The sequence below is a fragment of the Diospyros lotus genome, chromosome 1 (genome assembly GCF_014633365.1).
Source record: "Diospyros lotus cultivar Yz01 chromosome 1, ASM1463336v1, whole genome shotgun sequence".
Taxonomy (NCBI): domain Eukaryota; kingdom Viridiplantae; phylum Streptophyta; class Magnoliopsida; order Ericales; family Ebenaceae; genus Diospyros; species Diospyros lotus.
This window is the reverse complement of record NC_068338.1, coordinates 38,148,907-38,293,085: the sequence shown is the minus strand read 5'-3', so window position 1 is coordinate 38,293,085 and position 144,179 is coordinate 38,148,907. Positions and strand designations below refer to the sequence as shown.

At 35.8% G+C, this 144,179-nt stretch overlaps 10 protein-coding genes across 25 annotated transcripts; 6 read left to right on the top strand and 4 right to left on the bottom strand.

The window, feature by feature from the left end:
• Nucleotides 1-12,177: 12,177 nt before the first annotated feature.
• LOC127811121 (flowering-promoting factor 1-like) lies at nucleotides 12,178-12,885 on the bottom strand. The gene has a single exon (XM_052350834.1). It carries the CDS (start codon nucleotides 12,794-12,796, stop codon nucleotides 12,476-12,478), a length of 321 nt encoding a protein of 106 aa, XP_052206794.1. The 5' UTR covers nucleotides 12,797-12,885; the 3' UTR covers nucleotides 12,178-12,475.
• Nucleotides 12,886-24,772: 11,887 nt separating this feature from the next.
• Nucleotides 24,773-36,135, top strand: LOC127790559 (protein ACTIVITY OF BC1 COMPLEX KINASE 1, chloroplastic). Of its 2 annotated transcripts, XM_052320134.1 has the most exons (15): nucleotides 24,773-24,927; nucleotides 25,085-25,380; nucleotides 25,474-25,680; nucleotides 26,221-26,310; nucleotides 26,417-26,563; nucleotides 28,368-28,532; nucleotides 28,789-28,929; nucleotides 29,011-29,190; nucleotides 30,855-31,050; nucleotides 32,248-32,375; nucleotides 33,928-33,999; nucleotides 35,213-35,325; nucleotides 35,440-35,587; nucleotides 35,683-35,752; nucleotides 35,871-36,135. In XM_052320134.1, exons 2-15 carry the CDS (start codon nucleotides 25,087-25,089, stop codon nucleotides 35,933-35,935), a joined length of 2,016 nt encoding a protein of 671 aa, XP_052176094.1. In that variant the 5' UTR covers nucleotides 24,773-24,927; nucleotides 25,085-25,086; the 3' UTR covers nucleotides 35,936-36,135. The 2 variants fall into 2 exon arrangements, with proteins under 2 accessions (XP_052176094.1, XP_052176084.1); XM_052320124.1 differs by lacking the exon at nucleotides 24,773-24,927 and having other exon boundaries at nucleotides 24,934-25,380.
• Nucleotides 36,136-37,179: 1,044 nt separating this feature from the next.
• Nucleotides 37,180-46,139, bottom strand: LOC127811490 (exocyst complex component EXO70A1). Its single transcript, XM_052351405.1, has 2 exons — nucleotides 43,341-46,139; nucleotides 37,180-38,024 (listed from the first exon to the last, which is right to left on the bottom strand). The coding sequence occupies exon 1, from the start codon at nucleotides 45,672-45,674 to the stop codon at nucleotides 43,644-43,646; it is 2,031 nt and encodes a 676-aa protein (XP_052207365.1). The 5' UTR covers nucleotides 45,675-46,139; the 3' UTR covers nucleotides 37,180-38,024; nucleotides 43,341-43,643.
• Nucleotides 46,140-46,354: 215 nt separating this feature from the next.
• LOC127811495 (trifunctional UDP-glucose 4,6-dehydratase/UDP-4-keto-6-deoxy-D-glucose 3,5-epimerase/UDP-4-keto-L-rhamnose-reductase RHM2-like) lies at nucleotides 46,355-49,598 on the bottom strand. The gene is made up of 2 exons (XM_052351417.1): nucleotides 48,087-49,598; nucleotides 46,355-47,072 (listed from the first exon to the last, which is right to left on the bottom strand). The coding sequence occupies exons 1-2, from the start codon at nucleotides 49,596-49,598 to the stop codon at nucleotides 46,629-46,631; spliced, it is 1,956 nt and encodes a 651-aa protein (XP_052207377.1). The 3' UTR covers nucleotides 46,355-46,628.
• A 5,053-nt stretch (nucleotides 49,599-54,651) lies between these two features.
• Nucleotides 54,652-60,625, top strand: LOC127787775 (serine/arginine-rich splicing factor RSZ22A-like). Of its 5 annotated transcripts, none has more exons than XR_008020252.1 (7): nucleotides 54,652-54,813; nucleotides 55,400-55,500; nucleotides 56,554-56,642; nucleotides 57,947-58,163; nucleotides 58,431-58,544; nucleotides 59,245-59,773; nucleotides 60,300-60,625. XR_008020252.1 is itself a non-coding variant. In XM_052315810.1 (7 exons), exons 2-6 carry the CDS (start codon nucleotides 55,412-55,414, stop codon nucleotides 59,279-59,281), a joined length of 546 nt encoding a protein of 181 aa, XP_052171770.1. In that variant the 5' UTR covers nucleotides 54,652-54,813; nucleotides 55,400-55,411; the 3' UTR covers nucleotides 59,282-59,293; nucleotides 59,537-60,625. The 5 variants fall into 5 exon arrangements, 3 of the variants coding, with proteins under 3 accessions (XP_052171770.1, XP_052171774.1, XP_052171769.1); XR_008020249.1 differs by having other exon boundaries at nucleotides 60,275-60,625; XM_052315810.1 differs by having other exon boundaries at nucleotides 59,245-59,293; nucleotides 59,537-60,625.
• Nucleotides 60,626-64,155: 3,530 nt separating this feature from the next.
• LOC127787064 (histidine kinase 5-like) lies at nucleotides 64,156-76,745 on the top strand. 5 transcript variants are annotated; one of them, XM_052314939.1, is made up of 13 exons: nucleotides 64,156-64,400; nucleotides 66,136-66,864; nucleotides 68,126-68,182; nucleotides 68,428-68,655; nucleotides 69,377-69,470; nucleotides 69,558-69,764; nucleotides 70,626-70,756; nucleotides 71,349-71,398; nucleotides 72,324-72,688; nucleotides 72,846-72,949; nucleotides 73,679-74,497; nucleotides 75,489-75,662; nucleotides 76,555-76,745. In XM_052314939.1, exons 2-13 carry the CDS (start codon nucleotides 66,145-66,147, stop codon nucleotides 76,675-76,677), a joined length of 3,072 nt encoding a protein of 1,023 aa, XP_052170899.1. In that variant the 5' UTR covers nucleotides 64,156-64,400; nucleotides 66,136-66,144; the 3' UTR covers nucleotides 76,678-76,745. The 5 variants fall into 5 exon arrangements, with proteins under 5 accessions (XP_052170899.1, XP_052170878.1, XP_052170891.1 ...); XM_052314918.1 differs by having other exon boundaries at nucleotides 66,110-66,864; XM_052314931.1 differs by having other exon boundaries at nucleotides 66,041-66,864.
• A 4,884-nt stretch (nucleotides 76,746-81,629) lies between these two features.
• Nucleotides 81,630-82,494, top strand: LOC127798383 (protein GLUTAMINE DUMPER 5-like). Its single transcript, XM_052331919.1, has one exon. It carries the CDS (start codon nucleotides 81,745-81,747, stop codon nucleotides 82,225-82,227), a length of 483 nt encoding a protein of 160 aa, XP_052187879.1. The 5' UTR covers nucleotides 81,630-81,744; the 3' UTR covers nucleotides 82,228-82,494.
• A 1,385-nt stretch (nucleotides 82,495-83,879) lies between these two features.
• LOC127800235 (pentatricopeptide repeat-containing protein At5g24830) lies at nucleotides 83,880-91,792 on the top strand. Of its 2 annotated transcripts, XM_052334739.1 has the most exons (6): nucleotides 83,880-84,042; nucleotides 84,215-84,366; nucleotides 84,444-84,665; nucleotides 85,372-87,162; nucleotides 90,793-91,131; nucleotides 91,223-91,792. In XM_052334739.1, exons 1-4 carry the CDS (start codon nucleotides 84,034-84,036, stop codon nucleotides 86,801-86,803), a joined length of 1,815 nt encoding a protein of 604 aa, XP_052190699.1. In that variant the 5' UTR covers nucleotides 83,880-84,033; the 3' UTR covers nucleotides 86,804-87,162; nucleotides 90,793-91,131; nucleotides 91,223-91,792. The 2 variants fall into 2 exon arrangements, with proteins under 2 accessions (XP_052190699.1, XP_052190708.1); XM_052334748.1 differs by lacking the exon at nucleotides 84,215-84,366.
• A 139-nt stretch (nucleotides 91,793-91,931) lies between these two features.
• LOC127800247 (probable protein phosphatase 2C 59) lies at nucleotides 91,932-116,678 on the bottom strand. 2 transcript variants are annotated; one of them, XM_052334767.1, is made up of 9 exons: nucleotides 116,418-116,676; nucleotides 115,882-116,108; nucleotides 94,907-95,034; nucleotides 94,391-94,489; nucleotides 94,154-94,312; nucleotides 93,655-93,741; nucleotides 93,476-93,567; nucleotides 92,571-92,645; nucleotides 91,932-92,371 (listed from the first exon to the last, which is right to left on the bottom strand). In XM_052334767.1, the coding sequence occupies exons 2-9, from the start codon at nucleotides 115,959-115,961 to the stop codon at nucleotides 92,213-92,215; spliced, it is 879 nt and encodes a 292-aa protein (XP_052190727.1). In that variant the 5' UTR covers nucleotides 115,962-116,108; nucleotides 116,418-116,676; the 3' UTR covers nucleotides 91,932-92,212. The 2 variants fall into 2 exon arrangements, with proteins under 2 accessions (XP_052190727.1, XP_052190719.1); XM_052334759.1 differs by having other exon boundaries at nucleotides 94,154-94,489; nucleotides 116,418-116,678.
• Nucleotides 116,679-127,211: 10,533 nt separating this feature from the next.
• LOC127808723 (uncharacterized) lies at nucleotides 127,212-142,440 on the top strand. Of its 5 annotated transcripts, none has more exons than XR_008024965.1 (4): nucleotides 127,212-127,412; nucleotides 127,502-127,597; nucleotides 139,266-139,336; nucleotides 141,994-142,440. XR_008024965.1 is itself a non-coding variant. In XM_052347315.1 (3 exons), exons 1-2 carry the CDS (start codon nucleotides 127,305-127,307, stop codon nucleotides 127,559-127,561), a joined length of 168 nt encoding a protein of 55 aa, XP_052203275.1. In that variant the 5' UTR covers nucleotides 127,212-127,304; the 3' UTR covers nucleotides 127,562-127,597; nucleotides 139,266-139,558. The 5 variants fall into 5 exon arrangements, 2 of the variants coding, with proteins under 2 accessions (XP_052203275.1, XP_052203268.1); XR_008024966.1 differs by lacking the exons at nucleotides 139,266-139,336; nucleotides 141,994-142,440 and adding exons at nucleotides 127,793-127,838; nucleotides 138,911-139,149; XR_008024967.1 differs by lacking the exons at nucleotides 139,266-139,336; nucleotides 141,994-142,440 and adding exons at nucleotides 127,786-127,838; nucleotides 138,911-139,149.
• The last annotated feature ends 1,739 nt before the right edge of the window (nucleotides 142,441-144,179 follow it).

The following is a 144,179-nucleotide window of genomic DNA, read 5'->3' as shown; positions in this document are numbered from 1 at the left end:
GCTGAGAAGCTTGGGAGGGCTGATGAAGAGAAGGGGAAGAGAGGGAAGGGGTATATATATGGGGGAGGGATGGGGCCGGGACAAGTAAAAACAAGGGAGAAATACTCTTTGTTCGTTGATGAAGAGAGAAGGAAGTTGGTAGCTAGCTTAGGCAGGAAGTGGATGTTTGGCTTTTGGGATGGAATCTAGATATTGTGGGTCCCCTTTGGTTAAAATATGAGGGCGCATGGATGCTCATGGGGCCTCATTTAGGGCACACCTGCTCGTGCCCCCCCACCCCCCTTTGCCCCTCCATCCATCCATCCATCCATCCCCTTACATATACATGTATATATACCATACATACATACATACATACATCATTTAACTAGTTAATTCGTAAATTATAACTATATATATGCCATATATCGACGCATTATTTTCATGGTTTCCGTTTCTATTTTTCAGGTTAAAAATTCTGTAACATTTTTAATATTTGAATTAATTCTCTTTTTAAGTTATTAATAATTTTATTTGAATTAATGCAATTACCTCTCCGGTTGAATAGACAAGTAGTACATATAGTGTACAGAGAGGGACGTACTCTCTTCTTCAGTCGAGACTTTTAAAAGTCAAAACACTCAAATCGTGTCCTCACTCATCCCCTGCTGTCCTCACGTGCTGTCCACGTGAATGCATCCCGCAGCCATTTCATACTTCTTTACTTCCAAATTTCCAATCTTGACCACATGTATCAAAGGCAAGTCCATATTCCGTTGATTTGCTTTGCAGACGCCCCCAACTCCATACATTTATTTTTCTCAACCTTAATTAAATGAAAAATATATTTTTTATTTGATTTCCATTCGAATTAACAATATATTGATATGCATTTATCGATCTAATCCCATATTTTAGTTTGAGTAATGCTATTTGTTTAGATTGAAAATGAATCTCTTATCTAATTAATATTTTTTTATTAAAAAATAAAAATATAGATATGTCTATATTTACCTTACACCTTTTTATTTTTTAATAAAAATATGTCAATTAAATTGAAGATTCATCTCTGATTTAAATAAATAGAGCTTTACTCTTTTAATTTACATATATAATTATTATATTCTACTAGCATTATTGTTCTATAGCTTCTATATATATTACTCATATTAACTTAATTAATATATATCATTAAAAAAAATATATTTTTTCCTTCCCTTCTTATTCTCTACTTATTATGTCATTGATGGCTTCATTTAATGGGGGTCGAAACAATAATAATGTTGGGACCCAAAAATGATTTATTTGGGTGGGTTGGGTGTATATTAGGGTCCTTCAATGTGCATCATTCATTCTACTTAGATATTTAGCTGCCATTTTGATTTAACAACACTTTTTTATTAAAGCTTCTTTAATTCTTTTCTTGTTCTTTGTTATTATTAGCTTATTAATTTTATTTTTCACTCCATAATTATTATTAATTCCTCCTTTTGTTTTACAATATATATATATATATAGTGTTACAGTTTAAATTAATTTTTAGTAATTATATAAAATCATTATTGCAGAATTGTGGTAAAGGTCCAATTTCAGGAACACCCCATCATTTGGTTTTAACTTTGACTATCCTAAACTGCTTTGTTTCAGATTGAAAAGAAAAATGAATTATAAATGCTTACAAGTTATCGTATCATATCTTTGAAACAATCAAATTATAAAAGGGTTAATTTTAAGTTGCGTTTGGATAAAGTCATTTTATCATATTATTTGTTATTTGTAATTCGTTGATTCTATTGTTTGGTCACATAAAAAGTAAATTATAATAACCACCGATTAAATTTGTCTTAATTGCAACGACACATTCGACATATTCAAAATCTCAATGGCTTTATCATTAAAAAGAGACTAAAATGACTATTTTATTCTTTTTTTTCCCTCTATCTTCTCTTTCTCTCAGCTATAATATTTGAAAAAATGAAAAGAAAAAAAAAATACAAACATTAACTAGTTATTGGTAATTTGTCACCAGTACTAATATCATCGAGTGTTGGGGTTTGACCACTAAACCTAAGCAATCCTTGGGTTCAAAAATTAAACCTTAGTTGTTGTTAGGGTTTCATAATCGTAAATAGAATGGGATAGAATTTGAGGGAAAGAGGATAGAATAAGTAGAATGAGAACAACACCATCACCATAACTTACCTTTAAACACGATTGACAATGGCAAACAATCGGTAATGGCCTTCTTGCCTGTCAAAGAAGAAGCTATTAGTCTTATACATTATAAGGAATCCCAACGATATCAAGCTAGGGATGTAAATAAAGGCGAACCAAGCCAAGATGCACTTTGTTCAACCTTACCTCGTTTATTTAAAAATGAGGTTCAACCTTGGCCGATTTATGAGTTAGGTTTTGTTAAGAATGTTTGATCTCAATTTATTTATGTGCTTTTATATTTTGTTTGTTTAACTTAGATGAGTCTTATTTTGAGTTTGTTCAAGAATTAAATCAATGCATTTAAACGATAAATATTTTTATTGGCCATTAAAAAAAAGAAATTGTTCATAAAGAGTAGAGACATAATTACTTTTATATAATATTTATATGTACTATAAAATATAACTATAATATTTTAAATGAATAATAAAAGACTTTTATAAATTATAAACGAACACAAAAGGAGAGGGTGAATTATATTTAAAAATATTATTTAAATATTTAAGGCTAAGGGAGAAGATGTGTAGGATTAGTCAAATGTAAAGAATTAATATTATATTAATAGATACATAATTATTAAACATAATAATTGTTCGACAAAATAGTTTAAAACAAGGGGCGTGAGTTTACGGGGGCGGTGGGTTTATCACCTTTCTTGTTAGTTTGAGTCAAATAATATAAATATGATAATATATTTTTTTAATAAATATTAATAAAATACCAAATTTAGTATCAAAATGGTGTTTCCAAATTATATATATTGCTTGGAGCTAAGAATTCTTGATTTTTGATATTATTATTTTTGTGTGATCCTTTATTATTCGTGTTCTTAAATTTAGTAAAGAAGATAAATCATAGATAGAAACTTTATCTTATTACGCAAGATAAAAAATCAAACATACGATCTACTAATATAAATTTCAACAACTTTGAAAGCAAGAATTCTTGACTCTCTCGAGAGGCTGAAACATGATTAATGAGAGGAAAACTAGTGTGCGGTGCACTCAATTTTAGAGACACGTGGATAGAAGTCAGTAGGAGATATATCATGTGTAATTAAAAAATAATTGTGTCCGTAATGATAAGTAAGTAAAAAGGTCTAGACCCACCCAATACAAAAGGAGTAATGTCCCTAGGGCACATCTTTCACTGGCAAAGACTGTTTCGTCTGGGTGCTTCATGCCCCTGCTCATGTGTTTGAATCTCGTTAGTGGTGCCAAATTTTCAATTTATCTCTTAGTGTAATTTTAGAGATAAGGTGGCTGATAACATCAATAACGAAGCGTAATTTAAAAAAAATAGAGAAAGAGTGTTTTTCATTTATTCTCCATTTTTTTAAAGTATATTTTGATTAATTTTTGATTTGATGACCAATTTCTTTTCTTTTTTTAACTTATAAAATTAAGAATATGCCCACGTGTCATCACATGGGCGGGTGTGCGGTCCTCCACTGGGCCCCCACTCTGGTCGCCGGGGGTGCGCGGGAGGGGAGCAGCTGTCTCGTCCAATCAATCATTACCACAGCAGAGTTACACTTCATTTGGATATTTCCAGCACCAGCACACGTACTCCTTATCACCCTACATCACTTCCCCCAAATTATTTGAAGAAATGCTTTCCAAAGAATATTTTGCATAATAATAATAATAATAATAATAATAATATTACGTTATTCTATTGTTATATATTTTTTTTATTATTGTATCTCACTTTTTATCACTGTAAAACATATTTTTTATCGATACTTTTAGGTACTATATATATAATGCCTTTTCAATTATTTGTCAATATATAGCAATGATTATTGATTGATGAGTTATAATTTATTATATATATATAAATTTTAATATTTTATTATGTCATTATTATTTTTATATATTTAAGAAAACCATTACTAATTAATATGAGTACTGTTGAAAGTCATGATCTATTTGTACAAATCTTAGGATATTTAAAAAAATAAAAATACTATATGATTTATCTTATAAAAATTGAATTGAATGGAGTTAATGAAGAATTCAGATCTTTACATAAATTTTAGAATTGTTAAACTTACTTATATTGGTAAAGAGTCTATTATCTTTTTAACTTGTAGAAATTGAAATCTAAATGATCATCTCAACATATATATAATTACCACAATATTCTCATAGTCCTTGAGAGGTTGATTCAGACCATGAATTGAAGCTTTAATATGGGTTGGGTTGATGCATTAATTTGATTGATTTTGACCCCCTTTTTTTTTTTTTTGGTGGCCTAAGATTATATGTTCCACTTATACATGCATGTGGTCTATGTACAAGTGATTTAAAAATATACATTAATTGGCATGTAATTGATCTATACGTGTCATTCTTTTATTAGCATGCCAACTGTATCCACATCAAGAGGGCAAGTCAAGCACCATTGCCATTCACCTCGAGGCTTCACGCGGGGGAGTCGGCAAGTACTAGAAATCAAAGGGATTCATGATCATGTGGGAAGTTAGAGAAGTGTATGTGTGTCTGTATGCATATATGAAAACGAATATTGCAATTGAGAGTATAGTAGCAGCTATATATAGGGTGGTCCTAGCTAGCTCGTCTTCATTTTCGTCGTCGTCCTCCTCGTCCTCGTTGCCGGCTCCTCCGGCCCATTGGACAGCCTGAGCATTGCGCGCGCAGTGATCCAATTGTCACGCAAAAGCAGTACAAGTATGAGTCTGCGCAGGCGCTTGGTCATCCACGCCTCACGTGGAAGGGTCGGCCTTTTCTTTATCCATTCCACATCGATGCCACCTCTCTATCTCTCTCTCTCTCTTAGAAAGAGGTCCAGACTCCAGTTCCTACTGACCATGACTTGTCCTGGATCTGCATTTCGTTTCATTTCCCCCACTCCCCTTATATGCATGCCAGCTGCCTCTTTTCCAGCTTTATGCATGCACCTAAAGTTTCATGAAAAATTAAAAAAAAAAAAAAAAAAAGTACTAACTGGTGGTGATCATTATTTAAGAATTGATTTAATTGAAATTAACCGAAATTAATTATAATGAGCAAAACCATTCATCCGCAACCAAAGTTTGGTAGAAATTTAAGACAATATTTCCTAAGACTATGCTTAATTAGAGAGTTTTGGAAAAGCAAGGAGAGGAAATAAGGTTGAGCTTCGTATATTTCTTTTGTTTATACATATATATGTGTGTGTGTGTGTGTTTAATAAGAAAAAGAAAAGACATCCCATTCCTTTCGTGTGAAGAAATGAAGGGGATAAGTCCTCTCCTATGTCGACATGCCTTACTCCTCTTTTTAAATATCTTTTAAATAAAGGAATTTTTTTTTGTGGCTCATCTCCTTTTCTTTTCTTTCCCTTGCATCTATTATTTGTTAAAATTAATAAAATAAAATTATATCAAGATTAAAATATTTTTTAAATCAAGATATAAAATAATAAAAATAAAAGTGAAAAATATTCTAACATTTTTATCAAATTATTTGTTAAATTTTTTAAAATACATTAGAGGACATATGCATTTTTTTTTTATCTATAAGGACAAACATAAATTTATTTGAAGAGGAAGAGATAAATTTATTTAAAAAAACTCAAATAAAAAGTTACGTGACTTCTTTTTTAAGGGGTTGCCAGATAAATTTAACAAATATAATAAAAAACACTTTTGTTTGAAATATTTTTCATATTTCACTTTTTTTGATCTATATATCTTAATTAATAAACACCACATAAGTATATAGTTATTGTCATGAACATCAATCTATATATGTTCATTTTAATGATAATGTCATAAATCATGAAAAATGTAGAGATGTTTGTTAACAATATATAATCATAAATTTAGGTCCAATATGTTAAAAACAAAATTATAATCTTTAAAATGAATAGAAAATCAAATTTTTAAAATTTAAAAATGGAACCCAAACAGTACTTTAACAAAATAACTAATGCAAATTAATCCAAATTTTATCAATCAAACTCAAATTTTTAATTTTAATTTAAAATTTTACCCAATATATATATAGTGCTCACTTCCTAATGCCAACTCAACTCACATGCAATTCCTTCACCCACACCACATGCATGTCTATATCATGAATTATACATGGAGCTAGAGATGTCCAAACACAAAAATTAAGAAAACAAGATGGTTTAACATGACATCAGTGACAATGGTTTAATTGTGTCTGGAATTTGGAGGACAAAAGCTAGCTAGATTTTAATGAATTAGTAGCATCATTTTTTATTATCATTATCTTTCATTCCTTTAATTTATGTTCACATATATAAATATATATTTAATTATGTCAACTTTGCATCATGCATTGAGGTCAATTATTAACTAAACATAAAGGCGTTGGGTGGGGGCAATTCCATCCCACATTCCATCCAATTCTAATTTCTAAACTTTATATATATGCTTAGCTTTTTGTCACATTCTATAAGGAATCTCAAATTACAAAAAGTTAGCCTCCACTAGCCGTAACCCACCAACTATATACATACACATGCATTGCATTTAATTTGTACAAACTTTTAATCAAGTAAGTGGGCAATTAACCTTACCAAATTTATGTATCGTACCCCAATTAATTACAAAATTAGGCGAATATATATATTCCCAGCCAACTATGCTATCTTAATCTACCTCTAGCTCTAATTATAGTAATTAGATAGCACTATATGGAATGTTACGATTGCATTACAAGTATAATTAATACTGGGCTCAGGCGGGTTTAATTTTGATTGGAATAGCTAGCTCTATGCATATATATATATATATATATATATGGCTAGCTAGGCTTTTAACTTATTTAATTGATTAGAATAAATTCGAAGAAGGGAAATGCTCCAATTGCTTGTCCTTTCTCTGGTTTTTTGGGTTTAATTGGTTGATTATTAATTAAGTTTGGTAATGGAAGAACAAGTTCCAAGAATAGTGGATGGCATGCCTCAGTTTGGTTCGCCCTACAAAATTATTCATGCATGCATATGACATCAGTACTACAAAGATATGATGTTTTTGTTATTGTTGTTTTCAAATAATATAAATTATAAAGATATTATTGGGTGATATTTATTTTAATTTTTAATAAATTATATCGCGATAAACTCTCGTCTTACTTATTTCCTTTCGACCCCATAAATTAATATCTCAATTAGACCACCTAACCTCAAAACCATGAAGAAAAACAAATATTCGTGGACTTCTATTTATAACACTAGAAATGTTTATTATGGTGGCTTGTTAGTTTATAGGATTAATGAGTATACCCAAAATATTTTTAATAAAATACTGATATGAGGATGGATTCTGACGTGAAACAAAGTGAGTGAATAAAAAAATAGACTATTATTTGGTATGAATCTATATATAAGCATTATATTTGACAAGCATATGCCATTTATGAATTATATATTCACACTTAATAAATTTATTTAATACATGCAAAAAGAGCTCGAAATAGATAGACATGAAGAGGTTGACAAATCACATTTTGTTTGAGAGGATGTCGTGGCATGTTTTCCAACACTACCACACCACAAGCTCTTTCTCCACAAGGTTTTGGCGAAGGTATTGATTTCGCCACTAGGTTTCGCCACAAAGTCTTGGTTTCTCCGCTAGATCTCGCCACAAGGTCTTGACTTCGTCGCTAAATCTCGCCACAAGATCTTGGCTTTGCTGCTAGGTCTTGCCACAAGGTCTTGGCTTCGCCGCTAGATCTTGCCACAAGGTCTTGGCTTTGCTGCTAGGTCTTGCCACAAGATTTTGGCTTCGCAGCTAGATCTTGCCAGAAGGTTTTGGCTTCACCATTAGGTCTTGCTACAAGGTTTTGGCCCTGTAGATACTCAGAAATGGGTTAGAAAGATCGCGGGAATCCTCGCCCACGACGACTCTCTGATGCTTAAGTTAGTACCAAATCCAAATAACTATTCATGAAAATAGTGAAAAATGCAGTCGAAGTGTCAAAGATTTTATCAAAATCGAAAGTCCTATTCATTGTCTTGTAGCTGGTATTTATAGGGTGCGATTTTCAAGGGTGCTCGATGTTGACACGTGACATTTGTTGAATGGAATTTTGGCCTCGCTCGGAAGACGCTCTTTGCCGCAAAGCTTACGGCACTGCAAGGGCAGCCATGCGTAAGGTGTTACGAGGCCTTTGGGCTTGCCGCGAGCCCCTGTCGCGAGGGCTTTGCGGCCAGCCTGGCTTTGTGGCAAGCCCAAAGGCCTCGCGGCACCTTGCGCATGATTGCCCTTGCGGTGCTGTAAGCTTTGCGGTAGAGAGCATTTTTCGGGCGAGGCCAAAACTCCATTCAGCAGATGCCATGTGTCAGTACCGGGCACCCTTAAAAATTGCACCCTATAAATACCCAGCTACAAGACAATGAACATGACTTTCGATTTTGGTAAAATCTTTGACACTTCGATTGCGTTTTTGTGAATATTTATCTGAATTTGGTATTGACTTAGGCATCCGAGAGTCGTCGCTGGTGAGGATTCCCGCGAGACTTCTAACCCATTTCTTAGTATCAACAGGGGTAAAACCTTGTGGCAAAACTTAGTAACGAAGCTAAGACCTTATGGTGAAATATAGCGGCGAAGTCAAGACCTTGTGGAAAGACCTAGCGGCGAAGCCAAGACCTTGTGACAAGACCTAATGGCGAAGCCAAGATCTTGTGGCAAGATCTAGCGGCGAAACCAAGATTTTATGGCAAGACCAAGACCTTGTGGCGAGACCTAATGGCGAAGCCAAAACTTTGCAGCAAAGCCTTGTGGTGGGCATCTTTGCAGTGAACTCTCTTGTGGCAACTTCTCTTATGGCAACCTAATTTCACTCGACGCCAAACTCGAGTGAACCCCACATTATAAATTTTAATTGTTGTATTTTTAACAACAACAATTTGACACTGTCTTGGGAAACGAGACCAAAAGCTAATCTTAACACAAGTTACTGAGAGGGACGAAATCAATCGGTTTGGCAAACCAGCCTAACCCTACTTGAATGAGCACTCGCACCATGACAGGAGACCTCAGCCAAGTACACTCTACGGTATCTGAACTTTTGGAAGATTATCTAGATAATGAAGTGCGCTCAGAAAACATTCCAATGCTCGAGGACAATCAGGCTATCGGACTAGGGGGTATGGAGCACTCAGAACATGGGGAGATACACGCCATCGGATGGGGGAGATAGGCGGTAAGACAAAGGAGGCAAGCTCCGCCCCCAATACCAACAAATTAGGAATAACAGTAATGATGAGAAGATGGATGGTTGCTGGGACAAGAAACGCATTTTTATATTTTTTTAATATTATGAAATGGTTTTAAAATATTTTAAAATTATAAAAATTATTTAAAAATATTTTTTTAATTTTTCTTAACATTTCAAGATAAAAAAATATTGTAAAAACATGAAAATAACACCATTTCCATGTTTCTGTTAAGAGATTGTGACGTGGCGCATTTTGAAAATTTCCTTTGATTTACTATTTTAGATATGTATTTAGTATGATAATAAATTCTTTTATACAAAATGACAGAACCCTATAAATGGCCTGTATTGCCAGCAACATGTTCTTGAGAATCAGTGGCTGATTGTTGGACTGGTTTGGGTGGCTGAAGAAATATTAGTCTAACAATAAACTGACTAATTCAGCTAATTAAGGTTTTTATTAGAATAATAATTTTAATTAATTTTAGTTTTTTTTTTCAGGCTAATAAGATTTCACTCAATCTTTATTAATTTGCATTATACCCATGTGTTGGGCTACATCTCAAAACTATTATTATTCAAAGAATGTCTATGGCATCATTAAAATCCTTAGTTGGGTTTCAGTAATTATTATTATTAAACTTTTAATTAATGATCAGAATGCCTGAGATTTAATGATAAAGAGTCAATTGTTTGTTGGTGATTTTTAGAACCAATAATTGACAATTTTGAGTGGAAAAGGAAGGGGAAGAGATGGGATGGAAGAATAGATACTAAGGTAACCCCATGCAGTCTATTCACACCTTAACCTTAGGGCCATCAAATGTTGCCACTTGTAAGGATAATAGCCCTTCTAAATTGGGGCAAACCCCGTTGCCCATCAATCTTGAATTTATTACATTACAATCTCAAAATTTATTGTAATTCCGATAAAAGAGTCCCCAACCATGGTCATAGATATTCTCTCTCATCTCTTTCTCTCCACCCTGTGTTGTTAGCAATCTTTCTTTGACTTCGACAGTAAAACCAAATGTGAGATTCTCTTTCTCTCTGTGCCAACGCTAACCATATTCTGTTTTTGGTAGCCAAAAGGCACTAGGCCTCTCTTTCCTCTCCTCTCCTCTCCTCTTCTCTTCTCTTCTTTTTCATATATTTTCTTTATTACTTAAAAGTAAATTCTGTGTGAGTTAGAAGATTGGCGAAACCGTGCATGTGGATAGAAATTGTAATTATTTAAATTTTGTAGACTGAAATGTAACAAATGTTTTAAAATTAATGAGAATTAAAAGTTTAAATTAATTATATCTGATTCAGGAGTTGATAAAACGCAAGATATTAGTATAGGCTTGGAGGCAGCATATATATATATATATATATATATAGGATGGGATGGGATGGGATGGGAATCATGGGATGGATGGGGGGGTGTTTGTTCAGCGAAGGGAAGATGATATGAGATTCAAAAGGCAGCTGTAGGGTGAAGGAGAAAATGAATGAAGAATCATGATAAGGCAGAGAGCCCCAAGTGACACGTGGAGCTTGGCCGTAGCGATACATCGCGATCCACTTCACGTGAGTACGCCCCTCAACCCACACGCCCGCCCGCCTGCCCGCCCGCCACCGGGACCACTCCCCCTCCTCCTCCTCCTCCTCCTCAACTACTAGCCTAGCCTCCTTACTCCCTTCGCCATTGCCACTCTCTCTTCATCATTGCCTTATGATTCTCATTTCACTTCACTTTTTATTTTTTATCTCTCACTTTCACATCATTTGACATTTATCACATTGCTCCGCCGCCGGCCGGACGATCACCGATTCCTGCAGGGTTAGCTGGCTGGGGTGGGGATTCCGACGCACAACGACACTTGGCCTCCTCCACCTACACCCATCTTCTAATTAAAGATACTGTAACTTGAGCACTGTATATACATATATAATTAATTAATACAACAGAGACGTACGTCTATATTATCTTTGCTAATTAAATTGGTTGTCGTGGCGATTAATACATGACCGACCAAAAGTGGCCACCAATCATTTTACCTTGACATTAATTCGATCCATGTTCACTCCCTCTGCTTCTCCATATTATCCTATTTTATTGGGACAACGATCAATAGTGAGCAAAATCTCACTCCTCTCTGTATTATAGAGATTAAAGGGTGAATTAAAGCTCGTAATTAATTACCGGATCGTTATCAGAAGTACTACTGGCAAGATCGCCCTTGGCAAATGGCAATGGCGCTCGCCCATCCCCTTTCAATCAGTAACTTCAGGATATATGAAAAACAAGGAACCATCTTGCTGCTATATATAATTATATGGTTTTATGTAATCTTGTGTATCTTTTAAATGCATAAGACCATGAATTTTTCTTCTTTTTTTTTTTTATTGGATGATAATAAGAATCGTTTGATACACCTCAATTTATAAATTATATATAAAGGACCAATCAATCAACTGGGAAAAAGACAGCATATATATAGTTGAAGTCTATCTGTTACACTTCAATTGTGTATTCCTATTTAAGTGATTATTATAGCGTATTAATTAAGATATATCAAATGTTATATAAGAACCTTATTAATAAGTAGCATCTCGCTAGCTAGCTAGCTAGCCAGCCAGTACTACTAGCTAGGTAGATATCCACTACCAATAAGTTGTTTCTCGATCTCCCTTTTGGCATTAATTAACATCAACCATATGTAACAAACAAGGCTTTAGAAAAGCATGCATTACCCACGTAGACATATTTCAATTTACAAAAGATAGATAGAGATTTGACACATACACGTGATCATTAACACTCTACTAATTCAATACCATCCATTTCTTGCATAGTACGTACGTATATAGTAGTACTATCCAAGAAAAATTTTACATTGATAGACAACAAGAAATTAAAAACAACTAATTACCACATGCATTAAACGTAATACATATATAGAAAAGAACACAGACGCCGACAATTAAACATATATATAGGATGGATATGCATGCAACTAACTGCACAAGACAGAAACCAAGTAGATGATTGATGCATGGATATGATGGATGTAGTCAGTTAGTGTTAATGATCACATGTCTTGGACGTGGAAGACATTAGGGTTCTTGAGGACGATGTCGTACATGTAAATGGAGCTGAAGTCGGAGAAATTTTTAGGCAGAGAGATGAGATCAATGGAAGAGTGCTTGTGGAACTGGAACAGGTTAGGGTGCCCCCCATAATATCTTTCCCAGCCGAGGTCCCTCAATATCTGCTCCAGCAAGCTGTACGACGACACCACCTGTCCACTTGGTAGGTGCACCAGTGCCATCTTCCTCCCCGACGACCCGCTCTGTTCCTGGTTTTCTACCAAGTGCATCACCCCGTTCCTGAACTCCCACACTCCTGACATAATTAAATTCGATCTCCTTAAATATTATACACAATTTAATTTGGTAATAATTTGGGAATTGTTGAGTAGTAGCTAGCTAGCTGAGAAGCTTGGGAGGGCTGATGAAGAGAAGGGGAAGAGAGGGAAGGGGTATATATATGGGGGAGGGATGGGGCCGGGACAAGTAAAAACAAGGGAGAAATACTCTTTGTTCGTTGATGAAGAGAGAAGGAAGTTGGTAGCTAGCTTAGGCAGGAAGTGGATGTTTGGCTTTTGGGATGGAATCTAGATATTGTGGGTCCCCTTTGGTTAAAATATGAGGGCGCATGGATGCTCATGGGGCCTCATTTAGGGCACACCTGCTCGTGCCCCCCCACCCCCCTTTGCCCCTCCATCCATCCATCCATCCATCCCCTTACATATACATGTATATATACCATACATACATACATACATACATCATTTAACTAGTTAATTCGTAAATTATAACTATATATATGCCATATATCGACGCATTATTTTCATGGTTTCCGTTTTTATTTTTCAGGTTAAAAATTCTGTAACAGTTTTAATATTTGAATTAATACTCTTTTTAAGTTATTAATAATTTTATTTGAATTAATGCAATTACCTCTCCCGTTGAATAGACAAGTAGTACATATAGTGTACAGAGAGGGACGTACTCTCTTCTTCAGTCGAGACTTTTAAAAGTCAAAACACTCAAATCGTGTCCTCACTCCTCCCCTACTGTCCTCACGTGCTGTCCACGTGAATGCATCCCGCAGCCATTTCATACTTCTTTACTTCCAAATTTCCAATCTTGACCACATGTATCAAAGGCAAGTCCATATTCCGTTGATTTGCTTTGCAGACACCCCCAACTCCATACATTTCTTTTTCTCAACTTTAATTAAATGAAAAATATATTTTTTATTTGATTTCCTTTCGAATTAACAATATATTGATATGCATTTATCGATCTAATCCCATATTTTAGTTTGAGTAATGCTATTTGTTTAGACTGAAAATGAATCTCTTATCTAATTAATATTTTTTTATTAAAAAATAAAAATATAGATGTGTTTATATTTACCTTACACCTTTTTATTTTTTTAATAAAAATATGTCAATTAAACTGAAGATTCATCTGCAATTTAAATAAATAGAGCTTTACTCTTTTAATTTACATACATAATTATTATATTCTACTAGCATTATTGTTCTATAGCTTCTATGTATATTAATCATATTAACTTAATTAATATATATCATTAAAGAAAAGATATTTTTTCCTTTCCTTCTTATTCTCTACTTATTATGTCATTGATGGCTTCATTTAATGGGGGTCGAAACAATAATAATGTTGGGACCCAAAAAGGATTTATTTGGGTGGTTTGGGTGTATATTAGGGTCCTTCAATGTGCATCATTCATTCTACTTAGATATTTAGCTGCCATTTTGATTTAACAACACTTTTTTATTAATGCTTCTTTAATTCTTTTCTTGTTCTTTGTTATTATTAGCTTATTAATTTTATTTTTCACTCCATAATTAATTATTAATTCCTCCTTTTGTTTTACAATATATATATATATATAGTGTTACAGTTTAAATTAATTTTTAGTAATTATATAAAATCATTATTGCAGAATTGTGGTAAAGGTCCAATTTCAGGAACAACCCATCATTTGGTTTTAACTTTGACTATCCTAAACTGCTTTGTTTCAGATTGAAAAGAAAAACGAATTATAAATGCTTACAAGTTATCGTATCATATCTTTGAAACAATTCAAATTATAAAAGGGTCAATTTTAAGTTGGGTTTGGATAAAGTCATTTTATCATATTATTTGTTATTTTAATTCATTGATTCTATTGTTTGGTTACATGAAAAATAAATTATAATAACCACCGATTAAATTTGTCTTAATTGCGACGACACATTCGACATTTTCAAAATATCAATGGCTTTATCATTAAAAAGAGATTAAAATGACTATTTTTCTCTTTTTTTTCCCTCTATATTCTCTTTCCCTCTCTTAGTTATTATATTTGAAAAAATGAAAAGAAAAAAAAAAATACAAACATTAACTAGTTATTGGTAATCTGTCACCACTAGTGTCATCGAGTGTTGGGGTTTGACCACTTAACCTAAGCAATTATTGGGTTCAAAGATTAAACCTTAGTTGTTATTAGGGTTTCATGGCCAAAAATAGAATGGGATATAATTTGAGGGAAAGAGGATAGAATAAGTAGAATGAGAACACCACCACCACCACCATAACTTACATTTAAACACGATTGACAATGGCAAATGATCGACAATGGCCTTTTTGCCTGTCGAAAAAGAAGCTATCAGCCTTGCACATTGTAAGGAATCCCAACAATCATGCTAGGGATGTAAATAAGGCGAACCAAGCCAAGATGCACTTTGTTCAATCTTACCTTGTTCATTTATGAATGTGTTCAATCTTGGCCGATTTATGAGTTAGGTTTTGTTAAGAATGTTTGACCTTAATTTATTTATGTGCTTTTATATTTTGTTTGTTTAATTTAGATGAGTCTTATTTTGATTTTGTTCAAGAATTAAATCAATGTATTTAAATGATAAATATTTTTATTGGCTCAAAAAAAAAATTATTCATGAAAAGTAGAGATATAATTACTTTTATATAATATTTATGTGTACTATAAAATATAACTATAATATTTTAAATGAATAATAAAGGACCTTTAAATAAATTATAAACAAACACAAAAGGAGAGGGTGAATTATATCTAAAAATATTATTTAAATATTTAAATGTAATATTTATAATAGTACTTTATATTTTGAATATTTTATATTGTCAGGGTCAAGGAAACAGGCTAAGGGAGAAGATGACAGATGGGCAGGATTAGTCAAATGCAACGAATTAATATACAGAATTATTATGTTGTACCGTAATAAATAATTATTCAACAAAGATAATTTAAAACAAGGGGCGTGAGTTTATGGGGGTGGTGGGTTTATCACCTTTCTTGTTAGTTTGAGTCAGACAATATAAATATGATAATTTTTTTTAATAAATATTAATAAAATACTAAATCTAGTATCAAAATGGTGTTTCCAAATTATATATATCGCATGGAGATGAGAATTCTTGATTTTTGACATTATTATCTTTGTGTGGTTCTTTATTATTTGTGCCTTTAATTTTAGTAAATAAGATAAATTACAGGTAGAGACTTTATCTCGTTATGCAAAATAAGAAATCGAACTCACAATCTATTAATACAAATTTTAATAATTTGAAAGCAAGAATTCTTGTCTCTTGAGAAATGATAACTTAATGAAACATGATTAATGAGACAAGAGCTAGTGTGCGGTGCACAGTTTTAGAGACATGTGGATAGAAATCATTAAGATATCATGTGTAATTAAAAAATAATTGTGTTCGTAATGATAAGTAAAAAGGTCTGGACTCACTCAATACAGAAAGAGTGATGCCCCCAAGACACATCTCTATTGGCAAAGATCGTTTTGTCTGAGCGTTTCATGGCCCGTGTTCAAATCTTGTTAGTGAAGATATATTCTTGATTTATTTCTTTAGTATAATTTTAGAGGTGAAGTGGCTCAAAACGTCAGTAATAGAAGGTAATATGAAGAAAATACAGAATGAGTGTTTTTCGTTTCTTCTCTATTTTTTTTAAAGTAGATTTTGATTAATTTTTGATTTGATGATCAATTTCTTTTTTTTTCTTATAAAATTAAGAAATGCCCACGTGTCATCACATGGGCGGGTGTGCGGTCCTCCACTGGGCCCCCACTCTGGTCGCCGGGGGTGCGCGGGAGGGGAGCGGCTGTCTCGTCCAATCAATCATTACCACAGCAGAGTTACACTTCATTTGGATATTTCAAGCACCACCACACGGTACTCCTTATCACCCTACATCACTTCCCCCCAATTATTTGAAGAAATGCTTTCCAAAGAATATTTTGCATAATAATAATAATAATAATAATAGTATTACGTTATTCTATTGTTATATATTCTTTTTTATTATTGTATCTCACTTTTTATCACTGTAAGGCATATTTTTTATACTCTTACGAAACTAATGCCTTTTCAATTATTTGTCAATATATAGCAATGATTATTGATTGATGAGTTATAATTTATTATATATATAAATTTTAATATTTTATTATGTCATTATTATTTCTATATATTTAAGAAAAACCATTACTAATTAATATGAATACTGTTGAAAATCATGGTCCATTTGTACAAATCTTAGGATATTTAAAAAAATAAAAATACTATATGATTTATCTTATAAAAATTGAATTGAATGGAACGAAAAATTCAGATCTTTACATAAATTTTAGAATTGTTAAACTTACTTATATTGGTAAAGAGTCTATTATCTTTTACCTTGTCGTAATTGAAATCTAAATGATCATCTCAACATATATATAATTACCACAATATTCTCATAGTCCTTGAGAGGTTGATTCAGACCATGAATTGAAGCTTTAATATGGGTTGGGTTGATGCATTAATTTGATTGATTTTGACCCCCTTTTTTTTTTGGTGGCCTAAGATTATATATGTTCCACTTATACATGCATGTGGTCTATGTACAAGTGATTTAAAAATATACATTAATTGGCATGTAATTGATCTATACGTGTCATTCTTTTATTAGCATGCCAACTGTATCCACATCAAGAGGGCAAGTCAAGCACCATTGCTATTCACCTCGAAGCTTCACGCGGGGGAGTCGGCAAGTACTAGAAATCAAAGGGATTCATGGTCATGTGGAAAGTTAGAGAAGTGTATGTGTGTCTGTATGCATATATGAAAACGAATATTGCAACTGAGAGTATAGTAGCAGCTATATATAGGGTGGTCCTAGCTAGCTCGTCTCCATTTTCGTCGTCGCCCTCCTCGTCCTCGTTGCCGGCTCCTCCGGCCCATTGGACAGCCTGAGCATTGCGCGCGCAGTGATCCAATTGTCACGCAAAAGCAGTACAAGTATGAGTCTGCGCAGGCACTTGGTCATCCACGCCTCACGTGGAAGGGTCGGCCTTTTCTTTATCCATTCCACATCGATGCCACCTCTCTCTCTCTTAGATAGAGGTCCAGACTCCAGTTCCTACTGACCATGACTTGTCCTGCATCTGCATTTCGTTTCATTTCCCCCACTCCCCTTATATGCATGCCAGCTGCCTCTTTTCCAGCTTTATGCATGCACCTAAAGTTTCATGAAAAATTAAAAAAAAAAAAAAAAAAGGAAGTACTAACTGGTTGTGATCATTATTTAATAATTGATTTAATTGAAATTAACCAAAATTAATTATAATGAGCAAACTCATTCATCCATAACCAAAGTTTGGTAGAAATTTAAGACAATATTTCCTAAGACTATGCTTAATTAGAGAGTTTTGGAAAAACAAGGAGAGGAAATAAGGTTGAGCTTCGTATATTTCTTTTGTTTTTATATATATATATATATGTGTGTGTGTTTAATGAGAAAAAGAAAAGACATCCCATTCCTTTCGTGTGAAGAAATGAAGGGGATAAGTCATCTCCTATACCGACATGCCTTACTCCTCTTTTTAAATATCTTTTAAATAAAAGATTTTTTTGTGGCTCATCTGCTTTTCTTTTCTTTCCCTTGCATCCTCATCTAAGATATTGTTTATTAAGATTAATAAAATAAAACTATATCAAAATTAAAATATTTTTTAGATCAAGATATAAAATAATAAAAATAAAAGTGAAAAATATTCTAACATTTTTATCAAATTATTTATTAAATTTTTTAAAATATATGCATTTTTTTTTTATCTATAAGGACTAACATAAAATTATTTGAAGGGGAAGAGATAAATTTATTTAAAAAAACTTAAATAAAAAGTTACTTGACTTCTTTTTTAAGGGTTGTTAGATAAATTTAACAAATATAATAAAAAACACTTTTGTTTGAAATATTTTTCATATTTCACCTTTTTTTTTTTGTGTGTATATATTTTAGTTAATAAACACTACATAAGTATATAGTTAATTATTGTCATGAACATCAATCTATGTTCATTTTAATGATAATGTCATAAATCATGAAAAATCTAGAGATGTTTGTTAACAATATATAATCATAAATTTAGGTCCAATATGTTAAAAACGAAATTATAATCTTCAAAATGAATAGAAAATCAAATTTTTAAAATTTAAAAATGGAACCCAAACAGTACTTTAACAAAATAACAAATGCAAATTAATCAAAATTTTATCAATCAAACTCAAAATTTTAATTTTAATTTAAAATTTTACCCAATATATATATAGTGCTCACTTCCTAATGCCAACTCAACTCACATGCAAGCAATTCCTTCCCCCACACCACATGCATGTCTATATCATGAATTATACATGGAGCTAGAGATGTCCAAACACAAAAATTAAGAACACAAGATGGTTTAATATGACATCAGTGACAATGGTTTAATTGTGTCTGGAATTTGGAGGACAAAGCTAGCTAGAGTTTAATGAATTAATTAGTAGCATCATTTTTTATTATCATTATCTTTCATTCCTTTAATTTATGTTCACATATATAAATATATATTTAATTATGTCAACTTTGCATCAGGGCATTGAGGTCAATTATTAACTAAACATAAAGGCGTTGGGTGGGGGCAATTCCATCCCACATTCCATCCAATTCTAATTTCTAAACTTTATATATATGCTTAGCTTTTTGTCACATTCTATAAGGAATCTCAAATTACAAAAAGTTAGCCTCCACTAGCCGTAACCCACCAACTATATACATACACATGCATTGCATTTAATTTGTGCAAACTTTTAATCAAGTAAGTGGGCAATTAACCTTACCAAATTTATATATCGTACCCCAATTAATTACAAAATTAGGCGAATATATATATTCCCAGCCAACTATGCTATCTTAATCTAGCTCTAGCTCTAATTATAGTAATTAGATATATAGCACTATATGGAATGTTACGATTGCATTACAAGTATAATTAATACTGGGCTCCGGCGGGTTTAATTTTGATTGGAATAGCTAGCTCTATATATGCATATATATATATATGGCTAGCTAGGCTTTTAACTTATTTAATTGATTAGAATAAATTCGAAGAAGGGAAATGCTCCAATTGCTTGTCCTTTCTCTGGTTTTTTGGGTTTAATTGGTTGATTATTAATTAAGTTTGGTAATGGAAGAACAAGTTCCAAGAATAGTGGATGGCATGCCTCAGTTTGGTTCGCCCTACAAAATTATTCATGCATGCATATGACATCAGTACTACAAAGATATGATGTTTTTGTTATTGTTGTTTCCAACTAATAATAATATAAATTATAAGGATATTGTTGGGTGATATTTATTTTAATTTTTAATAAATTATGTCACGATAAACTCTCATCTTACTCATTTCCTTCCGACCCCATAAATTAATATCTCAATTAGACTACCTAACCAAAAAACCATGAAGAAAAACAAATATTCGGACTTCATATTTGGACTTCTATTTATAACACTATAAATGTTTATTATGGTGACTTGTTAGTTTATAGGATTAATGAGTATACCCAAAATATTTTTAATAAAATATTGATATGATGAGAATGGATTCTGATGTGAAACAAAGTGAGTGAAATAAAAAATAGAATATTATTTGGTATGAATCTATAAGCATTATATTTGAAAAGCATATAATATGCCATTTATGAATTATATATTCACACTTAATAAATTTATTTAATACATGCAAAAAGAGCTCGAAATAGATAGACATGAAGAGGTTGACAAATCACATTTTGTTTGAGATGATGTCGTGGCATGTTTTCCAACACACTACCACACCACAAGTTCGATTTTTTTTTTTTTTTTAATAAAAAAGTAAAGGGAAAGTTGGAAAAGCTAGCTATCAGATGTGAGGAATCTAAACTCAATCCTCAACTTTTGAGGGAAAAATTGACAATCTCACCGTGACCAACTGTCATTGAAGATGAGAAACAACGAAACGTAAAAAAGACCTTTTGGGAATTGTCGGGAAGGTCCAAAATTGCCCTTAAGACAAGGCCCAACTCATACTTAGCCTTTCCCGACAATTAGTATTTCACCTGTTCCCATTGAAAACAAACACCCCCCACTGATTTGGCTAGAAAGGTCTTTTGCAGATTTGTCGTCTGATGTAACATTTTTTGTGGGTTGGTTTGATATTCACATCAAATAATGAATGATGAAATAAAGTTAATAACAATCGAATAATGGAAAATGGAAAACAAATTAAATAATAATAATAATATTTCATGTTTAGTGTTATAATTTTGCTACGTTTGGTGCTTAAAATTGCGAAGGAGATATTTGAGTGACAAATTACCAAATTGCCCATTATCTTATAATTACACAAATATGTTGTTAGAGGTTACAAGTCAAATGGGCTCCCAGTTCTCAATCTGATGCCGTTCTTTCATAATACTCGGACCTGACTGTCATAGGGTAATAATGGGCCAAGCGTCCATCATTCTGGCCCAAGTGAGTGCAGGGCCTAACCCATCATCCTTTGGGCCATGATTCCTGCTCACGTGTTTTTCAGACGGCCCAGCAGTCGGTGGGCCTTTCTTCCTCCCTTCCTTTGTAGAGCCACTCAGGCCCCACTCCGCTTCGTGACATTTAGAAAAATAAAGTGTATCTAATAAAAACGTTTTGACAAAATACGTTTTATTATTTAAATATTTATTTTTTATGTCAATTATATTATTAAATTATGTAATGTTGAGATAATTGCACCCTTAAAATTTTTATTATTTTAATTATATCCTTAAATTATATAATTTTGAATTAATTACATAACTCGATAATTCTGTTAAGAATAATGAGTTAAGTATAATTTAGGTGTATTATAGAAATAATAAAAAAATCATAAGTGTAACTAACTCGAAATTATATAATTTAAGGGATATAATTAAAATAATTAAAAAAAATTGAGTGTTTAAATTAGAGATGGCAAACGGGCCGGGCTGGGCCGGGCCAAATCGGCCCCCTTAAAAACAGGCCAGCAGATTGTTGGCCCTAATCCGGCCCTACACGGGCCCGCGGGCCAAACGGGCAGCAAGCAGTGAGCAAGAGAGGGAGAGGGGCGAGGGCGAGCGAGGGCGACTGAGGGGCGAGGGTGGCGAGCGAGGGCGAGATTAGCGGGCCGGGCCAAATCAGCCCGACCTTAAATGGGCCAACAAAATGTTGGCCCTAGCCCGGTGCCGGACCGGGCCCCAACGGGCCAGCCCCTCGGGCCAAACCTATTTTGCCATCTCTAATTTAAATAAAAAAAACTAACAAATACAGTAACTAAAATATATATTTAGCCAAAACATTTCCATTAAATTTTTACAGTATTGGTGTGGGGTTTAGATGAAATGGTAATATATATATATATATATATATATACACACACATAGTAACTGACCACCCCACCCAGCCTTCTACCCATCCCACTTAGCTTAGTGTTCACTTACTTTCCTGATTTGCACCTACGTATATTTTTATTAAAATTAATTTTTTATTTCATTTGTGAAATTAGAGTGGACATTTGAAGCAAGAAAGAACATAACACATGCAAGAATAAGAAGAATATTTTTTAAATGATATGATCAAATGCTAAATTAGTTTTATTTAGAGGTAATTATTCTAAATTAATTACTTATATAGGACAATACTATAGGGAGGGGGATTAGTATTAGGGAAATTCTATTAGCACCGAGCTTTTTACTCTTCAGAATCATAATTAAAATAAAATTAATAATTACTTTTCACACCCATAATTATTATTTGTTGCAGCCACCTATATTCCAAAATTACCCTCATATATCCATACATTACGCCGTCCCCTTCTCTATCGCAACTTAGCCCCGTCGCCTTTTCTACAGCTGCGTCTCTCTGTTGTGTGCTTGGTGAGGTAATTTTTACTTACATTTTTGGGTTAGAAGATTTTAACTTGGGAGATGTTGGATGGGCGAAGGTGATGGCCGCCTGAGGTCGAATGTGGTGGCGGCGGCCTTCGAACCCTGGGTTCGGATCGGTCACCACCATCGAAGGGAGGCAATGGGAGGTAGCCTGCGTCTCCGAACTGGGTTCAGAAGCGCCCAACGCCTCCGAAACCTAGGTTTCGGAGGCTTGGGCTACTTCCGAAACCTGGGTTTCGGAGGCGCCCAGCACTTTCGAACTCTAGGTTTCGGAAGCGGCCCGTGCCTCCGAAACTTGGGTTCCGGAAGCGCCCAACACCTCCGAACTCTAGGTTTTGGAAACGGCCCGTGCCTCCGAAACCTGGGTTTCGGAGGCACCCAGCAATTCCGAACGCTAGAGTTCGGAGGGTTGGGTCACTGAATTATATAAATCCATCCAAACACAATATTAAAATAATTCAACCAGCAACTTTAACCTCAACTTCAAAACTTCAAGCGGCAACAACCAATACACAAGTCCAGTTTCCGTCACTCTCATGGCTACCACCACATTCATTAATTTTAGTTTCACTGCATACAATCAATTACATATAAATTTTAGATTTTTAATTATTTTTATTTATAATTTTGTTTTCTTTCGAAGATAATCATATCTCATGTTAAGTTTTCTGTGGTCTTTTTATTTTTAGTTTTTATAAATTTTATTCATTTCATCCATTTGTTTAGTAAGTATATTAGTTTTTTTTTTATACCTCACTCTCTTAAGTAATGAAAGAAAATTAATATATTTACAAAAAGCTTATTCATAAAAATGATGATTGAGTGATGTCACAGGCATGAACTTAAATAGCAAGAGACATTAATCAGATAAAAACTATATATAAAGTTTTAAATTTATATGATTTTTTATCATACTTAAATTATAATAAATAAATGCTATCAAAAGAGTCTTTACTTAAAAGAGATCTCGATCAATATTAATATATATGTAAATATATAAATATGTAGTTGAACTAATAAGATGGGTACACAAGATCAACTGCTTAATTGGGCTTACAATGTCCATACATTATTTGAATATTTGAGTATAAGGTCAAGGAGTTTAGATTCATTCTTGACTAAGTAATTACTTGTGAAAGATTGTCAAGAATGGCATCACATAAGATAATGGTGGAAAAGTATTTCTTTTCCTTGAAGGATATCAAGAATTCTAGTGGGAGAGTGCAATAGAAGTGATGTGGCAGTAGGAATGGTGTGTAGGAGAACCACTTGTGGAAGTTGTAAGTGATGATGCCTGTGTGTATTTGTATAATACATAAAATTAAAAAAAAAAGAAAGAAAAAAAAATAAACCCTCCGAATTCTAGGATTCGGAGGCGACCAGTGCCTTCGAAACCTAGAGTTCGGAGGCATGCGCTGCCTCCGAACTCCAAGGTTCGGAGGCATTGGTTGCCTCCGAACTCTAGAGTTTGGAGGCGCGATGGTTCGATAGTTTTTTCATAATTTTTGTTTAATAATTTTTTTTATTGTAATGTTAATAATTTTTTTTATTGTAATGTTCATAATTTTTGTTAATATTTTTGTGTTATTTTATAGGTATGGTACGTGGTAGAAGAAGTTAAGCTTCTCCATCTTGCTAGCTTTCTTCGTCTCAAGAGCGTCTTGCTGCGTCGACGATAAAGATTTGAGAGAAAATGGATTAATATGGGTGTGAGTCTGAAATAAAAGGGATGAGAGATTTGAGGAGAAAATATGTTTACTTGAGATATGAGCTACTGTATCAAGAAGAAATTATCGTCTTTCACCGACGAAAGATGACATGTCAGGTGGTGGTTGAGTATTGAAGATAAGAGTAAAATTAAATTTTTGTTTAAAGATATTTTAGATATATTAAAAAATAATTATGAAGAGTAAAAAGCTTGGTATGAATAGAATTTCCCGTAAGTATTATTGACCTCGCGAGTGCCAGCTGCTATTTAGCAGTTATTATTATTATTACATCTAACCGAAAAGATTTGTTCCAAGCCAAACAAACCGAACCGTTACACTTGCGGTGGGGTTTGTTCGTCGAATCCCAGCCAGTCAGTCAGTCGAATGCCGGCTGGCTCATCGTGGATGCTAGGAGAAAGAAAGAGAGAGACTCACAGAGAGCCAGTCCAACTTTCAAACGAAAGGTTACCTCCACGCTTCTCTCTTCTCGTGTATTTATTTTAGTGACCGCCAGCCTGAGCCTATCCGCCCATTCCTTGCCCTGCTTCTTCTACTTGCTCTCTCTCTCTCTCTCTGATCGTCTCCCCAAATTGGCTAGGGTTTCATTTTCTCATTTTGCAGCTATGGAATTGATTGTGTGCACGGCGCGTACATGCTCGTCTCCACCGCTATCGTCATCCAATTTCGATCCCTTCAATACACGCACTGCCGGTGGCCGCGCCGTGCCACTGATTACAACCAAGAAGAAGCTGCGAGTTGTTGCCAAGGCAACTACCGACAGCCGGACATTAGTACCACTACCGCGGCCGTCTTCTACTGCTGCCTCCACTGCCAGTACTCCGTCTAATAGTGCTCTAGAGCAGCTCGATATTGAGCGCGGTGTTTGTGTTCCATTCCGCAAGTACACCCCGGACCTGGTAGTATTCACGTGATCGTCTTTCTCTGAATAATTGTAATGAAGTTTCGATTGTTTCTCTGCCATGTTTGATTTCTTTTTGCGTATTTATTAGGTGAGGAATAAGGTTTTGGAATCTAGAGGGGCTATTCTGTCCCTTATCGGCCGTGGAGTTGAGATTGTTTGGAATTTGGGATTCTATTGGTCTTCCTTAATGTACGATTGTTTGGTGGGTCGTGATAAAGAGGTTGTTCCTTATCGTGCTCGCCAGCTCAGAAATCTCCTCTGCGATTTAGGCCCTTCCTTCATCAAAGCTGGCCAGGTTCTTCTTCGTTACCTGCCTTCGCATTTTTTTTCTTCAAAGTTTTTAATGGCCATCACATTCTTTATTTCTTTCTTATTTATTTTTTTCCCTACTTACTAAGCACAGCCCCTTGGTGTTTCAATGTCTAAACCAGACTAGAAAGTGTTATTGTAACAGCCATCAATTTGTCTCGCTTCATTTTGTTGCCCTAAATTCTAGAAGATGTTTTGGCAGGAAGGTTGTAGGTCCAAACTTAAGAACTTTAAACCCATTTTTCCCATATAAAAATAAATAGAAAAAACCTAAAATTGGCACCGTGCTTTTTTTTCCTTTCTGATATATTTGCATATGTATTCAATCTTATTAACTTAATATGTACATATTTCATCTCATTGCTAATGCAGACAACTTGGCGGCTTAAAATTTTTAACATCTGATTTTCAGATTTCTTGTTCATGCTTATGTATTCCTTAAAAACAAGTTGCAAAATTATGTCTTTTAAATGCTTGACTCGATCTTGATTGAACTTTCTACCTTTTTGTTTTTTATACTAAACAGGTTCTTGCAAACAGACCGGATATTATTAGAGAAGATTATATGAATGAACTCTGCATTCTTCAAGATGATGTTCCTTCTTTCCCCAATCAGGTGCCTAGCAAATATGTCTCACACCTATGATTAATGACCTGTTTTGCATACTATACTGGAGTAGGACTCCTTCTATTTAAGCAGTGAGTGATTTACATTGATTTAGGTTGCCTTCAACATTATGGAAGAGGAACTGGGCCAACCCCTTGAAGCTTTGTTTAGCAAAATTTCCTCAGAAACTATAGCAGCTGCAAGTCTGGGTCAAGTTTACCGAGCTACTCTTCGGGCCTCAGGGGAGGACGTTGCTATTAAGGTTGTAAAAGGTTCATCTGGTAAAGTTCTTTTTATTTTATGATTTAATATGGTAGTTTTCACATCTTACAAAGTTCACCCTTGTTCAATCTGTTGGATGACGGTTTAACATGTCAGTAATGACTAGACTAGTTAATCTCCCTCAAGGACTTTCAGAATAAGTTTTGACATTGGCAAATACATGTCAAAAGATAATGATCATGAACATGTTATTGTGGAGCAGTTTCTAAAAATTTCTCATAAATTCTTCTAAAAAAAGACACTGTTATGGGAGGAAGACCTCAAAGTTCTCTTCTGTTTTATATTTTAAGAATTTGAATACACAAGAAGCTGAAAAGAACACTAAAAGTAATTTATTTTTGAAGCGTTCATGGTTGACTTTGTATACCATTAAAAGATAAAGAAAACCAAATGGGAATGAGTTTATGGAGATGTATTTAGTACATAGTGGATAAATGGAGATCTGGCAATACTTGATGGACATCAGATGTTGATTTTCTCTAATGCTTTACACTGCATTTCCAATAATGTCATTGTGGATTCTCAATTTAAAATAAAAACTTGTCTAAACCATTGGTACTTTTTGGATACTCTTGGACATGTGTCAAAACACTTTTAGTATTTGATATGCTTCTGAAATTGTACTAGAATATTCTTTAAATTGATATATTAGCAAGGTAGCTTGTGCATTCTTCATTGTGCTGTCTGGTTTATCCAACAAAAATTTCCTCCTGTGGATTTAATAGTATAAAACTCAAGAAAATGTTGATAAATTCATCAAATTAATTTATTACTAAACATTCTTTAGCTATTTTGGAACATTTTTAGTATGTAAATGTTCAAATTTTTAGATGCTGATATTTGTCCAGGCGGAGTCATTTGATTCCAACGCTCAAGAACATGAAAACATGACTAAATTTTATATTTCTTAACCACAACTTATCTAAGATTAAATATAATTTGCAGACTAGTGATCAGCTTTTTATGCATAGAATGCAAGTTTAAAATATTTTTCATGTAAGGGTATAGATCCTTATCACTGAACAGATTTGAGTGGGATGTTGCATGGGTCTTGTTTTTTTAACATTTATGACGTCTATTAAATGTTAAGTTGCACGGATCTAATATTTGGAAACATTTTTCAATGATAATAATATCACCCTTTAATATCATGTCTGTCCTTTTAATTCCTGTCACAGATTCACACTTGAAATCAGTGACATATATGCCCTTCACTTTCCTGTGCCATCTATCTTACTTGAAGTAATATGCAATGGATGTCAATAGTTTAATATTTTAGGATTTTAATTATTTATGAAGTTATAACTTTAGGAGTTGTCTTATATTCTTGGTTTGTTTTTATTCTAAAGAACTTCAAATCCCTAATTATTTCTTACTTTATGTACATAGGCCTAATCAGATAGGGCATTTAGCTTGCCATTTATCTAGCGAAAAAAAAAAAAAAGAGCTTGCCAATTGACTCACTTAAACACGGTTTAGTTTACTCATTTAATTATTTTCTGTACACTTCCTGCCACTATTTTCAGAGGATCTAATTATTTTCTGTAAACTTACTGCCTCTGTTTGCTGTAAATAATCTAATTAATTTTTCTTCACTGTTTTTTTTTTCCTTCAAGTGTGTGTGCATGAACATGATACGTGGTGTTTATGTTCTTTATTAAAATATATTATTATCATTTTTGCTTCTGCATGTTGGCTCTTGTTAAAAAATAAAAAAATGAAGAATCTAAAAAGAAAAATGATTGAACATATGTTAATTGGAGATTCAACTTATACTGTTACAGGTTCAAAGGCCTCAGATTGAGCCTATTATTTATCGGGATCTTTTTCTCTTCCGCAATCTCGCTTCATTCTTGAATGGCATCAGTCTACAGAAACTGGGCTGTAATGCAGAGCTTATAGTTGATGAATTTGGGGAGAAACTCTTGGAGGAGCTAGACTATACCTTGGTATATCCTGATCTCGCTTTTGTTTGTCAGAATACACACACAAACACACACACACACACACATCTGTATATACATGCCTATGCATTTAAGTTACACCCAAACCTGAAATTTGGATCACAAATGCTTACCTTCTTTCAGATTTATGGTTTTCAGTAGATTTGTATTATTAAGTATTTTTGTCATTAGGATTTTACAATTATTAACTTCTCACTTCTGGTTAATTTCATTTCTCTCCTTCTCTTTTTTTTTTTAATAGGAAGCTCGTAATATTGAAGATTTTCTTGAGAACTTCAAAGATGATCCTACAGTTAAAATTCCTAGGGTTTACAAGCAGCTTTCTGGTTCACGTGTGTTGGTAATGGAATGGATTGATGGCATACGGTGTACTAACCCACAGGTTGGCTTATTAGAGTGCACATGCAATATTCTATGAAGTTTTGCCTTAATATATTAATTTAAGTGCCTCTATCTTACTCAGGCTGTTAAAGAGGCAGGCATTGATGTCAATGGATTTTTGACTGTTGGTGTGAGTGCTGCGCTGCGGCAGTTGCTGGAATTTGGATTATTTCACGGAGATCCGCACCCTGGAAATATATTTGCTCTGCGTGATGGTCGCATTGCTTATGTAGACTTCGGGAATGTTGCTGTACTAAGTCAGGTAATGTAAGTACTATGAAGATATTAATAACAATATTATTCCTACTTTACCTTTCCATAAAAAAAGAAAAAGAAAAAAGTTTATTGCCATGTAGTCATATGACTTGGTTTTTTTAATGTAAGATATCATTTTCACAGAGTTTTGACATGCTAGATCATACCCTTCTTTTGTGATTGTTCTATTTTTCTTATTGTCTGTTTTGCTCTAGTTCACACAGGATAAACAATTTATGCCTAGTAAAAGAGCATTCTTAGTGTACGAGGCTCCTGGCTTTGCAAGGGTTGAGGGAAGGTCACTTTTGTACACAGCCTTGCCCTTGCTTTGCAAAGAGGTTGTTTTCACAACTCAAACATGTGACCTTCTAGTCACAAAGAAACAACCTGTTGCTTAACATCATCTCAACCAGCTATATCAATATGTTGACCCTCCTGTCACTTCATCTTTAATTGGGATCAGTTTAATGCAGTGGAAAATAGCATGTGAATGATATGTGTATATGGTCTTGTTGGCTTGTTAGAGGAGCACATGTATTGGCCACACAATGTGATTACATGGAACCACCATGCCAGAGAGACTTGTGATGTTATCTCCATATCACTATTAGGTCCATTTGAGTTAGTTTGTTAAGGTAACATAAGGACAACTTAGATACTCAATACTCACATATTTATGTCTAGGTCTACATGACTAAGCCTAACTGTAACATCCCGCATCGATCGATAGGAAGGATCGGATCAACTTATCTTGATGGGCCTACGTGAACTTCCTAGGAGTCACCCATCCTTGAGCTACCCTAACTCAAGCACGCTTAAACCGGGAGTTCTTTATCCACATTCAACCCAAAAGATATCTAATTGGTGTTGTTTCCTTCCTTACTATCCTCGATATATATATTAGCTTCTCTAGAGTCCCTTCTTGGACCTGACATTGGGCTCTCGGGGTATTACATTCTCCCCCCCTTGAGCATATGACGTTCTCTTCATGTGACCTTACAACTAGTTTTATATCTTCTCCCATTTGGGAGCTGCTCCTTGTTTAGGCCCTCGCGCCCCGGCGTCACTCTCCGCTTTCATTAGACTGCCTAGTTCAAGGGTTGGCTCTGATACCACCTGTAACATTCCACATTGAGCAGTGGGAAAGATCAGATTAACTTACCCTGATGGGCCTACGCGAAGTTCCCAAGAGTCACCCATCATTGAGTTACCCTAGTTTAAGCGCGCTTAACTTGGAAGTTTTTTATCCATATTCAGCCCAAAAGGTATCCAACTGATATTGTTTCCTTTCTTACTATTCTCGATATATATACTACCTTCTCTAGAATCCTTTCTTGGACCTGACTCTCGGGGGTATTACACTAACAATTAATTTAATTTGTCCTTCTGAATTTGTTACATCTATATATTATGAAGTTGGAATTAATTTGTTGACCAATGCCCATATCTCTTTTTATTGGTGTAGTATGTGGTAACTATATTTTTCCCAGTGAAGCCACCATAATGCTTATCCTTATGGATATGTCTTAGCTGATCTTGCCTTCTGGGAAATGCATAATTTTCCTGTCATATGTAATATTACTCTGTGGTTTGAGGCTTCTGCCTTCATTTCCAGCGTCTGAGACATGTCTAAGGGAAATATTTGCATTGGATATTTCTTACTATGTGCAGCAAAACAAGCAGATTTTGATTGATGCTGTTGTTCATGCTGTAAATGAGGACTATGTAGAGATGGCAAATGATTTCACCAGGCTTGGCTTCCTGGCTAGTGGCACTGATGTCTCGCCCATTATACCTGCTTTGGAAGCGATCTGGCAGAACTCTGCTGGTAAAGGACTCTCAGATTTTAATTTCAGAAGTGTTACAGGTAAACTTATGTCCTTATTTTTTGCCACTAGAAGTTCAAGTTTCTATTCTCGCTCATTGAAACTATTTGTATGCACTTATCTTTGCTCCTAGATGTTCTCTAGCTTGCATGATGAAAGAAATTGGTGTCTATTGTCAGTCATCACGTTGGTTTGTGGCTTCCTGTCCACGTGTTAATTTTACTTGCATATATGCTACCTGTGTGCTTGCATTATAAACAAACATATACAGCCTTTATCCCACTATGTGGGGTCTACTACATGAATTCTAGACTTCCATGTATTTCTATCTTTTGTCATATCTTCATTTAGGCTCATACACTTGATATCAAACTTTAATGTCTCTCTCAAAGTCTTTCGCGTGCTTGCATTATGCTTCATAAAAATAATTTTCAGTGGAATTCAATGGGCACCTTCTACTTTTTCTCTCCACTTTATTCTTCCTCGCATTTCAGTACAACCCTATACCTATAGTTATTCCTTAAATCATTTTTCTTAAATTTCTTTGTTATTCTAAAGTGTGTCCAATGACATCTACATTTTTGTCTTATTTCTTTAGCTTTTTTCATAGGATTCTTCCTTTACCATCTATTTTGTCCTTTGAATTCCTTGTGTACCTTTCCTTCTCAGGTTGTGTTGTTGCTTCCCTGCTCTTCTTCCTTCAGCCTAGCCCATAATTCTGCTGAATGGGGGTTTTGCATTTGAGTTTCTGTTTTCTTGTTTTAGGGTTTGATATAGGGCATAGCAGTCATGTGCCTTGCACCTTCCCATGTGATTGGGCAAGTGTGGCATCTCGTCTCAGTGCTGAAGAGGCACACAGAGCTGCCCCTCACCCCTAGGTGTGCATGTGACAACTGGTTGCCCTAACTGATAGCAAAGTTATGAAAACATACATCAAAGAGAATGTTCTCTACCATTTGTGTTGTATGGGATATAGACTCCAGATAAATGTCTTCCCTGGAGGTTCCACATGAGGTGAGAAACAATCCTTAGGGGTCAATATTCCAGTTTTTATTATTATTGTTATTTTTTTTCACTAGCTTTATTCATGTATTGTAGGACCATGTAATGAATCGTGATGAACTTTATTTGTGCACTCCTTGATATTAGAATTCCCTATTTTTTGTCCCCGAAACCCCCTCTTTGTGTGTATCCTTTGCTGGTCTCTGTTTAAAGAGTACTCAATATGTCTGCTGCAGGGAAATTTAATCAACTTGTTTACCAGTATCCCATTCGAATCCCAGAGAGATTTTCTCTTGTTATACGTTCTTTGTTGACCCAAGAGGGCATCTGTTTTACGCTGCAGCCAGATTTCAAATTTCTTGAGGTGAAGACCATTTCTTTATCTTAAATTTCTCCTGTTAAGTTTCTTTGATTCTGTTAAGAGGTATAAAAATTAAGCTATCCATTTTAATTTTCTTTTGAGGGCCATAGAATGAAATTAGAATTCATCTAACTGATATCACCTGGTGGGATTATGACTTGTGATTGATGTTCTTGCTGGCCATATAATGAAATTACACATCATGTAGTTTGGAGAGGGATTTCTCTGGTGTGCGCTCCATTGGATTTGAAGGGGGAATTGAATCCTCTCTTTCTGATATTACAAATAGAATGGGGGAGTTCATATAATTATGCTGGAATTAATCTCTCTCTCTCTCTCTCTCTCCAACCTTTTTTAACGCTTGTTTGGTAGGAGTTCTAAAACATGGTATTACCTTCTAACTTGTAATACCATGTTGATATCTCATTCAATATGGGATAAAGCAAACCAAGTTTTTAAAATAATCCCACCGAAATGGGATTATATAAAACTTGGGTTTTGTTTTTTTTTTTTTTGTTTTTTTTTGGGGGGGGTGGGGGGTGGGGGAGGGATTAAACAGTTGGATTGTATGGACATTCTTGTCCCTGACTATATAAACAAATCTAACCATTCTCTCTTCTCAAATTTATTATTTTATTTTTAAAATTTTGATATATTGTTTAGATTTATATTTGTAATTAAAATATATTTTATGTTATCTAAAAATATTTTTATTCACAGAAAAAAATATATTTTTTATAATTATAATTTATTTGGATCAAGGGGCAAATTAGTCTTTTGACTATTAATTTACAGTAATGCCGCCTTCTCAATTTGACATATGATATGGGATTGGTATAATTCTAGGTTATACCTTTTTTACCAAATGTGGGACAACATTATTTAATTGCATCGCTATTTTAACCTATCATTAATTTCATCCCATCACTATTTAATTCGATACCAAACAGGCCTTTAGTTAAATAAATTAAACAGGGTCTGTTTATGGAATCAATGTTTCCAATTGTATGTACAAATTACAAAACAATGTGCGAGCCATAATACTGTTTGGTTTGAAAATTCTAGTTGCTTGATAAACTGTTAAGTCCAAAAACATACGAGTTCTAAACCCTCGAGAATATTATATGTAGACAATATAGGAGCCTTTTTTGCTTTGGCTTGCCTGGGGAAGATTTTCAGCAACTCAAATTTTCTATTTAGTCCATCCTGGTTGCCAGACACCTGATTCTGTTCATCTCATAAGGGCTGAATTTTCTATTGAAATGTATTATATAATGCTTGTGCTCTCTATTTATTTGCATAATAGTATTAGAGAACAAAAATAACATAGTTCAAGATCATCTTAGCTCAGGCTTATAATATGTTTGTACTGACATTCTTAGACTGACATTTAAGCTGGAAAACATGCACTAGACCTGCTAAATTAATGTATCAAGCCAAAGAACCCTTCTCTTTGAAAGCAGTGTTTGTTAATCTGGCATTGTGCACTTTTTCCTAATATCTAGTTGTAAACAAAATACCCTTTCTTTTTTACTGAAAACTAGCATTGTACTAGGTTGCCTATCCATATGTGGCAAAGCGGCTTCTGACAGATCCTAACCCGGCTCTACGTGAACGGCTCATACAGGTCAGTCTGGAGACAATCTCAGAGATGTCTCGATCTACTTGTGGCCCAGAACATATATTTTCTATTTTTGACAGGGTCATGGCACCTCTATTCTATATTGCCAGAATTATGTATCAAGTTATTGCCATTCTTTTCAGTTCTTTGTTAATCTAATATTGTTCTTAATCGATTGATTGTATTCTACCATATTGAACTGATAGAGAAGTAAATATTTTCAGAGATGTTATTTCTTTCCTAGTTAATCATTGATTATATTTCCATTATTGGGCAGGATTGTGATTTTGATAATTGATTTGAGTTCTTTGTTCTTGTTCTTCATGGGTTCTGCATCATGGAACCTGTGGGGCAGTTGTATTTTTGACTTCTTGATGCAGAACTACACAAAAGAATACCAAAAACTCAATCAATAAACTCAAAATAAATCCTCAAGATCATCAATATTAATAATCAAAAAATACCTTCAATTACAACCTAAACACCATATATAGGCAAAATTAAGATTCCAATAAGCATCATCCCTAACTAGGACTGTAATGGAACCTAATGACTAAAGGCTAAACAAGAGAAAATAGAAAACAAAGAAAAGAGGAAATAAACAAAAGAATAATAATAATTTCTATTTTTACTTTTTTGTCCTACATCAGTCAGTCTCCCACAGAAAAATTCAGTATCCTAACCACCATGTCCACTAATACCATGATACATTGTTCTAACCTCTATTTATTTGTACCCATCACATTCGTGGCTACTAATGCTATATATATATGTAGGGCAATGGTTAAGCCTTGATAAATGTTCCTTGTTTTTAGACAATGTGCATTATTTTCAATTGCAGAACAATTTTGTTTGTTTATGATAAATGCATCATGCTTTGCAACATTTTATCAACCAATAAAATTGTTTTATGACTGAAAATAATACACCTTATCTAAAAATAAGGTGTACTTATCAAAACTTAGCCATTACCAATGTATGTATGGTAAGATTGGTTCCTTTGCTACATGAGGAATAGATTGGTAACTTTGTTGCACGAGGCCTTTTAGAAGTGGGCAGATGTCATATGTTGATACTTCACTTTCTTCAACTCATCTCTAGACAAGGATTGGAATTTACATCTTCAGTCTCATCTATGGATATTCTTTGCTATAAAACCTTTTTGCTGGGATAGATGTTTTCGACTTACAATGCTGTAATGATCTGGTTCATGGATTAGGTGTTGTTTAAAGATGGTGTTTTCCAGTGGAAACGGCTTGAGAATCTCATTGTTCTCGCAAAGGAAAACGTGGCCAAGATGAGCAGCAACCCTGCATTGCAAGTGAACAACACGTCTGTATCCCAATGAAATTATTGCTATTTTAGTCCTTTTCTGCTTGAGAATCTACGAGTCTATGTTTTGTCAACTTTGTTAATGAGCAATTACATCTGCTTCTGTTTTACCAGGCGCAGGTCAAGTGACTTGCAGGTTGATAGGAAATTGGACTTGACGGACACCATCAAGGATGGAGCTCGTATGTTCCTTCTTGATGAAGGAATTAGAAGGCAGCTTCTTCTTGCGTTGACAGAAGACTCCAAGCTTCACATTCAAGAGGTAAACTAATATGTTTGATCACTTTTGGTTGTTTTCAGTTACATTCCGTCATTATTTGATTACTCACATGTGATGAAACAATGTGTTGTACATAGCTTGTTGATGTATATAGACTGGTAGAAGATCAAATAGATATCCCCTTGGTGGCTATGGAGGTAGCACGAGGTAAAATTTCATTAGATATACATATGAACACAGTCACTTAATTACTTGAGATAATGTCGTCTTTGATGGCTCTGCATGCTTTCTGATTTTTATGGGGAACTTATATATGTTCTTGCAGACTTGCCATCTGTTGCGCGGGACGTCATGCTTTCATGGAGTAACTCCATTTTATCCGATAGATAGTGTAAGTTCATGGGGTATGCGCGCGAATAGCACTTCTCTAGCATTTTTGGATGTACTAAAGCTCCATCGTTGTTGAGGCTGCCAACTTTTCTTCCAATTGGTACAGAGCTTTGCTATATACTGTAAATATAGTGGTGTAATCCCAGGCATATAGTGACATTATATAAAAATGAAAGAAAAAGATCAGTTCTTTCCCTGTACTCGAAAAGCTCTTTTCTTTTTGGGTTCCAAAAAAAATCAGATAAAATTGAAAATGAAGTTAAAAGGCCATTCATCATCTTCATGAGAATATTTGTGCCAGTAACCCTCTACAAACGAAACAGGTATTTATCTATGATCGTATTTTTATAATAATTATATCTTTATGTCATGTCTATGAAAATTTTCAAGTTCTCTCTCCAAATAATATTTTTTGTCATACCAGCATCTTTAATAAGTCGGGTATTTTATTAAAAAAAAAATTGAAATTTGTTTTAATAAACTAAAAGTTCAATATTTTTGAATAATTTACTCATTTTATTCTATCTTGCCATTCATGTTTTTTTTTTTTTTAATTTTTTTGGGATAGCTTGCGTTTCATGCCTTACAAAAACATTAATCTATCAATTTTTCCTGCCCAATAAGTACTTGATAAATTTTTCTATAGGAGTGTACGTAAGTTGGGAACAAAATCCAAGGTGACAGGAATAGTAGAGGCTAGTTAAGAAAATTGCATAAAACAGATAGCTAGGCCCACCTGTTTATTTTGATAATTTTTGAATGTTTCTTCAAATAAATAAATTTATAACCTCTCGAATTACTTTATTAGAGTTTGAGAATGCTTATTCAATTTGTTTTAAAAATACGTTGCCTGCTACCGACTCAAATCACACTCCTCTTTTGCTGTTAACAATTACCATTTTCTGAGGCATGCGGGCTACATTACATATAGAAAACGAACAAACTATTGGGAGATTGTATGTAGGGACAGCTTGCATCTCATTGACTTAAAAAGGTTTTTATAGCAAAGAATCAAAACTTAAAAGTGCAAGCAAATGAATTTGGGCTATTGTGACACAAAAAAGGAGCTTTGCGTTCACGTTGAAGAGATTAAAAGATGGAACGAACCAACCACCCACCCACCCACCCGATCATAACAAGCAGACAGAATGATTTGCCAAAATAACCCCCCCAAAGAAAAGGAAAAGGCAAATGTCCAAAACTAAAAATCAACGTTTTCTATTCTCACAAATTCACGATTACATGCTGAAGATGTTCCAGGAACTGATGGTCGTATTGATGCATAAAATTTGAAACCAGACGGGGTCATTGCTTATGTAATTTATGAAGCCCTACTAGTTCTCTGCGGTTCCAGACTATGCCTACTTACACTTCAAGCGGAAACATTATGACCCTTGTTTCAAGCAGTAACTTTTTTCACCGGTTCACGAGAAAGGTAATGACTCTGTTCAGTTGTTTTCAGTTCTGGCACACCAGCTAACACTTACCAAGCAAGAAGTGGGAGGCCAAAGCCCTCTGCAGAGAAGCTTTTTGCTTGTTCCTCTAGCAGCAAGTGCTTCATTATGAACTGGCTAACAAACTAGTTTCTATCCGCTCTAAATTGGTTCTTCACCAAAATATGACCATATATAACAGATCCCTTAAACCAACCTAGCCAACCCTGATCATAAGGGTCAAGCCTATGACTTTCTGCTTACAAACAGATGATCCATCGAACAAGCTACTCGACAGCCATGCTTTTGAAAACACACCAGCATAATAAGGTCTTGGAAAACACACCAGGCAAACACACAAGGCAGTTCTCATTGCGGTTCCTAGGGAGCTTGCAACTGAAAGGCACGCACTTCTCCACAGAAATCACACACACATTAAAAGATCCTACCACAGTTAATGGGCGCTTATAGTTCATTCAGCATTGCCATTGTTATCAACATTACAGAAATATGCTTTGAATTATAAAACAAAGAAATCCATTCTTGCTCCAAGAACATGCAAGAGAAAGCACCAGCATTCTGTTTAAGATAAGCAAAGTTAACCTAAGGACAAAAACAGCATAATAGTTCCAGGATTGAGCAGTATTGATTGAAACCTGCAAATAGTAAAGAAGGAATTGAGAGCTGAACAGACAGCTTCAAACTTGTTATTGTCATTGAATAACAAATATAATCTTGTTTATATTTCAATTCATTGCCAACCTTGTGAAAGTTTGTGGATTTTGAATGTCCAGCTCCCTGACCTCATTGATGGATTGGCTTACAGTCATCATCATTACACTTCTATTTTCATTGAACTTACATTTCATATACTTGGTTTTCAATCTATTTAACTTGAAGAGCCTTTAAATTTTAAGGTTTCCTTCCTATCCACATTTCAAGCCTACCATTCACTCATTCTTTTGATTAATTTACCAGGACAGTGTCATCTACAAATAACACACCAGGAGGCCTATGCTTGAATGTGTTTAGTGAGCTCATTCTTCAATAGAATAAAAGGAGATATGGACCCAACGCAAAAATTTAACACAATCTAATTGTAGAAGGAGGGTTGTGTTAGGTAGCCAATAGCCAACGTAAAACCTAATCGGATCCAAAACATGAACTTTAGACAAACTATGAAAAACCGTTAAGGCATGACCCTTCATAGCGACGCGCTACACTGCTTGCGTATAGTGTCAAGTGAGCTAGGGTTGCTGCATCGGCGCTCGGATATAGTGACAAATGAGCAAGGGTTCCCTTATTTGCTTGAACGGATGTGGGTAAAGAAGCTAGTACAAAATTAAAATCAAATTCAAAGTCAAAACCAAAATCAAAATCATAAATTAAGGATTGAGTCATGGAACATAAGAACATTAACAGACAAAGTTATGGAAGTGGTAGATGTGATAATTAGGAGAAAGATTAATGTTATGTGTCTTCAAGAGACGAGATGGGTAAAGAAAAAAATAAAAACTTTATTAGAAACTGAATATAAAATATGGTACACAGGAAATGATCGAACAAAAAATGGAATGAGAATTATTATGGATAAAAACTTTTATTATGGATAAAAGCTTAATAGATGAGATGGTGGATGTAAAGAGAATAGGAAATAGGATTATTATGGTGAAGGTTGGTCTATGAAGAATGACTATGAATATATTTAGTACATATGCACCACAAGCGGGGTTAGGTGAAAAGATAAAAGCAAAATTCTGGGAGAACCTAGAAGAACTCATACAAATGATACCAAAATAAGAGAAAGTGATTATAGAAGGTGACTTAAATGGTCACGTGGGTAGAGATGGAAACGGCTATAGAGAGGTACATGGAGGGTATGGATTTGGGAAAATTAATAATGAAGGTAAATCTATTCTAGATTTTGCTATGACACGTGGGCTCATCATAACCAATACTAAGTTCAAAAAACGAGAAGAACATTTAATCACATATAAAAATGTCGCATCAAGCACCCAAATAGATTACTTCCTCGTGAGACAAGAGGATCGGTTATGTTGTAAGGATTATAAGGTGATACCGAGGGAGTGTTTGACTGCTCAACATAGACTTTTGATACTTGACGTCCAAGTAAGAAATTAGAAAAGAAAAAATCACATAAAACAAAATCCAAAAATTAGGTGGTGGGATTTAAAAGAAGAGAAACAACTAATCTTCAAAGAAAAATTAAGAAGTAGAAAGGGAATGGAGAAGAATAGGCAAACCAAATGTGGAGGAAAATGACTATTGCCTTGAGAAGCATGGCAATGGTAGTCCTTAGAGAGACAAATAATAGAATCCCAAACCTTAAGGAGTTTTGGTGGTATAATGAAGAGATACAATTGAAAATTAAGAATAAAAAAACTTGCTATATGGCTTTATATCAGTGCAACAATGAAAAAAATCTAAAAAACTATAAAGAAGCGAAAAAGACAGCAAAAAGAGCTGTTAGTGAAGCAAGGTCAAAAGCATATGAGAATCTATATAAACGACTTGATACAAAAGATAGAGAAAGGGATATATATAAATTAGCTAAAGCAAGAGAAAGAAAAACAAGGGATCTAAACCAAATGAAATACATAAAAGATGAAAACCAAAATGTGTTTAGTGAATGAGGGAGCGATTAAGGAGAGATGGAAGGAGTATTTTACAAAATTATTCAATGATGGTGGGGACATAAGAGTTAGGTTGGGACATCTTAGTAACTCCAAAGCGAACGTGAGTTATACATTTTATCAATGCATAAGTTCAAATGAAATAAGACAAGAATTAAAAAAGATAAAAAATCATAAGGCGGTGGGACCGGATAATATACCAATAAAAACATGGAAATGCATGAGAGAAGAGGGCATCTCCTGGCTAACGAAATTATTTAACGCGATCCTTAAATCAAAAAAGATACTAGATGAGTAAAGGAAGAGTACTTTGGTTCCTATATACAAGAACAAAAAATATATTCAAAACTATGAAAATTACAGAGAAATTAAATTAATGAGCCATACCATGAAACTTTAGGAGAGAGTAATAGAATAGAGGCTTAGAAAAGAAACAAATGTCGCAGAAAATTAGTTTGGTTTCATGCCTGATAGGTCAATAATGAAAGCTATATACCTACTGAGGCACCTAATGGAAAGGTATCGAGATCATCAAAAGGACCTGCATATGGTGTTTATAGATCTATAAAAGGCCTATGATAGAGTCCCTAGAGAAGTATTATGGAGGGTTTTAGAGAATAAAGGAGTCCGAATAGCCTATATACAAGCTCTTAAGGACATGTATCACAGTGCAAAAACAAGGGTCAGAACATGCGGAGGGGATACTAAACCGTTTAAAATTACAATGGGATTGTATCAAGGTTCTACACTAAGTCCATATTTATTTGCTTTAGTAATGGATGAACTCACTAAACACATTCAGACAGAGGTGCCATGGTGTATGCTATTTGCAGATGATATAGTGTTGGTGGATAAAACAAAAGAGGGAGTGAACATTAAGCTTGAGTTGTGGAGAAATAATTTGGAATCTAAGGCATTTAAATTAAGTAGAAGGAAAACAGAATATATGGAGTGTAAATTTAGTAAGAATGCAAGAGTGGAGGATGTTATAATAAAATTGGAAGACCAAATCTTACAAAGAAAATACCATTTTCGATATTTGGGATCAGTGATTCAAAAATATGAAGAAATTCACGAGGATGTCACGCATAGAATTAAGGCAGGTTGGCTAAAATAAAGAAATGCATCGGGGGTGTTATGTGATGGTAAAATCCCATTAAAGCTAAAAGAAAAATTCTATAAGATAGCTATAAGACCAGTCTTATTGTATGGCTCAAAATATTGGGCAGTCAAATACCAGCATGAGCAAAAGATGAGCGTAGCGGAAATGAGGATGTTAAGATGGATGTGCGGCCATACAAGAAAAGATAAAATTAGAAATGAGGTTATTCGTAATAAGATAGGAATAGTGCCAATCGATAACAATATGAGAGAAACTAGACTAAGATGGTTTGGTTATGTGAGAAGGAGACCAAGAGACGCCCCTGTGGGGAAAGTTGATGAAATGGAATAATTAATTAAAAAAAGAGGTAAAGGCACACACAAGAAGACTTTGAAAGAGACATTAAAGTTTGATATGAAGTATATGGGCCTAAATGAAGATATGACAAAAGATAGAAATATATGGAAGTCTAGAATTCGTGTAGCCGACCCCACATAGTAGGATAAAGGCTAGATATGTTGTTATTGTTGTTGTATACATGACTTTATTAATATGTATATAAGCAACTTAATTTTGTTTTTTTCTGACACTCTCTATAAGACTTTTTTGATGACTATGTCATAATTTTTTTAAAATCTATAGCCACTATATCCAATTTTTTTTTTTTATCTTTAGACCTTTCTATCAAGCGCCCGAACAAGTACATAATTTCCATTGTTAAAATACCAAATATGAAACTAAATTAATTTTCAAACACCTTGATTTTATTTTTTTGCTGAGAACAAACACCATGACTTTTGTTCTTAACCTATGTTTAATCACCCTCTCCGAAAAAATTGTAGTGTGGTTCATTAGCTTGTTCTCTCTATAATTTCCACAACGTTAAACATCTCCTTTGTTCTTGTAATAGTTCTCTAGAGTACTCTTTCTCGATTTGACGAATATCCTCTTCAATTTAAATATCACATTGAATAGTTTCATTAATCATTAAATGTCGTCACTCCCAAGGAATTTCCATGCTTATCTCGCAATATTATCTAATCCAACCAATTTACTATCCTTCATCTTTTTTATGACTTGCTTTATTTCTTCCTGACAAATATATCCATAAAACATATAATTCTATTTTTTTCAAAATCATTAAGAAGTCCTAGTGTAATATTCGTTTTTCCACTTTCATTGGATAGTTCCAAGAAATACTCCTATCTCTCTTTGATCACTCATCATTTACCAATACCTTTTGGTCTTCATCTTTAATGCACATCACTTGTTTCATATCCCCTATTCTTCTCACTCTAGCTTTAGCCAATTTAGATATATCAATTTCTCCATTTTTATTTTTTTTTTGTTAATTCAGTTATACAAAATTTCATAAGGTTTTGACCTTACTTCACAGACAACCTTCTTTGATACCTTCCCAAAATATACATCTTCAAAATTTTCTTATTAGGACACATATTCTCTTAATTTTTTTTCTTGAATCTCCTTACTCCGCCAATGTATCTCCTTTCAGATTGGAGCTTTTCCTTTCAACTCTAGAACAGTTTTTCCCCCTTTTTTATGTTTGTTTGTAACTCTGTTTGTAACTCCACCTATGAAATAAGTAAAAGTCCTTAACATTTTTAATGTTATAGGAATTACTCTTTATCACAGTCCATCTCAAGCCCAAATGAACAAGGAGGTTTGCATAAAGTAAAAAAAAAAAAAAAAAAACAACATATCAAGCCTGAATCCAAGTGGGTCAAATACATTGTCGCATTAAAGTAAAAACAACAAAAAATAAATCTAGCACATTGGTGTAAACTATATGTAAGGAAACATTTTCTGCAACAAAAATAAATGTGGTGTCAATAGCTAAATCCCCAACAGAGAAATCCAAACCTAAAAGCGGATTCAACCGTCGAAGAAATTAATGATATCAAACAGGATGTCCCAACAAAAAAGGAATGAACTTTATTTCGTTATTGTTCCAGTAATATAAAATGGCTCTCATATATCTCAAATTTTTCAAAAGTTGTACCCACCTGATAGGAAAATAACATGCACCATTTATACTGCTTTCTAAGTTACAGAGCTCTAGATGCAATTCTACGGCAAAAAAAAAAATTTACACAATAGCTAGCACATTGCAGAGAATTTCTACTGCCACCTAAATAGCAACTGAAACAATAGTGAAAATTAACTAAGATGACTGGCTACAAGTTTCCTCTACGAACCTGAAACAGCGGTACTACAGATTCTCCTCATTGTACCTGATGTTTATGGGAAAACCAAGCTCTAACAAAATGTAGAGATGGTTTTCTTTCTCTCTCAAGGCAACCAACAGAATTCCATTTCATAGAGAAGCCTCAAGGAAATTTCCTGAATCCAATGGCTACAAAGTGACTGGTGGCCTGGTTTTTCCATATTTTGTTATGTACAAGACAACTGCCCAAATATCTAAAGAATGGGGGGAAGGACATTGATGCATGGATTATTTGAGGTTAACCATGACTAAATAATAATGAATGGTCAGTCAGTCATGTAACAGTTGAAGGAGAACCACCCTCATCTGTAATTCCATTGGTGAATTTTCCACTTGACTGTCTGATCCTGAAACTACCATGTTTTACCGGCTTCGGCTGAAAAAGAGAGCTGAGCATTTTTTCCAAAGACTGTGCCGTATACTTTGCATACTTACTGGAACTAGCATCTTGTTCAACCAGTGGTCCGTAGTTCTGCATGTAGCTCCGGTAGACAGGCACAATAGCCTGCACTATAAGCTGGCATGTCCTCTCCCTCATATCTTTTTCAACCACAACCCAACTGGATTGCTTCTGATACATGTTATCAAAAGCTTCATTGAAACCTTTCAGCCTTTTCTTAACCAGATCACGAGCAGTAGCACGCCCACCAGAGAACAAAATCAAGCCTTCCCTGCTTAAAAGAGCAGGAAGCTTCCCCCAGCTCTCTCTCACATAGATGGTAGAATAGTATTCCTTGTACTGTTCATGTTCTCTTAACCAAGAATCTCCCAACAGGGCACCAAGCTTGGTGCCTTTCAAATGCTTGTACAGATGCCAATGATTGTTCATCATGAAAAAATGCGACAACACACTGTCATCATAAGCCTTTGACCAAGTGTCTAGGTTTATCTCAATGGCTCTAATTATATTCAACACTTCATCAATAAGAAGTCTCTCTTGGAAAATTTCCTGCTTCCAACTCCGCTGAATGACCAGTGCTTGGGTCAACATTGGCTTGTAATCTTCACTGAGTAACCTATTACAGTAATCAGTAATAAAGCTCACCAGCCTTGGAACGCTGCCATCTGAAGGAGGCGGCACTTGTCTCTGCAATTCCACTTGGACTAAAAGTTCCCCGAAGATTTCACAAGCCCCTTCTATCACTCTCTTAATGAGATCCCTTGTCAGATTCTGAATTTCAGCACAGGGAGACCCCCCAAAAAGCCGGTTAAAATCCAACCTCAGTTTGTTCAAAGAAGCAAATATATCCAACAGTTTCAATAGCTTGATGGGATCCTTCTTACTCTCCGTAACAGTTTTCCCAAACTGAAGGAAAGCAAGAATACCTGCCTGGGCAGCAATTCTAGAAAAGCAACCCATTGACACTTCCAATCCCATCCTCTCGAAAACATCATTACAAAGTTTATACTCAGCTTCAAAAAGGTGCTTCACGGCGAACTCCAAATGCTTACCCCACTGAGCAATATAACCCTCTATGCTCTGCACATCATTGAATTCAGACACTGAGATCTCAAGGTAATCCAAATTGAGTGCCTGCAAGCTCGCCCTGACATTCGAACTGCGAACTTCAACATAAATAGATATGCACTTCTCAAGCCTATCATTAGCGCTTAATCTCCCAAGAATAGCCTGCAGCTTCTGGATAACAGGCACTGGCAAGGGAGATGGAGCAATACAGGCTTGCTCCCCAACTGTCGGCGATGAAGAAGGCATCGGCAAGGGAACACTGTTCTCCATCAACAGCCGCCTGAACTCATTCTCTAGCCTCTCCAAGGCAGCCCCAAGAAGGCCTCCATCCAGGTGACCCCTTTCCTCATTCTGCCATTCCCGAAGCACCTCGAGAGCCTTCTTCAAGTACACAATATACCGATCATCAGCAACCTTATTGTCCTCCAAATACTCCACTATGTCGTCTAACCACTGTATTGCCATCCCACAATTATCACCTAAAAACCTCAAGGCCTCTTGAAGGCGTTTAAGCACGGAGAGGTAACCGGGGAGATCCGACTGGGGATCCGACAGAGACTTCTCAAGTCCATGAATAGCGTCGAAAACCTTAAGAACGGCGGCTGCAGGGACCACGGCTCGATTGATATGGCCTCCGACAGCGACGAGTGCTTCCTTTTGGGCGCGGATTGGTCGAACTGCAGCTTCTAGAGAAGGTAATCTGCGGTTAATCTCCTCGAACATAGGCCCGGGTTGCTCAAGAGTCGCTACTAGGGTTTTGGATTTCTCTAGACTGGCGAGTAGTAACTTCCTCGCAGATTTCAAATTTTCTACGCCACCGTCAGTCATCGATCCCATTTGATCAACAAAACCCTAACAGCGGATCTTAAATTCTAAAGAAATTGACAATCGAGGCTGGAGATTAACGTCGGAAAAGCACGCGAGATAGCATATAGGAAGCGAAGTCCCTATTCATTCTTGGACATATCGAAGAAGCTCCATTCTTCGTCTCCAACAAACTCTCACCAAATTAAACCCACACACCGGATTCAAACCAAATCCAACCCAACTCCACTAGCAACAACCAAACAGCGAAGACCAATTTTGAAAAGCGAAAGGAGAGAGAGAGAGAGATCGAATCGAACTCGGGCGATTAGAAAGAGGGGGGCTTTGCATATACACTGAAAGAAAGAAGATCCAGAGGAAGACCCTAATGAATCTAAAACTGGACAGATATTAAAACAAAAATACAAATCACAACTGTGTATGTTTTCCTTTCCTTTGGCTTTCGCTGCCCAAAATAATGAGTGGTGCCAAAGTGCATGACACGACCTATATTATTGTTTAATCTCCATATATACTTTTTTTTTCCTTTTCTTTCTTTTCAGTGTCTGTCCCGATTCTCACTTTCTTACTACTAGAAAAGAAAAAACAAATAAAAAGAAGAATAGAAAAGAGAATTTCCCAACCCAAGAAATGGTAATCTTAATTACTTACCCTACCCATGTTTCCAGCTATGGGAATGGGAGGAGGGAGAATATCATCAACTTTCCAATGCTCTCTCTATAAGCTGAATGATTCCATAAAATAAAACACAAACAAAACTTACACAAAAAGTAAAACAGAATATCATCAACCTTTGTTACAAAAACAGTGTCACTGTAATAAGAAGCAAGAGTGCTAAATTTTAATTGTGGGGACTAATGCTTAAATCTCACTAGAATAATAATTGTATTGTCTACTTCAAATAATTGGAGCCCTTCAACTTCAATCACCACCTCTGTAATTGGAGCAATCGCACCGATCGAGGATTCAAGTTTTCTTGTTTGGTTCAAAGACGAACTTTTTGATTGAATCTTTAATTGACAACAAGCTGGGGAACTCCTCCTCTAGCTTTGAGGCGTCCATGCCACTGTTGCTCCTTTGTCCTGCTATTAGCTTTGATTGTTCTTCCAAATCAAAGTTGGCCCATTTGAACTCCGGGTCTATGTAATCCCTGTACATCTCCAGGATCTCGTTGTGGCTAATGACTCCAGGGTTGGTGAAGTTCCATATTCCTCTACAATTTCGCTTCGCCATTTCGATTGAGATTGGTAGGAGCTCATCCAGTACCGTCATGCTACTTGCTATGTTCACAGCTTTGCCATTACGAGTGATCTTCGCGATAAAATTTCTCAGGTTGTCAAGGTTTGATGATATCGGCATTCTGACTCTTAGATTACATACATTGTCGTATTCTTTTAACAACTCCTCCACCTGCAAGTTCAATCATTGTAACATCATCTCACAATGACCAGTGTTGATTATGAACGTAATAATTTAACCCACTCAATAATTACAAGTTCAAAACCTCAAAATTCTAAAGTAAGAGTTTGTTGACCAATGGAATGAAAAAGTAAAATATAAAAAATATTTTAAATAAAAATAATTTTTGTTATATTTATTAAATTTATTTAATCACTCGCTAAAAAGAAGTGATTTCTTATTTCAGATTTTGTTCAGATAAATCTATTTCTTCTTTAAATAAATTTATCTTGTACCTTACACATAAAAAAAAATGACTCATAGACTTTTCAATGTATTACAAAAAATTAACAAACAATCTAATAAAAAATTTAAAATATTTTTTTACCTTATCTTGGTCATTTCATATTTTGGCTCGAAAAGTATTCAAATATTATCTTAATACAATCTTATCTTACTCATTTTAAACGCTACCTAAATAAAAATTATCATATCAAATCTTTATTCTATTATATTGATATGAGCATATTCTTATTTTTTTTTAAAACATTTATAACTTATATAATAACTAAAAGAATATGCTTAGATTGACAAGAAGGAAGTGAAATGGAACAATCCCATTGTTTGAAAGAAATTTGAGGAGAACAGAAAAGCATATAAAAGAGAAAGCAATTCTCTTATGCTTTTAAATATTTGTCAACCCCCCCAAATCAGGGGTATCAGAGGGGAAAGAAATCTATTTCAATAATTTTTTATTTAATTTATTTTGCTCTTGTACTCTCTATTCATTAAAAACATAAGAATCATATTAAAAATTTAATATTATAACCCTTTCTTTCATTTTTATTTTCTCGGACTCTCAAACAAAGGGAAGGGGATTGGATTCGCTTCCCTTTATTTTCTTTTAAAAACCCTTCATTTCCCTCCCTCCAAAACTTCCAACCATGGTCTAAGTGTGGCATACCTGATCTTTTTTCTTTAACTAATTCTAAATGAAGAAAAGGAAATATAAGTAAAAATTGTTACCATGGCTTTGGTCTTGGAGTAGAAGGAGCCTGCAAAATTTGGTTTGTAGTCTACCTTGAAACCAGTGCCCAAGCCTTGTGGATGCTCTGCATCATGCTCAAATATGCACCCAGTTGCAAAATTTATCATTAGCATACCTCTATTTTTGCAAACATCAGCCAAGGTTAAAGCCCCCACCACATTAGCTCTAATGGTTTCCACCCTGTGTGTTCCACACCAGTCACCATTAGGCCTTCCTATAACCCCAGCCGCATTAAAAACATGGGTAGGTTTCACTCTTCTTATATCCTCAATCAGTGAACTCCTATCTTCTAATCTTCCCCTCCCATAGTCAAATGGTATGCCATCATCCTTGCACAGTTTTCCCAACAAGCCGCCTATCCAACCAGTTCTTCCATATATCAAAATTTTCATACCATTGCTTTCACCTCGCTTGGTGTACTGTAGGAAGTAGCCGTCATCGTTGGAAGGACCAATCATTGAAACTCGTGGATGTGGGTGAAGAGCAGCACTCACATCGCCCCACCAATCCGAGTTCTTAGTATACCATTCCATTGTCATCTTCAGTCCAGCCTCCCATGGAGTCCTTTCCTCCCACCCCAGCCTTTTGAGCTTTTGATCATCCAAGAAGTAGCGCTTGTCATTAAAGGGCCTGTCCTGCACAAACTCAATATACTCTTCAGAATTCAGCCCGAAAAGCCCGCATACGTCCTTGGCTACATCCAACACTCGCTTCTCCTTCTTGGTGCCAACATTGTACACATGCCCAATCACTCCTTTGTGGAGCACCACATCAAATGCCTCGGCAACATCCTCTGAATACAGATAGCTCCTCACATTCGAACCATCACCGTGAATCGGCAAACGCTCTCCCTTCATGGCCAGGAGAATGAACTTTGGAATAAGCTTTTCGGGAAACTGATTCGGGCCGTACACGTTATTACCCCGGGTGGTGATCGTGGGAAGGCCGTAAGACCGGCGGTAAGCCATGACCAGCATCTCAGCTCCAGCCTTGGTGGCAGAATAAGGATTGGTGGGAAGAAGCTGAGAAGCCTCAGGATTGCCGATGTCAGTCTCCAAATCAGTCTCCCCGTAAACTTCGTCTGTACTAACATGAATGAACCTCCGGATTTGTTTAGTTACTTTACAAGCTTCCAACAGAACGTGAGTGCCGTATATATTGTTATTGGTGAATTCAAATGAATTGCCAAAGGAATTATCTACATGAGTTTGGGCGGCGAAATGCATGATGGTGTCAATGTCCTCTGCAACCACTATGTAATTGACAAGATCATAGCTGCAGACATCGCCCTTAACAAATTTGAAGTTTGAGAATTGGTAAGAAGGGCTTAGATTCTTGAGGCTGGAGCAGTAATCTATCTTGTCGAGCGCCACAATCTTGTAATTGGGATAGTTCTTGATCAGCCGGTTGGTTACGTGGGACGCAATGAAGCCGGCAGCACCGGTTATGAGGATGTTCTTCGGTTCATACAGATCCCGTTGAGAAGACATCTTCCCCGTTCACGCGTTGATTTTTTGCTGCCACCAATATCAACGGAAGATCGGAATTAGTATCACAACAAAGGACCCAATGCTGGTCCGAGCTCTTGATTCCTATCAATTGTTCAACATGAGTTCTATTTTCCGCAGAAAAAAAAAATTAATCAAAACAAATGAATCATGACACGGAACAACGGTGACATCGACGCCATTCCGATCAACGACGATGATACGCTGTAAACCAAACAAAATAGATTTGCTTTTGCTTTTGCTTTTGCTATAGGAATTACAAACATGTGGCCGTGGATCTGAAAAATCTTACCTGAGAATTGCTCAAATCAGTTTCGCGCGCTAGAAAAAATTAAACTAAACAGCAAAACTGCCGATGCTCTCTGCCTTCGCAATCAATCAACGAAACGCATGAATGCAATCAATTGGTGTGTGTATACGATAGAGAAAAGGAGACAGAGAAAGGAGTTGCGGATTGTGGCAATTGATTGATAAGAGAAGAACAAGTTGAGATTGAAGGTACGAAAGAAAGACGAGAGGATCGTAGTCGGTTGGAGATTAAGCGGGGCTCTGACTCTGTTTCGGTTACTTGTTCTGTAACTATAACCCGATATATATGTAGTGCGAAGGAGCACTATATATATATTTGTGTGTGATTGGCGAACTGAGGGTCTTCTTCAGTTATCTCCAGCGTCATAAATTCATTAAACACGGGGTTACGGTGGGTGGGGCGCATCAATTTCCTTGTTTTTATCTAAATTAATTAACTAATTCTTATTATAACAAATAATATTAATATTGATAATAATCACAGTTTGGTCCATCATTTTAATTTATTTAACTGGAGGTTGGTCTTTTTTTCTTTTTTAAATCAAACTTCAAACATGAAGTTTAATAAATTAACTTTTATTATCCTTAATGGACTTTTGAATTTTAATTCTGTTTGGTGGGCAAGATGACAATTCTAAATTATCTCTACAATAGTAGAGACTAGACTATATTTTAATTTGAATATTAAATCACATGTAAAATATTGGCCAATGCCAATGCATGTGCTAGTTTGGTATATTTCGACAACCCTTCTTTGAAATTGCAATTTATAGTTGGTTATTGTATTAATATTATGAAAAATATTACTTTTTTATATATATATATTCTAAGTAAGTCTTTTGAAAATGAACACGATCACTATTTAGAACATAAAATGTCACCATATGTTTAAGTATAACAATAGAGTTAAAAATTAAAAAATATCTTTTAATCTTTGTTGAAATCTTATTCAATATATATTTAAACGTGGGGTATGAATAAATTGTCTTTTTTTATATGAATAATAAATTGCGGGATACTTTTGGTTGACACACTATCATGAGTGCTTCTGTTGTTCAGCTCCACGATATCAGTAGAAGATGTAAATCAGAGAATTTAGCAGTTAATTTAATATAACATATTTTATATAAAAAAACTAAGTCTACCCAATAATTCCTCCAAATTCAAAGCCTTGTTTCTCAAAACACTTTCCGTGGCCCACTGGCTGCTTCGGATCTTTTGCCTTGTTACGGACCCAATGTAGTTTATATTAAGTTTTTTAGATCCCTCCCTTGTATATAAGGTGAAAATGTGTTATAATCTAAATTATAGAGAGCTAAGATATTAAAATCAATTTGGATAGAATATAATAAACTATGGCTTAAAGATATCAAATGGGTCAAACTCCTGGCCTTCCACTGTTCACAGAGACAGGGTTGGGCTGAAAGGTTTTGGGCCCTTCAATCCACCCGCCTAAGGGCTGACCCATTAAGCCCACGGGTCTTAAAATTCAATATTAGTTCTTTAACAAAAATACTAGTATATAGAAAGCAATTATATATCACTTATAACTACAACATTTTACTTTTGGAGCTTGAATATTAAATTTACACGCTTCAGAGTATATATAAAAATTACCAATATATTTAAGTTCTTCAAGCTAGAAGTTTTATATGCTTAAGTTATAAATAAAAATTCCTTTTAATATTATTTTTTTCCCTACCAAGTTTCACAATCAAATTTACAAGGCATTTTAAATTTCGAAATACACAAAATTGAAATAATTAAAAGTTGAAAATAATTTTTAAAAATTACAAAATTATAGTTTTTAGCAAATAAAAGGATTGGCCTGCTGAGCCTGGCCCATCAAGGCTTGAGGCCCAACCTCTCTTATACGGGCCCAGGGCTCAACTTGATTCATTTATTAAATGGGTTGGGTTTGCCTGTCCATTTTTACAAATATCATATATAAAATTAAATAAAAATATGCTTATAATTTACAAGTTTGGTCTAAATACAAGCAATACTCTTAAAATATTAAAAATAACAATGATCTTATTTGACTTAATCTGATATCAATCCCCCCTGTCATGGCATAATAATTGCTAAAAGTTTTTAAATGCCTAAATTTCTCATATACTTCAATTTATTTTGTCTTTTGTTATTTTTTTTATTTTTCATGTTATTATTGATTAAGACTCTTTTTTAGAATGATCGTTTTTGCGCAACCCCCACCGTTTATGCCCTCAATTTAGGCAAAAAAGATAAATTATTGGTGTAAAACTTTATCTTACAATACGGGACGATGATTGAACTCACGACTCACTGGCGCGAACTCGGCATATCGTTTGCTCGATAATTCGATCTATGCCTTGAAAGCCAAAACTCTCTTCTTTATTTCTTAATAAAGGTGATAATGATGATAGTAAAGATCAAACATTTTCTTTCACTTTTTATTATTTTTTATTATATTTGATGAGATTGAATAAATTAGCTTTAATTATGAATTGGACTGCGGTTCAATTTTGGTGATCTAGTGCAGTTTTTTTTTAGTTTGATATAAATTTAAATATGTAAGTATTGTCTGAAACATTTTTATATAGTGATATTTTTTAAATATATTTTGATAAAAAATATTTATATGTATTATGTTAAAGATTAAAATATATACTTTCTACAATTATATCATATTTTAATATATTATTAAAATTATATTTTCACTTTAGAATTTGATTTTTAATATAATTTTGTCAAATATAAAAAAAATATAATTTAGAGAAAGATAAAATAGTCATTTTATACTGATTTTTAATGATAGGGTAGCTTCTGTCATTTCTAAAATATAAAAGATATTTGGGAAATTCTATTTGCAACAATAAATTTTGCTTTTCGTAACCATTACACGTAAAATATTAAATTTTACTATTCGCAGCCACATTTATTACTTTGTTCAACCATTTATATACCAAATATACCCTCTAAATACTCATCCCTCAAAAAACACACCCCACACGCATCCAAATTGTTCTTCTTCGCATCAAACCCTGGTCTTCTACCTGTTCTCCTTCTTTGCGTATCAAACCCTGTTCTTCTTCTTCTTTTTCTTTAGACCACTCTCACAAACCACCGCCCTCTCGTCGTCGCCCACTTCGCTTGTCTCGCCCACCTTTTTCATTGGTGTTTCCCGAAATCTCAGAAATAGGTAATGCCCTTCCTTGGGGGAGGGGTTCCCCGAACCATAAGATTCGGGGAACCCCTCACCCCCCGAATCTCGCTGTTCGGGGGGTGAGGGCTTCCCGAAAGGCGAGATTCGGGGAACCCCATACCCCCCAAATCTCGTTGTTCGGGGGCTTAGGGGTTCCCTGAACAACGATATTCAGGGAACCCCTAAGCCCCCGAACAACGAAATTCGGGGGGTATGGGGTTCCCTGAATCTCGCCCTTCGGGAGTAAGGGATTTCTTGAAAAATATGAAAGCAATGATACCAATTATATAAAATATGAAAGTAAATGATGTATAAAATTGAAACCGAACTTACCTAATTTCGCACAGTGAAATTTAGATCAGATTAGATTGATTTATTGATATCAAAAATTAAAATTAACTCAAAAGAAAAATTAAGATTAAAGCAACATTAATTCAAGAAAAAATAAATATAATATTAATCCAATGATCCGAGAAACAATAATTCGAAATAATTTATATACAAAATCATTATATATATGTATATAGTTATAATATACATATAATATATATACTATATAATAATATAATATGTAATAATAGTATCCATTCTCCCGAACTTATAAGTTCGGGAGAATGGATACCATTGCATTATATGCATAATATTATAGCATTCTATATACATATTATATAGTATAATATTATATAATTGAATTAGGAGAATTGCATTCTCCCGAATCCATAGGTTCGGGAGAATGCAATTCTCCCGAATCCATAATTTCGGGAAAAATAATTTTTCCCGAACTTACAGGTTCGGGAGAATTGATTTTTCCCGAATCTATGGATTCGGGGTGTTTATCGAAACATGAAGTTCGGGGTTCCCCAAACACCCAGAACGCTAGGGTTCGGGCGGTTAGGGGTTCCCCGAACCTCAAGGTTAGGGGTTCCCCGATCCTCAAGGTTCGGGGAATCCCAAATCGCCCGAATCTCGGGGTTCGGGGCATCCCCTACCCTCAAAGGCAGTGTATTTTTTATTTTTTAATTAATCTTATTTTTTAATTCATTCGTCGTATATGTATATATAAATTATGTGATTGAACTAGTGATAAATGTTATAAATTGTGTTTTTCCTCGCCGAAACATGAATTCTCGTTATCTTCTTTGTCAAACTCTGCTAAACACTTGCAGATAATAATCATCCATCACTGATAGTAATGGCTATGGCGATGAGAACTCGACTGAGCAATGTTTTGTGTTCAATAATAGTGGCTGCTGCTCGGTGTTAAATAATAATGGTTACGCGATGTTTAGTTGTGTGTGAGAAAGTGGTTGTAACAATAATGGTCGAGAAAGTGAGTGCACGCGCTTGAAGAGTACTGATGGGTGGTTGAGCGTCAAATATTTAAATGAAGGGCAAATATGAGTTTTCATCTCAGGGTATTTTAGGAATATTAAAAATGGGTTACAGAGAGTAAAACGTATGGTTGCAAATAGAATTTCTCAAGATATTTTTCACAATAATGAGGGTAATTATTGTAATTTACCAAAAGTCAGTTTGGAATTTTGCAGCCGGCTACGAACAACATGGCACTCAAAGCCCTAATGTACGATCGCGGATTACATATTCCGGGTTAAAGTTGTTTCCCCGAAAGGCAGAGGTCGGCGAGAAGAACAAGAATTAGGGTTTCTTCGATATCTCTCTCCCTCTCTCCAGGTCGTGTTTCAGGTTCCTCTCTCTCTCCCTCTCTCTCCGTCGTTGTCTTTCATCTCCCTTATGCTATTCATGGTGTGAATTTTCTGTATCATGTCTCTCAACTTCCCAAGCTTTTCCATTGTTGTTCTAATTCAGATTTCCTGCGAAGAACCTAGAACCCTTTTGACGGAATCGCATAATCATGCCTATTCTCTTGGCGACTGATTAGAGCTTGAGGGACTCGCCTTTTTTGTTGTTTTTTTTTTTTTTTTCTATTTGTTATCCTCTCATATTCTTATTACTTATATGTTAATATCCATGATTGAAACTTATTCAGTGCAGTGTTATTAGCACATAGAAGGTCGATTTTCTTGATTTTGCTCTCTTTCGTGTCGCATTACTGGCCTTTAATACTGTACATTCTTAGACATCTTAACCGGCTTGCATTGTTAGCCAAATTAAGGCAAACTGTATTTTTCTTGCATAGCATATTATTTGTGTAACACCAAGTACGTGTAATTGTTTTTGTATTCTGAAAATCTTCTGTGGTCTTTGGGTCTTCTTTTTTCCCATTTCTGTTTTTTTCTTGTTCTTGAACTTGTATTGTGTATACTGACAGGAACACTATAAGATGTCCCGTGTCTATGTTGGAAATTTGGACCCACGAGTCAATGAGCGAGAGCTTGAAGATGAATTTCGTGTCTTCGGAGTTATACGCAGGTAAAACTAATTCAGAGTTTTTGTATTCCTTCTAGAGTATCACTTTGTTTCAGGTCATAGTCAACATACTTTGGTGATTGCTCAAAATAAATGTTTGTTCCTTTGTTTGTAATTTTTGGCTTCTTGTTACTAAGATTTTCTGCATTTCTCGAATCCATTTACCCTTTTTGCTTTGCCACCTGTTGAGTAGATTCAGCTGCTTTGTAAGCTAAATAGAACATCTATGAGATACCATCTTATTGATATCCCTTAATTTTCAATGTTATCTCATTGCATTTTAATTTTCAATCCAACCGCCCCCCCCCCCCCCCCCCAAAAAAAAAAAAAAAAAAAAATTCATTTCTTGTGTTCTTATTTTGCCAAATATTATCCCTTAATTTTCAATGTTATCTCCTTTTATTTTATTTGTTGATTCTGGTATGATCTATGAACTGTACCGACCTACACTGATCTTTGCTGATAGCTTTTTTCTTTTTGTCTTTTATCAGTTTTAATATCATATGAATTGTAGAAGAATAATATTGAACAATAATAGGAATAATTTTGAAATCTGATTCTGGACATGAAAAATTGGGAATGGATAGGTCATTTTTATCTTTATTGAATTTATCCTAGTTTCATGACTTGATAACCACTGACTATAGAAATGCATGATCCCTTTTTTTGAGGAAGCGTGGTAGACTTTTTTGGAAAATAGCCTCTGCCAATTGTTTAAAAGATGTGATTTGTATTGTGTGTTCACTATGTGGTTAGCTGGATTTATTAGCTGTGTGCACTTGTTATGGTTCAAATTCCTTTTGCAAATGTTTTCCTGTGATGTCATGTCAAGCTCAAAGATTGCAAGATAGCTGATTTGAAACAAACACAATCTACCTTCTAAGAAAATGAATTGACATGTTTACTTGTGGAACAAATTTGCTATGTATGACCTGGTATTAGTCCTTGTTCTAGGCAACTAGGGTTATTATCCCCGCAATGGCTTCTTACCAACAGTACTGAGGACAAATTATAATAATTTGGTGTGTAACTTTGTCTTGAATATTCTACATGCAGTGTTTGGGTTGCAAGAAGGCCGCCAGGCTATGCTTTTGTGGACTTTGATGATGCCAGGGATGCACTAGATGCAATTCGTGAACTGGATGGTATGTACAGAAGGTGTTTTTTTCACTTGTTGAAATGGTATGGTCTGACAAGTTTCAATTTTTGTGAACATATTGTTATTTATTACAGCTTTCCTTCCTGTCAACATTTGACTCATGTCTTCACATCTTCCTTTGTAAAAAAAAATAAAAAAATCTTCAGATGGTTTGCCTATTCTTCTAGTCTTTAATTCCTAAGTTCTCTTTTCTGGGCATAAATTTCCTTTTTTAATGACCAGATGTAATTGAATCTTCTGTTAGGCTTAACTTGCCAAGCATTTTTCTTCAGTTTCTTCAATTGCTTGAAGAAGAGGACGTTACATTTTAATGGTAGAGCTACTAAGACGGTATTGGCAATGATGCTCATAGGTTGGCTTTTACCTGCAATTAGCTAAAGATGTCCATGAGTGTATGATTTGAAGGTCTCTGCAACATAACCTCAAGACTTAGCTGCTCCTCTCTTTGGGTCTTCATTATTGGTCATAAATGATGATTTTTGAAATCACCTCAGGAATGTGCACTTGGAGGTAGGTGACCATTGAAGTCTATGCATGCATGTTCTCATGGTAGCAATGGTGGGCTTGTGAAACAAATGCATGCCATTGTTTTGCAGTGATGGTGAATCATCACATCAGTATGCTGCTTTAAACCTTGATGTAAAAATTTATAAATAGAGCATCACACATTGATGTATGCAGATCTCATTGTTCTTGATTTTCTTGATGTATACCCTTTTTTCTTTGTTTAGGCTGAATTCTCATTTGTTAATTTTTCAACCTAGTGCCTTCCAGTGCTTATATCTTAGTTCATTTTGTTCCTTAATTGCTGTCATCTGATCATACAATGGATATATATGAATCTTGCTCCCTCTTTGTAATCATGCTTTGAGAGTCTGAAGGAAGCAAAGGAAACTGTAATGTGTGCCCTTTTTGAATGGTTTTGCTTCTTTATCTTGAACCTTACTTAGAGGTTTGGGTGTGAAAGGACCAAAGCTTAATCCAGATGATCTATGCTTTTGTTAAGTAGAAAAAGATCAGTGCTTTCCCAAAACGGTAAGTGATGATCCCTAGGTCAGTAATATTTATTTACCAGTTATGGAACTATTCTTATGTAAAATTCTTTTGTTGTTTAAGAAACCTATTCTATATTGGGAGTGAACATGTAAATCTGTCTTCTAGCTTCGTATAGCTTTTCAAATTAAAATAATCTGTTTCTATATGTCTCCTCTTCAAAATCTTGTTATGTTTAGATTATTAATGCATGTCACAAACTTTTTCCAACTAGTTACCTTAATAATTTTGGAACAGGTAAGAATGGCTGGAGAGTTGAGATGTCTCACAACTCTAGAGGTGGTGGCGGTGGCCGTGGAGGGGGGCGGGGCCGGTCTGGTGGTTCAGACTTGAAATGTTATGAGTGTGGTGAGCCTGGTCATTTTGCTCGTGAATGCCGCCTGCGTGGGCCAGGTGGAAGAAGACGTAGTCGCAGCCCCCCAAGATATCGCAGGAGTCCAAGTTATGGTCGAAGGTGAGATCATTAAACTTCATTTTTTCAATTTTACTAATTCCCCCCTCCTCTCTCTCTCTCTCTCTCTCTCTCTTCCCCATCACATGCACACACTGCTGTGGTTGGGTAATGGACTATTGTAATTGATTTTTTACTGGCTATTGTTTAATGCCAACAAGAGTGTTACATCTGTGCCGATGTGACATATGAGGGATTTGGTTTTCAAAGTTGATTGAAACTGATTACATTATGCTTATAGGCTTGGTTTATTGTGATTTATTGAATCAGGAGTTACAGTCCTCGTGGTCGATCTCCCAGACGTCGCAGTGTGTCACCACGTGGTCGCAGCTATAGCAGGTCACCACCGTATCGTGCACGTGATGAGTTGCCATATGCCAACGGGTGAGGTTCCTTTACTTGATGTTTTCCTTAATATGTAGGTGGAAAATATTTTTGCGGTGGAGTTTGTTTGGCTTTCTGTAACAGGCTTTCAGGATGAAACTGTATTAACATGAACCAGTTGATCTCCTTTTTCCCCAGTGAGAGGGTAAGTTATTTTCTGGAGCAAGCTCATTTGGTGCACGGCAGGTGAGAGTGACCCCAGTGTTTGGGTGCTGGATGGATGGTTGACTCCAGATTTTCCAATACTACTGTGCTTGCACCATAATCGTTTGCACATTTGCTGTTTTTGGCAAAAGCTAACTTCCCCCACCACTGGAAAAAGCACCTCCTTCGACAAACATAAACATTAAACAATAAACAGAGAAGTTATTCTTATCCCACACACAAACACGCTAATTTGGCATGACAGCAGGCAATTTTGCACTCTGTTGGGGTGCTTGATGTGGTAGAATAAAAACAAGGGTAGGATACAATTAACATATACCATACAAAGTGTCTATCTAAGAGCAAATGATTGTTTGACATTTTTGTCTATTTATGGGCTGCTTTTTTATTTTTTTTCTCAAAGAAAAAGAGAAAGAAACTGCAATCTAGCTGAGTGTCTTTAATTAACCTTAAGTGGGTTGCTGAACTTCTTGCAGAAATGTTCTCAGTTAAGTGTGTTTAATTAAACTTAAGTGGGTTGCTGAACTTTTTGCAGAAATGGTGTCAAGGATCGGCGCCGAAGCAGGAGCTAAGTTACAGACTTGGTAAATTTCAATTTGTTGAGGGTTTCAGATGGTTGTTTGAGTGGGATAATGTCCTCAGCTTTGACTCTTAGATTTGGTTAAATTTATTCCTATTTCGTTATTAAGTTTGTGATTTTTTTCCTTCTACCTTGCACTACATAGTTGTTTGTTGCAATGGATCTTAGGTATTCATATTAAATTTAGTAAGATTGAAAACTTAAAATAGCGCTGCTAAAAGGTTTATGCTTTTGTTTTTATGTCGAGGTGTCTTCGTGGTTCTGCTTCATTGGTTTTCTACACCCACACCCTTGTGGTTTCTTCCTTGCCCCCCTGTTCTGGGATCTTCAATTTTGAATGATTGTGACCCCCAGCTGGCTACATGATTAGAATGCTTCTGTGTGATTGAATCTCGGGCAGTGACGCGCCTCCCTCGACCTGTATTGGGATTTCTTCTAGATACTTAATATGGATCGGAGAGCTGCTTCAAAACACTTCTGGCAGGTATATAATCTGTTTACAGAAGTTGGGAATCAGACATTCTCGAAGTAAAGAAATTTGAGTTTATTATAACTGGCCCTTTCAAAAAGTTTTATAAAACAATCTAAGTTTGAACCAGTGAAGTGAAGGGTGCTAGCAACCCATATATCCTGTTTTACTCTTTAATTGACTTTCTGGCCTTCTCAAAACAAATATCTTTTTTTGGCTATTCTCTGTTATTAGTTTGTGCTTGCCAAGGACAGAGAAATGAAGGATTCATTGTGAAAATTTATTGGACAGGAAAAGTGATTTCATATAAATAAAAATGTCTCCCCTAATATTGCCAATTCTTGAAAATGTTTTGAAATTGGGAGTTTGGAAATAAAAATAAACTTTAGGGACTTATTTATCCCTTGTTATGGGAACTCTTCTTTTGTGTATATGCACTTTGGTCTTTTTCTACTAAAATTACTTCATTTTGGGCTGTGATTATGTTTCTGGTTGGATGGCCTTCTCTTCTCTAAGTGGTGTTTCTCCCTCTTGCAACAAGGGCTCTGCAAAAGGGATCAGTGCCCTTTGCCTTTTACCTGAAGACCTTCGTCCAATCTACAAAGCGATTGGTGCTTCCTTCAACCCCCCCTCTCCTCTCCCCTTTCTCTCTTCCCCCTCTTTCCCCCAGTTAATTTTTATATTAACAAAGGTATGACTGCTTGGTGTAGATAGTCTGACGTTGTTATGTGCTTGGTTTGAGCCAGGGTTTTGAGTTTTATCTAGTGTTTAAATTAGACAAGATGATGTATAGCAGCTGAGTTTGATGCTGGTTTGTCCTTTTGATGCTGTTAAAAGGGTTTGAGCGACAAAAGTTTTTTGAGTTGCTTTTCTGGTGGTTTAATTTGACAAGCTGGTGGTTATAGTATCATTGACAAGCGTTTCTCCTTTTAAAGTTCCAAGTTTAATTTGAAGGGGCTGGCTTTGATACCTGAGTTGGTGTACTAAGCCCTTTCTGCAATTACATAGTATTGTTTGAGGGCATGGTTAATGTTCGCATCAATAATTAACACCAGCTTAACCCGCGTTTTCGTTTGAACAATTTTGGGTCTATTAAATTGCCTACAAATCTGTAGTCTGTTGCATATGTTTCCAAGAATAATACAACAATCCGAAGCGCCTTAATTTGTTAGGGTAGGGTTGGTACGTTTTCTTATTGATTAAATTGGATAAAGAAAATATTAAAACGCAAAATGCATAAAATTACGTTCCATCAAAATGTACAACACCACGAGCGATGGTGCTGATGATTGAATGTCGAATGACGACAAGGCGTACGGAGGCCATGAGGGGGGCGTATCTCTTTACTGGCGGGAATTGAATCCTGCTATTTGAATGGTGTTAGAAAAAGTTTTCATGTTTGTTTCGAGTTGCGATTGCATGACATGTTTAAGCAGTTAGCCCGGGGGGGGCATTGGATCGTAGTGTTTTTTAAATTATAACCTAATAATAAAGCCTAATTTCGCGGGTAGAGAGAGGCTCATTCAACAATGGGCTCGGGTCGGATACAAAGCTGGTGGACGGCCTCATATCCGAGGTGAAGGCGGGTCGGACTCGCGTGACTTTTCGTTCTTCGTCCACCTCCGTTGGAAGCGCGTACGTAAGATGTCATCTTCCCTTTTTCTCTCTCTCCTTTTATTCCCGAATATTTTCAGCGACATGCTCCGCATTCCTATCTTTTATGCTATTTCTTCCCGCTAGCTAGTTATGAGAATCACATATATAATGAGACAAAAAGCTCTTTCTTTGCGATGCTGCAGGGTCCCTTTTTCTTTTCTGTTTTTTGGGGGGCTAAATAATGCAGGGTGTATTGCATCCAAAATTTCAACTGTTACTTTTCCATCTTCCACAACAACAGTTAGAGCGCTTGATGCATAGTGGGAAAACCAGGTTGTGCAGAAGTTGGCAGCCAGCCATGAATATGAACCAACCAACCAGGCAAATCTGGTCAATGCTCAATTTACATGTATTTTTTGTGCTTGTAATGTTGCATTGGGTAATTAAGAGTTAAAATGTGTAAAATATGAATGTAATTAATATATATATATATATAAAGGTGCATGGCGGGTATACAAAATTAAAAAAAATATAAACGAGATTTTCTGTAATAAAATTGAAATGGCATCTATTAAAAATAAGATGAAAGAACACTATTATTAAGATGGATTAGAGTGTGGGGACATATGAAATGAAGGCCAATAACAGTACTTGTGAGGCAATATCTTGAACAGTTTATGCATAATAGATTTGAGTGGTGTTGTGCGTTCCAAAATCAACTTGGGAAACTGAAACGAAGAGGACAATAAAAACACAAATCTTTCAGAGCAGAAACTCCGGAATGGTGTTTTGGTTTCCGGAGCATGTGGGGATTTGCTATGTCTTTTGGGGGCTGAAATCCTCCATCTCCTTCGCCAGTATTGATCGTATTATCAGGAACAATGGATTCTGTGCTTGTACGGCCCTTACACGGAATCCATTACCTAAATTTAATGGCTTGGGCACTGTTACAGTACTCTTTTTAAGTGTTAGTATTTAAGAGGGGGAGAAGGAGAAACATAATAATAGGAGATACAATACATAGTAAAAGAAACATAATATAATACAGTTTGGAGGTAAAAGACACTGAATTTCCCTTTTTATTATGTGGACGAATCCCAAGTGGCAGACATGAAGGAGGAGAACATGACTTAGATCAGATTATTAATGATATATTACCCTGTTTGCATCCAATCTAATCACGCACAAATGTTGAAATTTATTCAATTTTGGAATGGTGGTAGTGGCGGCGGCGGCCATGATCAATTTAAATGTTCAAGTTCCTTTATTTTGTTCCTCGTTTTTTTTAAATTACTAAAATAGGTATTGAGTTAGTTATATAAATTTTAAGTCTCCAATCATATGTTCATGATTTGTATTTTGTATTATCATTATGTCTTATATCATGTTTATAAATTTCTCTCTATTTCCTCAGCTTGATGTATAGAGATTTCTATCGGTCTTTTTTTTTTTTTTTTTTTACATCTAAACTAGTTTAATTGTTAGATTACGCGCTATCACTCGCACCCTCGTTATTCGGCCCCACGATTCCATCAGGAGAGGTAAATCAGGGAATCTAGCAAACAGGTTTTCATCTCTAACATAACCGCAAATATGAGGGCAATAAGCATTTTTTATTTTTATGGTCGCTCCTTACCTACTAAATTATTTCTTGTCAAGGGGTCGAACATCGAATCTAAGGACCCAAAGAACAACACCTCGCTAGTTCTTCCTTTACCAGTTGATCTACGCTCTGAGGGTTAAACTAGTTTAATTGTTACTCCCTACCTTATCTACAATGAACATCACTTAAGTTTTTAATTATTATTTTGTAAAAAAAAAAAAAAAAACAATTGGAGGAGCAAAATGGAACACCTTTGATCTTCGTGTTTATGTGAGTATTTTAGGATAATAACTAACTTTTGAGGAAAATGGGGCCTACGGCGTGGGCTTTAAATGGTTTTAACCATGTGAGGGGTAATGGGCCCACACAAAGGAGGCATGAGGCATGCCACCCTGTAACAGTCCCAAGGCCCAATCATGGCTTGCTCAACCCACCCTAGTTTAAAAACAAATTGAACCCATTATTATTATTATCATCTTTTGATTGGTTGGTTGCCACCTATCTACGTTAAGTTTGTGAATTAGACTAATCCATCATTAAAGCTGAGTTAATCAATTAATAATAATAATAATAATAATAATAATGCGTTCTAAATGTGAAGATTCTTTGGCCGACATCTTTTTCTCCCAGCTTTCTTTTTCTGTTAACTGTATTCGTGGGATGATTGGAAGAAATTATCACTAATAGTCTCACGTGGGCCATCACTGGCTGCTGAGCTCACAGCAGCCGGCCTATCGCTTCGCACTGGCACAGGTGGGACCCATCTTATATTAGAAAAAGAATGATAAATTCCCACATTTAAATGGGTGTGTTTGTTAGTCACGAACTAAATGTAAGAAAATCAATACAAATATTCTTATAACAGATTATATTATGAATAGTATTTAAAAAAAAATAATAATATGAATATTTAAAATCATCATCGATTGAAAGCAAGGGTTGATTCATTGGTAAGCATGCGTGACCGGTCTGCCCTTGCATTTTAATACTACTATTATATCATCTACGTTTTAAAAATAATTTATAATAACAAATATCCGAACCCGAACCCTATTTTACAAAAACCCATGACCAGTTATTATGAGACACTTGTCATATGCGGAACGTAGGCCCGATCGGTGTAGGAGATTCCGAGGTTGACGTTCATATATATACACATAGAAAGAGAGAGAGAGACAGAGAGAACACAGTAAGCAGCCTTACAGTACTACTATATTTTTGACCTCCAACCCACATGGGTCCACGGCATCTCTCTCTCTCTCTCTCTCTCTCTAAATATAACATGTGTATATGTTGTGTGCATATATACATATATATATATTTGTGCGTGTGTGTATGTGATCCAGTTGCTCCACAGATTCTTTCAGATCTACAGTCAGTCAATAGTCCGAGGCTGAAGCAAACCACCATTTCTTGTGGCTTCAGACATTTGGAATCACCAAGGTTAGTTCAATGTGGCTTTGCAAATTGCAAACTTGTTCGTGCCGATTTCTATTGAATTCTCTTCGGCAATGGACCAGAAATTGATGAATCTGAGTTCGTGTTTGTCCTTTTTATTTACTTTTTCCCGTTTCTGAACCTCCAATTCGAGTTCAGCTTTTCATAATTTGTTCTTTCAGAGAGAAGTTTTGAGGCTCTGAAAGTTACGCTGAAAAGCAAAATTTATGTCGTCTTCTTTTCTTTGCCTTTGATGTGCGGTAACGTTTCCCCCACTTTTTATTTTATTTTGTTTGCTAGGTAACTGTTTCCCCTATTTCCATCGACAAAGTTTGAAGTTTTCCACTTATGAAAATGTTTGTGTCCAAGTAAACTAGATATGAGATCATATGTTCTTCAACGTCCCCTCAAGACTTCAGGATCAAAAATGTTTTATAAAACTAAACAATTTTTTGACCAAGTAGGGGAGGTCAGTAAAATTTTCAAAATGTGAGGGTTATCCACTGTAATTCAGTGAAAATTTAGGTGTGCTGAGTGTAATTTACCCTTTTATTCATGCCACTTTCACCAAGTTGTTCTAGACGAGCATCTACCCAAAGTTTTTGTCTTCTTTGTCACAATTGCAACTCTCTGTTTCATTTTAGTTTTGGTAGCTCTGCTCCGACATCTTGTTTCTATTTTTCACTTTCGTTTTTTTGGTCTAAGTTAGAAATCAGGAGGGGATATACTGATTACTCAGATGAACAAAAGGAAAAATTATTAACTGGCTATATATTAAAGAACAAGAAGAAGGCTGCATACAAATACTTCTCTCCCCCAACACCGCAAAGTGGGGGAGCCCTGTGCATTTTGGAGACCTTTTGGCCTATTGTGGCCATGTAGCTCAATAAATGAGCAAATGTGCTGCTAGAAGACTGGCTTTTGTGGCATCTACCTGCTTTTGGTATGCTGATTCATGTTGTCTGACTGGTCACCAGTATTTTTGATACACGTCTCACAAGCTATAATGTTTCTTTAATGCTACTGCTGGTTTGATTTTTCTTTCTTTCTTTTTCCTTTTTTTTTTCGAATGCATACTTGGTTGACGTCAGGATGGTGTTAGCAATTAAGCTAATTCCCTCTTCTCCTTCAATTAATAATTTCACTCTTTCTTGATATTTTTTTTTCCTGAAAAAAGAAAAAAAAAAACTTTTATTGGATGTCAATGCTGGGATTGATCTTCTCATTTGAAGTTATTGCCTTATTTTTAAGAAGTAACTTTTTCATTACAATGCTTGTATTAATGTGTGAAGCAAATTTATGTCAATAATACCTTTAAGGGATTTTTGGAGTAAAAAGGACAAGCTTTTTGCTAATGTGAATAATTTGAAATCAAGAATCTTTTTAAGAAGGAAACTTATTAAGGTCAATTTGGAATCTTTTTAAGAATCTTTGAATAATTTTACCATATTTTCCATAGGCTACTGATCAATGTTTGACAACATTTATTACCTAAATATGCTACACTACACTTTTAGTATATCATTTTTTGCCTGAGGGTAAGCCAGTAAAAGGTACAATGAATCATTCATGCTTTTGAATATATCCCTAGTTTTCTAGTTAACTCTGTTTTGTGGAACTAAATTGTCCGATTGTAATAACCACAGTTTAGCTGAGATGCACAATCAGGCAAGGGAATATGCGTATTCGCACTTTTATAATTATCCATATTGCAGGCACCTGAATTGGATGTGACAATCAGGTTGCTTCAATGGTTTGTGAAATGGAAAGTGACAGCTTAGAAGATATGGACATTGATGTCCTCTCGTCAATGTGGCCTGAAGATATAAATGAAGCTGGAAAACAATTCAATATAGAAAGGCCAGGAGCAGAACAAGATATGTTGAAGGAGGTCACAATCAGTGAGGAACCTATTATAGTTGATTTCAAACGTCTTTTAGAGTTAACCAACTACAGTGAGAAGGGCTCTGCACAGTTGGCATACCTTGTAAAGAACTGGGAATATAAGCATGCTAATGCTGTGCGACTTCTCAGAGAAGAGCTAGACAATCTGACGAAGCAACAACAGGAAGTTGAGCTAAAACAATTGGAGATTTTAGAGGAACATCGTTTTGAGGAAGAAAGTTATTGCGGTGATAAGCGTCAAGTTTCTATATTGGATGAAATGATATATGATATATGGCCAGATGTTCCTCGGAGGAGAAATGATGTGGTTGTTCAAAATAGAGGACTAGAAATAGATGCCGAGTGTGACACCATGATGTACTGGAAACAGCAAGCTGCCCATTTAGAGAAATTGTTGGAGGCTAGCATCCAGCGGGAGCAGATACTCATGGAGAAGTTGCAGGAAAGCATAAAAAATTTGGAAAGACAGTCATCACCGGTGGAGGAATTGTCCCAGATTCTAAAGAGAGCAGATAATTTCTTGCATTTTATTCTCCAGACTGCACCAATTGTGATTGGCCATCAGGTAATCTAGAATTTTCAGTATGTCACTTTGCCGTAATGCTATTTTCTTAGGTTCTTGATGTAAAAAATTGAGCAATAATTTACGGCATCCTTGATTTGATTCTAAATAGGCTTGATGCTGCATCTAGGTAGAAAAAGAGCTTGCCTTCAATAATTTCAGTTATCACGGCTTGCAAATTTACCAGTCATAGCGCTGGCCTTTTCCTTATAAAGTTTCCTAGGTCCTTATCAAACTTGAGATATCCTACCTAAAACCATGGCAGCTTTTGTTTTTGAATGGCATTTTTGTTCCTGGACACTTTTGTTGAGTTTAACTAAACGCCCATTTGTCCTCCCAAAATCCTCAGCGATCTTGGGTGATGAATGCCGGTGACTAAATTTCTACTACAAATTAACATTTTCTAGAGTCCCATGTGATTCCAGGACTGACTTTGTTATGTCAACTTGATTTTCTATAAAATATGCATCATGCAAGTTTAGAACATTTTTTAATTTTGGACAAGTTTAAATGCACAATATCATTCAGAGTAATTAGTTAATTTAGTTTTAGCCATAAAGAAACTAGTTTTAAGCTTTGTTTTTTTGCTAGGTAAACTTAGTTTTAAGTTTTAAGCTATTAAATACCAGTTAGTTGATACAATAAGATACTCTCTCTATATAGGATTTTACTCCTGTATAAACTGTCACAGCCCCAAAGGGAAATGTGACTGGTGCAGACCCCTAAGACGGCAGTGGGGCCCACTAGGGGAAGAAGAAACTTCTAAATCATGCGTATATTTACCCACGGTTACTGGGAAGTTGAGCTTCTAGTAATTGAGAAAACACGTAGTGGCACAAAAGATTTAGAGTTATGAGCATGTGAGAGCAACGGCAGTTTCGATTGAAAAATAGTAAAAAATGAGTGAGAGAGAGGACAATTGGATTTGGACTGCATAATTCCCAAGGATTTCCCTAAGACTAATGATGGAACTTGCACGTACTTCTTGATGAGCAAATATTAATTAAGTTTTCTGATATCAATGCATCAGTGCATATAGATGCAACTCACCGTGTAAAAATACTTGGAAGGCAGTTATTCAGGGGTGGGCTCTAATATTATGTTCTATGTAATCTACACTTTTTGGTAAATTTATTGAACAACATTATTTGTCTCCATTTCCTCTGCTTTGTTACTGTCATTTTTAATGTTCTTTTATTGTGTATAATAGTTTTCTTAGTAACTTCATCATTCATATCTAGTCTTCTATTTTGTTTTCTTTCAGGATAAAGAGTTGCGTTATCGTTTCATCTACAATCATTTTCCAAGTTTGAATGAGGAGGTAATTGACTGCCAATGACATTTTGTTCCAGGTTTCGGGATTTTTTGTTGTAAAGTTGCATCTTTTTTTTCCACAAGTTGGATTTTTATGTTGATGCTGGTGGAAATCTGAAGACATGTTTACTATTTGAAGCAGTGTTTTTCTTTTCTCTATCATTTTATTTATATTAGTAATTCATTTTGCTTCTCCAAAGCACTGTTTGCAGAATCTGGGCCAGGCAATCCTCAAGTTCACTGATTTTTCAGGACATCATAGGAAAAACGGATGTCGAGATTTTCACGGGCTCTGGTGTTAAGGAATCTCAAGACTTCAAAAAAGAAGTTTTGGAACGAGGACTACCGGCAAAAAGGGAAATTACTTTTGAGACAGAACTCTTTGGGTCAAAGACATTTCTAATCTATGTGGAACCTGTCTTCAGCAAAGCAGGAGAAACTATTGGCGTAAATTATGTGGGGATGGATGTAACCGATCAGGTTGGCTCCTTACAATACTTAGCTACCTGTCCACTTCATGGTGCTGTTCTTTTCTATATGACATTTAGTGCTTGTTTTGCTTTTACTTATTTTTTCATTACAGTTTTGAAAACAAATCTTGTTACTATCGTTTTCATTGATATTAATCAGCAACAACAGCTACTGCAGAGCAGGGAAGAAGCATGAGTAGTCACATTTTTTATGGAATGCAAGCCAGAGAAATAGTCAATTTCAGTTTACACACCTTCAAATGGTGTGGTATCTTATAACAAATCATCTTATTAGTATATTTTAAGATGATTCATTGTTAATAATAATTTCTACATCACATTCCTTTTCCTACTTTTTGTAATTATCTTATATTTTAAATTTTATTATGATACCAGCTATAGGAGTTTAGGAATATTTATGATCCAGGAAGATGGTTTCTCCCCAATCTGTTAAAGATTTAGGGTGATGGTTAAATATATCATGGTGTAGGGTGAAAAAGTTTGTAGTAGATCAATTAAGTTTCACAGTGTTTCAAGGGAATTTTTATATCTTTGGGTTGCATCTATTTTGAATTATAGCAGTCTTCTTATGTTTCTCTCTGTGTATCTATTCTCTTTTTCATTGTCTCATTCTAATAGTCCAATTTTCTTACTTCAGTTTCTGTTTTGAGTAATCATATTTATATTCAATACAGAATAAGGTATATAATATCTTTCTGGTTGCACTATAGGTGAGAAAAAGGGAAAAGATGGCAAAACTACGGGAGGAAATAGCAGTACAAAAGGCAAAAGAGACAGAACTTAACAAAACAATCCATATTACAGGTTATCTCTTTGATTAAGTCCCAGTGGGTTGAATTAGCTTTGAAAGACAGAGGGGTATTAAGTCTTGCCTACTTGATCTTTGTATAGAGGAAACAATGCGAGCAAAGCAGATGCTAGCAACCATGTCTCATGAGATAAGATCTCCACTATCAGGAGTTGTGAGCATGTCTGAGATCCTCGCCACCACAAATCTTGACAAAGAGCAAAGAAAACTGTTGAATGTCATGTTATCTTCAGGAGATTTAGTGCTTCAACTTATAAATGACATCCTGGACCTTTCCAAAGTTGAGTCAGGTTGGAAATCCGATCCTTAATGTTTACATGTTCTAGTCTTTGTTTTACACTGCCTGTTCAAGAGGTGGATTTACATATCCTGCTAGTTATCTAATGCTTAAGTTTTATATGCTGTGTGATTTCATGCTATAAATGGTCAGGTTTGAGGAGGTCCTAAGTTCACACTGATTGTGCGTAATTTTTTGGTCAGTATGTATTCCACTGGTCTTTGTTCCATAACTGTTTTAAGTACTCTATTTCGTTTAGTTTAGCTTGTGCTATCACTTCTCTTTAAATGCAATAAGGGGGAAGCAGGTGAGTGAAAGAGTAGAAGCTTTATGATAACTTGTAATAGTTGCTTTAGTTTATGTGATAGTTGCATCTTGGTAATTTTTATTTTCTTATATCTTTGATCCATGCTGGAGTCTTGGTCATTGTTTACTAAACAATAACAATACCGAGGCTTAATCCTATTAGGATGGTTGGCTACAGGATTTCGAGCATGCCTATCATTTCTATACATGACCACAAAATTCAAACCAGCAAAGATTCATTGAATCTTCAACCAATTATAATCTGCAAATTGATTTTCCTTTGATATCCTTGTCATAGTGTCACAACTCTCAAGTAGAACTCACCCTCAAAAGCTAGCTGTTAAGGGGAGGGTGCCCAAGAGGTTATAAACCCCACACCAAAAGCCTGAACTTCCAATGTGGGACAAGTCCCATATCTTACAGTGGACCATAACACATAGTTGATTATTCTTTTATGCTTTTTGTCCATTGTTCACAGTTAAACATAGTTGCCAGGAAATCTAAACAAGCTGAGATTCCTTGGACTTGCCCAATTATAATATTCAGATCAATTTTCATTTTCTTTTAGGAGTTATGAAGTTGGAAGCTACGAAATTTAGACCAAGAGAAGTAGTAAGACATGTACTTCAGACAGCTGCAGCATCATTGCAAAAGATGCTGACCCTGGAAGGTCATGTAGCAGATGATGTTCCTGTAGAGGTAAGAGGTTTATTGCACGCTGTTATATGATCATGACTACTGCACACTGTTATATGATCATGACATGGTCTAGGTGCCAAGTGTTCCTCCTTTTATATACCTACACTTTCTACATGATTAATGCTCTAGGTTCTGAAAACAAACTAGTTATAGTTGAATGATTATGAGATAACAGTCATATGCATGAATTCATTAAGCAATTATGTGCTTCTGGCAGTTATATAATATACAAAACAAGCCAGGGTACTAGTTTCATACATCTCGTTTGGTTGTTAAAGATAGCAATCAGAAAATGTTTCTTTTCAATCTATGATCTTCCTATGACATTTGGATTTATTTAAGATGTAAATATTTGACAATGCACTTGTTTACTGCTTGCTTGTTTGACATGTAAGATATGCCACTGTCTTTCTACTGAATCTATGAAAACTTGGGATATATTTTTAGCTATCTTTTACTTACCATGTCCCAAGAACATTATGTTTGGTTTTGTTAAATATGTCACACTGTCTAAACTCTTTGACTGTCAATACTAGAACTTTTCTAATAATCATTTTCAATTTGTACATTAACAACACTGCATCAATATCAGGTTATTGGAGATGTTCTAAGGATTCGACAAATACTCACCAACTTGATCAGGTATGGAGTTCTGGAGGACTCAAAAGCTCCATTGTGGATTGCATCTATAGTTTTTACCGTATCTGATACAGCAGACATGCTAAATCAGTTCTTTTTAACTTTATAAATTTAGCCTGTTTCACAGAAACATGGTTTTGTGGTGACAGTCTGATTATCTGGTTTGGGCTTCAATATGAGTGGGGCCAGGATTTTTTATCCCGTGACTATGGTGGTTGGATGAATGTGTGAGAAATAGTTTTGAGAAAGAACTGTACAAACTAGCAAATATGATAAAATCTGGGTTTCTATTTAATAATTACCATGGAATTACTAGGTTTACAGAACCACAAAATATGCTTTCATAAATTTTATGGTGGAGCACCCTTGCGGGCTCATGCATGGCTCTGGCACAAGAGGAAAGCCATTCCATTCAAGTAAAAACTGGCTATTAGGTATGCATTTTGTTTACCCCCTTGGACCTTGACTCGGTCTGTATGAAGTCTTTCTAGTAAGAGTGTCAATAGAGGCACATTTTAACGGAAAGTGCAATTCATACCCTTTGGAATATAATCAAGTAATTTTAATTGGCCGATATGATTTGGGTCCAGTAACTTAATGCATACGAAAAGATTTGATTTCTTTTGAAGACAAAAAATAAATAAATAAATAAGAGTTCGTTCTGCTCCATCCATTATATTATTATACTGTCTGGGCATTGTAAAGCTCATTTTGAAAGCAACAAAGATAGCCATTTATGCAAAAATAATCAATTCTTAACATTCTTCTTCCAGGACCTTGTGTTAGGACAGAAGAAATGACTCATTACCTCTTCACAATATAGTGAATATGAGCACTTTGTTACCACTAAAATGAGTATGCACAATGGTTTCCAGTTCTTGTGATGTTGGATTCCACATCAAAATTATACTTTTCTTTTTCTCTCCAGCAATGCAATCAAGTTTACCCATGAAGGAAAGGTTGGTATAAAGCTCTATGTCATAGCGGCACCATCTCCTGGAATAGAGGAAGGATCTAACAGGAAAATTTCTGCTAATTGGTCCAATTTCTCAGCAAAAACACAGGAACCCAATAAATGCTTATCATTGTCAGATAGTGGCTCTGAGTCAAATGGTTTTCATGAACAGAAGCATCAGGAAGGTTCTTATGCAAATCATTCACTTGATAAGGAACCCAAAACTCCAGTTAAAAATAGAACCTCCATGGATGGAGGAGAAGAGAACCTCCCTCACCCACATGACAAAACAGTGTGGGTGGGCTGTGATGTTTATGATACAGGGATTGGGATACCAGGTACCTTTAAAAGCCCCCCCCCACCTTTTATTGAGAGTTCATTTGAACATTGATAACAGACATCTGTAAAGTAGTTTTCCATTAGTGTTTGTGTCTGTAGCTGTTTTTGCTTTAGCCATCCAAGTACAACAATTACACATTAACATTTTGATTACAGAAACTGCTTTGCCTTCTCTATTCAAGAAATACATGCAAGTAGGTGCAGACACAACAAGGAAGTATGGCGGGACTGGACTAGGCCTAGCAATCTGCAAACAACTGGTGACCATCGTCATATTGCATTTTTATTTACTTTTCTTGTTCAGGTGTTAAGGTGTACTAGGAAATGAGCATTGAAGCATGCATCCAAGCTTCTACTTTATTGTCCACGAAGCCTTTTATTCATAACCTCAAATATATTCCATGAAATCCCACTGGTCTCTGTACTGTAATATGGATCTTTTTTAGCACAATGGAACAGTTAGTTAACATGCAACAAGTGCAATGGGGCATAAAATTAGTGCAACATGAGCATATTAAGTTCTAAATATTCTTTATCAGACCACTTCCAAGATTTATAGGCAGGGCAGATCCAGGGGAGGGTTGGACTGGGCTTCAGCCCATGCCAACCTCAGCTCAGACATCAGCTCTTTGCCCACCGTTTCTAGCTCTTTGCCCTCTGCCTACCCTATGCAGCCCACTGCCCACCTGCTCCTGGATCTGTCCCTGTTTATAGGCTATATCATTGCATATGATATGAAGTGACAATGCATTGTTATCTATCCATTTACTATATCTAGGAATTTTCTTTTGTAGGAAGAAATTATAACCTAAGTGTCATAAATGGTTAAGTAGCTTGTTAATATGTTTCTCTCAAGCTAGCATAAGGCATAAGCTTAAGAAGGACAACTTTAATGTGGAAAATGTATTAGTAAACACATATAGTTTGGTGCTAATAGTGACAACATAATTGTCTCATATACTATGTCCATTCATATGCACATGAAACAGGTTGAGCTCATGGGTGGTCATCTCACAGTGACCAGCCAAGAGCATCGTGGCTCTACATTCACCTTTGTATTACCATGCAAGGTTTCAGCTGCATGTGATAATTCAGATGATCCTGATGAACTGTCAGATATACATGATCATGACATTCTACCAGATGCTAGTGACACCGATACAAGTTCTGGAACTTTCAAATTCCAACCACACACCTTAGGTTCTCTTTTCTCTTCTAGCAGTTCCAGCAGGGCTAAAAGATTAATAGCAAACAATGTTGCTTTTAGTGCCTCAAACCAACACAATGGTTTATCAGATGATCCTTATCCATTTCCCACAAGTAACATTGCGTCAAAAGAGATGAGTTCATTAGAGGATACTGGTTTTCTGGTTGATGATGCGGATGTGTTATCTGAACAAGACACTTTACTGAGGCAGAGGCCAGATTCTAATAAGAAAGTTGCAGTTGGCAGTGAGATTCAGTCTCACAGCGAGGAAAACAATCAATTACAGAACCATTCTGGGGTTGCCTCTCATCCCTCAATGGTGGAAGACAAACAGGTGGGAGAAATAAAGCCAAGAGATTCCTGGGAAGCAGGTGAGAGCCAGGAGAGATCAAACAGAAGCTCCCAATGCAGTTCTAGCAGTGGTCCAGAAATTTCTAAATCAATGTCGAAACCTAAGATCCTACTTGTGGAGGATAACAAGATCAATGTGATGGTAACACAGTCAATGATGAAACAGTTGGGCCACAGCATAGATGTTGTGAATAATGGAGTCGAAGCTGTCTGCACAGTTCAGTCCTGTAGTTATGATCTCATTCTGATGGTAATTTAACTTCAATAAAAATTATTTCCTTTATGGTTGGTATCCTAGGCACTTTTCTGTTACTTGTTTTAAGTATCTTTTTTCAAAAAATCATTTGGACTCAAATCCAGGGTCAGTATGGTTTTCAACCTTATCCTGAGGATTGATACAGTGAACTTGTTTCTTGGTGGTCATATTTACACTACTTCTCTTCCACCCTTTGAGTTTGTACTTGCTTCTTCCATTTATTCTTCTTTTTTTCTGGGTCTCAGTTTCATTTATTTTCATCTCAGATCCAATAACATATATAATGATGCATCCGGTGTGGTTTTTTGCAATTTCAGTATGTTTCATCAATGGTGTTCATCCTGACATTTTCCTAATATTGTTATATCTTTTACAATTGTCTATTAATTGATTTTGGACATTGGATTAGTTCTATAATCCAATCCTGCAAGGATTGCTTCTCGAAATTGTTTTCTAAGTATTATTTTTCCTTTGCAGGCCAAAGCTAACTCTCTCTGATCTATAGTTGACTAAAATAAGCTCTCTCCCTCTCCCTTTCTAACACCCATGTGCACAAACAAATATTTTGAGAGATTTTACTTGGCACACAAACAAGGAATGTTAAACCTTCTAGGGTGTTTATTAGTAAATACATATTCTTACAAAATTATTTGGTTCCTATAGTAACAGATGTAGATCTGAAGTGCCTGTGTCCCAGAAAGAAGAAACCTGAATTCATTTTCCTTTCTCTACATCATAATTCTGAAAACTAGGATGAGGCCTTGTTGCAGCGCTTGCACATACAAACACATAATAAAACATTCTCAAATAGTGACATGATATATGTAACCAAGAAGTCAGCACATTAGCATGAGGTTAGAACATTATATTATTTTTCATCTTTGAACTCCCCACCCCCAAATGAAAATGGGAAGAAATATTTAAATTAGTTTTTATGTTGTAATTATAAGTGCTTAAAGCTGTTGACTTCGTGCATCTTGTGCAGGATGTATGCATGCCAGTAATGGATGGTCTTGAAGCTACAAGGCTTATTCGTTCTTTTGAGGAATCTGGCAACTGGGATGCTGCAGTTAAAGCTGGAATTGAGCTACAAGTGCCTCCAAATTCATCACATGATCAACAATTTAACTGGTCTAGAAATCGGATGCCCATCATTGCTGTAAGAACTTGAATTTTGATATGCTACTCCCTTAGTCTATCTTAGTTTTTTCTCCTCTGGCTCTGACATCCTATATCAAGTGTGCTAGACTCTACAAAGGACAATATACCCCAGTTACTTTGGGCCTAAACAAATCCTTTTTCCCAATTTAACTGCTTGTAGTCTTTCTCCTTCTCTAAGATGATGGCCGTGATGAGATCTCTTATGGTTTGGTCTTTAAGACTAGTTGTTAGCATTGCACTTCTGCCCCTCTCAAGAACCCTGCCTACTTTTGGGTCTGATATGATTAAAAACCAAGCCCTTAAATGGACCCGTCTGCATGGAAATCATGTCAGGTACAACTGTCTGTCTTGCATAACGAAGATTTTCAACTTTCATGAAATGTCAAATACCCTGAGTTAAAATGTCACTTCTTGCTATGGTTAAGATTAATATATTTGTCTATGCTCTGAGATCATTGGTTATTGTCATCTTCTCATGTAATTGCATCTAGAATGCTCACGGTTCATCTTTGACTACTCTTAGCTTTAACTACCTTTTTTGAATTAGAGTACATTAGCCAATCATCTGCAGTAGGTTTCATTTGTAGCCGCTATTCTGAGCCCCGCTTACTAGGTGTCTACCATTAGAAATAGAAGCCAAGAAGACAAACCCAATGGATAGCGATTTTGGAAGACATTGTTATATGCACATCTGAAATATCCAAGCAGTATTGTCATCATCGTCATAACTCCACCTTATGCTTACCAAGTTCACACAACATTATAATGTCAATTGACAATAAAAATTCAGGAAATAATGTTGGTTAAGAAATTTTCCCTCTTCTCTTACTACAGGGTGTGCTTGTATTTCTATGCATATTTATTGATGAAACTAGTTGGGATGGATGCAGATGACAGCAAATGCATTGGCAGAGAGTGCAGATGAGTGCTTTGCAAATGGTATGGACTCATTTGTATCAAAACCTGTTACATTCCACAAGTTGAAAGAATGTCTTGAACAGTATTTACCGTGATATATTGGAATTGTGTGGAAGTTCCTGAGCGATATATATCTCATCTTATGCTCAACCATTGAAGTCTCTGTTCACGGTATATGTCAATTCCATTCTTTTGATTTACTTTTCTTAAGAACCCTCTCACAATTTGTGCTCCTTGCAGGAAAGAATGAAAATGATATAAGAAAATTGTAAAATAACAATAGATAGGAGATGGTCGTCTTTGTTTGTAACCTTGCCATTTCTTTGTAAAGAGTACTAACTTGACAGAAACTACTACGCTCGTCTTCTTAAAAGAAAATAACATATTGAAACAGAATTATCGTTGGGAGGGAAAGAGATATGACATTGTGTATTAAGCGAAACTATACTCCACTCTACAGATTTGAATAGAGAAAGATGATTCATACAGTTGAGCTAGAGTGTAGCTTTAGAAACACTCCAAAAATTTACTATTCCGAGGTTTTATATAAAACTAATTCTAGACAGCAAAATAAGACATAAATCACCACATTAATATGAATATTTAGTGATTATAAAGGTTGAATTAATGATATAATGTGAATTTTGTTCACAGAAGATGACATGAATGCATAGCAGAGTCAGCTATCAAATCAGGCGATTGACGCCAACCAAAACCCTACACATGCTTCATATCATACATATGCTGTGCGGTTCAAGAATTGAATCTGATACCTTAAAGCCAAGAAATGAGTCACCTTGTAATAAATTAAAGCCATAGTCCCATGTAAAAAGTGTCATTCTCTTCCATGCGTGCATCACTGCCAATTATATATGTGTATATATACAGGCTTCATATATAAAACTTGCACCCTAGGTTTAAGAAAAAGAAAAGAAAAAACCCTGGAGCTTATCAGTTATACTGAGTATTTCTCATTTGTTGGCAGGACAACTTGTTAAGCTCTCATCATTTCTTGTAATCACGTTCAAAAACCAACTTATATGTGCCATGAAGATTTACTATTTCATGCATATATATATATATATATATGTTTGACATAATTGAAAAAAAAAAAAAACCAACTGCTAAATCAAGAAATAAAGATAGAATAACTGCAATGACTAATTTATACATACGCGCGCGCGCACATACAAATATATATATATATATGTATGTATACGAAGTGATTGCATATGTGGGTTTCGGTGCTCCCTTATCCACACAACAAATATAGTACGTCATTGATCCACCCAAGTCCATCAAGACCCCCCCTCCCTCTCTCTGTTGTGACACAAGATTCCAATACTAGGGGTGGGTTTAAATTATAGATTAGTTTGGACCCTAAGCATTGATTTAAAGTGAAGGAAATATGGCCATTTATGCATGCCACGTGCCATATCCACTTTGCATACTAACTAGATCATATATTGTGCAACACAGATTTTCCTATAATTATACTAAGATACGATCTTGTTGAGGTTAGTGGCGCAACCATGAGGGGTTTTTTTTTTTTTTTCTTTTTTTAATCATTTGATGGGTGCCTGATGCATAGTTGAGCCACCACAGCTGCATTCTGCTGCAAATATTAGTAAGTCATCACCGTACACATTTTGTTGCTTTGGATTGGATTACTATACTTCGCATAATTGTTTAATTATCACAGAGAGATGTATATATATGGATCTTTGGGCAGTGGCAATGATTAAGAAACATTACCAGTGAAAAGAAATTTTAGGCATTAGAAGGAAAGAAAGAAAGATTTAAGTACAAAAGCGAAAGTCTGATTGTTTGTTAAAGTTGACATAAAGAAAAGGTGTAGTAATAATATATTTAAAGAACAATAGCTAGCTACAGGAGCATTTCAGACCCAAGTGGCCTAGAGCGAACGGAAAAGAATATCTCTTGACGTCGGACACCAATCTTTCAATGAAAGGATCAATATTGGAGCATCCTAATCAACAAGCATATATTATTTACATATGGTACATGTAACATATTACCCAAATATATATATACATATAGCAAGCATATATATACGAGAGTTACAATCTTCTAACTTGTTCGTCGTTTTTGTGATTATACTTTGTTTTTTTAACGGGTTTTGTTAAAATGAAATGCATCATTAATTGCTTGTGAAAACAATTATATATGTATGGTATATATAATGTTACACTTACACCCTGTGTTCTAGTTGGAAAACATTATTTTTGGAGAATTTTGTGCCATCAAATCTTTGGAGACCCCTTTAAGGGAAGCAAATAATAAAATCAGGAATATTTGTTAGAAAAACAGAATAAAATATCTAGAACTAAAAAAATGAAGTTGCAATGCCCATATTTTGCCAATGCTATTATATTTTCTCTCTCTTAAAGAAAGAATAAGAAGCCTGATTGGAAAATACATGGACAAATTGAATAGAAAAAAATGAGTGGGGCTTAATTAATTAATTAATTGACAAGAGCACCAACTTTTTAAAAGTATAAGAAGATTGAAATAATTTATAATTAATGATGGGAAAAGTAATTGCTAGTTAAGTTAAGTGGATGGTGATGAAACTATATGGCATTTATACACAAATATATATATATATATATATAGATATGTGGTGCAATTGTGCTTTTTGTGTGTGTGTGCGCGTGTGTGTGTGTGGTGCAATTGAATTGGATATGGTTTGGGGGACCCTCTCCGAGTGAGTGCTTGTCTCTTCAGTACTCACTGCTGGGCAGATGATATGATGCTTCCTTAGAATTAATGGTGAAAGAAAATGCCTCAAACAGGAAGGGCAAACAGCGAAGGCCGTGCTGCCGCTGCTGGCGGTGCTTCCAGGGCCCCGCCATGCCCTCCACCACCAACTTTCTAGTTTCTACTGCAACCATCGTGCTCAGCTTCCTTTGTCATCTTCAAGCAACCTTAGCTAGCTAGCTATCTAGGAGACAAGCGCGCGCGCGCGCTCACACATGTACATGTATGTAGGTTAACAACTCAAGGTGAGGATCTTGGATTATATATATATATATGCTTTGATTGGATTGACAATACATGCATGCATATGTCATCGTTTAGGGCTTGAGGGTTTTGTGAGTTGAGGATTCACTAAGGATCATCATCTTAGCTAGTAAATTATGAGACTCCATGAACTCAAATGACAGATTAGCAAGCCATTAATTCAATATATGTATCTATTCGGTTGTCTAGCGGCAGTTGGTGGTGTGGTGATGGATCTTTGGTTTCTTGATCAACATTAGATTTATTTTTGTTCTTAGAGATAGGGTTTCTTGCATTGGCTGAAGGTTTTTTTTTTTTCTTTTGAAATAATAACTTCCTATTCTGGATGTGAATTTAAATTTTTAGATGATAGTGCATTTTACATGATTTTAGTTTTTTAGTCTTTTAACACCGTCTCATCATGTCTTTAGTTATTATTTTTTATTTTTCTTATTTATTAGACTTTAGAATAAGAAAACACTCAAAAGTGATAATTTAAGCTTCCGTGATTAGTCAAAAATTTTCCATCTTTCATGCATATAAAAGGGCGAAAGGCATGCTCTTCAACTTTAGTCATGTAATAATTTAATCCCTTCAATTTTAAAGTGGGCCTTTTGTGGTCCTAAATTTTTAATTTTAAAACAATCATGCTCTTCTTATCCAATTAGCATAGCGTGTGACTTTCGTGCCTGGTTGAAAAATGTGCAATGACTAATTTTTTCAACTTCTTATTCCTTTTTCCTCGTCGCCGCCACTCACTTCTTGCCTTCCTCATAGTGGCCAACTAACTTCTCGCTTTCTCCTTCGTTGACTGACCTCTCCCCTTTCTCATTGTTATCGCAGACCTCTTGTCTTTCTCACCACCGTTAACTGACCCCTCACATTCCCATTCGCCAACTAACTTCTCATTTATCTCGCTATTGATTGACTTCTCGTCTTCCTATCGTTGACCCACATTTCGTTTTCCTTGTCGTCAACTAATCGTGGTTCCTCTTTTCTTGCCACTGACCGACCCTGATTTCGCCTTTCTCACCACTGACTGACCTTGTTTGAGGCTGAATCGACCATGACGACAACTAAGCCCAATTTGTGTTTGTGAATCGACGATTGTACTAAGCACATTTAAGGTTGAATCGATTCGTGTTGCACGAAAACGACAGCACCGAGCACAAAATCATTGATTTGTGTTCTTGAATTGACGACGACATCTTAACCAAATTTGTGTTTGTGAATCGACGGCGCTGGCTCTGCTATCATCATCTTCCTCATCCGCAAGGCCAATGTCACTAGCTTCGACCTCTACCGCATTCTTTACATGCTCTAGCTCTGTTGTGCACCACGCCACAGACGACACCTTCTCATTGGCCTAGTCAATGCCATGTCAAATGCATGTAACTCATGCAACATGTTGGCATGTGATGTGTGTGATTGTTACAAAATCAAAAGATGAGGTGTGTGATTGTTTTAAAAATAAAAGCTCAAGAGTACAAGAGATCCACTTTAAAGTTAGAGGGACTAAATGACTAAAAGATCAAAGTTAGAGGGTATATTTATGCCTCTTGCCCATAAAAAAGCAAACTCTCAAAATATTGTGTTGAATTTATATAGAGCCATAGGGAGTCTCCCATTTTAATTTTGTGCAAGGGTTATATAACTTATTTCTGTTTATGTTATTTCATATCAAATTATATCAATATCTTGGTTTGTTAATTTGAGAAAATGATAGAAAATCAATAAAATTCGTATATTTATAAATAAACATACAAATTAATAAGAAACCAGAACTGTAATCTAAGCTGAAAATATTGAGTTCTCAAGCTTTGCTCGGAGTTGGAGCCCCTCTGGCCTCTGCCATAAATAAGAAAAGAAGATCCATGTTTTAGGGTTCCTTGCTTGACTCCTTCCCTGAGCTGGGTGAGTGTTTAATTGATTAATTAATTAATTAAAATCATCACACAAGCTAGCTAATTAACTCTCTCTCTTACTTTCCCTTGTCTATAAATAAGCCTCACTCCACAATGTCCCTCAATTTCTCAAGCCTAGAGACTTCCACTTCCAAGTTCTAAACCATAGTTGCTTCTCCAAAACCTTCATCCAGAGCCTGCGGGTAGAGTGAGAAATTCAAAAAGCGGAGAAAAATGAGAACCGGTAACACTTTAAGCATTGCACCGTCAACCATGCCATTGCCAACAGAAAGACCCGCGTTTTCGCCGCCGCAACGTTCGCCGTGGCACTCTCCCTTGCCCTACCTGTTCGGCGGCCTGGCGGCGATGATGGGTTTGATCGCCTTCGCTCTGTTGATCCTGGCTTGCTCCTATTGGCGGCTCTCATCACGCCGCCTGCAGGAGAATAATGGCCAGGACGGCGGTGGTCGGAGCGACATCGAGTCCGGCCATGACAAAGCCGCCGCCAAGGCTTTGCCGGTGTTTGACGAGAGGATTCTGGTGATAATGGCCGGAGATTCTAAGCCCACTTTCCTTGCCACGCCCATATCCAGTTCAGCTTCTAATTCTTGTGGCGATTCTGAAAGTAGGAACGAAGATGGAGAGAAAGGTGAATCAATGGCGAATGATGAGAAGCCGAAACAAGAAAACCCAGAGTCTCAGCCGCAACACAATTGATCCAGTGCTCCACTATGTCTACTCTATACCATATACATATAATTAGTGCAATTTTGAGATTAGATTTGAGCGTGCGAGAGACAGAGATAATTAGAGGTTCTCTCTGATCTCTATCTCTCTGTCTCTTCGTTGTTTCATTCCTTTCTCTTCCTTTTGTTTGCTGGATGATGGGTTTTGTTTCTCATGATCCGGGAAATGTACGTACAAATTTTGCCGAGCCGAAATAGAAGAGAAAGATTCTTCATTTTTGTTCTTCTTCTAACAAGAACTGTGGTTGCCTTGGTTCTTTTCCATAAATTAAGTGTTCCATATCGACGCAGGAACCCGTAATAATTATTATATAACAACAAAACAGAGCGCAGCATAGCTTTTGTGGCTTTTCCCGAAGTGAAAGATAAAAGGCGAGAAATCCACAAGATTATGGTGCGCCATATTTAGTACATATACGCTCATTAAACTATATGGGCGTGTGCGTAAAGTGAGTGAGTGAGAGAGAGAGAGAGAATAATATGCTTAAACAAGTTAACAAAACAATCCAGAGAATAAAGTGTGGGGAAAACGTAGGTTTTGCATATATTCTCAACTCAAAGAGGCATATTTCACTATCACATATATAGTTCTTGTTGATGTGATGGCCGGAAATTAATTGGAAGACGCGGAGCGGCGTGAGATATCGAATTAGCGAGGAAGCAACGTGTGAGCTTTGGCTGCTGGCGTGCTGGCAGAGCTATGCGGCCACGCGAAGCCGCGTGGTTCTATGACTGCGTGCTTGCTGACGTGATGTCAGCGATATATATATATATATATATGCGGCGAAGCGAAACCGCGTCGTCTTCTTAATTAAATGCGGAGCAGGGTTCGGTTGGTTGATGCTGGAAGCATACATCATTTCTGAATTCTGACTTTACGTATAGACACAATAGTACTGTCCATTGATCATTGATGGATGCGCTTTCACCCTGGACTGACTGACAAAAGGAATTAATTAATTAATTAAGAAATTTTAGAAAAAACAATATGAGAAATGTGTGCATTATTATTAATTAAATTTTGAAATCAACACGATGTGACGCGATGGGTTGGGATTTTTGTGTGTATATAGTAACACATAAATTAAATGGCACCCAAAAAATGAATTAAGATAATTTGGTCTTAAATGTCTATATATTTGCGGTCTCATTGCAACACTATACCATACTCTGCTAATAACTTTTGTGCTCATGGCTTTCAACACACTACTACAACTATGATCATTTTATTAAATTATTATTATTTCATATATTAGTAGTGTGATTTAATTTTTTTTATTTATAAATAATAACTCTAATTAGATTATTATTATGTCTCTTATATCCATTCATTCACGTGTAATTAAATTTCCATGATATATTAATTTGAAGAATTATAAAACGATTAATGTTGTTTCCCATTTTTATTTTTTAAATTTTGAAAATGAAAACAAATAATTTAAAATTTTAAAAATAAAAAACCAAAAAACGGACGGAAGCAAAAATAAGGCACGTTGTTAACGAACCAGGGCATTGGCCCATGGTCCATAGGCCTTCTTCATGTCCGCATTAGCCCATGGACCCTGTCCTGGGCCTTTATTTCCGAAGTCCAAACCCGAGTTTTCATTCCATGGTTGGCGTCTCCTCCTCCCTCCTCAAGTGTCAGTTTTGGATTCGATCCGCCGTTTGAGCGCATCGTAGCGCGGCGGCGACCGTCCCTCGCTTGACGGAAATAATTACCTCCGCCGCAGCGGCGGTGGACTCGTGCAAACCTCATTGCTCAGTTCCCACCCCCAAAATGCAATCGGTACTCTCTCTACCTCTAGCTCACACACGCAGTTGTATTGGAAATGTTGCTTTCCCACGCTTTTGCAGCCTTGTATATATTTGTATATTATTATATCAGAATGAGGGTTTATGTTTTAGCATATTTCGGTTATCTTATCATAAGATTGGTGCTTTTGACTTTGGATTTTCAGCTCTTAATAGCAGCCACTGAAGAATCACATATTTTTTTGCGACTCTTCAGTAGTATTATCCAAACCCTAGACTCCATCAATGATTCTATTCCGCAGATCTTTGCGGACATTTTATGCAGAAAATCCAATGCTCATAATTTTCCTGATCAAAGGTTGCTATCCCCGACTTTCAAATTCATCCACACTTACAACATAAGCATCTATGTCTTTGATGATATCTTTATTGCAGGAAGAGCCATTTTTCTGGCTATTGGTGGACTTGTAGAAGGCGTGGTCTGCTTACATGTGCTCTGCAGAATTTGTTTGAGTCCACTGGGGATCAATACCAGCTAAGAACAAGGGATTGGCTCTCCCAAAATAGGGGTTGCAACGATAACAGAGATCCAGGTGCAGTTTTCAATGTATTGGACACAATGCTGAAAGACAGCTTGGAGCGTTTGAAAACTATGAGGTTAGACTTTTACCATAATTTTGGCTGAGATGGCAAATTGGGAAATAGTAGATTGTTCTCCTCCACATTATGAAGATGATGAACTAAACATTGAGGCTTTGTTGTATGTTGCACACACACTATCATATTTCATAATTCTTCCTTGTTAATTTCTATTGATGTTTGAAGTTCAGGAGAGACTGAACTTTAAACTGTTTGTGTTCTTTAATTTTGCCTTTTGATGCGAAGAGCTTGAGTTTTACCCTTAAAAAAAATGGACAAACTCCTAGGATTACTGAATATAGAGCCCATTTTGGTTGTTACAACCATGTACTTCGAATGCTGTATATGGTCCTTCTCTGCCATTTCTTATCTACATGAAATCCTATGTGTTCTCATCTCACTTGCTAAATCTATTGCAATAAAAATACATGTTAAATAAAGTGCGTGTGGTCCTTGTCTTTTGATGCTGTCATGTTGTGTTCTTTTTATCTGATTGAAGCCATATTTGTTATTTCTATACATTTTGTTGTCTTACTTTCTCCGGATGAACTTATATACCATCAAGTCTCTTGCATTTATTTTTATTATCATATTGTGTATATATATACATATACCCACAGCAATGCATTTTGAATATCATATAGTTATTCTAAACTATTAAGGGACCTGTTCTAAATTGGTGTGTGCTCGATATCTTTCTTATTTGTTATTCTGAGATTTGCAGGGAAAACATATTGTGCACAGATGCTGACCTTATTGGCCACAATTTAAAAACCAATTACACTCAACATGTTGTCAGTATTAGGGCATTGTGTTTGGAAGGCAAGCTGGCGGCAGGGCTTTGGATTTGGGAAAAGATGATCCAGAATGGTGCAAGTCCTGATGTTCTTACACACAATTACATTGTAAATGCACTTTGCAAAGCTGGTGAAATAGAGAAGGCAGATTGGCTGGTTAGAGAGATGTTATATCAGGGTCCCACTCCCAATTGCGCTATCTGCAACACTTTAATGAAGGGTTATTGCCTTATCAATAACGTGGATAGGGCCCTTGACCTTCTCTCTACAATGGCAAATTGTGGTATTACACCAAATAGAATCACATGTAACATTCTTGTACATGCACTTTGCAAGAAAGGACTAGTGGAGAATGCAAGAAGACTTGTTGACGAAATATTAGATGAAAGGTCTAACAATGAAAGCTCAAGTTTAATCACTAAAACAATATTAATGGATAGATACTTTAAGAATGGAGATCTGGCTCAAGCACTCACTTTTTGGGAAGAGATATTTCAGAGGGATACCCAAATGGATGTTGTTGCATATAATGTTATTATTCATGGATTCTGTTTGACTCAAAATGTGACCCTTGCATATAAATTCCTACCTGAAATGTTTAAAAGTGGTTTTCTTCCTGATGTTTTCACTTACAACACTCTTATAAGTGCACTTTGTAAGGAAGGAAAGACTGATGAGGCTTGTTATCTCTACAGTGTTATGTCAAGAATGGGTGTTGCTCCTGATCAAATAACATATAAATTGCTTATTCAAGGCCTCTGTATTCGGGGAGATGTTGTTAAGGCTAATGAATTTCTCCATTTTATGTTAGAGAATGTAGTTGTACCTGAGCCTCTTCTCTGGAATGTCATAATTGATGGCTATGGGAGATGTGGAGATATTAAAACAGCATTCTCCATTAGAGATCAAATGATGGAATTTGGTATCTTGCCTAACATATTTACTTATAATGCCCTGATTCATGCTCACGTGAAAGAAGGAAAAATTGTTGAAGCACATATTCTAAAGAAGGAGATGCTCTTAAATGGCCTGTTTCCCGATTTGGTAACCTATAACCTACTGCTAACTGCCGCTTGTAAAGATGGGGATATTCATTCTGCTTTGCAGATACATGATGAAATGTGGAGAAGAGGTTATGAACCAGATATCATAACTTATACAGAACTCATTAGAGGTTATTGCATGAGAGGTAAAATAAAGGAGGCAAAAGAACTTTTTGACCAGATACAGAGGTCTGGTTTACTTATCGATCATGTTCCTTTTCTAATACTAATGAAAAAATATTGCAAGATGGGAAATCTTGACAGGGCATTTGACCTTTATCAAATATGGCATGGAAGGGAAAGAGAATGTGTTTAGTGATTAATTTTTCTAATGCATGGGCAGTAATAGCCAGTTTCTGAAGATCCCAACCCCTTTTGGTTTTTTAGTTGTTGATCTTGTATGTAAAGGGGCTCGAATTTCTGTGGAAAAGTTGATGTGCTGCATCTCATTCTTGTTACTGTGCCTAGTTCCCCTGAATACCAAGTTTGGTAATGATGAAAGCTTCAATGGCTATTTTTCTGCACAAGGGGAGACAACAATGGAAGAGATCCCTCATCAATTCAACTGTTTGTCCCACTTGGTCATATCTTTAGCTAACTCGGTCAATTGAGTTTGCCAAACATGGCAGTGTATCTGCTTGTATCAGCTGTTACAATTTATGCTCTCCAAAAGAGGTATCTCTTTATCCTAATACTCCATTTGCATCTTATATTTCAGCAATTTGGAGTACTCTTTTATGTTTTCTATTTTATTCAAACTCATCTAACAAATTTCTCTTATTTATAAATTATAAATTTATTTAAGATAAAATGAATTGGCACAAAAAGTCATGTTTCCATGTTGTACGGGTTGGTTTCACAATATCAATTATGTGGTGGAACACAACCATATCAGTTATCTTCATTCACCTTCATCTTATGAAACTTTTCCGTATGAAGATAGTGTTAGAACTTTATTTCATCATTCCCTTGCTAGAGGGTTGCGTCAAAAAAGGCATCTGGCATAAAATTTTGCCAAATTGTTCTTTTGCATGAATTTGTATTGTTAATGTGACTTTTAGAGGTCAATTGACATTATGAATGTTGTGCCACCATCTCTAACTTAGTTGGGATAAGGTGCAATTAATGATGATGTTCCCCTTGCCGCTTCCTAAACTACTTAATCACTACCTTTTTTCAAGATCCCTATGATTCCATGGGTGCTGCTAAGCATCATAGAAATGTACAAACCTCTCACGCCTTCCTCTTGGGAGAGTTGGCTCTCTCCTTCTCTCAACTATAACTTATCAGCATCTTAAGTTCTTTCCCTTTCCTAGAATTACACCGGCTCCTCTTGTCAGGCAAGCCTAAGGCTCCTCTTGTCAGGCAAGCCTAAGTTCCTTTTTTGTTGTTCTAAGCTCAATTTTCTCAAACAAGCTCCCGACTTCTTAATGTTCTAAGAAACACATATGAGCCTGTTAAACTGCTTAATCCTGTTCAACACTGACCTGGAGGCTTCATGTTCCTTGTCTGTAAGGAAATATTATTAGAAGCATTAATGTCCTCTCTGCCCAACGGTTCATCATTGACATTGCGAAGCACTCCTCTCAACCCCCACCCCCATCCTCACTCAGCTCCTATAGTCCCTTCTTATACGGACAGATTTGATGAACCCTGCTTGGTGGTTGCCTACAAAATCCTCAAGCACTGGGTTTAATGAACTCTCAGCTGCAAATCTCTTTGGCATATTTGAAGAAAAAGGCACTTTATGATGGTATCATCCCAATTGATAAGTTAGGGAAAGAATAAGGTGTTGCAAGATGCCTGAAAGAGTTGCCAACAAATGGCCTAAAGCATGAAGAAGCCGCTCCTATTTGTTGTTTTTTTTTTCATTTTGTGTGTGTGTGTGCAGTGGTTTTTTTTTTGGGTGGGGGGGGGGGGGGGGGGGGGGATGATGGGGTGGGGTGCATCTCTTTTGGACCATGTCTGAAAACACAAAAATAAGCCCCGATGCTCACTCTTTAAACTGAAATCTGAACATTCATTGGCTGCTAGTTCTGCATAAAAACTTGGTGGTTGCCTACTCAGGCATTCTGGGATTAGACACTGCAAAGTTTATGGCCTCCTTAATTCTTACTGATAAAACTTCAGATGACCTCCCTATTCTTAATTCTGGCATTTTGACGCCATGGTATTACCATTGTTATATTTTTGTTCCACATCTCCAACTACATCTCTATTCCATATCTTGATGTCTTCTTTGTCAAGCTTCAGCTTCCTAGCAAGATGAGCTCCTCATCTCGTTCTCTGGACAGCTACCCTGTCACAAGGTATAAAAAGGCCACATATTCTCAATCCTAAATGGAGTGGGGCCACAACTAAAGCCACCACCCCCTAAACTGAGTGAATGTGATCTGAAATTGCTCTAGGGAGACAGGACTATCTAATAGCTAGGAAGAGATCCCCTTCCAATCACCAAATATCAAAAGGAAAATTGATGTGTGAAGTGGTGATACCTTCTCTTACCTTGGGGGCCCCTTGAAGAGGCAAGTCTCCCAACTCTTTTACGGAAATAAAATCAGAAAACTCTCTTATTGCCCTATTGATGACTCCCCTCAAGGACTTTTCATGGTGGAACCTGACCACTCACAAATCTCCCCCTGTGCACCTCAGGAACACACTCCCCTTAATGATAAGACATTCCCTGAAAACCTGTTTATTATATCCATGTCATTGTGCACACCATAGAATCCAGTAAAAATCCTCTCTACCTTACTCCTTCCACATCCTTTATCCTACATGAAACAGAAGATACCAATGCTAGCTATTAATCTATTTTCTAAAACTAGGAAGTTGCCTCCCACAGTTCCGTTAGTCCCCAAGGCCATCCAGTGATTCCAATCTGACTGCCTACTGGGCCTAAGTCTCCTAACTATACAACAACAACAACAATTACAAGCCTGAATTCCATTGGTCAACTACATGAATTTTAGATCTCCAATGGTACAATCCAACCATCTCTATCCATGGCCATATCCTTCATAAAGCCACTATATTCCACTATATTCTATGTCATGTGCAAGAGTCTCCCACCAAATTTTCTTTGGCCTTCCTCTCCCTCTTCTGCTACAAATTTCATACACATCTCACATGTACTTCTATTAGTCTTCTTTTCACATATCCAAGCCATCTTAATCATGATTCCCTCATCTTATTTTCAATAGACTCCACTCCAATCTAGTTATCTAGTTTCTTATTTTGTCTTTCTTGTATAACCAGATGTCCGCCATAATATTTCATCTAAGCTATGCTCATATTTTGCATATGTTGGTGCTTCCCTGCCCAACAATCGGACATTTGAGGTTAATTACTCCTTTTTTTTTTTTTTTTGAGAGGCAACTCCTTATGTAAAAGAAATGGTTTAGGGGTGGGGGGGACCCTATATAAAGAAAGTTAAATACTCTATTCCCACCCTTCTGAGAACTGAAGTGGACCAGTCAGTTCAACTGGGAAAACCAAGAGAACTGGTCAAAAAAATTGGTTGACAGCAGAAAACTGGTTGGGGGAAAAATAAAAAGAAGACCATTGAATCATTGAACCAGGAACCAGATGAACTTCAATCAGCCAGATTTTTTGTCTTGTCCTTTTATTTTCTTTTTAGATGTTAGAAAATATAAGAATAATTTTTAAGATATTTGGTGTGAATTGTGTCTACTATTTGGATAACATCTATCATTTTGTTAATGCATATTTTTTTGGTGTAATTTAAATATTTCATCATGAGTTTAATTTTATTCATCATAAATTTGTATTAGTATTGTTGTATAATTGTTTCTAATTGAAAGGCAATGTTACTGAATACATTTTTACTAAATTATACATATAATTGTGTAGTTTATATCTTGAAATTTTTTATTTTTATATTATAGTTTAATTTATATATTTATTTATTTGATAAAAAATTGACCGTGGTTTTCTAAATATTGCTACTTTCACATCCCATAAGTGACTAAATGTGAAATTTTATAATTGCTCAATTCATTCACTACATTTGTGCCTATATCTATTTTGTGGTTCCTCTGCTCGCTGATGCTTCATTCAGCTTGAATGGTTTTAATATATTTCCTCTATTCTTCTTCTGATTGATGCCACCTGGTGCTTATCATGAATCACGAATGATGAATGCATTCATTTGTTCAGTTACTATCAGATAATGAAAATTGTGATTTTGTTTTACTTCAATGTTATTTAATCATGTTTTCCTGCTGATATATCTTGAACAATGGAAGCAGACCTGTCATATTAATCCATGGTGATATGATCCAGGTATGCATGCCAGTACAGAAGTTAAGAATGGCATCTTTGAGAGCTGGCGAACCCTTTTAGCTGCCAAATGGAAATTGGACCGTCCATAATGGAAACGAAGATTGTTATTTATTGTACATATAACAAATAATAACATCAAGAAGTTAGCGGATTTCTTCCCTGATGTCCCAGCACTGTGGTAGCGGGCTATAATCAATTATAAAGAAAAATGGAGTTTATTTCACCCATTTTTTGCAGGTCCACTGTTGAGATTGTCATGAATCTTTGATGTCTCTGGAATGCCTTTACTAGGGGACGGGCAAAGACCCTGTTCCCTAATGAGCAGCGTCGGGTACAAAGGTAAAATACAGTCTATACTTGGAAAAAGTTGTTTCATCTGGATTGTTTACATTTTTTCCATAAGCCAGCACTATCTTTTTGTGCGTCGCAGGTCGGTGCTACTGTTGCTTGGTGGACGAGGCTGGCTGGTGTTGATGGCTTATGAAGCATGTAACCAGCGGCAACTAATGTCTGGTGAGCTGTCTCTGATCGTTTGGCCTGACTGAACGTATCAGGCTTTATGGCATAAAACCATTTGAAGCGGCTGCCTTGGGGTTCACTCGCTTTCCTTGTCCATGAATCTCACCACCATGTTCGATTGCACAAAGTTAATATGTGCTGTAGTAACTGTGTGCAAGTGTTTGGCCAATATGACAACTTGGAAATGTAATAAAGTATATGCAGATTTGCATACCCCTTTTGTGTTCCAAGGGGGAACGAATGAGGAAACGATCGAAGGGTTTCTCCACTTGCCTCCCATCCTGAATTCCTGGAATCGCATTGGTTAACTCAACGTAGATTTGTCAAAGCCGCTTGTAGTCCTGCCGGCACTGCGATTGCTGCTGCTTTTGTTTGATACAGTTTGCTCGCTTGATTTATTTAGTTTTTGCTGCTTTCCCTGGCCAATACCTTTAGGCCAAGCCTCCAAGGCGCGGGGAAAAGATGAGAAATGTTGTGAATACTTGGCATTTGGGCAACATGAAGCTAATTACTAGTTAGTTGCCTTGACCAAAGGAAGATTTTATAGGCCTTGAAGCATCAGACCTATTGGGATACTACACCTCAAGGTCCTCAGCCGGATTCATGGTACATACACGAAGTTTACCACAGGAACGCACAATTATTAAAGGAACGATGACTGATGTTCAGACTATACAACATTCGAAATCAAGATACGGATTTTACAATCTCAAGCACGCATAATTTCTAGTTGGCTACAATTCCAAATGCAACTCTATCCAAATGGGTGAAAATGCAATATCCGGACTAGCAACCCTAATTAAGACTAAAGAGTCCATGCTCATATTCCTAATTGGTAAACATTGTCCAATGCAGATACGGTAATTCACTCCTGCCTCGAAGAGCAGACAGGCGAAGGTTCTTAATCACAGCTGCCAGGAGCAGAAGCTTCTTGGTTGGCCAGGAAACGTACAACAACAATGGTAATGTTATCTCCACTGCCTCTCTGGCATGCTTCCTGCATCAGCCTCTTCGCCCCTGCCTCTGGCTCTTGGATTGGTTTAACCATGGCAACGGCCTCCTGGGGGAAGGTTGAGGTTTAAAGAAACGGCAACCAAAACAGAATTATTTGACTTTAAAGTGGTAACAATCTTTTGAAATAAGGTTAAGAAACCCATGCTTTTGTATTGCAAAGAAAATCAAGCCAGGATAAATTCTGCAGCAAACAAAGAAGCATCTCACATGCCCACAAGACAATGGAAAAAATAAATTCATTCAACCTCATTTGTTACAACATCCCACAGTCCGTCGCTTGCAAGAATAAGGAACTCCAGAGAGCTGTCAACCTTTTGCTCCTGCATTTTGGATTTGTAATTAACCAGTCAATTTACCCATTAGCAAATATGATCAGATTTATTTACAGAAAAAAAAATATGATCAGATTAGAAGTAAGGGAAATGGCGGCTATCTGGGGTGAGCCCAGCAGGCACAAAAAGCATCCCTGTATAACAGCTTCTAATGTGATGAACTTTAACAAACCAAAAGATTTCCATCCTTAAAGTTTTTGGCAGTCCCACAGAATTCAACTATTTTGTGGAAATAAAAAAGGGATGTAGTTTCAAATGTAAATTGAAACATATGTTTGCACGCGGGGTCATGTGATATCCATATGTATGTTGTAAGTAAAAATAACACTTCAAGTGTGAAACATAACCATGTAGCTAATATCTATAGGAATGAGCCGCATCATGATACCAGCAACACTACTGTAATATAAGCATGTACTGGCATTTCCAAACAAAAGAAGATAGGAGACCAAGTCAGCTTTTTCATATGTTCCACCGGAACATATATACATGGGTATCAGACTAGATCTGGCACTATTCTCATATGTGCATCTAAGCATCTCGAACAAAGGAAAATGAGAAATGAATTTTCATCATAATATTTCCTTCCCCCGAGCTTTTATTGCACAGATATTTTAGTTGGAAACCACCCATTATAAACATTCTCTGTTTAAAGGCAATTGCACCTAACCCCATAATGTTGTGTGCTCGTCTGTGCAGGTGTTTCAACAGTCATGAATAATTTTAGTATTAAAAAAAATATTCAGATCATATATGTTTTCTGGATCAAGCTGACTTTTCCATTAATTCACTCGAGCATTCAATATCTCAAAGCACACCTGAATTTCTGGATCAGCAACAACAAACTGTTTCAAAAGTCGATCACCAAATGCACGAGAAACTGCAAGAACACCTCCAACTCTCCAAGTTCCTATCAACAAAAATTAGCCAGCAGTTCACCAAAACATAGCAATTTTAGAAATGATAGCGGATATAGCTAAGCATGAGGTGTATTTACCTGCCCACATCACAAAACCTCCAGCATCTTCAATACGCTGTCTCTCATCAGTCTGGTCTGGCTTGTGATCACGAGAAACAGCAATGGCTGCAGAATGTATAATAACACAGGTGGATAAGGGAAGTCAGTAAGACACACGGGAAGTACACATCCTTCAAAAAAATCGTTTTAACAACAAAACAATGAAAAAACATCCCATAGTCATAAAGTTCATCATAGAAAGCCACATAGGTAAGCCACGAACAACTATCACTTAGTTGCAGAGGTCATCATAGAAAGCTACTTAGACAAATCATGTATGTTTGGCTGTCTCATTCTTGAAGCTACATGTGCCAAGTGATTGAACTTCTTAAAGAGCTTCCCCACTATAAATAGCTGGCCCATCAGAACAATCATTACAAAGAATAAGGAGCACAAAATTAGCAACAATTCCTTAATAGTAGGCCAGAAAAGAATGAACAACAAAATAAGTAAAAAGTTTTCTGAATATTAATATTACCATCACCCCCCCTGCAAATAACAGCTCGGGAATCCCCAACATTCGCCACTAGTAAACGGTCACCTACAAGGATGGCAGTGGAAGCAGTTGATCCAGCATCTCTGTTTTGGTTATTTTCTGATTTCAGAAATTCTGAGTCTGTATGACTGTATGCATCAGCTGTAGAAAGGAGAATCCAGAATAAATATGAAGTAAATTGGTTGAACAATTCAAAGCAACTGCAAAGAAAATACAAACCTATAGCAGATTTGGTATCAGAAATGAACTTTGGATGTTTGATCAGATTACTAAAAAGATTTTGTTTCACATATTCTGCAGCTCGAGCACCCCCATGGCCTGAAACAGCCAAAAGAAAATATAAAAACAATAAGAGGAATAGAAAGAAGTGGAGCACCAATTATAAATGTATTCAGATTCTCATAAAACATGAGATGCATAGGTGCAAAAGTCTTCCCGTCTGTTCATTAGCTAAACCTAAGTTCAGACAGATAAAGCAAATAATGCTTAAAATACTTCTGTGACCAAAGACAATAGAAACAATTTTAAAGATAATTACAAGTGTAGAAAATCTTGTCACAATCATTCATGCTGGAAAAGATTTAACACCTAACTACGTTGTGATTGAACTTCACATTTAGGAAATATACTATTACCATGCAGCAAAAAATTTTTGAGACCAGTGTTTATCTGGAGAACCGCCAAGGAAAGGCACAAGAAAGTGGCCACCCAGCAGGAGGGAAGCGAGATACGTACCATCAAAAACTCCAAAAAGACCGACTATCTCTCCATCCACACCATCTATTCTTGTCTCATAAAAATCCTCCATTGATGACCTCTTCCCAGGAGAGCTTGCATACCCGTAACTGAACTTACCATTCTGACTGTTTCCAAATAAGAAATTAAACATAGTGTTAAAGACTTTTCTGGTTCACTCTTAGTTGGAAAGAATTATAAATGTATTTAGACTTTTCAAGTGCAGTCTTATTCTTGGAAAGAACTAATGTGCCTATTAAATAGGTACAAATTCCTTGAATTACTAAATCCACAGAACGCATACAATATCAACAACAATCTGTTCTGTAATATGGTCGTAGGTCCCTATCTAAATGGTAAGTGCTTATGCAACCACCAGATACATTTTGTTTCTTGTGAACAATATACACACACATAAGAGATAGAAGTTGTCAGAGGGGCTGCATGAGGATAATTATCCTCTATCAGTACTGGTACTGACAATGAGGAGGCATTAACTAGTAAACAGCAACAGAAAATATCTATGAAGACCTGACAACATACAACCACAAGTCAATAATCCAAATCAATGAAATCATTATTCAAATGCTCAACTACAATGCACAGATAATTTTCTTGGCGACAAAAAAAAAAATGCACAGATAATTATAGCTGGCAGAGTTGCTAAAATCAAACAGGAAAATAATGAAACTCTAGAATGTCACACAAACCTAGGAATATTATCAAGATCGAGAAAACTGAGCCAATTAATCTAACATCCATAGAACTAATCAAACAGGTTACAAAATCTGACTGATTTGTCCAAATATGATGATGCTTCTTATGTACACATCAACAAGTGGTGGCTTACATGGATTAGATGCTTACTGCAGACCAAAGCTTCATCTTATATATGACATGCGTGGTAATCAATGTGGAACATAAAGACATGGCCCTTATCACAAGGGATGCAGGACAGACCACTTATCTTGTGGTAACAGCCAAGGCAAAGGCTCTCTTGACAAGAAGGGACAAGCAACTTAACAGAATTCTGAAGTTTGAATGTCAAATAAGTCCCACAATCAAGATCCTAGGTCCAGTCTCAACCTAGGTCGTGCAGATCATTGTAAAGTAGAAGTCCAGTCTCAACCTAGGTCATGCAGATCATTGTAAAGTAGAAGACCGAGAAAGACGTGCTTGGTAAACCCACACGCATGGCTTCAAAAAATGGAAAGGTACTTGGAGAAGCCTCATGCTTAACAAAGAGCATCCAGTCATCATGTGTTGGTAGTGGTAGATAAAGGTTAGATGGAAATAACAATGCCAGCAGGTAGAGGGGGATCCAAGGATGCATTGGAATTGTCTTATACGAGTGGCAATAAAAGGCGCATTTAGATGGAAAGTATCCCTATAGTAGTGCCAGCACATATGGCAATGCATGTGCTACCACTACTCATTTCAAACTTGGTCCATAGGTCACCTCACAGGCTGGTCCATGGCAGCATGCATTGGTTGGTTGCTGACATGAGCATGCCACTTCCAGAGACAACAGAAGCACTCACTAGAATATTTGAATAGGCTTTCAACTAGCATTGAAATATCATTTGACTCTAAAAAATTTGGAAACTATTACACAAATAGGAGTATAAGTAGGCCAGTCAAATTTTATTACAACACCAAAATCGTATTTGCTAACACATAAAGACAGGCATGTACTCAACACTTACCCAAGTAGAAGAGCAAGAATCGGTAATTAAGTAGGTTGCTCATTTGTTTTATTCAAACACAGAAATACTTTTTCCCTGACATGCACATAAAACTAGTACATCTAACTCGATGGGAGTACTCATAACAGAAAGCTAATGTGGCATCAACAAATTCATTAAACTTCCAAAATTTTTGCCAGAAACGCATGACAACATTAGATGCATGTTTTCAGCTTCAACAAGGGAAGGACAAAGCAAATAGGTATAAAAGCACTTGTCCTTAAGTAGATCAATGGTTTTTTGAGCATGTACCACATGATGTGCACGCATATGCAACATTATCATTATCTATTGGCTGGTGTTTATGCTTATCCAACTCCATATGTAATATCTAAAACGCAACAAAAGAAATTGCGATGCAAAAATTAATGTACAACTAAAATATTGACAAAATACACTACACGGACACAAAATATGAGCAAATCACATCTAACTCCCCCAAGATTTTGGACTAACATGCCCCCGACCCTGAGGTACAAGACATTACATTCTCATTATTTACATGCTGTTGACATTTCCCACCTCAATGGGTAAAACATTAGTCAACCATTACACCCCAACAGCTAAATTTACTAAAATATCAACTTTATCCTTGTTAGTTAATCTACATTTTACTTGGTTACTTTTTTCCTCCAGCATCTCTCTTGCGCAATCACCCTGCAGCCTCCCTTTCTTATCCCACCCATTCACCATAGCCTCCTGTTTCATCTGACCACCCTCACCAAAAAATAACCCTAATTCTCCCTACTAAACCCCTCTCCCTTCTCTCATCCCATTAGCCACAAATCAATCATACCCAACTAACCCTTTGGTAACCCATCCCTCTAATCAAAAGCACCCTTCTGCCGCACATCATCACCCAACTCTTGATTATTCATACCCAAACCTAGCAACCCCTATCAAGGCAGGATGGTTGAAGTGCATGGTGTTTCCAACTTTTTATGAAGTTATAAGATCTCATTAAAACTGAAAGAAAAGTTACATCAAACAACTACAAAACTAACTCTAGTGTATACCATAGAATGTTGGATAATTAAGTGCTAATATGGGAAAAATATAAGTACAATTGAGTGGAGAATATCATGGAAGATGTATGACCATACCAGAAAAACCAAAATTTGGAATGAGATAATTTGTTATAAGGTTAGGGTGGCTCCTACTAAAGACAGGATGAGGTAAGTGTTAAAGATGGTATGAACATGTATATGATGAAAACCAATAGAAACACCTATAATAAGTGTAACATAATGAAAAAAGTTTGAACCAAAAGAGGTAGAGAAAGACGAAAAAAGCGGTCAAGAAACTCTTAGGCTTGACATTAAACATAATAGTCTTTCAAAAGAAATAGTCATGAATAGAGATGATTAGTGAGCCAGAATTCATGTTATTGTTGGATTACAGCTTGATGTTATAACTTTTGTATATACAAGTCAATAAGTATATATCTTTTTGTTTCAAGTTCGGTTAATTGTCGGTTTCAAATTGGTAGTTAGTAGGTCAAATGTTAGTGGAATTGAAGCACAGTGATCATGGTAATCTTGGGGTGGCTATTACCAGTACCACACCAATACAAGAAGTGGAGGGTTCCAAGTCTCTAACAGAAATGATTTTTTTTTTTTTGGGGGGGGGGGGAGAGATTGGGTGTATTGGTGGTGGTGAGATTGACAAAGGAAGAAGGGTGGTGGTTGTAAACGATTTAAGAAACACAAAGGATTGGTTTAATATTTTTTTGTCTTGACATGTAGTGGTGAAGTGAGGGTGTGTTAGCGGTGGTGAGATAAAGGAAGAATAGTGGTTATTGTTGATGATTGAGTGCCAATAGTGATGTGTACAATAGTCCACGTTTGCAATTAAGGTGAATACATTGCATGGATAGTTGTGGCTTCACCATTAAGCCCCTTGCCATGGAAAAGAGCTGAGAGAGTAAGCTGCAATGCAGCTTATTTGGATTAATGAGAATTCTGAGGTATTTTTCATTTCCTCTCTATTGTAATATGGTATCAGAGCGAATTGATTGCCTCCATCATTTCCAATAACCTGCGTCATCTCCATTTCATTCTTGCCGTCTTTTTTCCAGCAATCTCATCGTTTGGACGGATCTGGTCTTCTATTGGTTTTCTATCGATTTGTTCAAACCTATCTTGTTTCTTGATTCTCTTTTATGGTGACAATTGCATCTGATTCATCTCTGTTGAAGTTTGCACAAAGTAAGTCTTAAAATCAGAATAAAGGCATTAAAGGAATCAAATGTCTTTTAAGTTTTAAAAGCCATTGTAACAGTAGCTAACCATATACTCTATAATGGTTAGTACCGACTTTTGTTCTTTCTTTTAAATGTCTTGTAATTTCTGCCTCCCCTATACTCTATAAATAGAGGGGCCGCCTATGTTTCTGGTGCACATTTTCTTCAGTTTTCTGCATGTACATGAGAGAGAAAAGCCTAGGATTATTAGACTTTGTAATCTTTGTGAGGGAAGCCTGTGTGTGAAGGCTCTGTGTGTACTAATCTATTCTATAGCAAATTCTGGGTATCGCCTTCAGTCCGGATGTAGGACTTTGATTCATTCAAAGTCCGAACTAGGATAAACCCTTTTGTCTCTTGTTTCCTTTTTGTTTTTTGAGTGAGAGTGTGAGGATTGTGTGCTAAGTGTTCGATCAATCGCTCAACAACTTGGTATCAGAGCTAGATTTACGAGCGCACAATCAAGATTCACTCAAAAGAGTTAAAGACAGAAACCGAAATCAAGAAATGGCTCTATCAGCATCATCCTCAAGGTATGATATTGAGAAATTCAATGGCAATAATGATTTTGCATTGTGGAAAATTAAGATGCAGGCGCTTCTTAAAAATCTTGGATTAAAAAAGGCGCTAAAGGAGTCGTCAAAAGAAAAGGTTGGAGAAGGGGTCAAGACCCTCTTGACAGAATAGAAGACAGACGTAGAAGAGTAGGCGTAGCAGAGTAGGCATACAGTACCCTCATTCTAAGCTTGGGCAATAAGGTCCTTCGAGAGGTCTCCAAGATGACTACGACATTGGAGATATGGAAGAAATTGGACAACCTCTACTTGGCAAAGACACTGTCAAGTCGGTTATTTCTAAATGCAAGATTCTTTACTTTTAGGATGAAGGATAATCAGAAATTGCAAGATCATATTGACGAATTCAATAAGCTTTGTCTAGACTTAGAGAATATTAATGTTAAGTATGATGATGAAGATAGAGTTTTGGTTTTACTGAACTCTTTGCCATGGTCATATGAGCATTTTGTAGATATCTTGCATCACAGTAGGGAAAAGCTGTCTTCAGATGATGTAATTGGAGCCCTAAACTCTAAAGACTTAAGATTTAAACTAGATGAAAAGTCCCCCATTGGAGATGTGTTGACTGTTAGATCTAGGAACACGAAGAGAGACCTAAGACAAAGGAAAAATCTAGGTCTAAGTCAAGAAATGGGAAAAATCCAGTTAAATGCTATTATTGTCATGAAGATGGGCACATTAAAAAAAATTGTCCTAAGAGAAAAAAGGACTTACAAGATAAAAATATTTTTGATGGTGGAGCCTCGATGTGTGAATTTGGGTATGATAGTTCGGATGCCTTAGTTGTTTCACATAAAACTGAAAAAGAGATATAGATAATGGACTCAATATGCTCTTTTCATATGAAACCAAATAAGCACTAGTTTGTGAACTATCAAGACACTAATGGGGGTAAAGTTCTATTAGGAAATGATCATGAGTGCAAGGTTCTTGGTATAGGAGATGTTAGACTAAAGATGTATGATAACTCCTATAAAACTTTAAGAGTTGTGAGACATGTTCCCGAGTGTTACTGTTTTGCCCAAAGTAATAGAATGCTGAAATTATGGGAGAAATCAGGAAGAAATAAGAGATGATTTGGCAGCAATTAGTTAATAGGATTTAAATGTAACTAATTGTAATTACTAAGGGTAGTTTTGACTTTTATGAGTTAGTTATTTTTCCCTTAGGTAGTTCCGCCCCCCTAGTTTATAAATAGAAGGGTGCGGAGGTCAACCTAATCATCAATCAATTGTATCTTTCATTCCCTTGTGTTCGGATATAGTGAGAGGCGAGAGAAAGAGCTGTGAGTTTGTAGTTCTTGTTGTCTTCAGTTATAGTATGGTATTCGAGAGGCAAGGTGAGGTGAAAGAGGGGTATTCTTGTACTGGTTTTTCATACGATTCTAGTGGATTGGTTGCTTCTTGGATTGTTGGATGTAGTGCCATGTAAATGGCATGAACCAGGGTATATCGTGTGTGCTGTAATCTGGTTTGATTTTCTTTTATATTCCAATTTTGTCTGTATTGTTTACTTTCTGTCTTGATTGTTGTTTGGATTCGGTGAGGTTTTTGAGTGATTCTTGAAAGATTAGAGTTCTCGGTTTAACAATTTGGTATAAGAGCTTTAGGTCATTTAATCAAGAAACCCATAGAAGAGTTGTCTACTATGGCTTCCGCGACCCCTATTGCCCGATATGACATTGAAAAATTTGATGGCACTAATGATTTTGGACTTTGGAGGATTAAGATGAAAGCCTTGATGGGGAATTTAGGGTTAAAGGAAGCTTTAGCACCCCAGAAACCACAACTGCCAAGCAAAGATTAGAAGCCAATAATCGTAGGCAAGAAATCTGTGAAAGAGCTTTCAACACCCTAATCTTGAATTTAGGAGATAAAGTCCTAAGAGAAGTGTCTAAAATGGAAACTGCCGAGAATTTGTGGGCCAAATTAGAAAGCTTGTATATAACCAAATCCCTTTCGAGTAGGTTGTATCTGAAAGCAAAATTTTTTACTTTCAAAATGCAAGAAGGGCAAAAGCTTCAAAATCATATTGATGAATTTAACAAATTGTGTCTTGATTTGGAAAACTTAAGTATATCATATGAAGAAGAAGATAAGGCCCTAATTCTATTACATTCATTGCCTAAGTCATATGAGCACTTTTGTAGACATTTTAAAGCATGGAAGAGATACCATATCTTTAGAAGATGTTATAGGTGCCTTTAATTCTAAAGATTTACAACAGAAAGTAGAATCAAAGAAAACTGCTGGTGATGCCCTTTCAACTAGGTATAGATCCGAAATGAAAGACTCTAAGACTAAAGGAAAGTCTAGATCGAAGTCCAGAAATGGCAAGAAAACATTTAGATGTTTCCATTGCCATGAGGAAGGACATATAAAGAAAAATTGTCCTAAAAGAAAGCAGGATTTTTCTGATAAAGATAAATTAGAGTTTTCAAACTCAACTTGTGAGTTAGACTATGATAGTTCGAATGTTCTTGTGGTTTCAAGACATTCGGATGAAGTGGTATGGGTTTTAGATTCCGAATGTTCCTTCCATATGTCACCTCACATAGAATGGTTCTTGAATTATAAAGACATGAGGAGGGGGGGGGGGGGGGGAGGTTTTACTCAGAAATAACCAAGAGTGTGGGATAAAGGGGATTAGGGATATTAAGCTTAAGATGTTTGATGGGTCAATTAGAACTTTAACATCTGTAAGGAATGTCCCAGAACTTAAAAGGAATATGATCTCCTTAGGAGAACTAGCTAAGAATGGCTACAGTTATAGTGGTTGTGGGAATATTCTCAAAGTAGCTAAAGGATCTCTTATATGTATGAAGGCAGTCCTTAAAAATGGAATATTTGTTATGATAGCTTCCACAATATATGGAGATGCAGCTATAGGGGAAGAAAAGACCTATGAGCTATCAAAACTATGGCATTTTAGGATGGCTCATATAAGTATCCAAGGGCTTAAAGAATTAGTTAACCAAGGGATCTTAGGTTCCGAAAAATAACAGATTTAGATACATGTGAAACCTGCATCTATGGAAAATCTATGAAAGTAAAATCCCCTAAGAAGGCATTACATGCCAGTAAAGGTCCACTAGAATATGTCCATTCGGACTTATGGGGCCCTAGTCAAACTCCAACTCATGGTGGAGCTAGGTATCTTCTTTCTATTATAGATGACTACTCTAGAATGGTTTGGGTTTATGTTTTAAAAACAAAAGATAACACCTTTGATGCTTTTAAAACCTAGAAAATCATGATTGAAAACCAAAATGGTGGAAAATTAAAGGCCATTAGGACTGATAATTGCTTAGAATTTTGCAATAAGGAATTCACCCAATTGTGTAATGAGAATGGCATCTTAAGACACCTTACTACCCCTGGAAATCCTAAGCAAAATGGCCTAGCCGAGTGCATGAATAGGACCCTCCTTGAGAGGGTAAGATGTATGTTATTCCATGCTAGGCTTTCAAAAGCATTTTGGGGAGAGGCTGTTGTTACAGCAGCCTATTTAATAAACAGGTCACCCTCATCAACCTTAGAGTTTAAGACTCCTTATGAAATGTGGTATAATCATAAGCCAAACCTAGATCACCTTAGGATATTTGGGTGTATAGCTTATGCACATATAAAACAAGGAAAATTATAACCTAGGACTAAGAAGTGTGTGTTTATTGGTTATCCTTTAGGGGTTAAGGGTTATAAGTTGTGGAATTTAGAAAAAGATATGCCTAGAACCATGATAAGTAGAGATGTAACCTTTAATGAAAATTCATTTATCGATCTAGAGAAGAAAAATGAGGACAAGGAAGAGAAAGCCAAAGCCGTAAATTTTAAACAGCAGCAACAGAATGATGTCACTGTTTTCAATTCTCCCTTAGAACCTTTCCAGGACCAGCCAAGTGCCGGTGAAGAATCCTCAAGCCAAGATAGTCTTGATAGATCTATAGAAGTTAGGGATTCATCAAGTTATGATGAAGATCAGCACATGGACAGTGCTGGTTCATCTAGTACAATAGGAGATCCAGTTGGAGATAGGTATACTATAGGCAGAGATAGGCAGAGAAGAATAAGCAGGCCTCCAGTGAGATATGGGTTCTTGGATCTGGTAGCATATGCACTATTAAGTGTAGAAGAAATGGCAGGAGAAGAACCACAAACCTATGAAGAAGCTGTAAGTTCTAAGGAAGCTCAAAAATGGCAGGAAGCCATGGAAGCTGAGATGGAATCCTTAAGAAAGAATGAAACATGGGTGTTAGTGGATAGACCCTTGGGAAAAAGGATAGTAGGTTGTAGGTGGTTATTTAAGGTAAAAGAAGAAGCTGGAGATAGCCTTAAACCTAGGTATAAAGCTAGGTTAGTAGCTAGGGGTTTTACCCAAGTAACAGGAATTGATTTTAATGAAGTGTTTTCACCAGTTGTAAGGCACACTTCTATAAGAATTCTGCTAGCTATGACAGCCCATCTAGACCTTTACTTAGAGCAAATGGATGTTACCACAACATTTCTTCATGGTGAATTAGAGGAAGAAATTCTAATGGATCAGTCTAGAGGTTTTGAAGTTAGGGGTAAAGAAGACAAGGTTTGCTTGTTGAGGAAGTCCTTATATGAACTAAAGCAATCCCCTAAACAGTGATACAAGAAATTCGATTCTTTTATAATAAGTCAAGGGTTTATAAGAAATTCTTTTGATTGTTGCGTCTATCTTAGGCATATTTTCACTAAAATAGCAATTTATCTCTTGCTGCATATAGATGACATGCTTATAGCAAATCACTCAGCAGCTGAAATTCAAAGTTTAAAACTTAAACTTAAGTCAGCTTTTGAGATGAAAGAACTTGGCGAGGCCAAGAAGATTTTAGGAATGAAAATTCTCAGAGATAGGCATAATAAATCTCTTCAGCTATCCCAGAAAGTCTACTTAGAGAAAATTATGAGAAAATTTCATATGTTAAATGCAAAAGTAATACATTGTCATGACCCTATGAGCAATAAAAGGGTATTATTGTAATGGGATAGAATAGTTTGTTAGGGATATTTTAGCAAGTGGTTAGAAGCACATGGGAGCATGTGCTAGGCCGTTAGAAGGCAAATATGCCTATAAAAGGTTGTTGTAATGGTATGTTTTGTTATCCAAGAAATTAATGAATTGAAATATGTTTTTCTCCTCTTCCAAATGCTCTCCCCTTTCTTGATCTTCATCTCCCTCTTTTCTGTTCTTCTAATCCCCCTAACACTTCTTCTAATCTCTCCCTCATTCTCTGAAATTCCTCCTTAATTTCCTTATGCTCCTGGCCGTAGCAGGATCGGATTCTTCCAATTCCTAAACTGATCCTAGGTTAAGCCCTAGGATCATGACAAATTAGTATCGAGTCACCATTTCTCGGTGACTTTCCTTCTTGATTCTCGAAATTAGAAGGCAACTATGGAATCCAATAGCAGCAGATGAGTGTAGGTAGTTTAGGCTAACACCTCGAGTCTGGCGAAAGATTGTGGAACCGAACAAATGCAGTAGGCGTTTCCGTAAAGCGACAGTAGAATTGATCGAACAATTGAGTCGATCAATTACAGAGGTATGAGTTTCAAGGGAAGCGAACTGAATTCCGTTCCGGTGATTCCGATAGCCATTGGTAGTAGATTTGGGAAAAAGCAGTGACTGAATTCGAAAGGCGAAGCGGAGCAAAGCAAGCTTTGGCTTAGAATTGCAAACAAGCAGGCCAAGCGATCCGAATTGGAAGGCGTCACAGAGTGAGGGCCTTGTAAGAGGCCGAATTGAGCCGATTAGATAACAAGAAGTTGTGAATTCCAGCGATTACGACGACGAAACAAGGCTAGGCGACTTCAGCGATACACGAATTCAACATCGGCCCAAAAGGTCGTGACTAGAGTGGGTGACCAGAGGTGAAGCGAACGGCCCAGAGGGTTGCGATTGTCCAAGGCGAGTGTGAGTCCGTCGGAGGTGGAGCAAACGGCCCAACGAGTTGTGACCAGACCGAAAGACCAATCCAACCAGACCGATAAGTTTCCTACAGGTGCGGCTGTGTTGTGGCGGTTTTGATTGGAATTCCGACCAGAGTTTTGTGGATGTTGCAACTTCGATCGGAAGACACTGTGTGCTACGGTTTTGGTTGCCTTCCGACTCGTGTTGGTGAAGCGACTGGGGGGGTTTACTGTCGCTATCCATTGCAATTGTTGATTGCGGCGCATGTGATTCTCTTGGGTTGGTGTGAGGCTGGGTCGATTGCAAAAATAGGCAATTAAGGCTGGAACGTTTCTGGCGGAATTAATCTCTAGCGGTGGCTTACGATGGTGATCCAGTGGCAGGAATGATAAAGTTCAGAAGGCAAAGAGGCATATGCAATTGAGAACGAAGCAGAAATACGATTCCAATTCGATTTTTAGGCTGCTGAAATTAATTTCAGCAAAGGGATTTGGGTATTGATAAATGATTTCTCAGTTCCGATTTGAAGGGCTAGAGTTGGATTATCATAGCTGAACAATTAGTCCTGGGTTGTGGTTTCCAATTCAAATTGAAGGCTACTAAACAAGGAAAACAACTGCAAAAAAGAAAAATCAGCAACTCCACTAAACAGTCATGACATTGGATGCTCCTCTTGGAAACTTGGAGAGAAGGTTGGGGCGCTTTGAGAGAAGGGTGAATGGGTTTCTAGATGAAATGAGGGATCAACTACAGGGTCTCATGGACATGTTCACCCGCCAAAGTCAATCATCCATGAAGAAACTAACTCCACATATCCTAGAGAATACTGAGAGGTATGCTCCCTCTTTCTCATCACCACCTCCTTCATCTAATTGGAATGAATATGAAAAAGAAGTGAGAAGACCTAAAGAGGCAACTACCCAAAGGCTGCAAGGGGAAATGTTTGGAGATCAATGTTTGTCTAATGTGGTGGAAGAATTCTACAAAATCAAGCAAGATGGGTCAGTGACGGAGTACGAAATGAGGTTTGAAGAACTGATGGCCTTGATGCTCAATCATAACCCCTATTTGACATAGTCCTATTTCGTTTCAAGCTTCTTAATTGGTTTGAACAAAGAGTTGAGGCCAATGGTGACAGAGTTTCAGCCCAAGACTCTCAAGCATGCTGTTGATAGTGCCAGGCTCCAAGAATTAACATTGAAGGCACTGAAGAAGAAACAGAGAGATAGAGATGCTGATGGAACTGCATGGGATCAGGCAAATGGTATCAAAAGACCTGAAGAATCTTATATTGACTCTACGGAAATTGACCCTAAGGCTGATGAACTTGGACTGGCAGTAAGGAAGAAGCTGGAGGTTGAGAAGAAGTATTCTTTCGATGGGATTTCGGTTCCAAAGCAGGCTGAACTATCCTTTACTTGGGATGAAATAGGCAATGAGAAGGTGAAGGCAGCACTAGCTGGAGGAAAGCTAAGGGGATATAGCGGAAGAAGTCAAAGGTTTTGCTAAGGGGAACACAGCTTCTACTGTTGTGCTGTTTTTTACTTCCACTAGCAAATCCAAGTTGTTGTCTACTGCATGGAGGGATGAATCACTAGCTGAAATTGAAGTTGCAGCAACTCCTAATGTTAATGCTCACAAACAGTCTTGGTATGAGCATTCAAGGCAAGTTTACAAGTCCCCATTGCTGCATTTCGAGGCTGTTGTTGATATTTTTGCAGCAAAGCATGGCTGGGGGTTGAATGGGGGTACAATAACAACAACTATGGTTGTAGATTTGCTCTCCTTACTTGTAGTGGATGGTAATGAAGTTTTCCCTAATAAAATTCTGGGCCAATTTATACTTGGAATTAATCTTGGAAACCTAAGAATGAAGAAGAAAAGACCTAAAGGTAGAAAGAAAGAAAGGAGGATGATCTGCATAGAGAAGGTTCAAATTGGATGAAGAGCAACGATTACTCGCGACAAGTTCTTGGGGACAAGAACTCTCTTGAGGAGGGGGGAATTGTCATGACCCTATGAGCAACAAAAAGGTATTACTGTAATAGGATAGAATAGTTTGTTAGCGATATTTTAGCAAGTGGTTAGAAGCACATGGGAGCATGTACTAGGCTGTTAGAAGGCAAATATGCCTATAAAAGGTTGTTGTAATGGTTTGTTTTGTTATCCAAGAAATTAATGAATTGAAATCTTTTTTTCTCCTCTTCCAAATTCTCTCCCCTTTCTTGATCTTCATCTCCCTCTTTTCTGTTCTTCTAATCTCTCCCTCATTCTCTCAAATTCCTCCTTAATTTCCTTTCGTTCCTGGGCAGGATCGGATTCTTCCTATTCCCAAACTGATCTTAGGTTAAGCCCTAGGATCATGACATAAATATACCATTTGCTCAACATTTTAAACTTTCTCATGCCCAGTCTCCAACAGATGAAAAGAACCTATCAGAAATGAAGAGAATCCCCTACTCTAATGCTGTTGGCAGCCTTATGTATGCAATGGTGTGTTCTAAGCCGGATTTAGCATATGCCATGAGTGTGATAGGTAGATTTATGGAAAATCCAAGGAAGGAACATTGGACAGCAGTAAAATGGGTATTTAGACATCTAAAGGGGTCAATGAACAAGGTTTTGATTTATGGTTAAGTTGATGACTTTAAAAAGCCAAACATTATAGGATATTCTAATGCAGATTATGCATCAGATTTAGATAGGAGAAGATCAACGACTGGTTATGTATTTCAATTGTGGAAATCTACAATTAGCTGGAAATATAACCTTCAACCAGTTGTAGCTCTATCAACTACAGAATCTGAATACATAGCTGTAACTGAGGCTGTTAAAGAATCTTTGTGGTTGAAAGGTTTGATTAGTGAACTCCTAGGATATGATGTGAGGGTTATTTTAAAGTGTGATAGTCAAATTACCATTCATTTGGCCAAAAATCAGTCATCATGAAAGAACAAAACACATTGACATTAGATATCATTTTATAAGAGAAATCCTTGAGAAGAAGGAGGTTGAGCTTATAAAAGTTGCTGGAAGTGAAAATGCTGCTGATATTTTCACTAAGGCTGTTCCAATGTCCAAGTTACTTCATTGCTTAATGCTGTTACAGTTTGATGTGTTTTGATTGATATGTTTTCAAGTTATTCAAGAAGTGAGCAAAGCTAGAAGGCTGAAGTTCCAGGATTACTTAGAGCAAAATGGTGGAGATTTGTTACTGTTTTGCCCAAAGTAATAGAATGCTGGAATTATGGGAGAAATCAGGAAGAAATAAGAGATGATTTGGCAGCAGTTAGTTAATAGGATTTAAATGTAACTAATTGTAATTACTAAGGGTAGTTTTGACTTTTATGAGTTAGTTATTTTTCCCTTAGGTAGTTCCGCCCCCCTAGTTTATAAATAGAAGGGTGCGGAGGTCAGCCTAATCATCAATCAATTGTATCTTTCATTCCCTTGTGTTCGAATACAGTGAAAGGCGAGAGAAAGAGCTGTGAGTTTGTAGTTCTTGTTGCCTTCAGTTAGAGTATTGTATTCGAGAGGCAAGGTGAGGTGAAAGAGGGGTATTCTTGTACTGGTTTTTCATATGATTCTAGTGGATTGGTTGCTTATTGGATTGCTGGATATAATGCCATGTAAATGGCATGAACCAGGGTATATCTGCTATAATCTGGTTTGATTTTCTTTTATATTCCAATTTTGTTTGTATTGTTTACTTTCTGTCTTGATTGTTGTTTGAATTCGGTGAGATTTTTGAGTGATTCTTGAAAGATTAGAGTTCTCGGTTTAACACCGAGTTAAAGAGATATTTGATTTCTCTTGGAGAATTGGCTAGGAATGGTCACTGCTTTAAGGGAGATGAAGAAACTCTAAAGATAACTAGAGGATCCCTAGTGTGTATGAAGGCCTTACAGCAAAACGGCATACATGTGCTGCAAGCTGCTAGCCTGCTACTTTGAATGGAGAAGCAACAGTGGCTGGAGAAAAGGCAGGCACACAGGCAAGACTTTGGCACCTTACCTTAGAATGTCACATATAAGTGAACTTGGCCTAAAAGAATTATCAAACCAAGGGATTTTGGAAAAGGATCTGGTGGCAAGACTAGAGAAGTGTGAGTCCTGCATTTATGGGAAGTCTACTAAGGTAAAATTCAGTAAACATGTCATACACTCCTCAAAGGCACCTCTGGATTATATACATAGATGGGGACCTGCCCAGATTCTGACTCATGGTGGAGCAAGATATTTTCTATCTATAATAGATGATTATTCAAGGATGGTCTAGGTTATCTCTTGAAGTCCAAAGAATAGACTTTTGAAGCTTTCAAGACATGGAAGACCATGATAGAAAATCAAAAGGGGAAGAAAATTAAAACAACAAGGACTGGTAATGGCCTTGAGTTTTGCAATAGGGAATTCACGAATTTATGTAAGGATAGTGGGATAATTCGACATCTAACTGCCCCTGGGAATCCTAGACAAAATGGCCTTGCAGAAAGAATGAATAGGACACTTTTAGAGAGAGTAAGGTGTATGTTATTTCATGCAAATCTATCTAAGGCATTTTGGGGAGAAGCCGTAAACACTGCTGCATATGTGATCAATAGATCACCATCAGCAGCTATTGGTTTTAAAACCCCTTATGAGAAATGGAATGGGTATAAACCTAATCTAGAACACTTGAAGGTATTTGGGTGTATTGCATATACCCATGTGAAACAAGGAAAGTTAGACTCCCGGGCAAAGAAATGTATTTTCATTAGATACCCAGCTAGGGTAAAGGGGTACAAGCTTTGGAATTTAGAACCTGAGAGCCAAAAGATTCTCATTACCCGAGATGTCATTTTTGACGAAAATTCCATAACTAAAGGCCTGCATGAAAAGGATAATGAGCAACCATCTCCTACAACAGAATCAATAAACATTGAGTGGCAAGATGAAATTCCAAGTACCAATACTGATAATCCTCAAAATTATGATCTGGATCATCATGAGGAGGTTAAGGAATCAGTAGCAGACCAAGAATTTGACCCTCAAGAAGAGTGTAGGGATAAATTAGATCCTGAGAGTGAGCCTGACTTACAAAGGTATAACGTTGCAAGAGATAGGAAGAAAAGGCAAAGTAGACCCCCTAAACGTTATGATTACTCAAATCTAGTATCCTATGCACTTACAAGTGCATCAGAAGTTATTGAAGATGAACCCCTGACCTATGAGGAAGCAGTCTCCCCAAAAGACTCACTTAAGTGGGTTGAAACCATGAAGTCCGAAATAAACTCTCTTAAGAAGAATAAGACCTGGACCTTAGTTGAAAGGCCACAAGGACAATTAGTAGTAAGCTACAAATGGCTATATAAGGTAAAGGAAGGATCAGAAGAAAATGCAAGGCCTAGATATAAAGCTAGGTTGGTTGCAAGATGTTTCACTCAAGTTCCAGGAGTGGATTTCAATGAGGTATTCTCCCTTCTTGTAAGGCATACCTCAAATTAAAGTCCTTCTAGCAATGATCGCTGAATTAAACTTGGTTTTGGAGAAGATGGATGTTACAACAACATTTTTACATGGGGAATTAGATGAAAGGATCCTCATGGAGCAGCTAAAAGGGTTTGAATCTAAAGGAAAAATAGAACAGGTCTGCCTATTGAAGAAATCCTTGTATGGATTCAAGCAGTCCCCACGTCAATGGTATAAGAGGTTTGACACATTTATGATAGAACATGGGTTTGCTAGGAACTCATAGGACTGTTGTGTATATTTTAAGCATATATCCAGCAGCATATCAATATATCTCCTATTGTATGTTGATGATATACTGATTGCCAGCCAATCAGGGAAAGAAATTCAACAGTTAAAGTTGGATTTAAAGTCAACATTTGAGATAAAAGATCTAAGAGAGGCAAGGAAAATATTGGGAATAGAAATCACCAGAAATAGGTAGAAGAGAACCCTATGTTTCTCACATAAAGCATACTTAAGAAAATTAATCTAGAAGTTTGGAATGGCTAAGGCAAAAGCTGTAAGTATTCCATTTGCCCAACACTTCAATCTACCAGCAACCCAATCTCTTACTGACAAAGAAGATCATGAAGAAATGAAAGAAATCCCCTATTCAAGTGTGGTAGGGAGCTTGATGTACAGTATGGTATGTACACAGCCAGACTTAGCACATGCAATAAGTGTGATCAACCAGTTTATGGCAAACCCCGAAAAACTTCATTGGAATGCAGTTAAATGGGTATTTAAGTACTTGAAAGGATCATTGGATACAGTATTAGTTTATGGTGGAGCCAAGGTGGAAAGTGAGGCTAGTATCCTAGGATATCCAAATGTTGACTATGCAACAGATCTGGATAGAAGAAGGTCCACAACCGGTTATGTCTTCCATGTTTGGGATGCTACAATAAGTTGGAAAGCAAGTACAACATGTAGTAGCCTAGTCAACTATTGAGGCAAAATACATTGTTATTTCAGAGGCAATTAAGGAAGCATTGTGGATAAAAGGACTGCAAGGAGAATTACTTGGAAAGGAGATAGATACTACTATTATGTGTGACAACCAAAGTGCCATTCATATATCTAAGAACCAAGCCCATCATGAACACACAAAGCACATCGATGTGCGACATCATTTCATATGGGAGGTGCTAGACAGGAAGGAGCTTAAGTTGATAAAGGTAGCTGGTGAAGACAATGTAGCAGACATATTCACCAAGGCCATTCCAACAGCCAAGTTGAAGCACTATTTGAAGCTACTCCAGATAGCTTCAGGAAGCCTAAGCAGTCAAGCTTAGGATATGAAAGAAGGAAGGTCAGGAAGAAGGCAGATGCATAATCCATAGGAGAATCGGAAGACTGAAGATTAAATACTCAACTTATGCAAATGGTGGAGAAATTGTTGAAGTTTGCACAAAATAAGTCTTAAAATCATAATAAAGGCATTAAAGGAATCAAATGTTTTTTAAGTTTTAAAAGCCATTGTAACGGTGACGAACCATGTAACGGTTAGTACCAACTTTTGTTCTTTCTTTTAAATGTCTTGTAATTGCTACCTCCCTTATACTATATAAATAGAGGGGTCGGCTATGTTTCTGGTGCGCATTTTCTTCAGTTTTCTGCATGTACACGAGAGAGAGAAAAGCCTAGGATTATTAGACTTTATAATCTCTGTGAGGGAAGCCTGTGTGTGAAGGCTCTGTGTGTACTGATCTATTCTATAGTGAATTCTGGGTATCGCCTTCAGTCTGGATGTAGGACTTTGATTCATTCAAAGTCCAAACCAAGATAAACCCTTTTGTCTCTTGTTTCCTTTCTGTTTTTTAAGTGAGTGTGAGGATTGTGTGCTAAGTGTTTGATCAATCACTCAACAATCTCCGTTGTCGATGAGCAATTCCCCCATCAACGACAGATCTAGTCCTTATTTTCTTCACCATTCCGACAACCCTAGGCTCGTTCTAGTCTCTCAACCATTGACTAGAGACAATTATGCGTCGTGGAGCCTGCACATATATATTATCCACATTGGGGGCAATTTTTGAGGAAAATTAGAAAATTATTACAAGAAATTTTGCCTTCCGAAGATTATTTAATTTCCTTTGTCGCTATATTGAGGAGATTGTATCACTAACAAACTTCAAGAGGAACCACTTGTTAGGAACCTAGTCCTAAGTGATGTTTTCTTTGGAGATGGAACTGGAATTTGAGGGAGAAATAGGAAGAAATAAGGGGGAGAGAGACAAAAATGAGGGAGGAGAAATGACAGGAATGAGAGGGAAATTATAGTATTAGGGAGAATAGACTAAAATGAGGGAGGAGAAAAGACAGAAATGAGGGGAAAATTAGACAGAACAATAGGGGGGAAATAGACAAAATTGAGGGAGAACAGAAAGACTTCAATAAATTCTTGATAACTCGTAACATTTTCTACACTATGGGGTTACATATTTATATAAAAAACTAACTAACAGTTATTTGTGATAGTTACCACTCCTCCACTACCAATAATTGCTTATAAATCACTCCACTACCTCCCCACTGTTCCATAACTGTAAATTAGTTTTAGATAATACCCAATTACTCCTAGAAAATAACTGTAAAAATACAACTAAATAAAAATACTACAACTACCCCTAATTAACTAGCAGGTCGTGACACCACTATGGTGGTAGCCCAACGATTCGAGAGTTCTTAAGTGTCACCCGACTGTGAACTTCAAACATTAAGCCTATCCTACTTGTGGGATGACCTAGACCCATAACGGTAAAATGGGTATCCACATGCACTGCAATCGACTAGGGTGATAGGCTCGCCTTTCTAATAGTAGCTATGACTCAAACAGGACATTCCCTATTGAGGAAAGGCCCTCATGGTTATGCTCAAAGGGGGTTGCTATGTTAGTCACCCCACCTTCCTCTCCTCATTAGCCAAAAAAAAAAAATTTCCAAGAGGGTGTGAATATAATCTACTCAATAAATATTTATATTAAAGCCTAGCACAAGAATGGAAATATCCACAAAACATGATAGAAAAAAGGACTTTTAAGAAAAATGATAGATGCTTATAAAAATATGACTTCTTACCTTTTCCATGTTTTATTATTTCTTTGTGATGCCAACATATTCATGTCTCATAACAAATGTAACAATTTCACAATGTGAAGTTACGCCACTTCAAATTTAACAAACTTAGAAAGGTTCTAGTTTCCATTCTGAGATATCTAAGCATGCATTGCAAACTCAATTCAGCAATCAAAATAAATCACGCATTCTCATTTTTATTGGTCAAAACAACTCCATTATTGTTGTTTGTCAGATTTTTAATGTCATTAAAATAGCTGAAAAGAACAGCTTCTCTGCCTCCCTAAAAGTAATACTAGTCTTCTTCCCCCTAATTCAAAGGAGAGAAGGCAATGCTAGTCATAAACAAGATAAAACAACACAATTTTGAGCATTTATTAATCTTTATTCCTTAATTTCTAAAATTGTTACCCGATGGATCATCATCACGTATGCAAGAAAAAAGGATTATTTGATGTCACTTAATACCATGAAAATCACACGTGATTTAGAAAAAAGTTACAATAATTTTTCAGGTATGAATCAAATTAATTGTGATTTAGTAAAGAGATGTTTTCCTTTTTATAATTTGTATTACCAAATTGTTTTCTGAAAGGGACTATGAGAAATATAAATCTTTCCCCTTGAATGAATATTTTGGATCAAAGATAAAGGCTGCATGTAAAATAATATTTTACGAGATTCTTTCAAACTTAAATTCTCCTAATATTTTATGTACAATTTAAATCTTACATCATTGTAGATGTAATAATTTAATTAATGTACTAATTAATGATTTTTCATAATGACGGCAGGAAGGAGGGAGGTTAGAGTTGTTTTCGGTGGGAAAGGAAGGTATTAGATTCTAGTCATGGTGGGGGAGTGCAGCAGGGAGCTGAGGAGAAGCTTATTCCCCCCCTAGCCCCCTGGTTATGTCCATATGTACAAATGATGTCAATATACATATATACTATTATATAGTTACAGACATAACATGTCACTTCTATAGCTGGATGCAAAATGACATATTACATGACAAAAAGTGGTTAAAAAGCAAAGATCTCTACAATTTGCCTGCATAAAATTGGTTGGTGTTGCATTTTTTTAAGGATGTCCAGCACGACAAATCATGATCACTTGACTTTTCTTACTGTCAGCTTGCATGACAAGCTTTGTCTTTGTACAGATGTAGGGGCAGACACAAACAAATGCGATTGCATAAATATCGCTGCCATATTGCAATGTATGGACATTAATGCAATGCCAACACAACATAACAATATCCATATAAGGATCAAGGATCTATATCCTGTCCACTGCTATAAAAGGATTTGTGATAAATAAAATTTCTCATCCATGCAGATATTTTAACCAACAGTTGGACCACATGGTGACTTAAACAGATATTACTCCATTGGGCAAATAGTTGGACGAAACATTATCTACACCATTAGGGTAAGATAAAAACAACATATCATGGCTTTATCCCACTATGTAAGGTCAGCTACATGAGCTTTAGATCACCGGTCATTTCTATTGGCCTAACTTTCTGTAAGGCCTTTTAACGTGAGGCATTGTCAATGTTTTTCTTTCCTAAAAGACCTATTATTATTGGTTGAGAATCATATTACCAGTCAGCTACATTGATACCTTGCCAATCATCTCCATCTATGACTATATGCACAACATGGATAAATCATTGAAGATGTACATCATTAACATAAAGAAATTCATAATAAACAGAATAAACCTGCAGAGATAAAAAAATAACAAGATACATGCTGCTCGGGAAGCTTCTCTCAATGATAGTGAAATCCATCATATTATACAACAAATTAGATTTAACCCCACAATCCAACCAACTGAAAACATTTGAAGGTGTGGACATATATACAGGAAGATGGAGAAAATCTCAAATTAATAGTCACCTGAGGCCACCACCGCTAACAGGTGTGTCATCAGCAGAAAACTGGCTAGTAGATGAGAAAACAGAATTAAGATATCCCATAACTACTGCTTGATTTTCCTCTTCAAAGCCCCACTACTACACCTCTGTACCAAAACAATATTATATGTATATATATGTTGATGTATAAGCCGATGGCAGGCAAGCGAAGCCACAGACGAATCACGAGATCTCCATCCAAGGCCATACCTGCACATAACCTAATTTCAATCAAATTCAACCTCTACAAACAATTCTCATAGTAAAAGACAACATACTCATCGGCGGATCTTTCCAAACTCCAATCCGATCAGGAGCCAATAAAATCAAATTCGGGAAAAAAAATCAGAAATCAAGAGCAATAATGAATATAAGCAGTCAAATTCACAAACGCGAAAAAGAGGATTCAGAAATTGATAAACACGCATCTATGTAAAACATAATAAGTAATTACATACAAAAATTCAGATATACATATATGGAGAGAGAGAGAGAGAGAGAGAGAGAGAGAGAGAGCACCTGAAGGAAGGAAATGGAGTGATGAACCGCCATGGGAGAGCGAGAGCGAAGAGAGAAGGACGACAATTTTAGAGAGAGAGAAGGTGAGGGTTAGGTTGCTTCCAATTTTGTTTTGGTAAAAATGGAAGGCGAGAGATCAAATGAATGGGGGGAACTAGAAATTTGGAACTTTCGGGAGTTTGGATTTAGGGAAAGAGAGAGAACATAAACAAAAATGAAATGAAAAGGAAAATGGTGATTAGGTGGGGAGTGGGGGGACTCGGTCAATTCCATCCCCAAATGAATGAATACCGGCTGGAACTTGATCTCCGTTTCGGATCACACATACACGTGGACGCCGTGCTGAGCGAGGCGTGGGCCCCATATCAATTTTCTAGGTAATTGTACTTGTCACCCCCAATCAATGCGCTGACTCAATCCTTTGGCGTGCATCATTGCACCACCTGATCCTGATTTCAGCTCTAACCGCCAACTGCCGCCGAGCCGATCACAAACGGGCCGCCCCGCCTCCCCTCCCAGTTTAAGCCCAGTTCTGTCCCGGCAGATCCGGGCTCATCTCGTTTCACTAACAAGTCGGGCTCAGTGGCCCTGCACACCCCGATTAAAGCTTTTTAATTTTAATTTTATTTAAAATTTTATTCTTAAACATTTTAAATTACTAAATTAGGTTTATTATTTAAACAAATAAAATATCAAATAATTTATTTTACTTTAATTTTCTGATCAAACTAGTTAACTTGAATTCTTGAAGCAATCTTATCATTGTATTGAAATTATTTTATATTTAAAAAATACAAATTAAATTTCAAATTTTAAATAACGCGATTAAAGATAGATCTTTATTTAAATATATATATATTTACATGCTTGTGCATAGAATATATTAAGACGAGCATGAAAAAATCAAAAGAATCAAACAAAACAAATCAAAAATCCTAAATTATGAGTTTTGGTGATTTGCAGCATATAATAATTTGATTACAATTTGAAAGACAAACAGAATGTGAATAAGGGTTTGGTTTGGAAAATATAACTAAAAGCAACCTTACACTAAAAACAAATGCATGATTTTTCTGTTTCAATTAAAATATTTTATATTAAACAAAGTTTATTACATGAAAAATGAATTACCTTCTTATTTGACACTACTAATGTAATTGAGCTAAAAACACATTAATCTCTCCGTTTAATTACTTATGCCCTTTACCTTGCGAAGGGACCTCTTTGCCTCTTTAAGTTGCAACTTGAGACCTATTAGACACCTAAAATTTCAATTATTAACCCATCAAACACCTCATTGCATAATTAGCACTATGTGTGAAATCGCGTGTAGTTGAGGAGACCGAGAGATGATATGGGTGACAAATAGCTAATATTTGGATAGCAACTTGCTCATTAATGGTGGATGAAGGGTTTGATGGGTTGCGATTGACAACAATGAAGGATAGACAACCAACAAGTATGAGGCCTGGACGACCAATGACATGAGATTGACTGCCGACGCGAGGGGGAGCAATGGTCACCGATGCAATGCAAAGGCGACGGAGACAAAGCTTGACCAAACAAAATAAGGGCGACTGACAGGGAAATATGCGATCAATGTAATATTCCATAGTTTTAAAGGGGCTCAAGAGTAATTTTAACGTAGGTCATAAGTGAGATTATCAAAAGATTAAAGATTTAAGTATAATTTTTGTAACGCCCCGTTTTCCCACAACGAGCATTACCTCGAGATTTCAGAAATTTTTTTATTTTTTTTTCAATATCATACAACATAAGTCTCTCGACATACATACCTTCATCATAGTCATTTCCCGACAATCCCGATCGTACCTTCTCAGCATATCAAAATTTAATAGACTAAGATAGGTATTATCAATCACTTCAGCGGAAGCAAAATCGAAACCTCAATAATATATATAACTGACAATTCCTTTTACAATAACCAAATCAATGTTTCACATGAAAATATCAAAATATTACATCATCTCTAAACATCGTAATCATAGACAAAACCTACGAAAACTGAACATAACAGTTACATCTCGATGACATCCTTTTCTCTTGGCGCCACTGCTTTCACCTGGAACATTTGAATATTCCAAGGATATAGTCCAAATGAGATGCTGAATTATCTAAGTGAGAGTTCAAAAACATTTTCATGCAGATATGCAAAATCATATGCATAAAACCAATAAATCCTAACATGCCCCAGCCTAAGAGAATCCCACACAGTATTTAGCCCTAACCGGGGAAAATGCAATCTCTCTAAAGGCGACACGACCACACCGACCCATTGGCAAACCAGTCCTGCTTAAGAGGGACAACCTTGACATATGAACCCGAGAATCACCCCATTATCATTGTCAGGCTTTACGCTCATACTCAAAAGCATTCCAAAACCCAACACAACCCTAGCCCCAAGAGTGTCACATCAGCATTATTCCCGAAATCAACGACACCTCGGCCTTAATGCTATTGCTCAAAGGAATCTAGGGTGGTGTCCACTCTCAACCTCGCCACTTGAGCCAACAACCGGGGTGGTGTTCACTCTCAGCCCCGCCACTTGAGTACCGTAGGGTGAAGTCCGTCTCAGCCCCGTCCCAAGTGGGTCACATAGCATTAACCCTTGGCACGCATTCTGAGTGCTGACACTCGAGAGCTACGTCATAGGTTAACAACCCACGTCTCACATGGACAACACAACATGCCAATGCTGAAAAATCATAACATGCATAAAATCAACATCTCAATGTATGTAATTTACCGTACGAAATATAACACATGTGTAAGTAATCATTTGTAAAACCATCAATAAACCTAGCCATGAGGATGAACACTCACAGTAAACCATTCATATGCCACAAACGAGTTTTTCGATAGAATCACTCACCTTGGGCTAAATTCAAGATTCCTCGAAAATGCGTGCTCAATCGACCTCGATTCTCGTGCCAGCGCTCTATAGTTCAAATTCGAGCCTCAATGATACCCTAGACATCATATGCATTCAAAGGGAAATTAATATCTATTTTCCCAATTTTCTCATTATTTTCCTCTAATTTCTTCCTAATTTTCTCTCGATAATTTCAAGTAAATACCACTTCAAGCATTTTTTCTAAATTTTTCTCCACAAAAATTCATAAAACAATATTTATAATCCTGTGGAATTTTCTGAAAATTTTCCAGATTTTTTTCCTATTTTCTCAAATTTCCATAATTACTTTTCCTTGATAAAATTTTTTTCTCATTGATTTACTTCGAATATACTTCAATAAAAATCACCAAAATTCATAAAATAAATTCCTTATCCTTCTGTAATTTTATCAGAATTTTATAAAAATTCATCCTATTTATTTTCTATTTACCTTTCCTTTAAAAAATCCAAATTAATTATCTCCTAAAGAAATTTCCAAGATAAAAATTCATTAAAATAAAATATTCCTTTTCCTTGAATTTATGGATATTTTTCCAGAATTTTAATTAATTTAATTCTATTTTTTATTGAATTTTATATATTTTTAGTATTTAAAAAAATACAAAAAATACCTCTGGTCATCTTCTCTGGCGACGGCACACCGGAAAATTGAAGCGACAACACCAGGCTGTTCCTCTCCTTTAGTCGATCCCAATGGTACCTATCTTGCTCAGAAAAAACCACTGGAAGCCTTCCGATTTGGCTGAAAACAGTCGGCCGAAGCTATCTCGCCACCGAACTCTGGCGAGTCAAATTGGCATTCGATTCAAACTCCGATTGACACGAAACTTTCCAGATTTTCTACCTATAGCCTCGCGACCAAAAGTCCCTTATTAGATCTCTCGATCGATCGCTCTACAACCCGATTTTACCTTCACTCGATATATGTATATATATATATACGGCCGAATGCAAAAACACCCCTATACCTCTCCAAAAACTCTCAAAATCTCTAGAATTGCTTCTTACAACCTAGGGAACAAAAGCCCCTTATCAAAACGTTCCAAATCCTTCCCAAACTCTCGATCTAAGTTTATGAACTTTGATGAAAATCTTCAACCGAAACTTGGCTATTTATAGCCAAATCCGAGCCTCTCTCAACCAATCACAAGGGGTAACGTGAGCTAGAGACCCTCCCCTTCACGTTCATGCCAGTTCGGCTATGCCCTGGTTGCTGATTTGACAGCAACGGCGGCAGCGACCATGCCTCAAGCCGAAATCTGATTTTTTTTTTTTTGATAACTATAATATATTTTATAAAAATAATAATAACTATAATCTAATATATTTTTATCCTTAAATTATTTTCGGGTATTACAATTTTTTATAGTTCTAAGTATTGAATCGACTGCAAGGAATGCCCCAGAGTGTAATTGTCCAATAAAATAGATATGATCCAGGCAAGCATCCCGATATAGGATTTATGGTATTAAAGAAATTATAATTGAGACGGTTTTCAATATAACTAAAATACAGCTTCGATTCAAGCTGAAAAAAATTGAATCATTGTAGAGGGCTTTCGAGAAGTCAACGGAACCCTAAGGAGGCTCTGATTTTTCATAACGATCAAGCATGGGGTGGTTTGAGGACGAAACAAAGGTCCTAAGAGGGTGTAGAGATAAAACCGTCCTTATCAAGTAAATCTTGAATTATTAATTTTGGATTTATTGTATCGTAACACAAATTAATTTGACGTTTGAGGATGTAATTGTAATTAGAAAACTACCCAAGCAAAATAAATATGAAATTAGGAGTTCATGTGGTAAAATATGAAAGCTTACAAACTTGAAATAAGGGCCAAAGTGGCATTTGAAATAAGTTTGGAGTATTAGATTTGGATTTCAAAATTTATTCCATTCTAGCTTAGGATTTAAAAATTCAATCAAATATGACTTTAGATTTCAAGCAACATTCAATTATAGCTTTAAGTCTTTGGACTCCGAGGCTTATCTTGAGACATGTGGCATCATGTGATTGGTCCTAAAAGTCTATAAATAAAGGCTATGGGTTGTTCTCAAATTATTCAAAGGAAGTTTGAGAATTGAGGCATTATAAGGTGAGGAGATTTCTCTTAAGAAAGGGGAGGAAATTCTGTAAGAAAAATTGAAGAAATCGGATGAGAAGCGATGGAGAACGAGTCTCGTCGGAGTTTTAGGTCTTTGCAAAAGTTTGTCCCAATCAGTCAGAAAAAGAGTGAGGTAAGTCTGATTTTTTTTTTTTTAATAATCATGTAAAGGGGGAATAAAGAGATCTGTAGGTTCAAACGGTGATCGAATCGGAGTTAAAATGAGGAAGATATGATCGAAATATGAAAGTGACGCAGTAATGTCACAGCTACGCGTGGGCCACCTTCAAATGGCTCGTGAGGGGGTGTGTGGAGCCCATTTTCATTGAAAATTTTCAATTATGACCTATATTCAATTCCATTCAACCCTATGTAAAATTTTTGGAGGTTAGATTTACTGAAACTCGTGTTTTCTACATAACCTTAGGCCGTTTGCTATGAAACCGTAATTTACAAAGATAAAACCTTCAAGGTGAGTAATATTTCCTACAAAATTTCAAAAATTCATGAATGTTATTTTATAAATTGTTATAATGAAATATTCGAGAAATATTTAGTTTAGATTTATTGAGGGAAAATATGAAGAAATATAGAGAAAAATAAATAAAATATAATAAATTATGGAAAAATAGGTTTTAATGCTTATTTAAATAAATATGATGATTAAGGTGCTTTGAGACTTAAGTTGAAGTGACTTGTGTGAATGTTGAGTTTGGCACTCGAATCGAGATAATGCAGGTATTTCGAGATAAGACGCAAATATCGAGATATCCCAATAAGTTTGAGAAGGTAAATGGTTTGACTCAAAACCCGATTTATGTAAATGATTTTATCATGTTGTCATGTAGATTGCATTTGCATGCTATAATGAAATGTGCATACATTCATGATAATATTATGGTCATACGTTGCATGGGTTTGGGATTACGGACTGGTGTCGTTGCTTTGCCAATGGTGCACTCATACACCTTGGTCGGGCAAAGAGACTATAAAAATTGAGGATAATAGTAAGGTGCGGCCAACCCAAACATATGAGTAATGATGATATGTGCATTGCATTCATACACATGTATTAAATAATGTACTCTTATTTAGATGATTCATCATCTAACTTGAGTTTTACTCCTATAATATTCAAACATTCCAGATAGAGACTGTAGTAGAAACGAAGATGAATGAGATATGAAATGACACTTAGCAAAGTACATGATGAATTGAATGATGAGTTGAACGTATGTTATGTATCCCATATATTTAAGTTTTGCTACTTTGAATTCTAAACGTTTTAAAGAATGATGACATATAATTTTATTTATGGTTAATGATAATATAAGAATTGATTTATGATTAATGTTAAGATGTTATGTTCGATTCTTACTTTCACATTTGATGTTTATAATGATTATTTTTCGAGATAAATGTATGGAGATTTTGGTTTAGCAATAGTTTAAAAAATATATATTATCCCAAATTATCTTAAGTTATAACACACTCGAAAAAAATGGGGTGTTACAGCCAGCTACAAGGGCGGCAGACTGCGATGGCAAGGAGGAAATGATCAACGAACGATGGAGGCGAGTACTGTTGCAACAATTGGAGATGATAAAGAGTCACCCAGATCTAGCTGAATAAAATGAACAAATGCATTAACGACAACGACAGCTATGTCATCGTCAACTAATGGCAGTGGGGTTGACAGTGGCGACTATCGGGTTTAATAATTGCCCAGTTAAACAATTAACTTGATTATGATTGCATTTTCAATTTCAATTTTGATTAAATTTCTCACACACACGTGTATATATGCATATATAACAGCCACTTTTTATATTCAATATATATATATTGTATTAATATATTTTTTAATAATTATGTATAATTTATCAATATATAATAATGAATTTTTATTAGTTGTACATCAATTTATATATATTGTATTAATATAAAATTTTGATGAATTTTATTAGTTGGACGAAATCAGGTTTCATCTTAGGATGAAACTCAATCGATGAAACTCGATTTTCTTCTTCGTCACACGTAGCTTCTTTATTGTTGTCATTCACCACCCGCCACCTTCTCCATCACCACTGTTTGCCCCTATCATTGTGTACTATGTGTATGTATGTATAATTTATTAACATATATATATTAATATAAAATGTTATCAAAGTGCGTGTATGTCACGCATAGGATTTTGAGATTTTAGAGGTATAATAGGTTCCTTTTTGCAACTCAAAGAGCACAATCGATCCCACTCAAATTAAGTATAAGTGGTTAAACGGGGAGAATTGAGAGGCAAAAATATGTTTTTAGCATATGTATTTGTTTCTTATAATTTCTAATTAGAAAGATTATTACCATCAATAATTAACTTCATTTGACTATGCAGTTTGACCACTTATAAGTATTTAGTTTAGCTTTTAAGTTATCAAACTTATTTTCTTATACGTGTAGCATTATTAATAGTTTAAAAGTTATATAGTTTAAACGCTAATCTAATAGCGTTTGTAAAAAGCTACTAGGCACTAGTTTTTTCAAAAATACTGCTAAGGAGTTTTTTAATTAACCAACTCATTTACCATTTGACATTTTTACATTTTCAAGGTTTACACTTTCTATCCCTATTATACTAATTCTGGTTTCTTATCTTTTCCTCCAAGATGATCACCGACCATTGTTGCCCAACTCTACCATCACCGCAAGCTAGACATCGTAACCCATTGCCATAAGTCGGCCATCATTACCCATCATTGCCATTGTTATCGCCATCACTATTGTTGCCGCTTGCTGCCCATCTCTACAAGCTAAACATAGTTGCCCTGCATTGCCATCACCGCAAGTTGGACATCGTCATCCATTGCCACAAGCCGGCCATCATCACCCATTGCTACCATTGTTGTCACCATCACTATTGTCGTCGCTTGTTGCCCATCTCTACAAGTTGGACATAGTTGCCCATTGCTACCATCGCCTCAAGCAGTCGTCGCTACCTCCTACTTTCAGATCCACCGTCACCATTCTCGTTGCCTAGTCTCATCTTTGTGAATGTATTTTGTGAGTATAAATATCAAATTTGTAATGTTTGATATATATATTTATTTGTAATATATATGTTTCAAACAAATATATATTTATGTATAATTTATTAATATATAATTGTAAGTATTTTAGTAATTGTGAACATTAATTTGTATTTTTTTATTAAAAAATAATATTTTATATATATTATTCAACACCACATCTATTTTAGTCTATTTTTTTTCAAGTTAAAATAACTTATAAACTTTTGCAAAACAAATACATAATATTTATATATATAAAAGTAAAATAGTCATTACATATAGTTGACTCACACAGTTTTTCGTCAAAACTTTGTTAATTTATTTTTTTTCTAAGTTATTACTCTGTCTACATTTAATTTATTGAATACAACAGATAAATATTTAGAAAGCTTTATATATATAAAAATAAAATAGTCATTGCACAAAGATGACTTACACAATTTCCCATCTAAAGATTTGTGGAATTAATAAGATTTGCATTAAATCTGCCAGACTGTTATTTGCCAATAAAATTTATATTAAATTTGTATGAGTTTTTCAATGATATTAATTAATCAAAAATAAATATTTTTTATTGTGTATTCTCATCAATTAATTCCTCAATCAATTAAAAATAAATATTATTTCAGAAATTAAAAATTTTAAGAGGATTTTTAATTAGCATTGAAAAATCTATGCTTCATCACGTTTAGGAATTTTAATTTATATTTATTATAAATTTATAAATAAATACATAATATAATGAATAGTTTTACCTTAATAATTAATTAATCACTATTTTTAATTTAATGCAAGAGTAATACATGAGTTTTTCAATGCTAATTAAGATTTAAGATATCACATTTTTAAGACTTATGCATGAGTTTTTCAATAATAATTAAGATTTAATATATTATATTTTCAAGACCATAGAGAAAAATTAATGCATTGTGAAAGAAAAACAAGTCAAAATTAATATTTTCAATGTTTTGTTATCATTGCAAAAATTTTCCAATACAAAATGTTACAATACAAAATTTTATCTTTAAGTCATTTGCTAATATTTTAAGTATAGTTGAATTTGATGAATATGAATTGTTTGGTAAGTATAAAGTTGATTATGTAATTATTTATATTGTTATAATTAATTTTTTTTTGATTTCATTAAAAATATAATTGAATAGATTATTGGCAAAGACAATACTAAGTGTCAAAAATCTTGTAGAAGGACAATCGAAAAAATATGATAACTTACTTAATATGTTAATTATTTTTTAATATATTAAATGACGATATATTGAATTAATGTGTTCTTCATTAGTACATTGAATAGTGAATAATTAATTAAATTTAAATTTTAATAAAAGGTTGAATATTAAAAGAAAAAATTATAATTATCGATTTTATTAGAATTATTTAAAACAATATTTTTTTAAAATTTATAAATCTATTTTAATTATATTTCCCGCACGAGTTTAACGCTAATCTATATCTATATATATATTATAACAAAACAGTCGCCAAATTTTTTTCCCACCCATTTTCAGCTTCTATTTTAATATTTTTTTTTTGGTTTGTTTATTTTTTTTCTTTCCCGAAATAGAATTTTTGTAGATCATTAATTAAACCTAGATTTATGAAAAACGTATAGTTCTTGGAACCTGTACATAATTTTTTTTAGTTGAAAAGTGGTTGGAGAATGTGTAAGCATGGTACATGAAGAGACAATATATAATCCATATTATTAATTCTTAAATATTAATATAAAATTTTAATTAAAATAAATTACAAAAAATGAATTTTTTTTTAAATTGAGAGAAATTTTGAGATATCAAGTAATACCATCGGGTGCCAAGTAATTTTTTTAAAAAAATAAATTTAATTTTTTTATTTTATTTCTCATAATTTATCTCTCATTCTCTCTTGATAAAGCCACCACTCAAAACTCTAAAACCCTTAATTAATTTCAAAATCATGCAAAAAAAGTACAAATCATATATATGTTTATGTTATTATTTAATTTTAAAAAATAATTAGTTGGTAGGTTATGTTAAATTAGTTATTTAGGCAAAATTAAATTATTTTAAATAAGTCATTTAAGTTATTTTGACAAAATTAATATTGAAATCATAACGAATGAGAAACATTTTCAATCAAATAATTAATAAAACGAATCAAAAAATCATTATTTATACTAAATAATCAATTACCTTGCTACTAAAAGTTTAGAATAAAACATGTCACATTTTTAATGTTTCGTGCATCAAAGTGAAAATAGTGTATTAAAAATGGTAGACGTTAACCTCACTTTAACAAATTATTAATACTATCGCCTGTAGATATAATATGTTGTTAAAGACATACATATGTGTTAGTAGAAAAATTATAATAAAAATATAAAAAATATTAAAAAATAAAAAAAGTCAGACAAAAAGAGGCATACATATTCCGAAATAATTGAATAACTAATTTTGTTGTATGTTTGTTCATTTCTCATGATTGCAATATAATTATTTTGTTTATTTTTTATTTCTTTATTTTGATATTATTTTTTATAATTATTGAATTATGTAACTTCTATTTTAATAATTATTTTTTTTCTTACGATATCCATACAACGCATAGGTGACACACTAATTTTTAACTAATAGGTTAAAAGCATATTTGTTCAACCACAGAAAATTGAAAAGCTTTTAAGCTCCTTTAAAAACTGAATTCGATTTGGGCGTGAACCCTGCCTGGTTTTGGGGAATTTTATTAAACCCTACATAGTTATCTCACTCCCTCAACGTCTGCGTTTTGCGAAAATGAAGATGGCCAGTCAGCAGCAACAGGCGGCGTCGATTCGGCCGTGGATCCTTGAAGTGGTGCCTCTCATGGTAGTTATTCTAATCGCCGCTCATGTCTTCGCTCTGGTACTCACAATTGCTTTTCTCCTTCACATTTTGTTATATCTTATTCTTTTGTCGGATCTCTAACTTGCAAATGTATGTGTTATGTGTAGGTTTACTGGATCTACAGGCTAGCTACTGATAAACAGCCTCAGAGAAGGAAGGAGCACTAGGGGGAAGCACTTCAATTCACAGCCACACACAAGAAGGTGAACAGCAGCCCCTAGTTCCTTGATTTCTTGTTGGCACTAGTACTTTCTATAGTTTAGTTATGTTTTCTTATGCATATCCGTGGACCTGCCTAAAAGCAACAACTGAAATTCTGTGGGCAATTTGATGTTACTGATTAACCTTGAATCTTTGAGGCGCGGCCTTATTTTAACATCTGAATCTTTAGATTTCAGGTCTGTTTGTGAATGGAGTCAATTCAAATTGGTATTTCGATGCTTGGTTAGTGTCCTCCCCCCCCCCCCCCGGCGGCCGGGGGGCGCTCTCTTATCTTTTTTTCTGGCTGCCGGTTTCTCTATTCTGGTTAATCTGACTTTTGCATGTGGTGCCATTGGATATACAATTATCCTTTGAAAAAGTTAGTGCAAAGGTTGCAAAAATGGTGCCTGGAGGTTGTCATGCCAGTGTTTATTATGCACCCTTTGTGTTCAATTATGAGAACCATAATATTCTTTGAGGTTGTGAGCAAGCGGTTTTCTTTCGCTATCACATAGTTTTTGTGGGAAAGTGATATTATAGTTTATATAGAGGTCATGATGAAAATTGGATGTATGGTCACAAATAGGTATGAACTTGAAATATTTTTTGATGAATGGTGTTTTCCAACATTTTCCATTGTACAAGAATACATTTGGTCAACTTTTCCAAATCATGATATTTCTAGAATGGAAGGCTGTTTGGAGATGTTCACTATTTTTAGGATGTTCAGTTGTAAACTAAATTTTGAGGATGCTATTCTAAGTTGGAGGGGGGGTGGGGGTAGCTAAAGGAGTAGTATAGGAACATCTGGATGCAAAATTTCCCCTCATCCTGGTTTATCTTGATGAATTATTGGCCTACTTTTGCTATATCTTGCCTACAACCATTCAGGTTCATCTGAAGGTGATCTCAGTCCACTTCTTTTATATTCGGACTTCACAAGCCATGATTAACAGTCTTATTTGCGTGCGCAAGTGTCACAGTTGTGTTGTGACAGCTTCTGTTCTGCTAATTCGGTGTGAATTAGAAGGAATCGCTAGAGAACCGTAGGAAGAAAAGAGAAGGGATTGGAAGAGAAAGAAAGAGTAAGAGAGTAAGGGAGGAAGAGAGAATAGAGAGAATATGAATCTAATTTTGGATAAATTGATTGATACTGTTGCAGGAGGTTGACATAGTTTATATAGTAAACCCATGGGTGCTGCCACAACAGATCATCTCTCCTCTAATAAACTATTTTGTCTTATTCTAGTCCCCCCTTTACACCTGGCCCAACGACCTAACAAACTACTAGCTGGAAATTATAAAGTTATAATTAATATTGGAAAGAGAATAGCTAAATCTAGTTAATCTCCGCAGCAAAATTGACCCAAATTTCGGTCTTTCTCTTGTTTTGTGACAATACCCCTTCCTTCAGTAATTTCTTGTCCTCAAGAAATGTTCAAGAGGCTAACTGCCATTGGAAACTGTTGTAGTAATTGATGAAGGTATTCCCAGGTATCCTTTACTGAAGACTCCCCTTGCCACCTGACCAGCACTTGGATGAGAGGGGCTCCTTGGTGATAAACCTATCTTTTTTCCAACATAGCCTCTGGCTCCTTTGCTCCTTCTTTCTCCTTCGGTAGCACTGGTAGCTCAGGGTTAACCCTCTCCTTGCATGTGGTCCGTTTTAATAAGGACACATGAAAGACTGGATGGATTTTGGATCCTTCCAGCAACTGCAATTGGTAAGCCACTTTGCCAATTTTGGCAGTTATGGGAAACGGTCCAAAGTACTTAGGGCTGAGTTTGGAAGCTGGCCCTTGGGAGATGGACTTTAGATGTGGATCCCAGAGTCTTAGGTAGACACTTTCCCCAACCTTGAACTCACGATCACTTCTCCTCCTATTGGTGTGTTGTTTCATCCGGTTTTGGGTTGATGCCAACTCCTGCTTGAGTTGCTGCAATACCTCTCTTCTCTGCTGCAAGTACTCTTCCACGGCTAAGGTAGAGGCATACCCTCCCGTGGCTAGTAAGGTCGGTGGGTTATACCCAAACACCGCTTCAAATGGGGTTCTCTTTATAGAAGTGTGGTGGTTGGAATTGTACCACCATCGTGCTAAAGCTAGCCACCTATGCCAACTCTTAGGCTGCAATAAACACATGCATCGAAGATAGGTTTATAGGCTTTGATTGACTTTTTCTGTTTGCCCATCGGATTGGGGATGATAGGCGGTTGAAAGGTTGAGTTTTGTGCCCATATTCTTCATCAACTCCCTCCATAAATGGCTTGCAAACACCTTATCTCGGTCAGATATAATGGACTTAGGAACCCCATGCATAGCTAGCACTCTATCCATGAATGCCCTTGCTACTTCTTGGGGGGTGTAGGGATGAGCCAACCCCACAAAATGTGCATACTTAGAAATACTTAGAAAGTCGGTCTACCACCGCCATTATACAATCCTTCCCTTCGGATTTTGGCAGACCTTTAATGAAGTCCATGGACACACTTGTCCATGATTGTTTCGATATTAGTAGGGGTTGCAACAGCCTTGGATATGCCACGTTTTCCTGTTTGCACCTTTTACATGTATCACACCCCAGCACAAAATCCCTCACTGCCTTTTTGAGTTGCGGCCAATAGAACAATTGCCTCACCCTCAGATAAGTGTTTTGGATGCCCGAATGTCCCACTAAAGGGGAGTCATGCAGGGATTGTAAGATTTTCCTCTTGAGTTCCTTATCGTGGCCCACTACAATTCTTCCTTTATACCTCAACAACCCATCCACCATGGTGTAACCTTCTGCCTCCTCGTTTCCCAGAGCTAATTTCTCCAGCATGCCTCTTATGTGTTCATCTCCCTCATAGCTATCCACCATTTCTTTGCACCACTCAGGGATTACAACAATTATGGTGGCTGCACTATCTTCTTCTTGACATCTTGACAGGGCATCTGCAATCAAGTTTTCCTTGCCCTTCTTATATTGTATGGAGTAATCTAGCCCCATTAACTTGGCCATTCCCTTATTTTGCAATTGAGTTGGAGCTTTTGCTGTAGCAAAAACTTCAAAGACTCGTGATTAGTTTTGATCACAAATCTCCCCGCCTCCAAGTAATGTCGCCACTTCTCAACAGCCATAAGAACAGCCAAAAACTCATTTTCATATATACACAGGCCTAAGTGTCTTGGACTGAGGGCTTGGCTTAAAAAAGCCAGTGGTTTGCCATCCTGCATCAAAACAGCCCCAATCCCTACTCCACATGCATCCGTCTCAAGCACAAACGACTTGCTGAAATCCGGTAGCCCTAATGTGGGAACCTTGCTCATTGCCACATTCAATTTTTCAAAGCATTTTCTGCTTCCTGCCCCCACTAGAAGTTTCCTTTATTCAATAAGTTTGTAAGGGGTTTACTAATAACTCCATATCCCTTAACAAACCTGCGGTAGTACCTGGTGAGTCCTAGGAAACCCCTAAGAGCCCTTATGGTAGTGGGCCTTGGCCAATTGAGCATAGCCTCCACCTTTCTTGGGTCGGTACTGACCCCTTTTCCCGAGATCAAGTGCCCCAAGTATTCCACTTGGTCTTGACCGAATGCACACTTAGACTTTTTGATGAATAATTGGTTGTTTCTAAGGACCTCAAAGGTGGTTAAGATGTTGGTCCAAAGTTGGGCGACAAGGATGTCATAAAAAAACACAAGTATGAATTTCCTTAGGTAGGGTTCAAATACTTGGTTCATTAGGGATTAGAAGGTAGTCGGGGCATTGGTGAGCCCAAAGGGCATCACTAAGAACTCAAAATGGCCACGGTGAGTTCAGAAGGTAGTTTTGTGGATATCCGGGTTTTATCCGAATTTGGTGGTAGCCCGAACGTAAGTCAAGTTTGGAAAAGAATTTGGCTTGGTGTAGCTCGTCCATTAGGTCTTCAATAAGGGGTATTAGAAACTTATCTTTGATGGTTAGGGTATTAAGTTGCTGATAATCTACACAAAAACGCCAAGAACCATATTTTTTCTTAACTAACAGAACTGGGGAGGCAAATGAACTCTAGCTCGGTCTAATGAAAGTTTGGCTCATCATTTTTTCACCATTTTTTCAATTTCGGTTTTCTGGATAGGGGATAGGGGTATAACGGTAGGATCTAATATTGACTGGCTCAACATTTGGTTTTAGGTTAATGGTATGGTCCAAGGTTCAGTTAGGAGGAAGGGTATTTGGTTCCACAAAGAGGTCCTTGAATTCTACAAATAATTCATCAATAAGTGGTAAGGTGCATACCTGGTCAGTACCCCTTTGTTGGTGGCTGACAGTTAGCTGTAGCTCCCCCAGATTCTCTCCCTTAGGACTTTCTTCCACTTCCATAATAGAAAACAATTGTGTGAGTTGATTCCACTTGCTCTTGAGGACCCTTTGCAGCCACCTACCCATAATCATATTGCAAGTAGCGGTCTCCCTCCCTTTGGTGGGTGTCATTCTTCTTCCTTCTTTTTCAAAGGACACCTCCATACGGTTGAAATCAAAGCATATGGGGCTCACCCCCTTCATCCAATCCACCCCTAAAACGACACCACACCCTCCTAGTTGCAGCAGCTTGAGGTTGCCTCGGATTTCTCCTCCTGCATTTCCCACACGAATCCCAAGCAGGCCGAGTCACTCACTACTCGGTTCCCATTAGCCATAGTCACACTCAAAGGCGGTGTACCAGTGAGCTAACACTTTAGTTTCTTGGCAACGCTATCATCGAGGAAGCTGTGTGTGCTTCCGCTGTCAATTAGGATTGCCAAACTGCCCCCCTTCACCTTTCCCTCAACCTTAATTATCTTGTTATTGGTGATCCCCTTGAGTGCATGGAGGGAAGGGATATCTCTCCATTGTCCTCTACTCCCTCTTCATCAGTTCCTTCCACTTCCTCTCCTTCTTTGTCTTCTACTTCTTCTTCTCCTCAGCCTTCTAATAATAGCAATTGATGTTTGCATTAGTGCCCCGAAAAGTATCTATCTCCACCTCTATAACATTCATCGGGTTGCCTTCTAGGATCATTAGGTCTCCCACCAAAATTGGTACCACCAAAATTCCTTCCCTCGACATTACCTCTCACCAGCTCCTTGTTGACCCCTTTGCTGTTCCCTTCTTGTTGCCAATTCCCCATGTGTACAGCCCTTTGCTGCTGCACCTTCTGCTTCTTTAGCAGTGCCTCCACCACCATCTCTTGCAACTTGGCGCTCTCGGCTGCCTGCTCAACCGTTTTTGGCCTAATCATCTTCACCATAGGCCTCAAATCCTCGCTTAGGCCACTAAGGAAACTAGAGGCAAAATATGCCTTCGTTAGGTGAGTATCATGACTACTCATCAAGGATCTCAGCTCTTCAAACCTCCTTAAGTATGATCCAACATCACCCATTTGCTTCAACTTGTTGAACTCCTCAATGGTATTCAACATGCTCCTCTATTCGAATCTCTCACACAACCTTTCAGAGAACTCTCTCCAGGTATAATTCTCCCTTACTCGCGTCCACCCTTGAAACCATGCGTCCACCCCATCATCAAAATAGGCAGCTGCCAAAGCTACTCTTCTTTCCATTTGCACATTGTACCACTCAAACAATCGCTCGCATTTTCTAACTCACCATCTTGGATTAGTCCCTTTGAACACGGGTATTTCCATCTGGGGCATGGGAAACCCCTGCTGTGGTGGAATCGCCCGGTCCTCACGACCCCCTCCTATCAACGTCTCGGTGTCCTCACCCTGCTCGACAACAATTTCATGGGCTCTATTGTCTTGATTCACTCTTTCATTCTGTAAAATGGGGTCATTCCTATCTCTATGAGGAAAGTCGGAAGACAACCTTACTTGATTCTGCCGGGTGAACATCAACATAAATTGTTGAAGTCCATTACCCATGTCCTCCCTCATTTGGTTGATATCATCTCTCATTCGATTAAGTTCTCCTTCCATCTTGCGATCAACTGTCATGATTGCATCATGTGTTTTTTGGTTGCTAACTTCCAGTCGGTCCACCCGATCCTAGAATTCACTCACCGCTGAACTGAGTTGTTGGAGCTGAGACTCCATGTTCTTCACTCGCATTCCTTCGGCCATCTCTTACGCCCCTAACACTCCTTGCTAGAATTGATGCTTTGATACCAAATGTCACAGTTGTGCTATGACAGCTTCTGTCCTCCTAATTCGGTGTGAATTAGAAGGAATCGCTAGAAAACCGTAGGAAGAAAAGAGAAGGGATTGGAAGAGAAAGAAAGAGTAAGAGAGTATGGAAGGAAGAGAGAATAGGAATCTGATTTTGGATAAATTGATTGATACCGTTGCAGGAGGCTGACATAGTTTATATAGTATACCCATGGGTGCTGTCACAGCAGATCACCTCTCCTTCTAACAGACTATTTTGTCTTATTCTAGCCCCCCTTTTACACCTGGCACAACGGCCTAACAAACTACCAGCTGGAAATTATAAAAGCTATAATTAATATTGGAAAGAGAATAGCTAAATCTACTCAATCTCCGCAGCAAAATTGACCCAAATTTCGGTCTTCCTCTTGTTTTGTGACAGCAACTTTTCTTGTCTAGATCTCTCTACGATCCTTTTAGATGTAGCATCCTACTAACTACTAAGCATGTTGGCCATGTGCCATAGTAGATTAGCCAACATGGGTTTCCCTTAAGCATGATCTGAGATGTAATAAGCCTTGTAGAAGTCAGAAGTGGTCATGGACAGAAATGCTTGGTGATCTATTATTCATATGGTTGACCCCCAAGTGGGATTGAGGGTTGTGTGTTGTTATTTTTTATTATTCTTGTTATCTTTTTAAGATGGAATTTGATTCTTGAACTTATGTTTGGTGGAATCTAAATTTTGAATCTTGTTTATGATGGAATCTAATTCTTAGCCTAAATTATGTTTAAGCTAAGTTTCTCCTATCAGTTTGGTGTCAAAGAAACTGACTCTAATACAATGAGTATTCATGGACTACTTTGTGTCTATGCCCCTTGGGCTAGATTGGCTTTCCTCTTTGTTTCTTTCTCAATGCAGTCTTTTTTGTTTTTTTTGTTTCACTGTTTTGGAAATAACTTGCTACATTGATGAGGTGTTCAATCTATAGCTTTCAGTGGCATTATGGCATTTTCCCAGAGTAAAGTATGAGTATGGCTTACAAAGCATGTGCTGTATTTTTTGTAGCATAGAGGAACATAATGATGACCTGATGACCATATCAATCAAAGCTCATCCCCTAGTTCTAACTAGCAGGTGGGCTTATTTTTTGTGGGATAAGTTCGTAAAGTTGTGGATGAGTGTTGATGGAAACCAAAGGGCTAAGGCCATCTCCAACGCATGGCCAGAATTCTCGCCAAGCTAAAAAATGAGGAGGAAAGTGCTTGAATTCATCTCCAACCCAGCTCCCTATATGTCTTGTCACTTCTCAAAATTTGACTTTGGTTAAAATGGCTCCCTATAGATGAGGAGCTAAAATTTGCTCCCTTTTCCATTTTATATATATTTTATATGTATTGAAGTATTGAATGAATTATATTTTGTGTATTTGACTATTATTGTTTTATATGCGTGTATTTAATTATTTTGTGTATTTGATTATACATTTATTTGTATGTAAATATTTAATTATTTTGTATATTTGATTATATATTTTGTGTATGCATGTATTTAATTATTTTTTGTACTTGATTATTCATTTTGTGTGTATTTGATTATTTTATGTATTTAATTATTGATTATGTGTATGTGTGTATCTCATTATTTTAATATAATGTGTATGTGTGTATCTGTTTATATGTGTATGTGTGTATTTGATTATTGATTATGTGTATTTAATTCATTTTGTGTATTACATAATTTTTCTATATGTTTTAATGTAATGTTTTGAAATTGATCCTAAAAATGAATGTCAAAATTACTCAATTAGATTATTTAATATTGTATTTAAAATAATAATTATTATATCACAAGGATAGTATTTGTTTTTGTGATTTTTTACACAGTTTGACCAATTAAATTTTGAATTATGAAAATATTTTAAATAATTTTGTTAAATAATCATTTTTAAAAAATATTAGTAAATTTGTTTATAAATATATTAAATATTATAAAAATCTAATACCATCATATTTATTATTAAATTATCAAATAAATAATAAAATTTTATAATTATAAAAAATATAAGTGAGGTAAAATAAATAGAATTGAAATTTATTAATAAATAAGTGGGATAGAAAGTGTGATAGGGAGGAGAATAGGGAGTGTGGTTGGAGCACGCACAGTTTTCTAAGCAAAATCAGAATAGGGAGTGAATTATTTATAATATAATAGGGAGTGGAATAGGGAGTGTGGTTGGAGATGGCCTAAGTGTAGGAAATGTGAGCAACATTTCATTTTAGATTTAAAACAGAAGGCATGCAACATCATTGATGTCACACCCAAAACAATCCAAGACCTTCCCATCATCCACTTCCACTTCATCATCCCACCACCACCAACTCCAGTGTCTTCACATCTCTCCCATCCCATCATCCATTCCATTCTATCACATCACTTATATCATATTCGAGTCTCTCACAAATTTTTCTTGATCTTTCTCTATCTCTTTTGCTAAAAACTTGATTTGTTCTATTTATTTTCATCACAGGATCCTCTACTGGTAGTACTAGCAATACAAGCATTCCACCCATAGAAAACACCTGGACTGTTGATTTCAAAGGAAACCTTGATTTTTTTTTTTTTTTTTCATGCACATCAAATGGCTATTTTAGGCAAACCTTATGTATACTTGTTATTGATTGCAACTATAGCAATTCAATATAAAAAACAACATTATGCAAATAAGTGACCTCCCTGAACTCATTAGAACTAAAACTGATTTGGGCCTAGGTGTACGTGTTATCCTGGCTTTGCACCTAAAATTTTGAATTTTGTTTATGTGGCATTTTATTCACCATTTTGAGTAATTCTTTTGATGGTTATATATATTTGTTCTTGTTGAATGAATCTGAGGTTGACATGAGGAGTTCTAAGTAGAGAGAAACTAAGTTCAAGTTTTGGCCTCTCTTAAGGGAAAAAAAACTGGGGGAAGAGAGAGAGAGAGAGAGAGAGTTGGTTGTACGGAGATGGAAGGGTGGTGAATGGTCCTCTTTTTCTCTCTCTATTAATTATCCAAACTACAGGGTTTATTTATATATATATATTTGAAAATTGTGATCGAACCTTTAAATCTTCTTCCCATAACCTCCACCATCTTTGGTTACTCAAGAAATTGCACGACGAAATTTATAACTTGGGAAATCCCATAGTTCCCCTTGCTGCCCAGTCATCAGCATAAACTCAGGACAAGATTGATTTATTACTTGGGTAGCTTGGTTAGGGTGATTCCAAATGCTCTCTAAGCCTAATAGGGCTCTAACAAATCTTGTAACTACCCCTTAAGCTCCTTTAACTCTGGCAAAATCATCAATATGGTGGTGTTAATATGGCGACAAATTGATGCACTATCTCCTGTTCTGGAGGTAACCTCGATAACTTGTCAAGAAATTATCTGACAAGGGGTACTTGTTCCAGCTACCCTCTAGTTGTTTTGGTATCACATACCACAACCAAGAAAGCCTGACATCCTTGTCTAATATATTACCTTTTGGTCTCCAATGCCAAAATCATTGAACGAGGCGCTTGGATTCGATCACCTTTTAGGACAAATGCCTCCTTGTTAGGGATATCAACTCTAACTTCACCCAACAGTCTAGACTAGCATAGCATGAAGCAGAAGCCAACCAATCCATTTCCAAAATCATGCCAAATTCCATATATTGTAAAAAGAATAAAATCTGCCAAGGTATCTCTATTGGCTATGGTAACGGTACACTATTTGTATGCCCAGTCTACATGATCAGGAAGTGGGGGGAAAATTTTAATATTGTATATAGATAAAACTAGCTTCAATATTTATATATTCATCCTTTAGATATATATTCATTATGAGGGTATCTTTGTCATTTGTTGGTTAATAATTTTCCGTTCCATCTATTTCCATAGGTCTCTCAAACAATGAGAGGGTACTTTCCATCCTCTTCTCTCCTAAATGAGGAGAAAAGATTTTATTTTCTATTCCACTTATTTTTCCATTCCATTCCATTACAAAATCTCTCCCAAACATAGCCCAAGTGTTTGGCACCTCTTTACCTTTACTCTAAAGCAACTGTCTCAAGCACAACAATCAACACACACTCAACAACATTGGAACTCACTCGACAAGAAAAATGAAAGCACCAAAATTTAGTGTTTTTTCAAACTAAAAAAAAAAAAACTATGGTCATTTTCTTCTTAGAAACAAGAACACACACCAAATGGTATTTTTTGTTTCTGTCTCTAAAATTTTGAAAAAGAAATATTAAAAACTAAAATGACAACAATCAAACAAACCCAAAACTCAACGGCCATTGGTGATTCGTAGTCAGTGATGGCATGACTAGCATCATCTCAATTATATACTTTTATATTTGAGATTTTCACTTCTTAAGCTTAATATAGGATATAATGGTCTTATAGAAGACATGGCAATAGGTAAAGATGATTAATGAGGTAGAATCAATGTAACCAACCCCACATAATGGGATTAAGGTATGGTAGCTGTACTGTTGTTATTGATGAGATTTTCACTTATACATCTTTCTGAAGGTCACCGATAAATGTGAATTAATGAAATTGAGCATGGCCAGCTTGCATAGTGTGATGGGCAGTGTGTACAAGACCCTATCAATTCGCTACTATAATCAGCCCTAACATTTACTTGCAAATTGATATGTCCTATGTCCCTAGCATAAATACCGTTATATCCACTGCTTATTTATGCTATCTAAGCATATTATGGAAAATTTGATGACTCCTGCCCATCTGATGTGATGTTTGGGTGCAAGTATTCCCGTACCATTTGCTTATATGAATTCACATTTTCTTTATATATTATGCCACACAAATATGACTTGAAAGTTTCTGTATGCTTTTCCAACCCATAAAATTCTTATATTGTTATATTTGTTAATTATCAAGAGTTTTTGGATTAGTCCAACAGAGATTTATCTAGTATTAGCCAATCATTTTTCAATTAATTATTAATGTGAACAACTGTGACTGGAATTTTTGGAGATTTAGTTGCAAGTAGTGCCTGCCTCTTCTTTGTTGAATGACTATTGCTACTGAAACTGCTTTATATTCTGTTTCTTGATTGAATGCTTCTCATCTTTAAGTAAAGACCTGCTATACTTCCTGCATTTTCTGGTTAAATTAGGACTAATGGAGCACAATGGTTTTGTCACAGGGAATCTTCAATCCAACAGTAGTTTTTATCCCGTTCAAAGAGGTCTTAAAGTATTTTTTTACCAACTGCTACCTATTATTTTGTTTGTAAATTCCTTTTCTTAAGCCATGTGATATGTTGTCTCCGGATGCTGTTTCTTGTATGGACATTTAACACTCTGTATGTTAGTGCCTAGATTTATTTTTTTAATACATTTCTCACACAATGTCATTATATTTTTTTAGCCTTCTATTCTCTTATTCCTCTGTGTGTATCAGGCATTATATATTTTTTTGACTTATTCTGAATGATGAATGCAATATCCAGTGCTACATAGCAACTTGTGTTTCAGTCAATTTCCAATTGCGCCTTGCAGTGTTAAGTGAAGTATGGACAACGATGTGAACGCTAGGATGAGTTGTGGCCCTCGGACACAACCAAGGCCAGGTGCTCGAATCTAATATGTTTAATCACTTGTTATTGCGTTTGAAATTTGCAAGATCCAATTGAAATTATGGTACTTTGATACTTGACTATACTCTAGGAGTTGGGAGGATGTATATATCATCCACTAGGAAGTTAAATACACACCCACACACCATAAGTGACACCAAGTCATTTGGTTGCTTATATTTTTTTGCTAGCTTTTAGAAAGGGGTAGATTTTATTTGCTGGGTGATTTGTTGCAATTGATTACAGTGCACTTCTGCTTTTCTTCATTTAATATTTCAAGTTGGTGTGAAGTAGCAGAAGAAAAATTTAGTCGAGGCCACTTTGGAAGCATCCTACTTATTGGAATGTGCCTAGTGGACGTTGAATGAGAAGCTTCATTTTTCCTTGTCAAATTTGATGCTGCATTCTCTTTTACAATAAACCATGCCACGTTCTGTCTTCCTCTATCATAGCCATTTAAGGAGGATCATAAAAGTTTACTAGAAGGTGGTTGAAGATAATTTCTTGTACACATTAGTGAATTTAATTAACTTAGAAATAGATAAGGCACAACCAGGATAATAGAAGTTCTTAAAGATTCTAGGTTTTCATATGATCGATGTTATTTGGTAAGGGAAAAAGTAAAAGCCCTAGTTGTCAAGAGTTGTTGTGGAAGACAAAACTTGTGCTCCATGTGAGCATATATGGTACTCTCGACTTGATTTAAGTTTAAAAAAAAAAGAAAAAGATTAGCGTAGCTTCTGTATGCATAATGAACTTTGCATTATAACTTGTGAAGTAACTGTTAGCCGTACATGGTGGTGGCTTACTGGTTTTTAAGTCAAGCAGCCACACTACATGTAAGTGTGGGCTGCGTATTGATTACAAACAAGAAAGCAGCCTCTCGTAGTAGTGGAAAACAACACTTCTACTAGGTATCTAGATAGTGGGATTGGATCTACTTGTGTTTCCTCTCTACTGTGGCCCCACAGGAAGCATTTCCTTCTTGGTTTGTTAATCTCTATCTCGGTGGTTGATTTGTTAATTTCATAGCCTTACCAAGCTATTTTCGGGATTATTGTCTTTGTGTGGTCTCTCGTCATTTGTGTCTTTAATTTCTACAAAGAAAGTAAATTACATGTGAAAATTTTATTTTATTGGGCAGGTTGTACCAAGTCATTCTTTTTAAGCTTTTTAGCTGTTTGGTGAAAATTAAAAATTATGTTTGATTTCTCGCTTTAATTTTTAAAATTTTGAAAACTCTAAAAAGGTGCTTTCATAATTTTCATTTTTTTTCTCTCCCGCACTCTTCACCATCAATGACCCGTCTGGTGGTGGCAGCGTCACTCTTCACTCACGGACGACTCTTGGTGAAAATTAAAAATGATGTTCGATGTCTCATTTTAGTTTTTAAAAATTTAAAAACTCGTAAAAGTTTTTATAATTTTCAATTTTTTTATTCGCCCACACTCCTCAACGTCAGTGACCCTCCTTTTGGTGGTGGTGGTAGTGTTGCTCACCGTTGACTCTTGCGGGAGTCATCAAAGCATTTGACTCTGAAAATCTTGAAAATGGATTTGGAGCAAGCCAGATATTTCAGTTTCTTCATATCTTGTGAACTCAGGGGGTGCGTGGCTTATCGTTTTTAAAAGCAACTTTTTAAGTTGCTTAGTTGCGTTTTTTTTTATTTTTATTTTTATTTTTTATTGTTTTTAGTTTTTTTTAAAATAATAAAAATACGTTCATTTTATTATTTTTAAAAATATTTTTTTTTTGTAAAGAAACTTTAAAATAATAAACAATTATTTTAGTTATTTTCAGTTAATTTTTTTTAAATTCAAAATATGAAAAACACAATTTATTTTTTATGTTTTGACTCTAAAAAAGAAAAGGGAAAAAAAGAAAAATTTGTTCTTAAATTTTAAAAATAAAATTATATATTTATTTAAAATTTAAAAAATATAATATATCTATATTGTAATTAAAAATATAAAATAACATATAATATATTATTAAGTATATTATACATATTATATATAATAATATTTTATATAAATTATGCCAGTAATTTATTAATTAAATTTATTATTTTATTTTAATAATAAAATTTTATTAAAAAGAGTTAATTTTATAGTTTAATAATTAAATTGAATAAAATATTATAAAATATTTTTTCTCAAAATTTTAATATAAACGTGTTTTTTAATTTTTTATTTTAAAAAATAATTTTTTAAAATAACAAAAAAAAAACATGTTTTCAAATTTTTGAAAATAGAAAATTAAACATTAATTCAAAACTCAAAATTAAAAATAAAAAATGCGAAGAGATTGCAATCTAGCCTTTTTAAGTTATGTAAATTTTAAAAAGTAAGTAATATTTAAGTTGATAACGTGTTTGGATAAATATACTTTTAAATTATTAGTGAATAGTTATATGATTGATTTGAAAGAGTTGATAAACTATTAAAATTTTATAAAAAGATAAAAATAGACATTGAATAATACAAATAAAATGTATAAAAATATTAATTTTTAATAAGATAAATTATAAATTAATGTCTAATTAGTAAAATTTTATCATTAGATATTGATAAATTATATATAATTATAAAAATATATTAATATAATTTTTTTTTATTAAAGTCAACATATATTATGTGTTATATATATAGTGAATGATGGTTAACGACGGCGAGAGAGGGCAACAATCAAGACAATAAAGAAAGAGATGGGTGATGGAAAGAGGAGACAATGGACACGACAAGATGATGACGACGACGACGATCGATATGATGACCAATATGCAAGTAGGAGTTGGTGATCAACACGACAAAATAGGAGATCTGGCAACGACGATTGTCCAAGGATGGAGACAGTGGTTGATCTACTGGAGATGGCATTGCTATAATGCGAGCAATGGAGGAGGCATAGAAGAAGAAGGGGGATATAGTTATAAATGTGTAGAATGTTTGAAGATAAATCTTTAAATTTATTGATCTACACAAAAAGCTCATAATAGCATTTTTGAAAAAGTGTCGGGGAAGAGAGCTTTTGTCAAATGTTGATGAATTAATTTTAAACTTAGTAGGGTTTATGCTACCGGATATTGTTAAATATTTTAAAAAAATAAATTACATAATTTATAAACTAAATTTATAAGCGGTCAAAGTGTTCGGCCAAAACACCAATTGAATACAAAAAAATAAAAAATAAAAAATAAAAAATAAAAAATAAAAAATGAAAAATGAGTGTTTTGTCAAGCGCACCTTAATTATTTGTTTATGTTTTTAATATCAACTAGAGATAAATTTAAATTAATCATACTTAATAATAATTAATTTTAAGACACGACAAAATAAAATAATATGATAGTGAGACGATGCATATGCTGAGAGTCAAAATGGCCTAGACTTAGGTCAAGATGTTTCCTCCCCTTGTTAAGAAAATAGGAGGTAGCCTGAGGGATGGCATTACTTGATTTAGTAGCTAATGTTACATTATAAATAATAATCAATAGAAGATGGAATGCTACATAGATAATAGAGTTGTAAGCCAATTACACCTAATAAAAATTTATCTGTAGGACATGAGACCGTGAGTTATTATCTAATATACATAATTATATTTGAAGACATGTGTCTTTAATAGACATGTCTCTTTTTGAATTTAAGAGTTATTTGGTATCAACTTTTTACTTTGCTCTCTACGATAAGTCTGTTAAAAAGTTCAACTGTTCAGTAATGTAACTATAAGCAGTCTTTCAAGTGAAAAACTCAATCTATGTTAATTTTGGATTTTTGGTACCTCTTTAAAAGAAAATTTCAACTTTTGAAGAAGTCAAAAACTCATTAATAAATTACTTTACATATTTTTATACCGTACACTTTATTAATTTTCATAAACATATATATATATATATATTTTTTCACAAACATGCATAACTGAGGTTTTTGTTAATGTGTGGGATGGGCTTATGTTATTTTAGTTATGCTTTCGATCTTTCCAGATCAAGCAACCACACATGTAAATGAAATGCAAAAGTACCCTAATGGACTTAGCACGATTAATATTTGGGTAGCAGATTACAGTCAAGAATATAGGTTCGAGTCATGACAGTTGTAGTGTGAAAATTTTACTCTTTTGTGAGGGTGATTCCTTGTAAGTATCATGCACTGTGTTTCTTGTCTAGAGAGTCGCTGTGTATCGTGATTTATCCCCTTAAGGCGAGGGAATTCATCTTTTTGCGGCCAATGAAATGCAAAAGTGGAATATTGTGAGTGGGTGGGTGGATATATATGTGAACTAAATAAATAATTAAAAAATAAGGAAGGGAAAGAACAGCCTCTCCCAGTGGAAGACATAATCATGGAGCACTTGTCCAAGATGGCCGACCTCTCGATCCTACTGCAGGTGGGATTTGGATGTACTTGTGTTTTCCATCCAGACCCCACTGGGAAGCTTCTCCTCTAGGGTTCCACGAGGGAAGACTTACACTTAATGGTTGACTTGTTAATTAATTTGGGGATCCCACCAAGCAACAAATTTAATTTTCTCCGAGGTTTTTACTTGACTTCTTTGTTTATGCATTAATGTCACTCCCTATGATCCCTCCAGCTGGATGTAGAAGTAAACATCAACCAAGATGGCAAGGTGTTGGAAAAATTGGATAAAGTGTTGGAAAAATTGGATAAAGATTTAATAAAGTGTGAAAATTTCTCATAATCACTTTTTTTTTTTTTTTATCTATATAATAGAATACAAGAGACATAATTGTAACATGAACAACCCTTAAATATTAAAAGAAAAACTATGGAACAAGGTTTGGGAAATATTTTACTATAATAAGGATAATTATAAA

Excerpts from the sequence above, each read along its gene's own strand:
- LOC127811121 (XM_052350834.1), bottom strand. The coding sequence starts at position 12,796 with ATGTCAGGAGTGTGGGAGTTCAGGAACGGGGTGATGCACTTGGTAGAA.
- LOC127800235 (XM_052334739.1), top strand. Across the intron at positions 84,367-84,443 it reads CATAATTTTCCTGATCAAAG|GAAGAGCCATTTTTCTGGCT; the intron begins GTTGCTATCCCC and ends TCTTTATTGCAG. Across the intron at positions 84,666-85,371 it reads GAGCGTTTGAAAACTATGAG|GGAAAACATATTGTGCACAG; the intron begins GTTAGACTTTTA and ends TGAGATTTGCAG.
- LOC127811495 (XM_052351417.1), bottom strand. The coding sequence starts at position 49,598 with ATGTCTTCTCAACGGGATCTGTATGAACCGAAGAACATCCTCATAACC. Across the intron at positions 47,073-48,086 it reads ACTCCAAGACCAAAGCCATG|GTGGAGGAGTTGTTAAAAGA; the intron begins GTAACAATTTTT and ends TTGAACTTGCAG.
- LOC127798383 (XM_052331919.1), top strand. The coding sequence starts at position 81,745 with ATGAGAACCGGTAACACTTTAAGCATTGCACCGTCAACCATGCCATTG.
- LOC127787064 (XM_052314939.1), top strand. The coding sequence starts at position 66,145 with ATGGTTTGTGAAATGGAAAGTGACAGCTTAGAAGATATGGACATTGAT. Across the intron at positions 68,183-68,427 it reads TTCCAAGTTTGAATGAGGAG|GACATCATAGGAAAAACGGA; the intron begins GTAATTGACTGC and ends CTGATTTTTCAG. Across the intron at positions 71,399-72,323 it reads ATACTCACCAACTTGATCAG|CAATGCAATCAAGTTTACCC; the intron begins GTATGGAGTTCT and ends TTTTCTCTCCAG.
- LOC127790559 (XM_052320134.1), top strand. The coding sequence starts at position 25,087 with ATGGAATTGATTGTGTGCACGGCGCGTACATGCTCGTCTCCACCGCTA. Across the intron at positions 25,381-25,473 it reads GCAAGTACACCCCGGACCTG|GTGAGGAATAAGGTTTTGGA; the intron begins GTAGTATTCACG and ends CGTATTTATTAG. Across the intron at positions 32,376-33,927 it reads CAGATTTCAAATTTCTTGAG|GTTGCCTATCCATATGTGGC; the intron begins GTGAAGACCATT and ends GCATTGTACTAG.
- LOC127811490 (XM_052351405.1), bottom strand. The coding sequence starts at position 45,674 with ATGGGATCGATGACTGACGGTGGCGTAGAAAATTTGAAATCTGCGAGG.
- LOC127787775 (XM_052315814.1), top strand. The coding sequence starts at position 55,412 with ATGTCCCGTGTCTATGTTGGAAATTTGGACCCACGAGTCAATGAGCGA. Across the intron at positions 56,643-57,946 it reads TGCAATTCGTGAACTGGATG|GTAAGAATGGCTGGAGAGTT; the intron begins GTATGTACAGAA and ends ATTTTGGAACAG. Across the intron at positions 58,164-58,430 it reads AGTCCAAGTTATGGTCGAAG|GAGTTACAGTCCTCGTGGTC; the intron begins GTGAGATCATTA and ends TTATTGAATCAG.
- LOC127808723 (XM_052347315.1), top strand. The coding sequence starts at position 127,305 with ATGAAGATGGCCAGTCAGCAGCAACAGGCGGCGTCGATTCGGCCGTGG. Across the intron at positions 127,413-127,501 it reads CCGCTCATGTCTTCGCTCTG|GTTTACTGGATCTACAGGCT; the intron begins GTACTCACAATT and ends TGTTATGTGTAG.
- LOC127800247 (XM_052334759.1), bottom strand. The coding sequence starts at position 115,961 with ATGGGATATCTTAATTCTGTTTTCTCATCTACTAGCCAGTTTTCTGCT. Across the intron at positions 94,490-94,906 it reads TCTTTTTGGAGTTTTTGATG|GCCATGGGGGTGCTCGAGCT; the intron begins GTACGTATCTCG and ends TGGCTGTTTCAG. Across the intron at positions 93,568-93,654 it reads AGGTTTTGTGATGTGGGCAG|GAACTTGGAGAGTTGGAGGT; the intron begins GTAAATACACCT and ends TTTTGTTGATAG.